The following is a 143,164-nucleotide window of genomic DNA, read 5'->3' as shown; positions in this document are numbered from 1 at the left end:
ATGACAGAGTAGTGTAGAATAGAATAGAAATAGAATAGAGTAGAACAGAACAGAATAGAATAGAATAGAACAGAATAGAATAGAATGTGGTGGAATAGAATGTGGTGGAATGGGATGGAATGGGATAGGATAGGATAGGATGTGATGTGGTGGAATGGAATGGAATGAGATGGAATGGAATGAAGTAGAGTAGGGTAGAACAGAACAGGACAGAATAGGATGTGGTGGAATGTAATGTAATGTAATGGAATGTAATGGAATGGAATGGAATGGAATGGAACGGAACGGAACGGAACGGAACGGAACGGAACGGAACAGAACAGAATAGAATAGAATAGAATAGAATGGAATAGAGGAATAGAATGTGGTGGGATGGGATGGAATGGAATAGAATAGAATAGAATAGAATAGAATAGAATAGAATAGAATAGAATAGAATAGAGGAATAGAACGTGGTGGAATGGAATGGAATGGAATGGAATGGAATGGAATGGAATGGAATGGAATGGAATGGAATGGAATAGAATAGAATAGAATAGAATAGAATAGAATAGAATAGAATAGAATAGAATAGAGGAATAGAATGTGGTGGGATGGGATGGAATGGAATATAATAGATTAGACTAGAATAGAATAGAATAGAGGAATAGAATGTGGTGGAATGGGATGGGATGGGATGGGATGGGATGGGATGGGATGGGATGGGATGGGATGGGATGGGATAGGATAGGATAGGAAAGGAAAGGATAGAATAGAATAGAGGAATAGAATGTGGTGGGATGGGATGGAATGGAATATAATAGATTAGACTAGACTAGACTAGACTAGAATAGAATAGAATAGAGGAATAGAATGTGGTGGGATGGGATGGGATGGGATGGGATGGGATGGGATGGGATGGGATGGGATGGGATAGGATAGGATAGGATAGGATAGGATAGGATAGAATAGAGGAATAGAATGTGGTGGGATGGGATGGGATGGGATGGGATGGGATGGGATGGAATGGAATAGAATAGAATAGGGGAATAGAATAGAATAGAATAGAATAGAATAGAATAGAATAGAATAGAATAGGATAGAATAGAATAGAATAATAGAATAGAATAGAAGAATAGAATAGAATAGAATAGAATAGAAGAATAGAATAGAATAGAATAGAATAGAAGAATAGAATAGAAGAATAGAATAGAACAGAATAGAATAGAATAGAATAGAATAGAAGAATAGAATAGAAGAATAGAATAGAATAGAATAGAATAGAATAGAATAGAATAGAATAGAATAGAATAGAAGAATAGAATAGAGTATGGTGGAATGGAATAGAACCAGGTAGAACAGTATAGAATATTATAGAAGGGGCCAGGCAGTGACACACCCCTTGCAAAGACTCGGGTTCAAGCCCCCTCTCTCCACCTACATGGGAAAAGCTTTGCAAGAAGTGGAGCAAGGGATTCAGGTGTCTCTTTGTCTCTCTCACTCACTATCTCCCCCTTCTTTCTCAATTCCTCTCTGACCTATTTAATACAAATTATAAAGAAAAAATCAGGAGAGGGTTCAGGAGTAATCAATTCATAGTGTAGCTCCAAGCTCTGGTGATAATCTTGGTGACAAGTAAAAATAAAAAGTAAAAGAGTCACCCAACATGAAGGTCCCCAAATTGGTTTCCAGTGGAGAAAGAAACCTTCATTTTGGTCACATGAGAAAGAAAGGAGGGGGCAGGGTGATGACAGCCCTGGCTGAGCACATAATACAATGCACAAGGACCCAGGTTCGAGCCCCTGGTGGGAAGCTTTGCAAGTGGTGAAGTAGGGTTGTTTTTCTCCTTCCTTATCTCCCCTCTGGATTTCTGGATGTTTCTATTTAATAAATAAATAAAGATAATAAAAAATTAAGGAAAGAAAGAAGGAAAGAAAGAAAGAGAGAAAGAAAGAAAGAAAGAGAGAAAGGAAGAAAGAAAGAAAGAAAGAAAAAGAAAGAAAGAAAAGATAAAAAGACTCTGGGGTGGGTGGGTGGGTGGGGAGAATATAGGTCCAAGAAGGATTCAGAGGACCTAGTGGGGGGTTGTAATGTTATATGGGAAACTGGGGAATGTTGTGCATGTACAAACTATTGTACTTACTGTTGAATATAAAACATTAATTTTCCAATAAAAAAAATCAGAGTCAAAAAAAAAAGAAAAGAAAAGAGGCTGGGGACACCATGTTTCTGCAAAAGACTCTCCTGCCTGAGGATCTGAGGTCCCAGGTTCAGTCCCCAGCACCACTATCATCCAGAGCTGAGCAGGGCTCTGGGGTTTCTCTCTCTCTCTTTCTTGTATCTCTTTCTCTCTTTATTTCATTCAAACAGATCAATAAATATAAAACAGAGCAAAGAATATTTAATAAATATATTTACATAAGTCCTATTCTTATAAATACATGAGTAGTGTAAAGGTTCTGCAAACAGACTCTTCCTGCCTGAGGAATCTGAGGCTCTGAGGTCCCAGGTTCCATCCCTGACACCACCATCATCACCCTACCGAATGATTCAGTGTGAATCCTCTGGCTTGCGTTTTCTGAGGACACCAACAGATTGGCCAGCGTAGAACTCTCCACGCTCTCCATCAAGATGGTGGCCAGGGCGGATGTCTCCTCCTTGGTGAAGTTGGACCAGAGAGAGGACTGAGCCAGCACCGAGGCTAAGTCTTCCGCTGTCCTCTGCCAGAGACCGGGTGTCAGCTCACCTTGACCATTGCCTGCACAACTCCACCCGTCTCACCCGTCTGGTGTACATGTCCCCGAACTTGAAGACGTGGGTTCAAGCCCCCCGGTCGCCCAATGGGACCACCATGCACAGGGGGTAACTTTGAAAGTGGTGGGGGCAGTGCTGTGGTGTCTTTCTCTCTCTCACCTTCTATCTTTCAAAAAAAAATTTGGGTGGGGATAGAGAGCATAATGGTTATGCAAAGAGACTCTCATGCCTGAGGCTCCAAAGTCCCAGGTTCAATCCCCCATACCACCATAAGCCAGAGCTGAGCAGTGCTCCGGTGTTTCTCTCTGTGTCATTCTCTGCATCTCTCTCAAAAATAAAATAAATAAAATACTTTAAAAATTTATTAGTGGTTTAATATTGATTTACAAAATTATGAGATCACAGGGTTACAATTCCACACCGTTCCCACCACCAGACTTCCGTGTCCCCATTCCCTCCATTGGAAACTGCAGTGGTTCTCCAACGTCACAGATAGGATTTGACTATTCTTTCTAGAACCATCTATATTTATATCTGTTTGCCCTTTTTTCCCCTCTGGTCCTGTCTTCTCTTCCTTTCTAAGTCACACCTACACCTGTTACTACTTCAAAATATCCTTCCTTTCTTCCCTCTTCTCTCTCTGGGTCTTGATGGGATTGGGGTTCAGAGCCCTCTGGTCATCTTCCCCCTAACATTTCTTCCCCTTCTGGGAATACAGACCAATTTTTTTATGGGGTGCAGAAAGTGGGAGGTCTGGCTTCTGTAACTGCTTCTCCACTGGACATGGGCATTGGCAGGTGGATCCATACCCCCCGCCAGCCTGTTTCTATCTTTCCCCAGTGGGGCAGGGTTCTGGGGAGGTGGGGGTCCCAGGACACATGGGTGGTCTCTCACATTCTATCTTTAAAAAAATAAAGAGTAGGGTGTTGGGCTGTAGCGCAGCGGGTTAAGCGCATGTGGTGGCAAAGCACAAGGACCCGCGGAAGGATCCCAGTTTGAGTCCCTGGCTCCCCACCTGCAGGGGAGTCGCTTCCCAGATGGTGAAGCAGGTCTGCAGGTGTCTGTCTTTCTCTCCCCCTCTCTGTCTTCTCCTCCTCTCTCCATTTCTCTCTGTCCTATCTAATGAAAAAAGGAAGATGACAAGGTCTCCGGGAGCAGTGGACTTACAGTACAGGCACTGAACCCAGTGATAACCCTGGAAGAAAAAAAAAAGGTGTGATGTGATCAGTGAAATAGAATTTGACAGCTCAGAAATACGCTCCCTCCCACACACGTTTGGACACGCAATTTTTGATAAGGAGGCGCAAACTATGAAATGGAGAAAGGAAATTTCTCTTCAGGAAAAAGGATGAAATCACCACTAAGGAGAGGTGGATTTGTTAAGCCCCAGGCACAAGCCCTAGCAATAACCACGATGGCAAAATTAATAGTAATAATAATAAATAGATGAAATTTTTTTAAACTTTTTTTTGGATATTTATTTATTTCCTTTTGTTGCCCTTGTTGTTCTGTTGTTGATATTGATGTCATCGTTGTTGGACAGGACAGAGAGAAATGGAGAGAGGAGGGGAAGACAGAGAGGGGGAGAGAAAGACAGACACCTGCAGATCTGCTTCGCCGCCTGGGAAGTGACTCCCCTGCAGGTGGGGAGCTGGGGGCTTGAACCAGGATCCTTCAGCTGGTCCTTGCGCTTTGCACTACATGCGCTTAACCCACTGTGCTACTGCCCAACTCCCAATAGATGAAATCTTAACTCACCACTGGCCATTATAATAAGAGGAGGCCACACCACCCAAGGCGAATAAATCAAGCATGAACCCGCAAACAGCTGATCTGACACACAGGATTCCCCTGCCCGATTTCCGCCAAAGACAGCCCCAAACCCAAGCATGGAGAGTCCACCGTTTTACCTGCAGAGAAACAGGGGCGGACTTGTTCTCACAGGCTCCCTCCAGGGCGCTGAAGGTGGCATCCATCAGTCCACAGAAGGAGCTCTGTGTTCCCAAGAAACAACCGGTTGTTAGAAGTAAACGAGTCCATCTCCAGGTGGGGGGCTGGGGTGGGACCCCAGATTCAAGAAGGTGTGTGTGTGTGTGTGTGTGTGTGTGTGTGTGTGTGTGAGAGAGAGAGAGAGAGAGAGAGAGGGGTCTTGAGTCTCTAGGACTCTTGGGGAAGGACTAATCTCATCAGATTGGAGTCACAGAACCTCACTTCTCCAGATGTCAACAAAAAACAAACAGAAATCTAGGCTGGGGAGAGGGTGTCATGGTTCTGCAAAATGACTTTCATGCCTGAGGCTCTGAGGTCTCAGGTTCAATCCCCATCACCACCAGGGCTGAGCTGGGTTCTGGGAAAAAACCAAAACATAGCATGACTCTTTTTGTAATTTTTCTTTTAAATAGGCCACTGTAAATGTAAATCACAGTAAGCAAACATTCATCCCAAAAGATCTATGTGCACCTAGGTTCACAGCAGCATCATTTGCAATCACCCAAATTTGGAAACAACCCAGGTGTCTGACAAGGGATGAGTGGCTGAGAAAGTCGTGGTCTAGCTCCACAATGGAATATTACTCAGCTGTGAAGAATGAATGAAATCACCTTCTTCATCTCCTCTTGGATGGAGCTTGAAGGAATCATGTGAAGTGAGATCAGCCAGAAAGAGAAGGCTGAATATGGGATGATCTCACTCAGGGACAGAAGTTGAGAAATAAAGAACAGAAGGGGAAACACAAAGAAGAACTTGGGCTGGGTTTGGTATCTTGCACCAAAGTCAAGGACTCTGGGGAAGGAGGGAGAAAGATGGGATGGAGAGACTTTGGGGACCTGGTTCATGGTGGTAAAAAAAAAAGAACCTCAGATGAGAGTGACAGTGTTTTGCTGACATCTATCATGGGGAGACGAGATATTGGACCCAACTCTATGTGTCAACAAATGTACTCCAAACCACTAATCCCCAACAAATGCTAAAGAAGGAAAAAAAGGTGAAGTGTATGTGTGTGTGTGTGTGTGTGTGTGTGTGTGTGTGTGCGTGCATGCGTGTGCAAGCGTTCGTGAGTTTCAAGTGGAACATTTCATGACCACAGAAAGAAACAGCAAGGGACTTGAGGAACATTTTCCAGTAGGGCATGTGCACTCTACTAACAAGATTCCAATCTTCTTCCTTAATTTAGTAAAAGAATTCTTGATTTTTTTTTTTTTTTTTTTTTTTGCAGAGGCAGGGTAGTGGAGAGAAATGTCTTCCTTTCTCAGTATTCTCTGTAACTAGATGGAGACATGTGATTTAACTCCTGGTCAGTGAAAAGTGAGTAGAAATGAATATGACACCTACCTCTTGAAAGGAAGGCAAGGCCTGCTTATACCAACTCGGTAGCTGAGCTGTCTTATGGCGAGAAATAAACTGTGATTGGGGCCAGGCAGGGGTACACCGGGTTAAGTGCACATGTTACCAGACCCCAGGACCTGGGTTCAAGCTCCTGGTCCCCACTTGCAAGGAAGAAGCATCATAATTGTTGAATCATATCTGTAGGTCTCTCTGTCTCCCTGTCTCTGTCTCTCTCTCTTGATCCTTTTTCTCTCTCCATTTCTTTCTGTTTTATCAAATTAAGTAAATAAAGTTTGAAAATCTGAAAAAGAAAGAAATGAATTGTGATCCCTTTTGGCTGCTGTATTTTTGTCTGTTTTGTTTTTGTTTCTGTTTCTGTTTTTTTTTTTTTTTTAAAGGTGTCAAGGCATGTGCGAACGAGTGACCTCTGGAGAAACTTCAACAGCCAGGACCATGGGAAATGAACTTACTTGTCTGGATTCTGTTGCTCTGGTCTCTTGGCAGAGCTGGACCTTCTTGTTGTCTGGGATTACATCTTCTTTACACTTAAAAGGGGCCCCTGGGGAGAAGTTAAACACAACCAGATCAAACACCAACCACTAGACTAAACCAACCACAGAAAACTAGGGTTAAATGCAAATGGAGCAGCTGGGAGGTGGCATTGTGGATAAAACATTAGATTAGATGCCTGCGCAGTTCCCACACACTGATAGCCATTTTTTCCTCTTTCTTCTTCCTTCCTTCCTTCCTTCCTTCCTTCCTTCTTTCTTTCATAGCAGTGGAAGATAGTAGAACACAGAGAAAGACAGAGAGAGACACCTGCAGCCCTGCTCCACTGTTGTGAACCGCCCCCACCCTGCAGGTGGGAACCAGAGCCTTGAACCCAGGGCCTCACACATGGCAGGGTGAGCTCTCTGCAGGGTGAGTTACCACCTGGTCCCAACCAAGAAAAGTTTTTGAAAATCACATCTGTTATTTATTTCAAAGTTCAGTTTTTTTGTTTGTTTCTTTCTTTTTTTTAAATTTTTTTAAATTTTTAAAAAAATTTTTATGTGTTTTTTTATATTTATTTCATTTATTGATTTCCTTTTGTTGCCCTTGTTGTTTTATTGTTGTAGTTATTATTGTTGTTGTCGTTGTTGGATAGGACAGAGAGAAATGGAGAGAGGAGGGGAAGACAGAGAGGGGGAGAGAAAGACAGACACCTGCAGACCTGCTTCACCGCCTGGGAAGCGACTCCCCTGCAGGTGGGGAGCCGGGGGTTCGAACCGGGATCCTTATGCCGGTTCGAACGCTTTGCGCCACGCCACCTGCGCTTAACCCGCTGCGCTACCACCCGACTCCCTGTTTCTTTTTTTCTATTCTTTCTTTTCTTCTTCTTTTTCCCCAGATCCCTGCTCAGCTCTGGCTGAGGGTGGTGCAGGGGATTGAACCTGGGATTTCAGAGCCTCAGGCAGGAGAGGTTTTTGCAGAACCATGATGCTGTCTCCCTGGCCCATCAATTAAACTTAAAAAAAAATTTTTTTTTGATTTATAACTTGGAAACATTGACAAGATGATAGGATAAGAGGGGTATATTTCCACACATTGCCCACCACCAGAACTCTGTATCCCATCCCCTCCCCTGATAGCTCCCCTATTCTTTTTTTTTTTTAATTTTAGACTTCTCTCTCTTTTTTTAACTTTATTTGTTGTATAGACAGTCAGAAATTGCGAGGGAAGGAAGTGATAGAGAGACAGAGAGACACCTGCAACCCTGCTTCACCACTTGTGAAGTTATCCCCCTGCAGGTGGGGGCCAGGGGGCTCGAACCTGGGTCCTTGCACACTGTAATGTGCGCTCAACCAGGTGCACCACTACCTGGCCCCTAGCTTCCCTATTCTTTATCCCTCTGGGAGTACGGACCCAGGGGTGCAGAAGGTGGAAGGTCTGGCTTCTGTAACTGCTTCATACATGCTTGTAAGTCCATTTTAGTTATGTTCCAAAGAGCCCATGGCTTTAGTAATTTTTACCTGAGCCTGACAGACAGTTAAACTATGCAGCTGGACTAAAAATATCGTCTAGGAAGATGGTGTCAGAGTTGAGAATAGGGCTAGACAGCTAGCTTCTTCCCACACCTAATTTTATCTGCTCTATTCCTGCCTTTGGGTTCCTGTTTTTTTTTAAGACTTAAAAATATATTTATTTATTTATTCCCTTTTGCTGCCCTTTTTTGTTTTATTGTTGCAGTTATTATTATTGTTGTTACTGATGTTGTTGTTGTTGGATAGGACAGACAGAAATGGAGAGAGGAGGGGAAGACAGAGAGGGGGAGAGAAAGACAGACACCTGCAGACCTGCTTCACCGCCTGGGAAGCGACTCCCCTGCAGGTGGGGAGCCAGGGGCTTGAACTGGGATCCTCACGCCGGTTCTTGTGCTTTGCTGCCATGTGCACTTAACCTGCTCCACTACTGTTTTTTTAAACAATTTGTCCTGCGTTATATCTTACCACCTTCCAGCCACCAAGTTGCAGATGCTACCATGATGCCAACCTGACTTCCCTGGGCAGACAACCCCACCAACGTGTCCTGGAACCCCACCTCCCCAGAGCCCTGCCCCACTAGGGAAAGAGAGAGACAGGTTGGGAGTATGGATCCACCTGTCAACACTCATGTTCAGCAGGGAAGCAATTCCAGAAGCCAGATCTCCCACCTTCTGCACCCCATAAAGATCCTGGGTCTATACTCCCAAAGGGATAAAGAATAGGAAAGCTTCCAATGGAGTGGTGGGGATGTGGAGCTCTGGTAGTGAGAATCGTATAGAATTGAACCTCTCTTATCCTATGGTCTTGTCAATTATTATTTTTAAAAAAATGAACGGAAGAATGTGGGGCCAGGTGGTGGCACATCCGGTTAAGCACACACATTACAGTGCACAAGGACCCAGGTTCAAGCCCCTGGGCCCCACCTGCAGGGGGGAAAGCTTCACAGGTGTTGAAGTGGGGCTGCAGGTGTCTCTCTGTCTCTCTCCCTCTCTCTCCTCTCTTCTCTTCCCAATTTCTTTCTGACTGTCTCCAATAATCCAGACTTTTGGTGAGAGGAAAGATTTTGTAGCCCAAAGCAAGACACCCAGGGGTGATTACTTTTGCAGCTGAAGTTTCCGTGTTCCCAGGAGCCTTCCAGGAGGGGTCGAAAGCCCACTTTGCAGCCACAGCTGTGACCCCCCTGGGTATTGGTGCAGACAGAATTGGGGCCGCAGGGTGAAGGGTGTTGCAGGCACTCATCAATATCTGTAAAGAACGCAAGTTTAACAGCATTCCCCGAGGACTAAGGAGATACTTCCTCCCAGAGATGCCCCACAAGCTCTTTCTGCTCACCTCTGCACTCCACGTTTTGACCTGCTGAGCTCAGCAGCTCGGTGCTTGGTGCAAATCCAGGGTGGCAGGTGCAAAGGTAGCTCCCAGGGCTGTTGGTGCAGGTGGCATTGGAAAGGCATGAGTAGAGGCACTCGTGCGGATATCGGATATATGGAGGGGGGTTGTAGCTAGCATGATGGTTCTGCAAAGAGATTCTCCTGCCTGAGGCTTCCAAAGTCCCAGGTTCAAGCCCCTGCAGAGCTGAGCAGTAAGTTGGGGAAGAAAATATACCTCAGGGAGCCGGGCGGTAGCGCAGGTGGCGCAAAGCGCAAGGACCGGCATAGGATCCCGGTTCGAACCCCGGCTCCCCACCTGCAGGGGAGTCGCTTCCCAGGCGGTGAAGCAGGTCTGCAGGTGTCTGTCTTTCTCTCCCCCTCTCTGTCTTCCCCTCCTCTCTCCATTTCTCTCTGTCCTATCCAACAATGACAACAACAATAATAACTACAACAATAAAACAACAAGGGCAACAAAAGGGAATAAATAAATAAAATAAATATTAAAAAAAAAGAAAATACACCTCAAAGTAAAAGTGTACCAAAGTTTGCCATGACCCCAAAACAGCAAGCAAGTAGAAGGACCTAAAAAAAAAAAAAAAAAAGACCACCACCACAAAATGATACTTATATACTTTTTCCAGATTTGGGAGCTACTCTCTGCCCTGATCCAGCTTTCTAGTCCTATTTTCAACTCTGACACCATCTCCCCAGACAATACCTTTAGCCCATCTGCATGTTAGCAGTCGGACTCAGGCAAAAATTAGTAAAGTCATGGGCCCCCTTGGAATAGACCTAAAATAGACTTCCTAAACTTCTTCCAACATGAAGACCCCAAATATCATTGGCTATATTCTTGCCTTTAGGTTCCAGGTTATTAAACAGTTTGTTCTGCTTTGTATCTTAATACTTTTCAGCCACCAAGTTGCAAATGCTACCATTATGCCAACCTGACTTCCCTGGACAGACAACCCCACCAATGTGTCCTGGAGCTCCGCTTCCCCAGAGCCCTGCCCCACTAGGGAAAGAGAGAGGCAGACTGGGAGTATGGATCCACCTGCCAACGCCCATGTTCAGTGGGGAAGCAATTACAGAAGCCAGACCTTCCACCTTCTGCATCCCACAATGATCTTGGGTCCATAGTCCCAGAGGGTTAAAGAATAGGAAAGCTGGGAGTCGGGTGGTAGCGCAGCGGGTTAAGCACCGGTGGTGCAAAGCACATAGACCGGAATATGGATCCCGGTTCGAGCCCCCGGCTCCCCACCTGCAGGGGAGTCGCTTCCCAGGCGGTGAAGCAGTTCTGCAGGTGTCTGTCTTTCTCTCCCTCTCTCTGTCTTCCCCTCTTCTCTCCATTTCTCTCTGTCCTATCCAACAACAATGGCATCAATAACAACAATAATAACTACAACAATCAAACAACAAGGGCAATAATAATAAAATAAATAAATAAATATTTTTTAAAAATTAAAAAAAGAATAGGGAAGCTATCAGGGGAGGAGATGGGATACGGATTTCTGGTAGTGGGAATTGTGTGGAGTTGTACCTCCTCTTATCCTATGGATTATGTCAGTGTTTCCTTTTTAGAAATAAAAATTGAAAAAAAAAATCAGAATGGGAAAAAGAAAAACCCGGAAAGCAGAGACGGAAGTCTGAACCTTGACACGTGGAGTTGTGGGCTGCAAAGCCAGCGTGGCACGTGCAGCTGTAGGCCCCCTCGGAGTTGGCGCAGTCGGAATGATCTGGACAGACGTCCCTCTCCAGACATTCATCCGTGTCTGAGGGGAGAGAGAGAGAGAAGGCAAACCAAGGACTCCTGAGAGGCCAGGGCTTGACGTGACAAGTGGTGTTCACACAAGAGACCCGGGATTCTCCCCAAAGGAATTACCTGTGCAGGGAAAATGACCTGACCTGGCCAGCGTCCAAGCATCCCCCGTGGGAGAGGAGAAACCAGACAGACAGCTGCAACTGTATCTCCCCAGCAGGTTTTCACACACGGAGTTTGGACCACATCTGGGGGGGCTCTGAGAGCACTCGTCCACATCTGGGGTGAAGGGGAGAGAGGGAGTGAGTTCCAAGGCTCAGCTCAGCTTTGATGGTAGCTTCCCGAGATGGAGGGAAAGAATGAAGGGGGGGGGGGAAGGAAGGAAGGGAAATACAGAAAGGAGGAGGAAGGAAGGAAGGAAGGGAGGAAGCAAGAGGGCCGGGTGGTGGGGCACCGGGTTGAGCGCACATGTTCCAGTGCGCAAGGACCCAGGTTCAAGTCCCTAGTCCCCACCTGCAGGGGGAAAGCTTCACAAGTGGTGAAGCAGGACTGCAGGGGTCTCTCTCTCCCTCTTTCTCTTTCTTCCCTCTCCCCTCACAATTTCTGATTGCCTTTATCCAATAAATAAATGAAGATTTAAAAAAAACTTGTATAGTCACAGGCCCTTTGGAATTTAACTAAAATATGCCTACTAGCTATCTACAAAACGGAGACTCCCGAACTCTTCACCTGCACTATTCCAGCCCTTAGGTCCATGATTGCTCAACAATTTGTTTGGCTTTGTATGTTAACTCTCTTTTCAGCCACCAGGTTCCGGATGCCAGCAGGATGCCGACCTGACTTCCCTGGACAGACAACCCCACCAATGTGTCCTGGAGCTCTGCTTCCCCCAGAGACCCACCCCACTAGGGAAAGAGAGAGGCAGACTGGGAGTATGGATCCACCTGTCAATGTCCATGTTCAGCGGGGAAGCAATTCCAGAAGCCAGACCTTCCACCTTCTGCATTCCACAATGACCCTGGGTCCATGCTCCCAGAGGGATAGAGAATGGGAAAGCTGTCAGGGGAGGGGATGGGATATGGAGTTCTGGTGGTGGGAATTGTGTGGAGTTGTACCCCTCCTATCCTATGGTTTTGTCAATGTTTCCTTTTTATAAATAAAAAAATTAAAAATAAATAAATATATATGTAAAAGAAAAAACTTTTAGAAAGAACAAAAGAAAGAGAAAGGAAGAAAGAAGAGAAGGAAAAAGACAGACATGGAGAAGGGATGGAAGGAGAAAGGAAAGAGACAATGGAAGGAAGAAAGGGAGAGGAAGAAAGAAGGGAAGGGAAAAGACAGACATGGAGAAGGAAAGGAGTAAAGAAAGGGAGGAAAGAGAGAAAGAAAGAAAGAATAAATGAATGAATGGGAAAGGAAGAAAGTAGGGAAAGACAGACAGGGAGAAGGAAGGAAGGAAGGAAGAAAGAATGAAAGAAAGAGAAAGGAAGAGATGAGGGGAGGTAAAGACAGAAATGGAGAAGGGGAAGGAAGGGGAGAGAGGAAGGGGGAACGTAAGCAACGTTGGAGGGGTGTGGAAGAAACAACAGCTTGCAACAGTCAGTATAAAGAAAAATAGAGAAGCCTTCTTCATTCTACACTAAAATGTGTTATTTTTAGAGGTCAGGGGATCGGCCCATCTCGCTGATGTACGAGTTACAGCTCACAGGGCCCGGGTTCAAGCTCCCAGTCCCCACGTACCGGGGTGGGGGAGCTTTGCAAGTGGTGAAACAGGGCTACAGGTCTCTCTCTCTCTCTCTCTCTCTCCCTCTCTATCTCCCTTCCCCTCTCTCCATTTCTTCCCCTTTCCCTCTCTTCCCCCCTTTTTCCCTCTCTTCCCCTCTCTTCCCTCCTTATTTCACTTAACATGAATTTTTCTTTTTTAAAATATTTATTTATTTATTTATTCCTTTTGTTGTCCTTGTTGTTTTATTATTGTAGTTGTTGTTGTTGATGTCATTGTTGGACAGGACAGAGAGAAATGGAGAGAGGAGGGGAAGACAGAGAGGGGGAGAGAAAGACAGACACCTGCAGACCTGCTTCACCGCCTGGGAAGCGACTCCCCTGCAGGTGGGGAGCCGGGGGCTCGAACCGGGATCCTTAGGCCGGTCCCTGCGCTTTGCGCCACGGTGCGCTTAACCCGCTGCGCTACTGCCCGACTGTCCAACATGAATTTTTCAAGGTCCATCCAAGATGGGCTGAAAACGTGAAGCCACCATTTTTAATAGCTGAGTAGTATTCCATTGTGTATAGAGACCACAACTTGCTCCCAACGGAGCAAGTTGAGGAAAGAAAGAAAAAAAAAAAAGGAGGAGGAAAGGAAGGAAGGAAGATAGAAAGAAAGGAAGGAAAGACATCATCTTTGGTAGGTGATCGCGCCGCCCCTGGCCTGGTTCTTCCACCCCCACAAGACATCATCTTTGAAAAGAGCACTAGTCGCCCTGCACCATCTTCCCAGCCAGCTGGGACCAGCCTTCGCTGCCAGGTGAGGGTTTCTGGGTTCCCGAGGCGGGGATGGGGTGATGGCTCGGCTCACCTGTGCACTGCACCCCGGGGCCTGTGAAGTGGTCCAGCCCGTTGCTGGAGCGGAAGCCCTGCTTACAGGCGCACAGGTGACCCCCGGTGCTGTTACTGCAGGTGGCAAAGGCAGGACACAGGGTGGTGTCCACACACTGCTTCAGACCTGGGGAAGTGGGGGGGGGTGAGAAAACCAGACTGGAGTCGGGGAGTCCTGAGATTCCCAAACAGACACGATGGGGCCTAGACCCTCTCTCCGTTGTCACTGGTCATCCCCGTCAAGAACAACACAATAGACCCCCTCTGTGGGCCCCCCCCCATAGGACGTTGCCCTCAACTTGGATCAACAACAGTAGAGCACTGAGTAAAAGTGAGCGCAGAACATTGGTGGTGGGTACAATGTGGAGCTATGAAATCACTAAGAATTAAAATAAAACAACCTACCATTAAAATACAAGAACAGTGTCAAGTGATGGTGAAGCTGGTAGAGTGAGTAAACACATTACCACAAGCAAGAGCCTGGGTTTCTTCTGCACTGCTGGTGGGAATGTCAATAGGTCCAACCTCTGTGGAGAACAGTCTGGAGAACTCTCCGAAGGCTAGAAATGGACCTACCCTGTGACCCTGCAATTCCTCTCCTGGGGATAGATCCTAAGGAACCCAACACACCCATCCAAAAAGATCTTTGTTTACCTATGTTCATAGCAGCACAATGTGTAATAGCCAAAACCTGGAAGCCACCCAGGTGTCCAACAACAGATGAGTGGCTGAGCAAGTTGTGGTCTAGATACACAATGGAATACTACTCAGCTGTTAAAAATGGTGACTTCACCTTCTTCACTTCCTCTTGGATGGAGCTTGAAGGAATTCATGTCAAATGAAATAAGTCAGAAAGAGAAGGATGAATATGGGATGATCCCACTCATGGATAGAAGTTGAAACACAAGATCAGAAGAGAAAACACATTTTAGAACCTGGACTGGAGTTGGTGTCTTGCACCAAAGTCAAAGACTCTGGGGTGGGCAGGGGGAGGGGGGAGGGTTCAGGTCATGGATCATGATGGCAGAGGAGGACCTAGTGGGGGTTGGATTGTTATGTGGAAAACTGGAAAATGTTAGGCATGGACAAACTACTGTATTTTACTATCAGCTGTGAACCATTAAAGACAATAAAAAGAGCGAGAGAGACTGGGTTCAAATTCCAGGTCCCTACCTGCAGGGGAAAGCTTCACGAATAGTGAAGGATAGCTGCAGATCTCTCTCTCTCTCTCTCTCTCTCTCTCCCTCCCTCCCTCCCTCCTCCTCCTCTTTAACATTTCTTTTGTTATTTTTATTGATTTGATATAGTCAGAGATCGAGAGGGAAAGGGGAGATAGAGAGGGAGAGAGACAGAGGCACCTGCAGCCCTGCTTCACTACTTGTGAGGCTTCCCTCCCCTGCAGGTGGGGAGCAGGGGCTCGAACCTGGATCCTTGCACACTGTAGTGTGTGCACTCAACCTCTCCTTTCTCTCTGTCTCTGTCTCTCTCTCTCTCCTCTCTCTCTCTCTCTCTCTCTCTCTCCCTCCCTTCCTCACATTAAAATGAAATTCATGGCCCTCCGGCTCCCCACCTGCAGGGGAGTCGCTTCCCAGGCGGTGAAGCAGGTCTGCAGGTGTCTGTCTGTCTCTCCCCCTCTCTGTCTTCCCCTCCCCTCTCCATTTCTCTCAGTCCTGTCCAACAACAGCATCAATGATAAGTACAATAATAAAAAAACAACAAGGGCAACAAAAAGGAATAAAATAAAATAAGATCATGAAATAATGACGTCATGGTCACAAGACAAACACCATGCACGCCAGCCCCACCTTTCAACACAGACTGAGCCCACGTTACACTGCCAGGGATGGCTTCTCCTCATAGCCCACCCCCCGGCCGCCCTTAGCTGTGATGACAAAGCCTTGTGTATTTCCTCCCATTTTTGAGGTGCCCTAGATTTTGACCTCTCTTCTCCTTTCCAACTTCCCCCTTTCAGACACAGCAAGCAGCTCTGCTCAAAGCAGATTTCCGGCCTCCCAGTCCTTCCTGTTTCGAGCTCCTTCAGGGCCCCCCACTCTGCACCCCCAGAATCAGCAGAGAAGCCCGGGTCCCCTCGGGCCCCCGGCCAGCTCACGAGCACAGTTCCTCCACCCTCTCTGTCCCTGACACCCCAGCCCCTGATAAATCCTTCTAGGGGAGGCGGGCGGTAGTGCAGTGGGTTAAGCACACGTGGCACAAAGCACAGGGACCAGCGCAAGAATCCTGGTTCGAGCCCCCGGCTCCCCACCTGCAGGGGAGTCGCTTCCCAGGCGGTGAAGCAGGTCTGCAGGTGTCTGTCTTTCTCTCCCCCTCTCTGTCTCCCCCTCCTCTCTCCATTTCTCTCTGTCCTATCCAACAATGACATCAATAATCACGACAACAATAAAAAAAAAAGGGCAACAAAAGGGAAAATAAATAAATATAAAGAAACACCACCTTCTAGAACTCTTTCTGGTCTCTGGCTCTTTGTACCCTTCAGATCTTGGGGGCTTGTCAGCCTTCACACGGTGAGAGTTGGTTCCGTATACAAAGCTTTGTATGGGTGGAGAGATGGATAGAGAGATAGTGGTAGATGATAGATAGATAGGTAGATAATAGGCAGGTAATAATTGATTGACACATAATAGATCGATGATAGATGACAGCTAGATGGTAGATAGATTAGATAGATGATAGACAGACAGACAGATAGACAAAAGATAATGGATATATGGATGTTCTAAAGCCATACCACCCTGAATATGCCTGGTCTGGTCTGGATAGATGGATGGGTAGATGCGTGAGTGGACAGATGGACTGGTGGACACACAGACAAATAGCTGGTCGACAGATGGACAGAGGGACAGATAGATGGTGGGTGTGCACATAAATGACAGGTGACAAAGAAGAGGTCACAAGAGATAAATTGACAGATGACAGTTTTCTAGATAGGAGAAAGATGATAGATAACAGATAGATGACACACAGAAAGACAGAGAGATAAGAGAGATATATATGAGACAGATAATAGATAGATAATGGAAAGACAGATGATAGATAATAGATAACTAGACATATAGATATGATAGATAGATAGATTGATATGATAGATAGACAGATAGATAGACAATACCTCTTGGCTCTGTTTGTCTATAAACTGTAATACAAACATCTGTCATTTAAGCTCACTCTCCTCATCACTGAGAATTCAGCAAAATTCCCTCCCTTCACTAATAAAATAATAACAAAGAATCTGTGTCCGTTTTTTTTTCAATTACCCAGTCGTAATTGGAATAAACTCTTATTTTTTTGCCTCCAGGGTTACTGCTGGGGCTCGGTGCCTGCACTATGAATCCACTGCTCCTGGAGGTCATTTTCCCCCATTTTGCTGCCCTTGTTGTTACCCTTGTTGTTGTCATTGTTATTGTTGTTGTCATTGCTGCTGCTGTTGTTGCATAGGACAGAGAGAAATGGAGAGAGGAGGGGAAGACAGAGAGGGGGAGAGAAAGATAGACACCTGCAGACCTGCTTCACCGCCTGTGAAGCGACTCCCCTGCAGGTGGGGAGCCGGGGGCTCGAACCCAGATCCTTACCTGGTCCTTGCCCGAACCCCCCCAAGCCCATTTTTAATCCCACCACGCTATCATTCTTACTACTCATACCAAGTGGATTCTGAAGTGGCCTCTTTCAGTCTCTCCTATCAGCTGTATTTCACAGACGAGGGATCTGAGTGTTTGTGGGATTCCCCTGGGCTTATACACCGCAAACACAACGCACCCAAGGCTTCTCTAGTCTTGGAAGAAGGAGAGCCAGGTGTTACCCTGTCGCCTGCCACTAACTGGCTCCCAGCAAGCCTCCAACTGCAGCTGATTCTTGTAGACCGGAAGTGTCTCCTTCCTGGGAAAACTCCTCCCGCCATCTTGGCAAGTCATGAAATGAGTTGTGCCCACTTACGCCATGTCTTTGCTTCCTGAGTAGGTCCTGTGACCAGCCGGCAGATGTAGGTACCCCAGCACCCTGTGTTGGGGGTGGGGACAGAAAACAAAAGAAACAAACACCATGAACCAATGAAGATAGCCTTCACCCTCAACAGTGGCCCTAACTTGGCCTTCTGCAGGTAGACTTGATGAGCGTAGATGACAAAACCAACGGGGTTGTCAACATCCTTAAGGTCCCTCTGTTTCTGTGGTAACCACTCCTGCTTTTCCACCCTTTGCTTCTGTTTTACATGTTGTGTGGCCTTTGTTTTTTTTTTTTTTTTTCTTCTTTTCAGTTACAAAAAAGAAGTCCAGCAGACTGGGGAGACAGACAGCATGATGATTCTACAAACAGACTCCCTTTCCTGAGGCTCCTTGAAGTCCCAAGTTCAATCCCCAGGACCACCACCACTTCGGGATCTCCTCCCATCTCTCCCTCCCACCCTGTCTCCTCTTTGTTCCTCTCTCATTAAAATAAATGAAATATATATGTATTTTAAAGAGAGAGATCTGAGCCTTAGGTCAGATGGATGGGGTTTACAGTTAACAATATTGGACTGTGACTCTTGCGGTTCTCAGACAGACAGACAGACAGACTGACAGACAGCAATGGGGAAACTCGCCTTCTTTGCTGGGGTTTTTGATGAGAGGGGGAGTGGGGAAAAGGGAAGGGAGGGGTGGAGCCAAGAACAGGGTGGAGCCAAGGAAGGTCTATCTTCTTCGATGAGTTGACACCAGTCTCTGACAATGATAGACCTGTCATATTTTTCAATTTAAATTAACTTTATTAGTGATTTCATATCTTTTTTAAAGTATCTTTATTCATTTTGGATAGAAGCAGGCAGAACGCAAGAGGGAAGGGGGAGAGAGAGAAGGAGAGAGACAGAGAGACACCTGCAGCCCTGCTTCACCATTTGTGAAACATTTCTCCCTGCAGGTGGGGACCAGGGTCTCGAAGCCGGGTCCTGTGCTCTCAACTGGGTACATCATCACCCTGCCCCCTTAGTGATTCAATATTGATTTACAAAATTATAATATAACATATACAGAAATATAATAGGACAGGTATAATTCACCACCATTCCCACCACCTGAGCTCTGTGTCCCCATTCCCTCCAGTGGAAACTGTAGTGGTTCTCACAAGGTCACAGAGATTGGCTGACTTTCCTTCCTTCCTTCCTTCCTTCCTTCCTTCCTTTCTTTCTTTCTTTCTTCCTTTTTTTTTTTTAATAAAAAGGAAACATTGGTGGAATGACAACCCTTCAGCTTCATTACTCTGGTGAAGCCTTTCCTTTCATAGTATTCTCTGATTCCATTCCAGCTAGTTCACTTCCTAACAAAGTCCCAAAACCTAGATATAGACCAGGTCCCCTGAGATAGAGCATATGTTCACACATATCCATAAACTAGGGCAAAATGTATACCTGAAAGCAAAAGTACACAAGAGTCTTCAGTGAGTCCCCCCCTAACACTTCGTCTGCACTATTCCAGCCTTTAGGTCCATGATTGCTCAACAATTTGTTTGGCTTTGTATGTTAACTCTCTTTCCAGCCACCAGGTTCCAGATGCCAGCAGGATGCTGACCAGACTTCCCTGGACAGACGACCCCACCAATGTGTCCTGGAGCTCCGCTTCCCCAGAGCCCTGCCCCACTAGGGAAAGAGAGAGGCAGGCTGGGAGTATGGATCCACCTGTCAACACCCATGTTCAGCGGGAAAGCAGTTACAGAAGCCAGACCTTCCACCTTCTGCATCCCACAATGACCCTGGGTCCATCCTCCCAGAGGGATAGAGAATAGGAAAGCTATCAGGGGAGGGGATGGGATACGGAGTTCTGGTGGTGGGAATTGTGTGGAGTTGTACCTCTCTTATCCTATGGTTTTGTTCATGTCTCCTTTCTTAAATAAATAAATAAATAAATAAATGGAAAAAAAGGAAACATTGACAAAACCATAGGATACCCCTAGACACCTGCAGCCCTGCTTCATCACTCACAAAGCTTTCCTTCTGCAGGTGGGGAGTGGGCGCTCAAACCTGGGTCAGTTAAGAAAGTCTTTTAAAAAATTTTTATTTATAAAAAGGAAACACTGACAAAACCATAGGATAAGAGGGGTATAACTCCACACAATTCCCACCACCAGAACTCCGTATCCCCTCCCTGCCCCCTGATAGCTTTCCTATTCTTTAAGAAAGTCTTAAGTTAACTGAATATCCCCTTTTTTCCCATTGATAATAAATAGATGATAGAGGGTGGATGGATGGATGGATGGATGGAGCCATACACACATATGTAAGCACAGATAACAGATACATGGATGGATACAAACAAGAAAATGAGAGAATGAGGGGGGGGGAAGGAGGAGTTGGAAAGGAGGAAGGAAAAGGTAGGTAGACAGATACTGAATGGATAGATAGGGGGATAGGAAAGCTGATGTGACAGAAAGAGAGACAGATGGTAGTTGACAGATAGATAGATAGATAGATAGATAGATAGATAGATAGATAGATAGGTGATGGACAAATATAGATTATTGACATATATATATATGATGGACAGAAATAGATTGATGAGAGATAGCTAGATATAGATAGAAGATAGATGATAATAGACCCCTTTGTGGGCCCCCATAGGACCTTGCCCTCAACGTGGATCAACATGGTAGAGAATGTTCCATCCTCCCTTCGGAGGCTGGACAACAAACTCTCTGCTCCACCTGAGGAAGATGGGTCCTGATACTGGGGCAGCTGGGAACATTCCTCCTCATGACCACAGAATGTGAGCTCAGATCTACAGGGATGCAGAGGTCACATAGGCTCCTAAGCTGAATATGGGCCCCAGATCACATCAAATCGATGGGGTTTACAGTCAACAATATTTATACCCCTTTCCCATATTAGGGAGCTACTCTCTTCCCTGATCCAGCTTTCTGGTCCTTTTTCCAGCCATGACATCATCTCCCCAGACAATAACTTGGATCCACCTGCATATCAGATTTCAGGCTCAGGGGGAAAAAAAAAGTAGTGTAGCCACAGGCCCTTTGGAATTCAACTAAAATATGCCTACTAGCTATCTACTAAACAGAGACCCCCCCCCCCAATTCTTCACCTGCACTATTCCAGCCTTTAGGTCCATGATTGCTCAACAATTTGTTTGGCTTTGTATGTTCACTCTCTTTTCAGCCACCAGGTTCCAGATGCCAGCAGGATGCCGACCAGACTTCCCTGGACAGACAACCCCACCAATGTGTCCTGGAGCTCTGCTTCCCCAGAGCCCTGCCCCACTAGGGAGAGAGGCAGACTGTGAGTATGGATCCACCTGTCAACACCCATGTTCAGTGGGGAAGCAATTCCAGAAGCCAGACCTTCCACCTTCTGCATCCCACAATGACCCTGGGTCCATCCTCCCAGAGGGATAGAGAACAGGAAAGCTATCAGGGGAGGGGATGGGATACGGAGATCTGGTGGTGGGAACTGTGTGGAGTTGTACCCCTCTCACCCTACGGTTTTGTCAGTGTTTCCTTTTTATAAATAAAAGTTAAAAAAAAAGAATGGGTAAAAATATTCTTGTGATGTAACAGAAGACATACTCTTCTTAGATTATAAAGTCAGAGGTCAGGCAGTGGCATGCTCAGTTAAACACACATGTTACCCTGTACCAGGGCCTGGGTTCAAGTCCCTGGTCCCCATATGCATGTGAAATACAGCTAAGTATTTTTCTAATCCAACTCCCTCCCCCACAGCTTTTTATTTTGAGAACAGAGGGAGAGAGAGAAAGAGATCTCAGTCCATGGAGGTCTACTGGTAAAATCCCCACAGTCTGTGACCCATGCAGTTTCAAGACACTTCAGCCTGTCATTTGTTTAGTTATCTACTTATTTATTTGTTCAGCTACCATCTATCTACCTATCTACCTATCTGTCTATGTATCTTTCATCTATCAGTTACTATCTATCTTCCACCAGTTACTATCTATCTATCTATCTATCTATCTATCTATCATCACTGGGGCTTCACAACCAACCCCAGGCTGATTTTCTTTCTTTTCTTTTTTTTTTTTTTTTTTTACAGATAGAATGGCAGAAACTGAGAAGGAATGGGGACACAGAAGTCTGGTGGTGGGAACGGTGTGGAATGATACCCCTGTTGTCTCATCATTTTTTAAATCAATAGGAAATAATTAATAATACACTGAGAAGAAAAAGAAGAACAGGAAATAACTGGGGGGGGGGGAGCAATTTTGGGCAGACGAATGCTGAACCACCCGTGAGCGTTAGAGGGCAGCAGAGAGCAGGTCTGGCCTCCAAGCAGCTGATTCCTGGACATTCCAGACAGAGCCGCCTCCCTGGGGGTCCAATTCTGGAGTTTGGGGGGCTCTACCAGGTGCGCCATGGCACGGGCCCTAAAATCAGGACTTTTTAGGGCTGTCAGAACTGAATTAGTTTAGACAGGGCTGTCAGTCAACGCCTGCAACCTCCCCTTGAACCCTAAGAAGGGTGGTAGGGTGGTGTATTTACCACTCGCGTCCACCAGGTGGCAGGCTCGCCATTCATTCATTCATTCCCTTGGTTTTGTTTTGCAGAAAGATGTGTGTGTGTGTGTGTGTGTGTGTGTGTGTTGCTAGTCTTGGTTTAATTACTATGGATTTACTTGTTTATTTATTTATTCGTCTTTAACTAGAGCCCTGATGCGCTCTGGCTGATGGTGGTGCTGGGGATTGAACCTGGGATCTCAGCGTCGTAGGCAGTAGTCTTAGCAGAATTATTGCTGTTGTTGTTGTTATTGTTATTATTTACCCCAGAGCCTTGCTCAGCTCATGCTGATGGTGGTGCTGAGGACTGAACCTGGGACCTCAGCGTCTTAGGCAGGAGAGTCTTAGCAGGATTATTATTGTTGCTGTTGTTGTTATTGTTATTATTTACCCCAGAGCCTTGCTCAGCTCTGGCTGATGGTGGTGCTGGGGATGGAACCTGGGACTTCAGGGACACACACACTCAATAATATAATAATATAATATAATAATAATATGTATATAATATATAATATAATATGATGTAATATGATATACTGTAACATACTATAATATACAATATACTATACTATACTATCCTGTATTTGTTTTTGCCTCGAGGGTTATCGCTGGGGCTCGGTGTCAGCACTACAAATCCACTGCTCCTGGAGGGAGAAACTGAGAGAGGAGGGGGAGATAGAGAGAGAGAAAGATAGACACCTGCAGCCCCTGCTTCACCGCTTGTGAAAGTGTCCTCACCCCCGCAGGTTCGGAGCTGGGGGCTCGAACCCGGGTCCTTGCTCTTAGTTCTATATGAGCTTAACTGGGTTCACCACAGCCCCAGAGGCCCTAATTTATTATTATTATTATTATTTTAACCGGAGCCCTGCTCAGCTCTGGCTTAGGGTGGTGCTGGGGATTGAACGTGAGACTTTGGAGCCTCAGGCAGGAGTCTCTTTGCAGATCCATCATGTTGTCTCCCCCACCCCACCCCGCTTCCATTCCTTATTTTGAATGCATGTAAAGTCACAAGCTTAACTCTTCCCTTTCTTTTCTTCTTTTCTTTTTTTCTCTTCTTTCCCTTTCTTTTCTTTTTTAACAGGAGCCCTGCTCAGCTCTGGCTGATGGTGGGGCTTGAACCCGGGACCTCAGCGCTTCAGGCAGGAGAGTCTCTTTGCAAAACCCCGGTGCCGTCTCCTCAGTCCTATTTTTATTTTTATTTTATTTTTTTCTAGTGCTCACATCTGGCTCCATGGCTGTGGACATGAAGAAAACCATTTAAAAAATTATATTAGTTTATTCCCTTTTGTTGTCCTTGTTGTTTTATTGTCGTAGTTATTATTGATGTCATCATTGTTGGATAGGACAGAGAGAAATGGAGAGAGGAGGGGAAGACAGAGAGGGAGAGAAAGACAGACACCTGCAGACCTGCTTCACCACCTCTCTGTCTTCCCCTCCTCTCTCCATTTCTCTCTGTCCTATCCAACAACAGCAACGATAATAATGGCCATAACAATGATAAAGCAACAAGGGCAACAAAAGGGGAAAAAATGGCCTCCAGGAGCAGTGGATTTGTAGTGCAGACACCAAGCCTCAGCAATAACCCTGGAGGCACAATTAAAAAAAAAAGAGTATGTGTGACCATGAGCAAGGATCCAGGTTCAAGTCCCCAGTTCCCACCTGCAGGGAGAAAGCTTCACAAGTGGTGAATCAGGTCTGCAGGTGTCTGTCTCTTCCCCCGTCTCAGTTTCTCTCTGTCCTATCAAATTTAATTAAGAAAGTTTAAAAAAAAATCTTTTTTTGTTTTAAAAAAGAAAGAATAGTTAACCCATGTCTGTGACCTTGGGAGAACCACTGCAGTTCCCAATGGAGGGAATGGGGACAAAGGACTCTGGGGGTGGGGACGGGGTGGAATTGCACCCCTGTTACCTTGTAAATTTGTAAACCAATATTAAATCACTAGTATGAAAAAGAAAAGAAAAGAAGAAAAGGCAGGGGTGTTGGGAAGACATCTCTCTGTCTCTCCATCCTTGGTCCCAACAGCCTTTGTCCCAACCCAATAAATGACACCAGCTCCTTTCATAAAGTAAAAGTCATAACTTTATTTTCAGCAGTGACCCCGGAGCCTTCCCAAAAGGGCCCCGAGGGAGAATCCGTTTATCATAAATTAATCCGGGGGTCTTTCCCGGGAACCTCAATGACTAGGTGCTGGCCCAGGAAGTCTCGAACCTGCAGCCGGGGACCTGCTGCTGCCCTAGCCCACTGTCCACACATCCTGGGTTTCTCATCTCTCTGCCGGTGCCTCAGGACTCAGCAGTACTCCGAGTAGTCCTCTTCCACGTAGTTGGCAGGGAACCAACCAACCTGGGAAGGGAAGAGGAGGGAGGAGGAGGGGGTGAGGGCCGTGCCCTCCTGCCACCAGCCCAAGAGGTTCACGTCCTGCCCTCACTAGCTGTCTGCCCCGCTCACCCTGTCCTGCCTGAGACTCCTTCATTCAGCTTCTCTCTGTCTCCAGAGAGATAATTCACTGTGTAACAGAGCGTAGGAGTTGGTGGTGTGTGGGCTTGTACACACACACACACACACACACACACACACACAGACACAGAGACACACACAGAGACACACACACACAGACACACACACACAGACACACACACACAGAGACACACACACACAGACACACACACAGACACACACACAGACACACACACACAGACACACAAGACACACACACACAGATACACACACACAGACACGCACACACAGAGACACACACAGACACAGAGACACACACACAGAGACACACACACAGACACACACACAGACACAGAGACACACACACACAGACACACACACAGACACAGAGACACACACACACAGACACACAGACACACACACAGACACACACACAGACGCACACAGACACACACACACAGACACACACACAGACACAGACACACACACACAGACACACACACAGACACACACAGAGACACACACACACACTGTGAACTCTACAAAGGCACCATGTTGTGTCTTCTTCACCAGTGTACCCAAGAGACCAGTAGATAGTCATAGTAGATTCTCAGTAAGATGCGTGTTGGCAGGGTGGGTGAGTGGATGGGGTGGGTGGGTGGGTGCTGGTGTGTGTTGAGTGGATTTATGGATGGATGGCTAAATGGGTAAATGTGGGAGGGTGGAGGGATGCTGGATGGATAGATGGATGGATAAGTATGCGGATGGAAGGAGGATGGATGGATGAGTGGATACTTCGATGGATGGATGGATGGGTGGATGAAAGGAGGGATGGATGGATGGATGGATAAGTGGGTAGATGGATGGATAAGTGAATGGATGGATGATGGAATAGATGGATATTTGGGTGGATGGATGGATAAGCATGTAAGTGGATGGTGGGATGGATAGATGGATGGGTATGTGGGTGGGTGGATAGATGGATGATTGGATGGATGGATATTTAGGTGGATGGATGGATGGGTGGATTAGCGTGTAGATGGATGATGGGATGGATGGATGGATGGAAGGCTATCTGGGTGGATGGATGGATGATTGGGTGGATATTTAGATGGATGGATGGATATTTGGGTGGACGGATAGATGGATGGATGGATGATTGGATGGATGGATGATTGAATGGATGGATATTTGGGTGGAAAGATGGATGACTGGATGGATGATTGGATGGATGGATGATTGGATGGATGGATATTTGGGTGGGTGGATGGATGGATGGATGATTGGATGGATGGATGATTGGATGGATGGATATTTGGGTGGGTGGATGATTGGATGGATGGATATTTGGGTGGATGGATGGATGGATGATTGGATGGATGGATGGATGATTGGATGGATGGATATTTGGGTAGATGGATGGATGGATGATTGGATGGATGGATGGATGGTTATCTGGGTGGATGGATGGATAAGCATGTAGGTTGATGGTGGGATGGATAGATGGATGGGTATTTGGGTGGACGGATAGATGGATGGATGGATGGATGGATGGATGGATGGATGGATGGATGATTGGATGGATGAATATTTGGGTGGATGGATGGATGAATAAGCATGTGGATGGATGATGGGATGGATGGATGGTTATCTGGGTGGATGGATGGCTAAGCATGTAGGTGGATGGTGGGATGGATATTTGGGTGGATGGATGGATGGATGGATGGATGGATGGATGGATGGATGGATGGATGATTAGATGGATGATTGGATGCATGGATGGATGGCTGGCTATCTGGGTGGTCACACTCACCCGGCCATAGATCTCTCCTCTCCACCAGCCTTGCTGTCCCTTCTTATTAAGGATCTTGATGATGTCACCTTCCTTCAGAGACAGCTCTGACCGGTCACGGGCGCAGAAGTCATAGCGAGCTTTGGCTGTGCCGAAATACTTGGTGCCACCCACCGACGCTGGAGAAAGAGGCGAGATGGGAAAGGAGCTGGGCACAGAAGATTCTCCCACCGCCGCCCACTGTCTGGGCGCTCGGGGGTCTGTGATTCAGGGGGTGGGAGTCAGGATGCTCGAAAGAGGGTAGCATTGGAATGAAGGGCCCCTGGATTCTCTTTCCTTGGGATTTACTTGTTTATGACAGGAGAGGAAAAGGGAGAGGGAGAGGGAGAGGGAGAGGGAGAGGGAGAGGGAGAGGGAGAGGGAGAGGGAGAGGGAGAGGGAGAGGGAGAGGGAGAGGGAGAGGGAGAGGGAGAGGGAGAGGCAGAGGCAGAGGCAGAGGGAGAGGGAGAGGCAGGCAAAGACTCCCTATGGTACATGTGATGCTGAGGATTGAACTCAGGACCTCATGCTTGAGAATCCAATGCTTTATCCATGGCACCAACCCCAAAGTCTTCCATATTTATTTATTAAGTAGAGAGACAGAGAGAGAGAGAGAGAGAGAGAGAGAGAGAGAGAGCACCAGTCTCCCCCTGTTGCATGGAAAACTGAGACTCCAACTCAGGACCTCATGCCTAAGAGTTCAATCCTTTATCCACCGGACCATCTTCTGGGCAATGTGATAGGAATTCTTTTTTTATTAGTGATTTAATACTGATTTACAAAATTATAACTGGGTTTAACTCCACACCATTCCCCCCACCAGAGTCCTGTGTCCCCGATTCCCTCCAGTGGAAACTGCAGTGGTTCTCCCAAGGTCACAGACAGGGGTTGACTATTCTTTCTAGAACTGTCTGTATTTATACCTATTTGCCCATTTTTTCCCCTATGGCCCTGTCTTCTCTTCCTTTCTAAGTCACATCTACACCTGTTACTACTTCTGAATGTCCTTTTTTTCCCCCTTTTTCTCTCTCTGGGTGCTGATGGAATTGGGGGTGAAAGGTTTTCTTAAGGTGACAGAAACATAATCCCAGAATCATCTTTCATCACCCAGATTCAAAGGAAGGAGGTAAAGAATGTCATTGATAAAGTCTAAAGGTGTGGAATGACAACCCTTCAGCTTCATTACTCGGGCGAGACCTTTCCTTTCATAGGATCCTCTAATTCCATTCCAGGCGGTTCACTTCCTCACCCAATCTGGTCCCCTACGCCTACACTGAACTTCTCTGTTCCAGTCTCTTGGAAACAGAGTTGGCAGTCAGCTGAGGTCAAGAACAAACACCTCATCTCAGACCCCTGCAAGCGTCAACCCGGCTTTGACCTAGCACGTTATGATCGGGCCCTCCTCAATCGCTATCGAACAGGCCATGGCCGGTGTGCCGCTATGTTCCATCGCTGGGGAGCCAGAGACGACCCGAACTGCCCCTGTGGCTCCAGACAGACTATGACCCACATAGTCAGCGACTGCCACCTCTCCAGATTCAAAGGAGGTCTCGAAACTTGACATCAGGCTCAACCTGACGCTGTTGACTGGCTACAGAAGAAGGGCAAACGCTAGAAGAAGAATAGGATTCTCTAATTCCATTCCAGACGGTTCACTTCCTAACAAAGTCCCAAAACCTAGATATAGACCAGGTTCCGTGAGAGAGAGCATATGTTCACACGTGTCCACAAACTAGGGCAAAATATATACCTGAAAGCAAAAGTACACTAGAGTCTGCAGAGAGTAGCCCCCCAACTCTTCATCTGCACTATTCCAGCCTTTAGGTCCATGATTGTTCAACAATTTGTTTGGCTTTGTGTGTTAACTCTCTTTTCAGCCACCAGGTTCCAGATGCCAGCATGATGCCGGCCAGACTTCCCTGGACAGACCCCCACCAATGTGTCCTGGAGCTCCGCTTCCCCAGAGCCCTGCCCCACTAGGGAAAGAGAGAGACAGGCTGGGAATATGGATTGACCTGTCAACACCCATGTTCAGTGGGGAAGCAGTTACAGAAGCCAGACCTTCCACCTTCTGCATCCCACAGTGCCCTTGGGTCCATCCTCCCAGAGGGATAGAGAATGGGAAAGCTATCAGGGGAGGGGTTGGGATACAGAGTTCTGGTGGTGGGAATTGTGTGGAGTTGTCCCCCTCTTATCTTATATTTTTGTTAATGTCTCCTTTTTTAAATAAAAAAAGCTATAATGCTAAAAAAAAAAAGACTCTAAAATTTGTTCATTTATATGTGTGAGAGAAAGAATGAGAGCGTCAGTCTGGTCATGTGTTGCTGGGGATTGAACTCAGGACCTCGTGCCACAAGTCCTGTGCTCTACCTGCTTCATCATGTCCCTTTAATAGCTTCCAGGGTTACAGCTGGGGCTCACTGCCAGCACTACTAAGCCACAGCTCTTCATCCCCACCCGTTTATATTGAATAAGACAGAGAGAAATTGAGAGAGGAGGAGGAGGAGCTAGAGAGGGAGAGCGACAGAGAGACACCCTCAGCCCTGCTTCACCACTTGTGAAGCTTTCCCCCTGCAGGTGGGGAACCAGGGGGTCCGAACATGAATCCTTGATGGGACCTTGTGCGCTTAACCAGTGCACCACCACCCGGCCCCCTTCCCATCTGTAAATTTCTTTAGCAGTTTCTGTATATTTGCAGGAAAACAAATCAGGGAAAAGTGTATGATATTGTTGACTGTAAACCCGATTTAGACAACTTTCCCATATTAGGGAGCTACTCTCTACCCTCATCCAGCTTTCTGGTCCTTTTCCTAGCCAAGACATCATCTCCCCAGATGTCCACCTGCATATCAGATTTCAGGGTCAGGAAAAGAAAAAAAAAACAAAACAACTAGTAGTCATGAGCCCTTTGGAATATAACTAAAATATGCCTACGAGCTATCTACAAAATGGAGACCCCCAACTCTTCATCTGCACTATTCCAGCCTTTAGGTTCATGATTAGTCAACAATTTGTTTGGCTTTGTATGTTCACTCTCTTTTCAGCCACCAGGTTCCAGATGCCAGCATGATGCCGGCCAGACTTCCCTGGACAGACGACCCCACCAATGTGTCCTGGAGCTCTGCTTCCCCAGAGCCCTGCCCCACTAGGGAAAGAGAGAGACAGGCTGGGAGTATGGATCGACCTGTCAACGCCCATGTTCAGCAGGGAAGCAATTACAGAAGCCAGACCTTCCACCTTCTGCATCCCACAATGACCCAGGGTCCATCCTCCCAGAGGGATAAAGAATAGGAAACCTATCAGGGAAGGGCATGGGATACGGAGTTCTGGTGGTGGGAACTGTACCCCTCTCGTCCTATGGTTTTATCAGTGTTTCCATTTTATAAATAAATAAATACATTTTTAAAAAAGAAAAAGAAAAAAAAGGTCATTTATTTCTTATTTTTTTATGGCAAAAAGAGAGGAGTTTATTCCACTAGTGGGCAGGAGGGTACAGGTTTAAATTGTATTTTTCCACATGGTGACATGTGGAGCAAGACAAGAGGAAAGCGCTTTCACAGGGAGGTGTCAAAAATCTCTGTGTCACAAAGAGACTCCGCAAAGGGGCTCGGAATTTATCTTGGGCAGATACGCCCTTCCCCCTGGAGCCGAACTTCTTAACAGCTCTTGTCACAAAGGGTCACCCCCTGGTGCTGTTTTGTTCAGCCAGTGAGGGTGTGGGGGGGTCACCAGTTGGCCCACCTGTCATCAGGACAACAGGGAAATGCCAGTGCAGGTTATAGTAAGGAATGACGTATCTATTGTCCGCCTCATTCCTCCCTTTAGATGATAAATTTATTCCTAATCTTCATGGGTTCATGCGCGGTACTTTTTTTAATAAATGGGGCAGAACACTTCAAGCCTTAAGTTTCCGCCTGGGATTGGATGACTCTGGCCAGAGATTTAATCGGGCAGAGGCCAAGGATCTTCCAGGGAGGGCGGGAGCTAGCTAGAGTTCTGGAAGCTGCCTCTTGAGCAGAAGTTCGGTTTAACCCAGTAAAAAGATGGTTTATAAAGCGCTTTGGTTTGTTGGATGTTTTTCCATAACCCTAAGAAATAGTGATATTTTCACTCTATGATAAAGATGATGAAAAACTGAAGAAGAAAAAAAGCAACTCAGGGAGGCTTCCAGGAGGTGGTGCAGGAGATAGAACACTGGACCCTCGAGCATGAGGTGCAGAGTTTCATCCCTGGTATCACATGTGACAGAGAGAGGCTTTCTCTCTCTCTCTCTCTCTCTCTCTCTCTCCCTCCCTCCCTCCCTCCCTATCTCCTCCCTCTCCCTCTTTCTCTCTGTCTGTCTCTCTCATTAATAAATTAACTTTTTAATAAATATTTATTTATTCCCTTTTGTTGCCCTTGTTGTTTGATTATGGTAGTTATTGTTGTTGTTGTTGGATAGGACAGAGAGAAATGGAGAGAGGAGGGGAAGACAGAGAGGGGGAGAGAAAGACAGACACCTGCAGACCTGTTTCACCGCCTGGGAAGCGACTCCCCTGCAGGTGGGGAGCTGGGGGCTCGAACCGGGATCCTTACACCGGTCCTTGTGCTTTGCGCCACGTGCACTTAACCCACTGAGCTACCACCCGACTCCCATAAATTAACTTTTTAAAAAAGAAATACAGGGAGATGTGGAAAACTCATACTGAAGTGTCCATATAAAATATCTTAAGGATCAGAAGGGAGAGAGAGGGTCTGGAGAATGCTTAGAGGGTAGAGTCATGCGTTCCCGGTGTGAAGTACCACATGGAAGGACCATGGAGGGTGGGGTCTCTCCTCTCTCAGCACCAGGCACAGCACCCAGGGAGCCCCATGGAGGGTGGGCAGGGCTGTGGGGTCTCTCCTCTCTCAGCACCAGGCACAGCACCCAGGGAGCCCCATGGAGGGTGAGGCAGGGCTGTGGGGTCTCTCCTCTCTCAGCACCATGGACAGCACCCAGGGAGCCCATGGAGGGTGGGCAGGGCTGTGGGGTCTCTCCTCTCCCAGCACCATGGACAGCACCCAGGGAGCCCATGGAGGGTGGGCAGGGCTGTGGGGTCTCTCCTCTCTCAGCACCAGGCACAGCACCCAGGGAGCCCATGGAGGGTGGGCAGGGCTGTGGGGTCTCTCCTCTCTCAGCACCAGGCACAGCACCCAGGGAGCTCATGGAGGGTGGGCAGGGCTGTGGGGTCTCTCCTCTCTCAGCACCAGGCACAGCACCCAGGGAGCCCATGGAGGGTGGGCAGGGCTGTGGGGTCTCTCCTCTCTCAGCACCATGCACAGCACCCAGGGAGCCCATGGAGGGTGGGCAGGGCTGTGGGGTCTCTCCTCTCTCAGCACCATGGACAGCACCCAGGGAGCCCATGGAGGGTGGGCAGGGCTGTGGGGTGTCTCCTCTCTCAGCACCATGCACAGCACCCAGGGAGCCCCATGGAGGGTGGGCAGGGCTGTGGGGTCTCTCCTCTCCCAGCACCATGGACAGCACCCAGGGAGCCCATGGAGGGTGGGCAGGGCTGTGGGGTCTCTCCTCTCTCAGCACCAGGCACAGCACCCAGGGAGCCCATGGAGGGTGGGCAGGGCTGTGGGGTCTCTCCTCTCTCAGCACCAGGCACAGCACCCAGGGAGCCCATGGAGGGTGGGCAGGGCTGTGGGGTCTCTCCTCTCTCAGCACCAGGCACAGCACCCAGGGAGCCCATGGAGGGTGGGCAGGGCTGTGGGGTCTCTCCTCTCTCAGCACCATGCACAGCACCCAGGGAGCCCATGGAGGGTGGGCAGGGCTGTGGGGTCTCTCCTCTCTCAGCACCAGGCACAGCACCCAGGGAGCCCATGGAGGGTGGGCAGGGCTGTGGGGTCTCTCCTCTCTCAGCACCATGGACAGCACCCAGGGAGCCCATGGAGGGTGGGCAGGGCTGTGGGGTCTCTCCTCTCTCAGCACCAGGCACAGCACCCAGGGAGCCCATGGAGGGTGGGCAGGGCTGTGGGGTGTCTCCTCTCTCAGCACCATGCACAGCACCCAGGGAGCCCCATGGAGGGTGGGCAGGGCTGTAGGGTCTCTCTCTCCCTCTCTCTCTCTCTTTCTCTGTAAAAATACAAAAACCAAACCAGAACAACCACTCATCCAGTAAGCACAGCGCGTGCACAGAGCCCTACATTGGTTCCAGTAAAAGGGGCCGAAGTAGACACTGAAGTACCCTTTCGATTCCCCGATGTCCCTAACTTCCCCAGTCCTCTAGTCACCCCTGCCCCACATCCTATAAGCAAGGAAACAAAACTGCACAGGCCCATCAAGAGCAAAGAGACAGAGGACCGTTGGGGGACCTCTGTGCCTACGGTGTCTGCAGGCAGTGGCTGTGAGGGGAGGGTCCCTCAGCCGAGACCTCCAGCATACCTGGGGCTTTGCTGATGGTTCTCCTCTCAGGCTCCTTGAAGGGGAACTGCAGGCTGGTGTCTAACGATTTGAAGCAATCCTTGAGTGAGTTCTGTTGATAAAACTCAACCAGTTCCTACAAGGACCGGGGGTGGGGGTGAAAAATGATATTGCAGCCGGACCCGCGTCTCAAAGAGGCTGCAAGAAGTTCATCATTCAAGGGCTCTTTGGAATGGTCTCCCCGATGGGTAGGTCCTTATCTCTTAAGACCACTGCAGCAAGGAAGAAAGAGATCTCTGCCCCATCTCATTGTCTCAAACGAGTTTCCCCGCACCCAGCAAGTAGGTCACCCAGTAGAGCACAAAAGTTACCCCATGTAAGGACTCAAGTTCAAACCGTGGGACAACTCGTGATGGTGTCCTCATGGAGAAAGTGGTTTAAGAGTGGTGGGGTGGGACTATAAGGTTTCTCTGTCTCTCTCCCTTTCTCTCTCTCTCTCTCATTTTTATTTATTTATTTATTCCCTTTTATTGCCCTTGTTGTTTGATTGTTGTTGATATTGATGTCGTCGTTGTTGGATAGGACAGAGAGAAATGGAGAGAGGAGGGGAAGACAGAGAGGGGGAGAGAAAGACAGACACCTGAAGACCTGCTTCACCGCCTGGGAAGCGACTCCCCTGCAGGTGGGGAGCCGGGGGCTCGAACTGGGATCCTCACGTCGGTCGTTGCGCTTTGCTTAACCTGCTGCGCTACCACCCGACTCCCTCTCTATCTCATTTTATTTATTTGTAGTGTTTTTTCAGTTTATTAATTGGGGGATTAATGGTTTGATAGTTGACAGTAAAACACAATAGTCTGTACATACATAACATTTCCCAGTTTTCCACATAACAATTCAACCCCCACTAGGTCCTCCTCTGCCATCAAGATCCAAGACCTGAACCCTCCCCACCCCCACTCCAGAGTCTTTGACTTTAGTGCAAGACACGGAGACTCCAGTCCAACTTCTTCTTAGTGTTTCCCTTCTGATTTTATTTACTTATTTATTTATTATAAGATAGAGACAGAGAGAAATAGAGAGGAAAGAGAGAGAGAGAAACACCTGTAGCCCTGCTTTACCAACTGCAAAGCTTTCCCTCCTGTAGGTGGGGACCAGGGGCTCGAACCTGCATCCTAGCACACTGTAATATGTGCCCTTAATCAGGTGAACCACCACCTGCCCCCTCTTTTTATTTTTTTTTTATTCTCTTTATTTATTGATTGCATAGATACAGCCAGAAATCGAGAGGGAAGGGGGAGATAGAGAGGGAGAGAGACAGAGGGACACCTGCAGCCCTGCTTCACCATTTGTGAAGCTTTCCCCCCTGCAGGTGAGGACCGGGGGTTTGAACCTGGATCCTTATGCAGAGTAGTGTGTGTGTGTGTGTGTGTGTGTGTGTGTGTGTGTGTGTGTGTGTGTGTGTTTCATCAGGTGTGTCACCACCTGGCCCCTCAGGTTTTTTTTTTAATTTTTAACCAGAGCCCTTCTCAACTCTAGCTGATTTTTACCTTAAGTCCCCGGAAAGCCTTCTTCTCTGTAATCCGGTATAGTCCTTCTGCTGTCATGATTTTAATGTGTTTGACCTCAACATTGTACCTGGAAAGAGGGGAGGGGGGAGAGATTATCTCTAGATTCTGGGTTTGGGAGACTAGGCCCAACCCCTGCCAAGTAGTCTCACCCCAAGGCAACACCTCTAACCAAAGAAGCCATCTTGACTATTTTTTTAAATTTTTATTTATTTAATTTTTTGAGAGAGATACAGAGAGAGAGAGACACACACACACACAGAGAAACACCAGAGCCCTGCTCAGCTCTGGTTTATGGTGGTGCAGGGAATCGAACCTGGGACTTAGGAGCCTCAGGCAGGAGACTCTGTTTGCATAACCATGATGCAGTCTCCCCTGCCCGCCATCTTGACTATTTCAGGGAGGAGACAGTTAAGGAACTCACAGGCTTCCTTCTCCTGCTACCAACCCTCCCTTGAACAGAAACACCCCTCTCCCCAGGAGTTTCTCTCCTCTATTCCTTTTAACCTATTCCTCTGGGATTACTTTACTGACTCACAGGGTGTTTGAGAAGTCAAAAAGATCTGGTAAATTGGGGGGAGGGTAGGTTTCTTAAATGGATGCATTGAGTCCTACCCTTGCCCCAATTAAGAAGACCATGGTGGTCTGGGAGGTGGCGCAGTGGCTAAGGAACTAGACTCTCAAGCATGAGGTCCTGAGTTCAATCCCCGGCAGCACATGTACTAGAGTGATGTCTGGCTCTTTCTCTCTCTCCTCCTATCTTTCTATTACTAAAATAAATAAAATCTTAAAAAAAAAAAAAGAAGACCATGGCATCCAAAAGAGTCAAGAGAAGAGACCCACTTCCATCAACAGAGTGGGTGATAGATTAAGAAGAAGAAAAAAAACAAACATGGAAGCCATGGACCAGAAAGGATACTGGGGTGAGGGAGGAAGAGAAATTTACTTCTACCAACATGACAGACCACACTAGAGGAAAAACTGGAGTAGACATCATTTCCACCAATATGGCGGACCATAATCTAGAAAGGAGACTGGATGAGACATTCACTCCACCAACCTGACAGACCACGGACCAGAAAGGAGACTAGAGGAGACACCACATCTACCACTGTGGTGTACCACAGGCTAGAAAAAGCAATAGAAAGAGACATGCACTTCTTCTCTCTCTCTCTCTCTTTCTTCCTTCCTTCCTTTCTTTTACAAGAGCTCTGTCTTATAGTTTATGGTGATATAGGAGCTTGAACTTGGGACCTTGGAGCTTCAGGCATGAGACTCTCTTTCCATAATCATTATGCGATCAACCACTTCCCTGAGACATCTATTGTCACCAGCATGACCACAGACTAGCAAGAACATTAGAGGAGACGTCAATTCTAACAACATGGTAGACCACAGTCTAAAGAGATGAATCCTAGAGGAGAGATTCATCTACACCAATAGGGTGGACGACAGGCTAGAAAAGGGATGGGAAGAGACAGAACTTCCACTGATATGGTAGACCCCAGTATAGACAGATTTGAAGAGACATCCATGTTCATTAATATCGTGGACTCGCAAGAAACCCAACACACCCATCCCAAAAGTACACCTATGTTCACAGCAGCACAATTCATAATAGCCAAAACCTGGGAAGCAACCCAGGTGTCCAACAACAGATGAGTGGCTGAGTAAGTTTCGGTCTAGATACACAATGGAATACTACTCAGCTATGAAAAATGGTGAATTCACCTTCTTCACCTCATCTTGGATGGAGCTTGAAGGAATCCTGTGAAGTGAGATAAGTCAGAAAGAGGATGAATATGGGGTGATCTCACTCACAGATAGAAGTTGATAAACAAGATCAGAAGGGAAAACACTGAGCAGAACTTGGACTGGAGTTGGTGTCTTGCACCAAAGTCAAAGACTCTGGAGTGGGGGGGGAGAGTTCAGGTCCTGGATCATGATGACAGAGGAGGATGTAGTCGGGGTTGGATTGTTATGTAGAAAACTGAGACATGTTATGCATGCACAAATGTACAAACTGCTGTATTTGACTATTGACTGTAAACCATGAATCTCTCAATAAAGGCATTATTTTTTTTTAAATGGTGGGGGAGGGGTGGTGGGAATTGTGTGGAGTTGTACCCCTCCTACCTTATGGTTTTGTTCGTTAATCCTTTCTTAAATAAAAAATAAAAAAATAAAAATAAAAAAATGGTGGGCCACAGACTAGAAATAACATGACAGCGACACTCATTTCTGTCAACATGGAAAACTAGTTACCAAGTTTAAAATGAAACAAAACACTTCTAGCTAAAGAAAATCCATTGCAAGTTCTCTGCTGAAAACTTGCTGAGTTCTCAAACAACGAAGGAAATCCCCAGAGGGCAAAAATAAGGATGAAACTTCAATAGGATTGCTATCCTAAGGGTGTTTGCTAAGCATAGAGTAAAAAAGGGCTGATTCCTGGGTCTATGGAGAGTAGACATCTGTGGACCATCCATTTCTCTCATGACCAGACTGCCCCTAAGTTACACCCTCAGGAGCAGAGGTGGACTCGAATGAGCCTAGATTAAAACTCCACAGAGCAGCAAAGTGGTGATGCTGAAGCTGGAAGATTGGTTGCTGAGAATCCCCAATCAAACATGGGTTATCATGGGTGGTGGGCTGATCAAAAGATAAATGTCCTCAAACATGAATTCCAAGGGACATATGCACTCCTGTGTTCACAGCTGCATTATTCACAACAGCCAACGAGTGGGTTCAGCCTAAATGTCCATCGACAGATGACTAGCTAAAGATGTTTTGGGATGTGTATATACCCCATGGAATACTACTCAGTCATCAAAAAGATGATATTGTGTCCCTTGGGACAAAATGGATGGAACTGAATGTGGTGATGCTTATGGAAATAAGTGAAGAGATGAAAGACAGCTACCGTATGGTTTCACTCATATGTGCACTCTAGAGATCATATGTACATGAACTTGCAAAAAAAATTTAAAACAAAAACAAGCAAACTTTCTGTAAGTTTGGGAGAACTTTGTAAGACTGTGAGAATTCAGATGGTGGTCTTTCTTTGGGAGGTCGGAGGGTGAAGACAGAACTTTGGTGGTGGGTGTGGTGTGAACTAGACCTTGTCATCTTATAATCTTGTTAGCCCACTATTAAACATAAATTTAAAAAATGAAAAAGGGGAGCCAGGTGGTAGCACAGCAGGTTAAGCGCATGTGGCGCAAAGTGCAAGGACCAGTGCAAGGATCCCAGTTGGAGCCCCCGGCTCCCCACCTGCAGGGGAGTCGCTTCACAGGCGGTGAAGCAGGTCTGCAGGTGTCTGTCTTTCTCTCCCCCTCTCTGTCTTCCCCTCCTCTCTCCATTTCTCTGTCTTAGCCAACAACGACGACATCAATAACAACGACAATAATAACTACAACAATAAAACAACAAGGACGACAAAGGGGAATAAATAAATAAATATTTTTAAAAAATGAAAAAAGAAGCATCTTGACAGGATCTGACCTAAGAGAGAAATGAACTTGTGGGCAACCCAAACAGGAAAAAAAAAAAAGAAAACCTGCATTTTCTTCAAACAGAAGAATTCTGGGAGAAGGGGAGACAGCATCACGGTTCTGCAAAGAGATTCTCCTGCCTGAGGCTCTGAGGTCACAGGTTCAATCCCCTGTGCTACTGTCTGTCAGAGCTCCGCAGGGCTCTGATAAAAACAAACAAACAAAAAGCATTCCTGAGGGACAAACCAGCCACGGAGTGCAAGGAACTACACATAAGAGAGAGAAGTCGGGGGAGAAAGTTGACGCTCAGGACCTGTTAGGACTCTGAGTCCTGAGTCCCCGCAGCACCCTGGCCACCAGAGGTTGGGGTGAGTTTGAGGGGCGGGGATTACTTAATGCTGATGGCAAATTCCGCCGAGTCCTTCACCCTCTGCCGCACCAGGAAGGTTCGTTCAGAACGGTTGCTGAGGATGTTCTCTGCCTCAGCACGCTCCATCGGGCCGGCGTACCTGTCAAAGAGAGAGGTTAGTGTGGATGGATGCATGGACGGATGGACGGATGGATGGATGGATGGATGGATGGATGGATGGATGGATGGGTGGGTGGATGGATGGATGGATAGAAGGATGGATGGATGGATGGATGGATGGATGGATGGATAGAAGGAGTATGGATAGAAGGATGGATAGATGGACAGATGGATGGACAGATGTATGGATGGACAGAAGGATGGATGGATGGAGGAATGGATAGAAGGATGGATGGGTGGATAGAAGGAGTATGGATAGAAGGATGGATGGACGGACAGATGGACGGACAGATGGATAGATGGATGGATGGATGGATGGACGGACGGATGGATGGAAGGATGGATGGATGGATGGTAGAAGGATGTATGTATTGAAGGATGGAGGGATGGATGGATGGATAGATGGATTGAGGGATGGATGAATGGTAGAAGGATTATGGAGAAGGATGGATGGATGGATGGTAGAGGATGTATGGATAGATGGATGCATGGATGGTTAGAAGGACAGATGGATGGATGGACGGATGGATAGAAGGATAGATGGATGGATAGAAGGATAGATGGATGGATGGATGGATGGATGGATAGATAGAAGGATGGATAGATGGATGGATGGATGGATGATAGAAGGATGTATTAATAGAGGATAGAGGGGTGGATGGATGGATAGAAGGAGTACGGATAGAAGGATGGATGGATGGTAGAAGGATGGATGGAAGGTAGACAGATGGATAGAAGGATGGATGGATGGATGGAAGGGGATGGATGTGTTGATTATGGATGAACAGAGAGAAGCAGTGGGCAGAGTCCCAAAGGCCTTGAAGTTTCTGTAAGTCATCTACGTGTCTGGGCCCCCTGAGAGAGGCCACCATGCCTTCCAACCCATGACCCACATTGGTGAAGGCCTGGGTTCAACAGTCCTTAGGAACTAAGATTCACCTTGGGGTGGAAGGGTGGAAGCATGGATGGATGGATGGATGGATGGATGGATGGATGGATGGGTGATGAGTGGATAGATGGATGATGGACAGATGGGTGAATGAATGAATAGGAACAGAATTGAAAGCCCAGAACTAAACCCCCACGCCTATGGACATCTAATCTTTGATAAAGGGGGCCCAAAGTATTAAATGGAGGAAGGAGGTTCTCTTCAACAAATGGTTCTGGGAAAACTGGGTTGAAATGTGCAGAAGAATGAAACTGAAAAGAAAAAAAAAAAGGAATGAAACTGAACCACCTTATCTCACCAGAAACAAAAATCAACTCCCAATGGATCAAGGACCTGTATGTTAGACCAGAAACTATCAAATACTTAGAGGAAAACATTGGTGGAACACTTTCCCACCTAAACCTCAAGGACATCTTTGATGATACAAATCCAGTTGCAAGGAAGACTGAAGCAGAAAACAAATCAATGGGACTGCATCTAATTGAAAGGCTTCTGCACAGCCAAAGAAACTATCACACAAACCAAGAGACCCCTCACAGAATGGGAGAAGATCTTCACATGCCAGACATCAGACAAGAGACTAATCACCAAAATATACAAAGAGCTTGGCAAACTTAGCACCAAAAAAGCATATGACCCAGTAATTCCTCTCCTAGGGATATACCCCAAGGACGCAATAAGACCCAACCAAAAAGAGGTGTGTACTCCTATGTTCATAGCAGCACAATTCATAATAGCTAAAACCTGGAAGCAACCCAGGTGCCCAACAACAGATGAGTGGCTGAGAAAGCTGTGGTATATATACACAATGGAATACTATGCAGCTATCAAGAACAATGAACCCACCTTCTCTGACCCATCCTGGATGGAGCTTAGAAGGAATTATGTTAAGTGAGCTAAGTCAGAAAGACAAAGATGAGTATGGGATGATCCCACTCATCAATAGAAGTTGAGACAGAAGATCAGAAAGGGAAACTCAAAGCAGGATTTGACTGAATTTGGAGTAGGGCACCCAAGTAAAAACCCTGGGTGGAGGGTGAGGGTGGATGTTTGGCTTTTTCTTGCCACCAGGGTTCTCACTGGGACTCATTGCTGGCACTCCGAATCCACTGCTCCTGGCAGACTTCCCCTCCCCTATTTTTACTTGATAGGACAGAAAGAAATTGAGAGGAGACAAAAAGATAGAGAAGGAGAGAGACAAAGAGACACCCACAGGACTTGATTCACTGTAAAGCTTCCCCTCACCCCCACAGGTGGGGAGCAGGGATTCGAACCTGGATCCTTGCGCATGGTAATGTGTACGCTCAACCAAGTGTGTCACTGCCTGGCCTCCATGACATTTTTATTTTAAAGATTTATATTATTCATATGAATTTGAAGAGAGAAGAAGGAGAAGGAGAAGGAGGAGGAGGAGGAGGAGAGAGAGAGGGAGAGAAGACATAACATTACTCTGGTCTGTGTGGTGCCAGGGATTAAACCAGAATCGCAAGTCCTGTACTCTACCAGTTTATTGGCTTCCCTGGTCACAAATATTAATAATAGTTTTCAAAAGAAGGGTCTCAGGAGGTAGTTCAAGGGTAGAGCATGGGATGGCTTGTCAGCATTGAAAATACCTGGGTTCAATCCCTTGTCTTATATATGCCAGAGCAGAGTAAAGCTTTAATAAATCTCTGTCTGTCTCTCTCTCATATTAGATATATAAATATAGAGGTATAGATAGACATAATATATATCTATATATATACACATACAGGGAGAGAGAGAGAGGTAGAGATAGATATCTTTCTCCCATAGGACCTTGCCCTCAACGTGGATCAACATGGTAGAGAATGTTCCATCCTTTGAAGGGAGGCTGGACAACATACTCTATGCTCCACCTGAGGGAGATGGGTCCTGATATTGGGGCAGCTTGGAACGTTCCTACTCACGACCACAGAATGTGAGCTCAGATCTACAGGGATGCAGAGGCCACACAGGCTCGTAAGCTGAATATGGGCCCCGGATCACATCAAATCGATGGGGTTTACAGTCAACAGTATTTATACCCCTTTCCCATATTAGGGAGCTACTCTCTTCCCTGATGCAGCTTTCTGGTCCTTTTTCCAGCCAAGACATCATCTCCCCAGATAATAACTTGGGTCCATCTGCATATCAGATTTCAGGCTCAGGCAAAAAAAAAAAAGTAGTATAGCCACAGGCCCTTTGGAATATAACTAAAATATGCCTACTAGCTATCTACAAAACAGAGACCCCCAACTCTTCATCTGCAACATTCTAGCCTTTAGGTTCATGATTAGTCAACAATGTGTTTGGCTTTATATGTTAACTTTTCTTTCAGCCACCAGGTTCCAGATGCTAGCAGGATGCCGACCAGACTTCCCTGGACAGACGACCCCACCAATGTGTCCTGGAGCTCCGCTTCCCCAGAGCCCTGCCCCACTAGGGAAAGAGACAGACAGGCTGGGAGTATGGATCCACCTGTCAACACCCATGTTCAGCGGGGAAGCAATTATAGAATCCAGACCTTCCACCTTCTGCATCCCACAATGACCCTGGGTCCATGCTCCCAGAGGGATAAAGAATAGGAAAGCTATCAGGGGAGGGGATGGGATACGGAATTCTGGTGGTGGGAATTGTGTGGAGTTGTTCCCCTCTTATCTTATGGTTTTTCTCAGTGTTTCCTTTTTATAAATAAAAAGTAAAAAAAAAAACCTGAGTCATCAAAACAAAAGCAATAGAATTTTAATAGTGTTACCAAAAAAAAAAAAATGGAGACAACAGCAAAAAAAAAAAAAAGCCAGAGACCTCCCCCCTCCATAAAAAAAAAAAAAAGAAGTACTAATTTGTGTGGCAATGTGGAAAAAAGACATTTTTTTTAAAAAAATATGCTGAGTAGACAAAACCAGTCACCATCTCCAGAAAGGGCAGTCCGCAGACAGGAAGTTTCATGTTCTCAGGCCGCGGGGGTGCAAGGAGGGGTGGGGGTGGTGGGAAGGGCATTTCCCCTGGCGGGTGAAAATCTTTGGAACCAGCTAGATGGTGACAATTTCTCGCCTTTTGTGCATGGAATAGATGACATTAAAAAATAAAGCCAGCAGGATGCCGACCAGACTTCCCTGGACAGACGACCCCACCAATGTGTCCTGGAGCTCCACTTCCCCAGAGCTCTGCCCCACTAGGGAAAGAGACAGACAGGCTGGGGGTATGGATCCACCTGTCAACACCCATGTTCAGCGGGGAAGCAATTCCAGAAGCCAGACCTTCCACCTTCTGCATCCCACAATGACCCTGGGTCCACACTCCCAGAGGGATAAAGAATAGGAAAGCTATCAGGGGAGGGGATGGGATATGGAGTTCTGGTGGTGGGAATTGGGTGAAGTTGTACCCCTCTTATCCTATGGTTTTGTTAATGTCTCCTTTTAAAAATAAATTAAAAATAAATAGATAAAGATGATGGGAGTCGGGCAGTAGCGCAGCAGGTTAAGCGCAGTTGGCGCAAAGCGCAAGGACCGGCATAAGGATCCCAGTTCGAGCCCCCGGTTCCCCACCTGCAGGGGAGTCGCTTCCCAGGTGGCGAAGCAGGTCTGCAGGTGTCTGTCTTTCTCTCCCCCTCTCTGTCTTCCCCTCCTCTCTCCATTTCTCTCTGTCCTATCTAACAACGATGACATTAGTAACAACAATAACTATAGCAACAAGCACAACAACAAGGGCCTAACGTGTTGGATGTTGTAGCTGACGTGAGTCTCTCTCTGTCACCTCTTTTTCTGGTCACCAGGTCCTCACAGGGGTGTGTGTGTGTGTGTGTGTGTGTGTGTGTGTGTGTGTGTGTGTGTGTGTGTGTGGTGGGTCACCTCCCCGCCCCGAGACCAGGGTTTGAATCTTGGCTCTGATGTGTATCTGTTCTCTACCTTCAGGAACTGACTTTGCTGCCCTGAATCCAAATTTCCTCTTCTGGAAAGAGGAAGGTGAAACTGAAGAAGGTTTCTTTATTTATTTATTCTTTTTGCTGTGGTGGCTTCTTGTAGCAGTTGGCATAGAGGAAATGGAAGCGTTGAGATGCTCTCTCTCTCTCTCTGTCTCTCATTTTTTAAATTTAATTTATATTATCTCTCTTTATTTGGATAGAGACAACCAGAAATCAATAGGGAAGGGGAGAGAGAGAGGGAAAGAGACAGAGAGACACCTGCAGCCCTGCTTCACCACTCGTGAAGCTTTCCCCCATAGGTGGGGACTGGAGGCTTGAACCCGGGTCCTTGCGCACTGTAACGTGCTGTCAATCATGTACAGCACCACCTAGCCCCTCTCTGTCTCTCATTAATAAATAGATATTTACAAAAAAACCTGTTGTGGGTGGGGAAGACAGCATCATAGTTCTGCAAAGAGACTCTCCTGCCTGAGGCTCCAAAGTCCCAGGTTCGATGCCCTGCACCACCCACCATCAGCCAGAGCTTAGTTTTTGGTAAGAAAAGAAAAGAAACAGTGGGGGCAGGGGAGATAGCATCATTGTTGTGCAAAAAATTCTCCTGCCTGAGTCTCTGAGGTCCCAGGTTCAATCCTGAGCTCTACCATCAGCCAGAGCTGAGCAGGGCTCTGGTCTCTCCCTACCTATCTAAATAAATAAATATTCTTGATTAAACAGAAGACTAAGACTTATTTTTTCCCCACCAGGATTATCACTGAGGCTAGGTGCTGACAGTACGTATCCACCACTCCTGGTGACCATTTCTTCCTTTTTCTTTTCTTTCCCTTTCTTCCTCTCTTTCTTTCTTTCTTTCTTTCTTTCTTTCTTTCTTTCTTTTTTCTCATTTGCTAAGACAGAGAAATTGAGAAGCGCAGAGAGGATAGAGTCAGAGAGGGAAAGAGAGACACCTGCAGACCTGTTTTACCACTCGAAAAGCTTTCCCCTCCACAGGTGGGAGAGACTGAGATTGTGCCTGTCACAGCCACACCAAGATTAGAAATGTTAAAACATGGGGGAAATGAGGTTTTTGTTAGTTTGTTTGTAGAGCCGGAGTGTGAGGACACACACACAATTTCTCAACTCTGGGCTACTTATTTTTCATTCACATAGATTATTAGATAGATAGATAGATGATAGATAGATAGATGATAGATAGATAGATAGATGATAGATAGATAGATAGATGATAGATAGATAGATGATAGATAGATGATAGATAGATAGATAGATAGATAGATAGATAGATGATAGATAGATAGATGATAGATAGATAGATAGATAGATAGATGGATAGATAGATGGATAGATAGATAGGTGGTGCAAGGACCGGCCTAAGGATCCCGGTTCGAGCCCCCGGCTCCCCACCTGCAGGGGAGTCGCTTCCCAGGCGGTGAAGCAGGTCTGCAGGTGTCTGTCTGTCTCTCCCCCTCTCTGTCTTCCCCTCCTCTCTCCATTTCTCTCTGTCCTAGCCAACAACGATGACAGCAATAACAAGAGTAACAATAATAACTACAATAACAATAGAAAACAACAAGGGCAACAAAAGGGCAAAAAAACAAAAAAGACAGACAGGGAAGCCAGGTGGTGGCACAGCTGGTTAAGCACTCAGTTTAAAGTCCACAAAGAGCCAGGTTCAAGCCCCTGCTCCCCATCTGAAGCGGCGGCGGGGGGGGGGGGGAGCTTCCTGAGTAGTGAAGCAGGGCTGCAGGTGTCTCATTGTCTCTCTTCATCTCTGTCTCTCCCTTCCCTGTCAATTTCTCTGTCTCTATCTAATAAATAATAATAATAATGGTAAGATAGACAGAGAGATGAATGATAGAGGACAGGTAGTTAGATAAATAGATAATAGAGGATAGATGGTAAAGGGTAGATTAATAGATTATGACAGATAGAGAAATTATGATAGACAGATAGATAGATAGATAGATAGATAGATAGATAGATAGATGATAGAAATACGGGAGCTTCTCCCAGTATTATAGGGCTTTTCGAGTGGTACCAGGGCTTAAGCCTAAGCCACACACATGGTAAGGCATTTCCCTTACCCAGTGAACTCTGCCTCCAGCCCTCCCCCCCATGAATTATAGAATTGGTGAGATATTCTGAGAGCAGCTAGCAAGAAATATTAAGAGCCAACAATGCGTCTACTCCCACAAGCTGAAGACTTAACATCTCCGAGCCTGTCCAAGTTTCTTAACAACCTACGAAGCTGGCATTGTGCCCTTTCAATTTTTCCAAAGGGGGGATGTTAAAGCACAGAGAAGGCTCAGCTCCCAGTCCCAGTCCCAGGTCCCACAGCTGGTGTGTGACAGGTGTTGCAGTGAGAACTCAGACCCGAGTCAGTGGGCTCTAGAGGCCATACTGTCAGCTCGAACCCCAAAAGTAAAATTTGCAAAGTAAATTAACAAGATAGAAATAAATAAGTAACAAAGGGAAAATCGTCAAGTTGTCAATTTCTAGTGTCTCTAGTCACGTGAAAAACAAAATGCTTATTCTGTTCAATAAAAAGTAGTTTGTGTGCTCAGAAAAAAGATTAAAAAATCAAAGGGAAAGACATCTTAAGCGTAGACGCTGCCTGACTTCTAGGGAGGCCTTCATCTCCCCAAAGCTGGGACCCCCTTTGTCCACTGAATTCTTACAAGTCCAGTCACAGCGCTGGGCCCAGCCTTCAAAACCCAGAGTTTGAACAACTATGAACAGGTTGGTCTGGAGATTCCTTAGGGTCCAACCTGGCCCCAGAGAGCCTCAGATGGGAAACATGATAAGAGGTGTTACTCACCAGAGGTGACTGGTCAGGTCCTGAGGGGGACCCTGGAGACAGAGACAAAGACCTAGATTTAGACCCAGCTCTGCGGCAGAATGCAAGGTACTCCATCCATCCATCATTCCATCCATCCATCCATCCATCCATCCAATCATATGTACTTCTTACCATCCATTCACCCATTCACCTAGTTTTGATCCCTCTATCCATCCATCCATTCATGTAGCATCCATCTATCTATCCATCCATCCATCCATCCATCCACTACTCCACTCATCTAGCCATTTATGCATCCATTCACACATCTATCTAATCATTTCATCTATCCATCCATCCATCCATCCATCCATCCATCCATCCAGTCATATGTACTTCTTACCATCCATTCACCCATTCACCTAGTTTTGATCCTGCTATCCATCCATCCATCCATTCATGTAGCATCCATCCATCTATCCATCCATCCATCCATCCATCCACCCATCCATCCACTAGCCATTTATGCATCCTTTCACACATCTATCTAATCATTCCATCCATCAATCCATCTATCCATCCATCCATCCATCCATCCATCCGTCCCTCCCACCCTCCATTCAATTTTCCATCCACTAATCCAGTCCTCAATTCATTCCTTCACCTACACTTCCATCTAGTCACTCACCTACCCATTCATTCATTCATTCATTCATTCATTCATTTATTCATCTATCATTTACTGGGTGCTCATCCCAGCGCCTTTATTGTAATGAGACAGGAGGGGGCTAGGATGAGTATACCTTTAAGTAGAGCTACATTTGGAGGGAGAAATCGGGAAAAAAAAACAACACTTGGATTCTGGCTTAAAGACGTCACACAGAATGGGGCCGGGTGGCGGTGCACGTGTTACAATACGTAAATAAAGATCATTTAAAAAAATTTAAAAAAAATAGGTCACATAGATAGATGGATGACGGATGAGCTAATAGCTTAAATAGATGATAGAAAAATGAACAGATAAGAATATGACAGGGAGTCGATAGAAAAAATGATAATCTACACACATACACATAGCTGGCAGATGCTTGTCTGCATATTTGACCAACAGGTAGATAAACAAAGCTGACCAACACAGATGCATAGTTGACTGGCTGGTAGGTAGGGAGGTACACAGATAACGGACAGATACATGGGTAGTGTGAGGCGTACGGGCAACTAACAGAGGGAGAGAGAAACATACATATCAAAACATGCCTATTTCTGAGGAGACGGTCCTATCTGTGGACACCAGCTGCTGTATTTGCAATGAATGATGGGGTGGGAACCCGTAAAACAACTCCGCTGTCAATCCCAAGTCAGATCACCATCATCCATCCACCCATCCATCCACCCATCCATCCATCCATCAAGGCCATCAATCCATCCATTCATTCACTCATTCATCAATTCCTGCCATCCATCCATCCACCTATCTATTCCATCCATCCATCCATCCATCCGTCCCTCCCACCCTCCATTCAATTTTCCATCCACTAATCCAGTCCTCAATTCATTCCTTCACCTACACTTCCATCTAGTCACTCACCTACCCATTCATTCATTCATTCATTCATTCATTCATTCATTCATTTATTCATCTATCATTTACTGGGTGCTCATCCCAGCGCCTTTATTGTAATGAGACAGGAGGGGGCTAGGATGAGTATACCTTTAAGTAGAGCTACATTTGGAGGGAGAAATCGGGAAAAAAAAACAACACTTGGATTCTGGCTTAAAGACGTCACACAGAATGGGGCCGGGTGGCGGTGCACGTGTTACAATACGTAAATAAAGATCATTTAAAAAAATTTAAAAAAAATAGGTCACATAGATAGATGGATGACGGATGAGCTAATAGCTTAAATAGATGATAGAAAAATGAACAGATAAGAATATGACAGGGAGTCGATAGAAAAAATGATAATCTACACACATACACATAGCTGGCAGATGCTTGTCTGCATATTTGACCAACAGGTAGATAAACAAAGCTGACCAACACAGATGCATAGTTGACTGGCTGGTAGGTAGGGAGGTACACAGATAATGGACAGATACATGGGTAGTGTGAGGCGTACGGGCAACTAACAGAGGGAGAGAGAAACATACATATCAAAACATGCCTATTTCTGAGGAGACGGTCCTATCTGTGGACACCGGCTGCTGTATTTGCAATGAATGATGGGGTGGGAACCCGTAAAACAACTCCGCTGTCAATCCCAAGTCAGATCACCATCATCCATCCACCCATCCATCCACCCATCCATCCATCCATCCATCCATCCATCCATCAAGGCCATCAATCCATCCATTCATTCACTCATTCATCAATTCCTGCCATCCATCCATCCACCTATCTATTCCATCCATCCATCCATCCATCCATTCCATCCACCCATCCATCAATTCCATCCATCCATTCATCATCCATCCCTCCACCCATCCATTCACTCATACATCATACAATCCATCAATCCATCCATTCATCCATCCATCCATCCACCTATCCATTTCATCCATCCACCTATCCATTCCATCCATCCACCCATACATCAATTCCATCCGTCCATCCATCATCCATCCATTTACCCATACATCATATAATCCATCCATCCATCCATCCTTCCATCCATTCATTCACCCAAACATCATCCATCCATCCATCCATCCATCTACCCATCCATCAATTCCATCCGTCCATCCATCATCCATGCATCTATCAATTCCATCTACCCATCCATGAATTTCATCCATCCACCCATCCATCCATCCATCCATCCATCCACCCATCCATGAATCTCATCCATCCATCCATGAATCTCATCCATCCATCCACCATCCACCCATCCATGAATCTCATCCATCTATCCATCCACCCACCCACCTACCCGTCCATGAATCTCATCCATCCATCCACCACCCACCCATCCGTGAATCTCATCCATCCATCCACCATCCACCCATCCATGAATCTCATCCATCCATCCACCCACCCACCTACCCATCCATGAATCTCATCCATCCATCCACCATCCACCCATCCATGAATCTCATCCATCCATCCACCATCCACCCATCCATGAATCTCATCCATCCATCCACCATCCACCCATCCATGAATCTCATCCATCCATCCACCATCCACCCATCCATGAATCTCATCCATCCATCCACCATCCACCCATCCATGAATCTCATCCATCCATCCACCATCCACCCATCCATGAATCTCATCCATCCATCCACCATCCACCCATCCATGAATCTCATCCATCCATCCACCATCCACCCATCCATGAATCTCATCCATCCATCCACCATCCACCCATCCATGAATCTCATCCATCCATCCACCATCCACCCATCCATGCCCCAATCACTCACATAGACGTAGGGTTTGACCCGGTTACAGGGAAACCAGCCAACTTCATTGGTTGCTGTATTTCTGCCCTAGGAAAGAAAGGAAGGTATTAAACTGAGAAATGACCATGCGCCCTTGTGTGTGTAAACCTTCTCACTCAGTGCCCACTCCGCCTGTCTGCCTCCACTCTATGATCCAGAGAGCTGGGGATCAAATCACCACAATTTCCAGGGGAAGACAGAAAGAGAGAGAGGGAGAGGGAGAAGGAGAGAGAGAGAGAGAGAGAGAAAGAGAGGCTGACGCACCACTCCCTCTGTCTCGAACTCTCACCCTCAGTCTAAAGGAAAGAAAAAATGGCTTCTGGTAGCAGTGGAGTCATGCAGACACCGAGCGCCAGCAATAACCATGGAGGAAAAAAAAAATCATTCCTGAGACTTCAAGATCCCAGGTTCAACCCACAGCACCACTATAAGCCAGAGCTGAGCAGCGCTCTGCTCTAACATCTCTATTTCTTTTACAAAATATTTTGATTATCTTTATTTATTTATTGGCTAAAGACAGAAAGAAATCAAGAGGGAGGGTCGGGCGGTAGCGCAGCGGGTTAAGCACACGTGGCGCTAAGCGCAAGGACCGGCATAAGGATCCCGGTTCGAGCCCCCGGCTCCCCACCTGCAGGGGAGTCGCTTCACAGGCAGTGAAGCAGGTCTGCAGATGTCTGTCTTTCTCTCCCCCTCTCTGTCTTCCCCTCCTCTCTCCATTTCTCTCTGTCCTATCTAACAATGACGACATCAATAATAACAATAATAATAACTACAACAAAACTGCAACAAAAGGGGGAAAAAATGGCCTCCAGGAGCAGTGGATTCATGGTGCGGGCACCGAGCCCCAGCAATAACCCTGGACGCAAAAAAAAAAAAGAAGAAAGAAAGAAGAAAGAACTCAAGAGGGATAGAGATAAATCAAGAGATAGAGAGGGAGAGAGACAGAGAGACACCTGCAGCCCTGCTTCACCACTCGCAAAGCTTTCCCCCTGCAGGTGGGGACCGGGGACTCGAGCCTGGGTCCTTGTGCACTGTAACGTGTGCGCTCAACCAAGTTCGCCACCACCGGACCCATGTTATCCCGATCTCTGTCTCTCTGTATCCGGGGCTCAGTGCATGAACTACAAATCCATGGCTTCTAGCGGCCATGGATTTTTTTTTTTCATTTTATTGAGTAGGGCAGATAGAAATTGAGAAAGGAGGTGGGGGAGATAGAGACGGAGAGACACCTGCAGCCCTGCTTCAGCACTTGTGAAGCTTCCCCCACAGGTGGGGACCAGGGGCTCGAACCTGGGTCCTTCTGCACCGTGATGGGGATGCTTAACCAGGTGTGCCGCCACCTGGCCACCCCCAGAACGTCACCCCTGCCTACACCACCCTCCCCACCGTACCCCCTTCCAGACCAGCCTCCCTGGGTACAGTTTTGAGAGAGGGCGTTTTGGGGAACCCAGTTCTAGAAGCAATCAGCACCCTGGGGCCCCTCTCCAGCTCTCCCCCTATCCCACCCCACCTCCAACACCCCAACTGATACCTCCCACCAGTTGTGTTCGGCTTCAGCCTTGGTGAGTTCCACAATGTCGCCGGAGTTGAGCCTCAGAAAGGGTCCAAAGGCCCCGGGCGGTGGGGGCACCCCATAATATTCCTGGCAGACCTCCATTTTGGGCAGACCTGGAGGGGACAGGTGACAACCCAGCAGGGTGCAGGGCATTGAGCTGTCAGAAGGAGGGGAGGGGACATCCCCTCCTCTCTCCATGTCTCTCTGTCCTATCCAACAACGAACGACATCAACAGTAACAATAATAACCACAACGAGGCTACAACAACAAACGGGGGGGAAAATGGCCTCCAGGAGTCGTGGATTCATGGTGCGGGCACCGAGCCCAGCAATAACCCTGGAGGAAGAAAGAAAGAAAGAAAGAGATCAAGAGGTATAGAGATAAATCAAGAAATAGAGCTTGGCAGAGAGCCGCTGTGTAAAAGCTAAAAGCCTCTCGGCCTCATGGCCTGGGAGGCGGTGCAGCGGGTAGAGCTGGACTCTCAGTCCTGAGTTGGATCCTTGGCATAGCAGGTGCTGGGGGATATGCAGTGGTTCAGCCCTTTCTTTTCCTTCTAAATAAATAAATAAATAAATAAATAAACAAACAGGGGGCCAGGTGGTGGTGTATCCAGTTACGTGCACGTAGCACTAAGAATAAGGATCCGGGTTCGAGCCCACCCTCTCCCCCCACTCCGCTCTCCATTTGCTGGGTGGGGGGGAGTCGCTTCACAGGCAGTGAAGCAGCAGGTCTGCAGGTGTCTATCTTCCTCTCTTCTCCTCCTCCTCTCTCTCTCTCTGTCTCTCTCTCTCTCTCCATCTCTCTGTTTCTCTCTGTTCTATCCAATAAAAATGGGGGTGGGAGGGGGAAATGGCCATGAAAAGCCTGGGTTTGTAGTGCAGGCACTGAGCCCCAGCGGTAACCCTGAGGGTAAAATAAATAACAAATAAATAAATAAATAAATGTTTTACAATTGGGGGCTGGGGTGATGGCACACCTGGTTGAGTGCACCTGTTACAATGCACAAAGACCCAGGTTCAAGCCCCCCAGTCCCCACCTGCAGGGGGAAAACTTCATGAGTGGTGAAGCAGGTCTGCAGGTGTCTCCCTCTCCTCTCTCTCTCTCTCTCTCTCTCTCCCTTTCCTCTGGATATCTGGCTGTTTCTAGCCAATACACAAAGATAAATAATTAAAAAATAATAATTGAGGGTCTGGGAAGAGGTAAGAGGTACCGTGAATACAGTAATGGACTCTCAAGCATGAGGTCCCAAGTTCGATCCCTGGCATTGTGAAGACCCACAGGGATGCCAGAAAGACAGACAGAAAGATAGAAAGACACACCTCAGTGCCGTAGCTTCCCTCAGGGAGGTAGGTGGGAGGCCAGGCTCAAACCTGGACCCTGCACATGACAGGGCAGCACACTATCTGACTGAGCTATGTTGCTGGCCCTGGGTTTTAATGTCCCAGCATTGCAAAGAAAGAAGGTGCTTGCAATGTCTCTCACTGCCCTTTCTGTGAGCTTCTAGGATATAAAGGGTGTGTGTTTTTTTTCTTGATTTACCCCCTTTTAAAAGAATATGTATGTTAATTTGAATAGAGACAGAAAAATTGAGAGGGGAGAGGGACATGGAGGTAGAAAGTGAGAGAGACAGACAGAGATGCAGAGAGAGAAAGAGACCTACAGTACAACTTTGCTACCTGTGGAACTTCTCTCTTGCAGGTGGGGGCCTGAACCTGAGTCCTTGTGTACCAAAACATATGCACTCTACCAGGTCCACCACCTCCTGGCCCTGTTTATTTTTTTAATGAGTTATTTCAGATAGATTTACAAAATGATGGCTAACAGTACAATTCCACATCGTTCCCACCACCAGAGTCCTGTGTCCCTATTCCCTCCATTGGAAACTGCAGTGGTTCTCCTAAGGCCACAGAGATGGACTATTCTATAAATAAATAAATAAATAAATAAATAAATAAATAAATAAATACTTGCCATTTTTTTCCCTAGGGTCCTGCCCTCTCTTCCTTCCTAAGTCACACCTGCTCCTGTCACTACTTCTGAGTGTTCCTCCTTTTTTTTCCTCTCCTCTCTCCGGATCCTGATGGAATTGGAGTTCAGAGCCCTCTAGGCATCTTCCCCTGACATTTCTACTTATTTATTTTCCCTTTTGTTGCCCTTGTTGTTTTACTGTGGTAGTCATTATGGCTGTCGTCATTGTTGGGTAGGACAGAGAGAAATGGAGAGAGGAGGGGAAGACAGAGAGGGGGAGAGAAAGACAGACACCTGCAGACCTGCTTCACTGCCTGGGAAGCGACTCCCCTGCAGGTGGGGAGCCGGGGGCTCAAACCGGGATACTTATGCCGGTCCTTGCGCTTTGCACCACTGGTGCTTAACCTGCTGCTCCACCGCCTGACTCCCCCAAATTCTTTATGGGGAGTAGAAGGTGGACTGTAATTGCTTCTCCGCTGGACATGGGTGTTGGCAGGTGGATCCATGCTCCCAGCCTGTCTGTCTTTCCCTAGTGGGGCAGGGCTCTGGGGAGGTGAGGCTCCAGGACACACTGGTGAGGTTGTCTGCCCGGGGAGTTCAAGTTCAGACTGACAAACACTCGGAGGTTACACAGATTTTTTTTTAAATAAATTCTTTCTCAGTGGGACATGACAAAGTCCTTAATAGGATTGCAGAGATCTATTCCCCACCCTGGGGTACGTCCCAGACCTCCTCCTGCCCCTGTCACCCATCATCCATCATCCATTCACTGTCTGTCCATCCATCCACCATCCATCCATCATCCATCCACCACCTGACCGTACATTATCATCCATCCACCCATCTAGCTATCCACCTATATATTCATTCTATCAATATATCACCTCTATATCCATCCATCCATCCATCCATCCATCCATCCATTCATTCATCTAACTATTCAATAATCTATTCATCCATCCATCCATATATCCATCCATTAATTCATTCATCTAGCTACTCATTAATCCATCCATCCATCCATCCATCCATCCATCCATCCACCCATCCATCTAACTACCCATTCAGTTGGCCATCCATTCATTTAATCATCCATCAGTCCTTCCTTCCTTCCTTCCTTCCTTCCTTCCTTCCTTCCTTCCTTCCTTCCTTCCTTCTTCCACCCTTCCTACTTTTTTTTCCTTCCATCCATTCATCTAACCATGTATCTAACCATTCATCTATCATTCATGTCTCCACCCCAGGCATGGATCCCCCGCCCCGAACTCTTTGGGGCAGAAGCTGACTCACCCAGCTCATTCTTTTTCTCCTGAGCCCTGCGGTACAGCTTGTCCTGCGGAGAAACAGAAGGACTCATGGGGGAACTCACGGTCCACTTTGGGGGGGGTTCACGCAGCAAAATGACACCCCCATGTCCTCCCCCCAGATTCCCCAAGCCCGGGAAGGATTGTGGGGGAGCACGGGAGGGGGCTCTCACCTTCTTCGTGGTGCCTGAAAAATCTGTGAGTGAAGAAGAGAGGTTCAGGATGGGGAGCTGAGCCCAAGTGGGGGCTGAACTGACACTCCTCCCACCCCCGGAGCCTCCCCATACCATTGCGACCACAAGGAGGGACCCTCCCCAGACACTCCTTGTGTGCAGGGGTGCGGCACCGGTGGCAACGGTAGCCTTGGTAGAAGGTCCCTCTGGGAGGTGGGGAGAGAAAAGAGAGGCATTAGTGATGTCATCCATCCATCCATTCATCCATCCACTGTCCATCAATCCATCCATCATCCAACCATCCATCACCCATCATCCATCCACTGTCCATCAATCCATCCATCATCCATCCATCACCCATCCACTGTCCATCAATACACCCATCAATCCATCCATCATCCATCCATTCATCATCACCCATCATCCATCCACTGCCCATCAATCCATCCACCATCCATCCATCACCCATCCACTGTCCATCAATCCATCCATCATCCATCAATCCATCATCCATCAATCCATCATCCATCCACTGTCCATCCATCATCCATCCATCTATCCATCACCCATCCATCACTCATCATCCATCCACTGTCCATCAATCCATCCATTATCCATCCATCTCCCATCATCCATCCATCATTTATCCACTGTCAATCAATCCATACATCCATCACCCATCCACTGTCCATCAATCCATCCATCATCCATCAATCCATCCATCCATCATCCATCACCCATCCACTATCCATCAATCCATCCATTACCCATCATCCATCCACTGTCCATCTATCCATCCATCATCCATCCCCCATCATTCATCCATCATTTATCCACTGTCCATCAATCCATCCATCTTCCATCCATCCATCTAGCTATCCACCTATATATTCATTCTATCCATATATCACCTCTATATCCATCCACCCATCCATCCATCCATCTAGCTATTCATTAATCTATTCATCCATCCATCCAACGAGCCCTCTGACTACCCATTCAGTTGGCCATCCATTCATCTAATCATCCATCAGTTCTTCCTCCCTTCCTACTTTCCTCCCTTCTCTCCATCTAACTGTGTAGCTAACCATTTGTCTATCATTCGTGTCTCCACCCTAGGCATGGACATCCCACCCTCCCTGAACTCTTCACTCTTTGGGGCAGAAGCTGGAGATCTAAGGACAGCACCCCGACTCCATCTCTCCAGTGTGGGGGACAGGGGTGTAGGGTGAGTCTCTCTCGGGAGCACGGAGGCCAGCACCCATGTTCACTCCCTACTGCCAGACTCCCACCTCAGCAACATCTGGCAAGCTTTGCAAGACGTGGTCTCTTCGAAAGAGAACATCTGGAAGTCATGCCCATTGGCCGCGGCGTTCTCTGGGTAGATGTTGGAGCTGGAGGAGGGATGGGGGCACAGTGGATAAAGCACTGGACTCTCAAGCGTGAGGTCCTGAGTTCAATTCTCAGTATTGCAAGTGCCAGAGGGAGGCTCTGGAACCCACCCAGCCACCCCCCTTTCTCTCTCCCTCTTGCATAAATTCTTTCTCTCATTAACTAATATTTTTTAAATGTTTATTTATTCCTTTTTGTTGCCCTTGTTGTTTTATTGTTGTAGTTGTTGTTATTGATGTCATCATTGTTGGACAGGACAGAGAGATATGGAGAGAGGAGGGGAAGACAGAGAGGGGGAGAGAAAGACAGACACCTGCAGACCTGCTTCACCGCCTGGGAAGCGACTCCCCTGCATGTGGGGAGCCGGAGGCTGGAACCAGGATCCTTACGCCGGTCCTTGCTCTTCGCACGTGCGCTTAACCCACTGCGCTACTGCCCGACACCCAGGATAAATCTTTTTTTTTTAAATATTTACTTTATTTATTTATTCCCTTTTGTTGCCCTTGTTTTATTGTTGTGGTTATTATTGTTGTTGTTGTTGGATAGGACAGAGAGAAATGGAGAGAGGAGGGGACGACAGAGAGGGGGAGAGAAAGATAGACACCTGCAGACCTGCTTCACCGCCTGTGAAGCAACTTCCCTGCAGGTAGGGAGCCGGGGTTCAAACCGGGATCCTTATGCTGGTCCTTGCGCTTTGCGCCACGTGCACTTTACTTGCTGCGCTACAGCCCGACTCTCGGGATAAATCTTTTTAAGAAAAAAAATATATATATATATTACCTGGTTAAGCTTACATGTTACAGTGCACAAGGATCCAGGTTCAAGCCCCCGGCCCCCACCACCTGCAGGGGGAAAAGCTCCCCGAGTGGTGAAGCAGGGCTGCAGGTGTCTCTCTCTTTCCCTCTTTCTATCTCCCTCTCCATTCTCAGTTTATCTCTGGCTCTATCCAATCATAAAGACATTAATTGATTAAAATGTTTAAAAAATAGAAAAAAAGAAAGAGGTCCCAGAGAACTCCTCTTGCACTGTGTGCCGGGGATGGAGCCGGGAATCTCAAGCATGAAGGGCTGGTGCTTTGCTGACCCAGCCATCTCCCAGCTTCACTGGGGAAGATTATTCCTAATCTTTGTAAAAATTCGCAGCCTAGGGGGTCGGGCGGTGGCGCAGCGGGTTAAGCGCAGGTGGCGCAAAGCTCAGGGACCGGCATAAGGATCCTGGTTCGAGCCCTCGGCTCCCCACCTGCAGGGGAGTCGCTTCCCAGGCGGTGAAGCAGGTCTGCAGGTGTCTGTCTTTCTCTCCCCCTCTCTGTCTCCCCCTCCTCTCTCCATGTCTCTCTGTCCTGTCCAACAACGAACAACATCAACAATGGCAATAATAATAACCACAACGAGGCTACAACAAGGGCAACAAAAGGGGGAAAAATGGCCTCCAGGAGCGGTGGATTCGTGGTGCAGGCACCGAGCCCAGCAATAACCCTGGAGGGAAAAAAAAAAAATTCGCAGCCTTGGGGCTTAACCGGTTCACTCATTGATGGGCGCTGGTTTGCTGCCCCCTGCAGGCCACGTTGAAAAGTGTCGCTGGGCTTCTCCATGGCCGGATGATTGATTGATTGATTGATTGATTGATTGATTGATTGATTGACAGGAACTGGTGGAGGGTTGGTTGGCCATTGGCGTGTGTGTGTGTGTATGTGTGTGTATGTGTGTGAGTGTGTGTGTATGTGTGTGCATGTGTGTGCATGTGTGTGTATGTGTGTGAGTGTGTGTATGTGTGTGTGAGTGTGTGTATGTGTGTGTATGTGTGTGTGTGTATGTGTGTGTGTGTGTGTATGTGTGTGTGTATGTGTGTGTGTATGTGTGTGTGTGTGTGTTGGGGGGTGGGGGGGAGATTTGGGGGCTCAGTGGGCTTCCTTCTAGGCTGTGAATGTGTGTCAAGAGCCACGGAACGGTGGCTTTCACAGCAGCTAAGTTGGGGGGTGAGGTGAATTTCCCAGCAACAGTGAAGAGATGGGCTGGAGGATGTCTCCCCAGATGGTTCTGCAAACAGACTCTCCTGCCTGAGGCTCTGAGGTCCCAGGTACAATTCCCAACACCACCGTCATCCATAACTGGGCAGGACTTTGATGTCTCTCTCTCTGTCTCTCATATTAAAATGAATGAAATAAAAATTAAATAAAATAAAAAGGCTAGAAAGATAACATCATGGTTTTGCAAAAACATTCTCCTGCCTGAGGCTCTGAGGTCCTGGGTTCAATCCCCAGCACTACCATCAGCCAGAGCTGAGCAGGGTTCTGAGGAAAATAATCAATAGTTGTTGTTGTTGTTATTATTAGTATTATATGATGATGATGATGATTTAATAACCAGAGCCCTGCTCATCTCTGGCTTATGGTGGTATGGGGGATTGAACCTGGGACTTCGGTATTCATAGATTATTATCAACAATACTTTATGAATGAGGCTCAGGAGACAGCAGGATGGTTCTGCAAACAGCCTCTCCTGCCTCAGGGTCTGAGGTCCCAGGTTCAAGCCCCAGCACCACCATCAGCCAGAGCTAAGCAGAGCTGTGGGGTCTCTCCCTCTCTCTCTCTTTCTCTCTTTCCTTCCTATCTATCCATCCAATTATCTATCTACTCACCCATCTACCATTTATCTTTCTCATAAAGTAAATAATTAATATATCTCAAAGGAAAAGACTCTCCTGCCTGAGGCTCTGAGGTCCCAGGTTCAGTCCCTAGCACCACTGTCAGCCAGAGCTGAGCAGGGCTCTGGACTCTCTTGTCTTTTTCTGTTTGGATCTCTCTGCCACTAAAAATGAATGAATGGGGAGTCGGGTTAAGAATGGGGAGTCGGGTTAATGCGCAGCGGGTTAAGCGCACGTGGCTTGAAGCGCAAGGACCGGCGTTAAGGATCCTGGTTCGAGGCCCGGCTCCCCACCTGCAAGGGAGTCAATTTACGAGGGGTGAAGCAGGTCTGCAGGTGTCTGTCTTTCTCTCCCTCTCTCAGTCTTTCCCTCCTCTCTCCATTTCTCTCTGTCCTATCTAACAATGATGATATCAATAACAACAACAATAATAAAACAACACGGGCAACAAAAGGGAGTAAATATATATATATATATATATATATATAAAATAAAAAATGAATGAATGAATAAGACTGTTACAGGAGTAGGAGAAATAGCATAATGGTTGGGCAAAAAAAAAAAAAAAAAAGATTCTCCTGCCTGAGGCTCTGAGGTCCCAGGTTCAAATCCCCAGCACCACCATCAGCCAGAGCTGAGCAGGGCTCTGGGATTTTTTTTCTCTCTATCTATCTATCTATCTATCTATCTACTTCCTATCTATCCATCTATCATCTATCTCTCTCATTAAGTAAATACCATATTACAGAGAAAAAGGCTCTCCTGCCTAAGGCTCTGAGGTCCCGGGTTCAATCCCCAGCACCTTCATCAGCCAGAGCTGAGCAGGGCTTTGGTGTGTGTCTCTGTCTCTCTCTCTCTCTCTCTCTCTCTCTCTCTCACTCTCTCTCTCTGTAAATGCTATATTACTAAGAAAAAAGACTCTCCTGCTTGAAGCTCTGAGGTCCCAGGTTCAATCCCCAGCACCACCATCAGCCAGAGCTGGGCTGCAGGTGTCTCTGTGTCTCTACCCTTCACTTCTCAATTTCTCTCTATCTTATCAAAGAAAAGAGAAATAAAAGACAAAAGAATGACCACTGGGAGTAGAGGAGTTATGCAGGCCTCAAGCCCCAGAGAGAACCCCGGTGGTAAGAAAGGGGGAAAAAAATTAACCTGAAATAAAACGACAAAATAAAGCATTGGAGATGAGTTATTTTGAATGGAGGGAGGGGGGGAGTGAGAAGAGAAGGAGGGAGAGGCGAAAAAGCCAGGAGAAGGGAAGGAGGGAGAGGAGGAGCAGGGAGAGATGAAGGAGAAGGGAGGGGAGGAGAAACGGGAGGAGGGGAGGAGGAGGGAGAGAATGAGGAGGAAGAGAAGGTGGAAGAAGAGAAGCAGGGACAGAGGGAAGACGGGGAGGGAGAGAAGGATGAAGAATAAGAGGAGGAAGGAGGGGAAGATGAGGAAGGGGAGCAGGAGGGAAAGGAGGAGGGAGAGAAGATGGAGGGAGGAGAGACGGAGGAGGAGGAAGGGGAGGATCAGGGAGAGGAGGAGGAAGAGGAGGAGGAGGAAGAGGAGGAGGAGGAGGGCGGGAATTAAGAAGCAAAGAAGGAGGGATGGGAGGAGGAGGGGAGGAGAATCAGGATGGATGGAGGGAGAGGGAGAGGAGGAGGAGGAGGAGGAGGGCAGGGCGGACTCACATGGCCATCTCAAACTGCTCCATCCACTTCCTCTTCAGCTCGCGCGTCTTGAAGAAGAGCTCGTAGCCCTGAGCGCCTTGCTCTTCGATCAGGAAAAACATGTGAGCCCACTGCGGACAGGGGTCAGGCTGGAGGCGGCCGCACGCGGGGACGGGGACGGGACGGGACGGGGACGGGACGGGACGGGGACGGGACGGGACGGGGACAGGCGGGACGGGGGCAGGACAGGGGGACAGGCAGGACGGGGGGCGGGGCAGGACAGGGGGACAGGCAGGACGGGGGGACGGGGCAGGACAGGGGGACAGGGGATGGGCAGGACAGGGGGACGGGGCAGGATAGGTGGTTGGAGCAGGACAGGGGGACGGGGCAGGACAAGGGGATGGGGCAGGACAGGGGGATGGGGCAGGACAGGGGGACGGGGCAGGACGGGGGGACGGGGCAGGACAGGGGGATGGGGCAGGACAGGGGGATGGGCAGGACAGGGGGACGGGACAGGACAAGGGGACGGGGCAGGACAGGGGGATGGGGGGATGGGCAGGACGGGGGGGGGACAGGGCAGGACAGGGGGACGGGGCAGGATAGGTGGTTGGAGCAGGACAGGGGGATGGGCAGGACAGGGGGACGGGGCACGACAGGGGCACAGGGCAGGACAGGGGGACGGTGCAGGACAAGGGGACGGGGCAGGACAGGGGGATGGGGCAGGACAGGGGGACGGGGCAGGACAGGGGGATGGGCAGGATGGGGTGACGGGGCAGGTGTGGTGGGTCCAGCCGTCCATGGTGGAGAGGGACTCAGGTTGGGGGTGGTGGCCGGACACCTTCAGGGGTCAACGTCTGTCCTATTGCCGTTATCCCCTCGAAAATTACAGAAAGGAGGGAGAGGGGGAGGAGGAAGAGGAAGAAGAGTTGAAAGGCGAGGAAGAGGAGGAAGAAGAAGGGGAGGAAGAGGAGGAGGAGGGAGAGGAGGAAGACGGGGACCAATAGAAGAAGGAGGAGGAAGAAGAGGAGGAGGAGGGGGAAGAGGAGGTAAGGCAGAGGGAATTCCAGGCTAGGGACTTGAACAGAAGCTGGGCTGCGAACCTCCCACCTTGTGGTCCCGGAGGGGCTCAGTGGACAAAGCCTTGGACTCTCGGGCCTGAGGTCCCGAGCTCAATCCCCCGGCATTGCATGTGCCAGAGGGGGGCTCTGCCTCTCTCTCTCTCTCTCTAACTTTCTCTCTAACTTTCTCTCTTACAATCTCTCTCATTAATAAATATCATCAATAAAATCTTGAAACACTCTGAATTAAAAAAAAAAACCTTAAGGGCTAAGGACACAGTAGAGGGGTTCCGCAAAGTCTCTCCTGCCTGAAGCTCTGAGGTCCCAGGTTCAAGCCCCAGCACCACCATCATTGCCAGAGCTGAGCTGGGCTCTGGGGAAATAATAACAATAATAGTAATGGTTCTGCAACAGACTCTCCTGCCTGAGGCTCTGAGGTCCCAGGTTCAAGCCCTAGCACCACCATCAGCCAGAGCTGGTCAGGACGCCGGTTAACTAAATAAATATAAATAAATAAACCTGAAGCTTGCCCACCCCGCCATTCCTAGAGGAGGAAACCACAGTTCAGAGTGGCCTCCACCTTCTTGTTGTCTCGTTCCCCGGAGGTGTCGTCTCGGACTTGGAAGCTGTGCAAACTGACGAAATCCTTGAGGTCGTAGGAGTCCCCTCGGCGCTTACAGATGAGCAAGGCTTTGTCCAGGAGGAAGGCGTACCTGGGAAGAGACCCCGAGTCCCCAACAGCCCCATGGGTCCCACCTGTCCTGTCTACCTTGCTTATCCTGGCCCCGCCCAGCTGTGAGGCCCCGCCCACCATCGAGGCCCCGCCCAGTGCCTCCTTAGGCCCCCCCCCGGCCCTGCCCATCTGTGAAGCCCCTCCCACTAGTCTGTCTAGGCTCCTGGCCCCGCCCACCCGCAAGCCACGGTGAGGTCACGTCCACCTGCCTACCTGGGCCCCACTCATGGCACCCGCAGCTAGGCTCCAGTCCCGGGGCCCTGTGGCCCCCCACACCTGGCTAGAAATCTGCCCCAGGTCCTACCCAATCCGTCCCATCCTGTGTTGGCTCAGCCCAGCCCACCCGCCTTGCTGAGCGCTCCTCTCTCCCCTGCAAGACCCCGCCCATTCAGCGAGGCCCCGCCCACCCGCCTGTCCGGGCTCCTGACCCCCTCTTCGAGGCTCCACCCCATTCTCAGTGGCCCCTCCCACCCGTCTATCTACACTCATGGCTCCACCCACCCAAGGCATCCCCCCCCATTCTGTGTTGACACATTCTCAAGGCTTCCTGCCCGCCCTCCCTTCAGGCTCCACCCCATTTAGCGCTGGCCCCCCACCTACCTGCCTGTCTAGGGTCTCCATCCCATTCCGCGCTGGCCACGCCCATCCACCCATCTAGGCTCCTGGCCCCGCCCACCGGCGAGGCCACGCCCATCCATGAAGCCACGCCCACCTGTCCATCTTGGAGCGTCGCTCTGAAGAAATGATCTTGAGCTCACCATCAATCTTGGGCCGGCCATAGTTAGCCAAAGACCGGTCCTACGGGGCAGGAAGGGAAGGGTCTGACTAGGGGCCAGGGAGAGAGGGAGGAGGCACCCCCCCCACCTGGCCACAGCCCTCCCCCCCGCCGCAGGCCCCGCTTCCCTGACCAGGTTCTCGATGGACAACTGGAAGTTGGTGATCTGTCTCAGGGTCTCGTTGTCCCTCTTGACCTCATTCACACACTGTGCCAGGTCCTAGGGATGGTGGCGGTGGTGGGGGGGAACGACGAGGTAAGCCTGCAACCCCCCCACATATACCTAAGGACCCCCTTAGCTGGTCCTGGATAGGGGGGATCATCAGGCTCCACTCCCACTCACTGGTACATCTTGGTCCCCACCAGGGTCTATTCTCCTAGTGTTGAATCTGTGCACCTGTGCCTCTAAGATCCTGGCCCCGCCCCTAACCCTAACCACCGGCCTTCTAAACGTTTGGCCCCGCCCCGAATCAGGCCCCGCCCACCCGCCTTGTCGGCTCCAGCCCCGCCCCTTATCTGGCTCCGCCCACCTGTCTTGTAAGAGGCTGGCTTTGCCTTTCCCCGACCACGCCCCCATTCAGGCCACACCCAATCATCATCTAGGAGCCCCCACACCGCCCCTCTCAACTCCAACTCAGCTAAGAGCCGGGACCCGCCCTCCTCAGGCTCCTCCCACTTTCTGACCCCGCCCCTAGGCTTCACCCACTATCTGACCACACCCCACTTCAGGCTCCGCCCAATCCCTGCCCTGCCCACCTGCCTGTATCAGGGTCCTGGCCGTGCCCACCTGTCTGTCAAAGTGCCTGACCCCGCCCCTTCCCTGGCCCTGCCCGCCCACCTATCCAGGCGTCTGACCACACCCCTTCCCAAGCCCCGCCCACCCACCTGTCCAGGTGTGACCACACCCCTTTCCTCGCCCCGCCCACCCACCTGTCTAGGCGACTGACCACGCCCCTTCCCAGGCCCCGCCCACCCACTTGTCCAAGCGTGACCACACCCCTTTCCTCGCCCCGCCCACCCACCTATCCAGGCGCTTGGCCTTGCCCCTTTCCTGGTGCCACCCACTCTAGGCGACTGGCCCCGCCCACCCGCCGGTCTAGGCCCCTGACCCTGCCCCTTTCCTGGCCCCACCCACTCGTCAAAGGTGTCTGATCCCACCCTTTCCCTGGCCCCGCCCACCCGCCGGTCTAGGCGCCTGGCCCCGCCCCTTCCCTGGCCCCGCCCACCCGCCTGTTCTGGCAGCTCCCCAGCTCGCCATCGTCTGGATGTCTCTGGGTCTTAGATGCACAGGTGGGCAGACCCAGCACTAGGAGAACAGACCCTGGGCAGGACCATGAGTGTCCCTCCGGTCGGCCGCTCACCCTCATGGCGTCCAGGGCCAGTCTCAGGTTCTCCTTCTCCACCGGCTCCTGCGTGTGTTTCACCAGCTCCTGTGGGGACCCAAGGGTGCAGGGTCACCTCGGCCCGTCCCTTCCCTTCCTCCCGGGGGGGGGGGGGGCGGTGCACCAAAGGAGCCTGAGGTCACCACCTGCCTGCTCCTCCCTCCTCACCCTGCTGTCCCAGGGTGCTGGGCATAGACAGGTCCCCAGGACCAGCTGGGACAGAGGGAGACACCCAGGGGCCCCCAGCACCCTCTGTGACCCAGAAGACCACCCAAGAGCCCCCAGCACCCTCTGTGACCCAGGGAGCCACTCAGCACCCCTCAGCACCTGCAGAAGTAGGTGGTACTTAAGTACTCGCTGCATGGGTACCATCAGCAGGTCCCTCAGTGTGAACCTCCCATTGTTGGCACGCTGAGAACATTCCTGGGTGGGTGGGTGGGCGGGTGGGGAGGCAAGACAGGGGGTGAGTGACAGGATGGGGGGCGACCACAGACTGTTCTGGAATGAAGAGCTTCCTTCACTCCCTCTCCCAGAGAGGTGCAGGAGGGGCCAGGGAGGAGAATGAGGAGCATTGTGGGGCTCTGAGTAGTTGAAAACCTGGCTGGAGAATCCCATTCTTGGGCATTTATCCACTGGGCACGCAAACGCTAATTAGAAGGCGTACACGGGGAGTCGGGCGGTAGCGCAGCGGGTTAAGCGCAGGTGGCGCAAAGCGCAAGGACTGGCGTAAGGATCCCCGGTTCAAGCCCCGGGCTCCCCATCTGCAGGGGAGTCGCTTCCCAGGCGGTGAAGCAGGTCTGCAGGTGTCTGTCTTTCTCTCCCATTCTCTGTCTTCCCCTCCTCTCTCCATTTCTCTCTGTCTTAACAATACTGACATCAGTAACAATAACAACAATAACTACAACAGTAAAAGAAAAAAAAAGAAAGCATACGTGCACCCCTGTGTTCACAGCTGCATTATTCACGGTACCCAAAGAGTGGTAGCAGCCTAAATACACATCAGCAGATGACTGGCTAAAGAAGTTATGAGATATAGATTCCATGGAATACTACTCTGTCATCAAAATGATGCAATTGTGTTCCATTCAAAAATGGATGGAACTGGAGGTGATGAAACTTAGTGAAATAAGAAGAGAGATGAAAAGACAGATATTAGATGGTTTGACTCCTATGTTGACTCTAGAGACTGGATTCACATGAACTTGAGAGGGAAAAACAGAAGCTATAAACTTTCTCTAAGACTTTGGGAGAACTGGGATGGGAGCAAGGGCTGGAGGGAAAGTACAGTGGTTTTGAAAAAGACTCTCCTGCCTGAGTTTCTGAGGCCCCAGGTACCATCCCCAGCACCACCAGCAGCCAGAGCTGAGCAGGACCCTGGAGGAAAAAAAATCCCACATATGTAAAGAGTGATTACAAATCAACAAGAAAAATCAGGGCCAGGGAGACAGCAGGATAGTTCTGCAAAAAGACTCTCCTGCCTGAGGCTGTGAGGTCCCAGGTTCCATCCCCAGCACTACCATCAGGCAGAGCTGAGCAGGGGTCTGGGGAAAAAGAGGGAAAAGAAAGAAAAATAAACAGATCAAAAACATGCAAACAAAAACAAACATACAAAAAAAAATTCCAAAACTCTCCTGCTTGAGGTTATGAGCCCCCCAGGTTCTGTCCCCAGCACCACCATCAGCCAGAGCTGAGCAGGGTTCTAGTAAGGTAATAATAATAATAATAATAATAATTTCTACAAAAAGACTCTCCTGCCTGAGGCTCTGAGGCTCCAGGTTCAATCCCCAGCACCACCATCAGTCAGAGCTGAGCAGGGTTCTAGTAAAATAAAATAAGAATAAGAATAAAATACTGCAAAAAGACTCTCCTGCCTGAGGCTCTGAGGTCCCAGGTTCAATCCCCAGCACCATCATCAGTCAGAGCTGAGCAGGGCTCTAGTAAAATAGTAATAATAGTAACTAATAATAATATACTGCAAAAAGACTCTCCTGCCTGAGGCTCTGAGGTCCCAGGTTCAGTCCCCAGCACCTCCATCAGCCAGAGCTGAGCAGGGCTCTGGTCTCTGTCTCTCTCTGTATCTCTATCTCTCATTATTAGGGGTCCAGCCAAGTAAAGCCGGATAGAGGAAGACGGACAGATCTGGGGGTGAGGGGGTCCCCACCATGGAGATCAAACAGGGTGACTGGAGATGCTCATACAGGAGGAGGGTCCCTCACCATGTCTGTCCTGCCTCTGACCCCCTCACCGGGGACACAGGTGCAAAATGGGGGTGCCATTCAGAATGGGGGTTGCCGTCTGGGGGTCAGGGCCTGGCTGGGCTCAGGGGGTCCCTGTGACCTCGGAGCTCAGCCCAGATGTGGGGGTTCAGCCTGGGACTGGAGAGCGGGGTTGGGGGGGGTCTTGTTCGGATTCTGAGTCCAGCTGGGAATCTGGAATCCCGTGTGGTTTAGGATGCAGGGGGAATTCAGCCCCGAGCCCTGACCCAACTCCACACGGGGTGGTTCAATCCTTTGAAATGAGAGGGGGGAGAACAACACCTTTTTTTTTTTCCAAAGCCAGTCGCCAAGCCTGGGGGTGGGGGGCACAGGAAGGAACTGGAGAGACCCCCCCCCCCATGTCACTAGACACCCTCCAACCTCTAATTTCATCTGGACGTCCTCTCGGGCTGAAGCAACTTGGTCCAGATGTTTGCTGGCTGACTCCACCTGGCTACAGTATCGTCCGTAGACCAGGAACCTGCAGGGAGGACGGGGCGGGGGGGGGGGGGGGGACAGGTGACAACACACAGAGAGATCTGGAGGTCACCTCTACAGGCCAGGTGGTGTCCTCATCAATTCATTCTCTGTCTCTCTCCCTCCCTTCCTATGGTCCCCTCCCCTCTCAATTTCTTCCTCTATATCCGATAATAGATACATAAATAATATATATATATATATATTTTTTTTTTTTTTAAAGGATCAAAGTAAGAAAGATAGAAACAGGCTGGGGGTGTGGATCCACCGGCCAACACCCATGTCCAGCAGAGTAGCAATTACAGAAGCCAGACCTTCCCACCTTCTGCTCCCCATAAAGAATTTTGGTCCACATTCCCAGAGGGGGGAGAAGTGATGGGGGAAGATGACCAGAGGGGCTCTGCACCCCAATTCCATCAGAGCCCAGAGAGAGAAAGAGGGGGATAAAGGAAGGACACGCGGAAGCAGTAACAGGTATAGGTGTGACTTAGAAAGGAAGAGAAGGGGAGTCAGGTGGTAGCACAGCGGGTTAAGTGCACGTGGCACAAAGCACAAGAACCGGCATAAGGATCCCGGTTCGAGCCCCCGGCTCCCCACCTGCAGGGGAGTCGCTTCACAGGCGGTGAAGCAGGTCTGCAGGTGTCTGTCTTTCTCTCCCTCTCTCTGTCTTCCCCTCCTCTCTCCATTTCTCTCAGTCCTAGCCAACAACAATGACAGCAATAACAACAATAATAACAATGACAAACCAGGGCAACAAAAGGGAAAAATTGTAAATAAAGAAATAAAAAGAAAAAAAATCTAACAACAAAGAAATGAATCAAGTTTTGGGGGCCAGGTGGTGGTACACTCAGTAACAAACATGCTGCCATGCACAGGACCCGGGTTCAAGCCCCCACCTGCAGGGGGGAAGCTTCAGGAGTGCTGAAGTGGGGCTGCAGGTGTCTCTCTGTCTCTCTCTCTAGCTCCCTCTCCCTTCCCAATTTCTGTCTGTTTCATCAAATAAATGAAAGGGGGTCTGGCTTTTGTGCACACATGTCATCATGTGCAAGGATGCAGGTTCAAGTCCCCGTTCTCCATTTGCGGGGGGGGGGGGGAGCTTTACAAACAGTGGGGCTGCAGGCATCTCTCTGTCTCTCTCCCCATCCTCTTGATTTCTCTCTATCTCAATCCCATAAATAAATACATATTGAAAAAGAAAGAAATATAAATAAATAAAGATTTTTAACAGAAAGATTAAAAAAAACAAACCAAGGTACCCTTTGGGGGTGAGCATTGTGTGGAAATGTACCCCTCTTATCCTATAGTCTTGTCAATATTTCCATTTTATAAGTAAAAACTAAATCAAGGGGAGTCAGGCGGTAGCGCAGCGGGTTAAGCGCACATGGCGCAAAGCACAAGGACCGGCGTAAGGATCCTGGTTCGAGCCCCCGGCTCCCCACCTGCAGGGGAGTCGCTTCCCAGGCGGTGAAGCCGGTCTGCAGGTGTCTATCTTTCTCTCCCCCTCTCTGTCTTCCCCTCCTCTCTCCATTTCTCTCTGTCCTATCCAAAAACAACCTCATCAATAACAACAACTATGTAACAACAAGGGCAACAAAAGGAAAAATAAATAAATATTAAAAATAAATCAATCAATCAAGGTTCTTGTAGGTGTCTCCAGGTCTCTCTCCTCTATCTCCCCCTCTCCTCTCCACTTTTCTCTGTCTTAATCTTTTTAAGACTATTTTTATTAGCTTATTATTGGGTAGAGACAGAGAGAAAGTGAGAGGGGGAGAAGGAGATAAAGAGGAGAGAGACAGAGAGACACCTGTAGCCTGCTTCACCACTCGGGAAGCTTTCCCCCTGCAGGTGGGGACGAAGGGGTTTGAACCCGGGTCCTTGTGCACTGTAATGTCAGGGCTTAACCAGGTGCGCTACTGCCTGGTTGCTGTGCTGTGAAATAAAAGGGAGAAGAAGGTGGTGGTGGGGTGGGGATGGAGGGAAGAAATCAAGGTTTTGAGATCCCAGACGCGGACACAGAAACCCCTGGCTGTGGTCACACAGCCCCAGAGAGACAGGAGAGGGACTCGAACCAGAGACGGGCAGCTGAGTCTCACCTCTCCTTGTACTTGATGAAGACCTGGTAGAGACTTTGGGCTCCAGGGATGCTCAGGGCTTCCTTCAATTCCTTGATGAAATGAGTGTGAATTCGAAGCAGGTCCTGGAGGGAGAAGTGTGTGTGTGTGTGTGTGTGTGTGTGTCCAGGTTTGAGCGCGCGCGGGGCCAGGAGGTGAGGCTGGGGCAGGGTGACCCAGCTCACCTCGATGTTGATGAAGATGGTCTCGATGTCTTGAGGCTTGAGGAAGCGTTGCAAGGGCTTCATGAAATACTGGAGGGGTGGAGAGGGAAAGGATAAAAGAAGATGAGATCCCCTCCCTCTATTTCTGATCCAGAGAGAGAGAGAGGGAGAGGGAGAGAGAGAGGGAGAGGAGGAGGAGACAGAGAAGAGAGAGAGGGAGAGGGAGAGGAGGAGGAGACAGAGAAGGGAAGAGATACACAGAAACACAGAGAGAAGAAATTAATGACAGGGACACACATAAAAAAAAAAGACGGGGGAGTCGGGCTGTAGCTAGCAGGTTAAGCGCATGTGGCACAAAGCACAAGGACCGGCGTAAGGATCCTGGTTCGAGCCCCCCAGCTCCCCACCTGCAGGGAAGTCACTTCACAGGCGGTGAAGCAGGTCTGTAGGTGTCTTTCTCTCCCTCTCTCTGTCTTCCCTTCCACTCTCCATTTCTCTCTCTTCTGTCCAACAATGATGACATCAATAACAACAAGGATAACTACAACAATAAAACAACAAGGGCAACAAAAGGGAAAATAAATAGATATAAAAAAATGTTTCTAACTGAAGTGTGATCCCTCTTGAGGCCCAGGAGGGGGCGACGTGGACCAAGTGTTGGACACTTACATGTAGGTCCTGAGATCAATCCCTGGCATTGCATGTGTCAGAGTCTCTCTCTCTCTCTCTTTTAAATACATCTTTTAAAAATATTTTATTTATTTATTATTGGACAGAAACAGAGAGAAACTGAGATGGGAGGAGGAGATAGAGAGGGAGAGAGACAGACACCTGCATCCCTGCTTCACTACCCGTGAAGCTTCCCCCCTGCAGGTGGGGACGAATAGTCTTTTTAAGACTATTTTTATTAGCTTATTATTGGGTAGAGACAGAGAGAAAGTGAGAGGGGGAGGAGGAGATAGAGAGGGAGAGAGATAGAGAAACACCTGCAGCCTGCTTCACCACTCGGGAAGCTTCCCCCCTGCAGGTGGGGACCAGGGGCTTGAACCCGGGTCCTTGTGCACTGTGGCACAAAGCGCAAGACAGTGAAGCAGGTCTGCAGGTGTCTGTCTTTCTCTCCCCCTCTCTGTCTTCCCCTCCTCTCTCCATTTCTCTCTGTCCTATCCAACAATGACGACATCAATAACCACAACAATAAAACAAGGGCAACAACAGGGAATAAATAAATAAATATTAAAAAATAGTAATAACTAAAACAATTTTTTTTAATTTATGAGTTAGGAGGGCAGAGCAGATGCCTGATTGGTTACCATGGACCTGGGTTTGAGTCCTCAGTCCCCACCTACAATGGTAGGGGGATGTTTCATGAGTGGTGGAGCAGGGCTGAGAGTGGCTCTCTGTCTCTGTCTCCCCCGTCAGGGCTGGAACTTCTACCAATTCTGTGACGCCCCTGTGTGATGCTGGGCTTAAACCCTTGTCCTCTCCCCAGCAAGGCAGAAACCCTCCTAGGTGAGCTATCTCCCAATACCCCATAATTTTCCCCATCCACCAGAGACCCGCTCAGCGCTGGCTGATGGTGATGTTGGGACTTGAACCTGGGACCTTAGAGCCCAAAACATACACCCCTGTCCTGTTGAATAAAGGAAGACTACACTACCTCCCTGTGTCTCCCAACTTTTAAAAATAATTTTATTGATTGATTTTTATATTGGATAGAGACATTAAGACACTGAGAGAGAAAAAGGAGATAGACAGACAGACTGACTGACACAGATAGACCTACAGCCCTGCTTCACTACTTGCTAAGCTTCCCCTTTGAAGGTGGGGACCTTAGCTTTGAATCCGGGTTCTTGTGCATGGTAACATGTGTACTCAACTCGTTGTGCCACGGCCAGGGAAGGGAAACAGAACAGTGGTTCTGCAAAAGATGTTCAACCCTGAGGCTCCAAGGTCCCAGGTTCAATCCCCCAGAACCACCATCAGCCACAGCTGAGCAGAGCTCTGGTATTTTTTTTTTAATTTTCACATATGTAAAGAGTTCTTAGAAATCAACAAGAAAAAGGAAGATCCAGGGTGTTTCTGCAAGCGACTCTCTTGCCTGAAGCTCCAAGGTCCCAGATTCAATCCCCAGCAACACCATCAGCCAGAGCTGAGAAGTTGTCCTGGTTAAAAATAAAACTTAAATAAAAAGAAATGATGGAAAAAAAACACAAACAAACACCAAAAAGCTTAAGGAGGAGGGATGGAGGTGATTACACTTTGCCAGATAAGTACAGAGGTGAAAGACAACTACCAGATGGTTTCGCCCCTATGTGGAATCTTGAGAAGTGAAAGAAATGAACTCTCAAAAAAAAAAAAAAAAAAGAAGAAGAAGAAAAAAGAAAACCCTGTCTCTAAGACATTCTGAGACCAGTGGTGGTTTTTGTGGGAAGGGTGGGAGCCCAGAAGTGTGGTTATGTGTGCGCTGCGGAAGTAAACTCTATCATTTTACAATCTTGTAAGCCACTATTATTATTTTTTTCAACCAGCTCTGGCTGATGGTGGTGCTGGGGGGATTGAACCTGCAGCCTCAGAGCCTCAGGCAGGAGAACCTTTCTTCAGAATCATTATGCAGTCTTTCTAACCCACTCATTAAAAAGTTAGATGCTTTTATCTTATATAAAATTATAATATATATTATTATATTTATTATATAAGTATTGTATATAATAAATTATAATTATAGAATTTTATCTTATATAAAATTATATAAATAAAGTTATTTATATAAATTATTATATAATCATAAAATATATATCATTAAATGTATTATTAAAATATATTGTTATATAATTATAAAATTATTATATGTGGTATTGTATTATTATATTTATTGTATACAATAAATTATCATTATAGAATCATATTATAATAATTAGTATATAATTATTATATAAAACTACTTATATAATAAATTATTTATATAGTAAATTATTTATTATTAAATAAAATCTTACTAAATTCAAGAGAGAGAAAGTATAAAGATGGTGATCTTCTTCCTTCTCTTTCTGGCTTATCTCACTCCACATTATTCCTTCAAACTTCATCCATGAGGAGGCAACCCAATAAAATGATTTTTTAAAAGAATGAATTAAGTGTTCGGGTGGAGGTGCACCTGGTGAAGCGCCCACCTCACCACGCACAAAGCCTGGGGTTCGAGTTCCCCGGGCCCCACCTGCATGGAGGGAAAAAATTCACAAGTGGTGAAGCAGGTCTGAGATGTCTCTCTGTGTCTTTCTCTCTCTGTCTCCTCCTTCCCCTCTCAATTTCTCTTTGCTCTATCAAATCCAATAAATCGAGTTAAAAAAAATTTTTTTTTTAATTACAAATGGAGACAAGTCAAGGAGACAGAGACCTAAATAAATGAGAATCCAGGTAGATCTAGATGGGGACTGAAACTGGGATCAATTAGAGGAAAGGAAAAGAGAGAGAGAGGGAGAGAGAAGAAAAGAGAAAAGAAGAGGTCCGGGAGGTGGCGCAGTGGATAAAGCTTTGGACTCTCAAGCATGAGGTCCTGAGTTCAATCCCCGGCAGCGCCTGTAACCAGAGCGATGTCTGCTTCTTTCTCTCTCTCTCCTTCTATCTTTCTCATGAATAAATAAATCAAACCTTCAAAAAGAGAGAGAGAGAGAAGGAATAAAAAGACCAAGAAACCTGGAAAGAGAGGAACACAAGCCAGGGACCTGGAACCAGAACAAGTCCCCTCCATCCGGGGAAGAAGGGGACCCGAAGTCACAGGACAGGTGGGCTCACACCTGGCCACGCACCTGTTCGGCGCATGCGCAGAGCGGGCTGAGCCATGCAACTGTTCCACGCATGTGCAGAACAGGTGGGGGCGCACCGAGTTGCGCATGCGCACAGAGACAGCGCGACCAGCATTGGTCCAGTGAATACACACAGAGCAAATAGTACTGGCCACTTGCCTTGCGCATGCGCACCGCGAGCTTGGCGGCCCAGCTGTGCCGCGCATGCGCAGAGGGGGCCAGGTGCACAGATGCGGGGATGGGGGGCAGGCGCACCTGTTGAATGGAGCCCAGCGTGTCGGTGTACTTCTCCTCGGTCTGCTGGATCTCCCTCAGGCAGCAGCAGCGCTTGTCGTACTCGGTCATCTTGTGCTGAGCCTGGGGGAGCAGAGGCCAGCCAGATTGGGGGGATGTCCCCCTCCCCTGCACCCCCAGACCCCAGGCCGCCCCCTTCCTCGTCCTCACCTGCACGGGCGGCGGCTCCGAGCGCATCAGGTCCTCGTAGATCTCGTCGCCCTCCGCCTCCTCATTCTCCACACAGTCGTACAGGTCCTCGTCCTCCTCCACCGTGTCGCTGGGGGGATTTGGGGGGTTTAGGGGGGACACCGGGGCTTTCACAGCCAGGTCGGGACCCCTCGTGGGACCCCAAATAGGGCCGTGTCCCCCCGGGACTCAGGGCAAAGCTGTGTCCCCCAAAACCACCCAGCTCAGGGCCTGTCCACCCCCAGACACCTGCAACCCACATCCTGTCCACAGACACCCCAATCCAGACCCTGGCCCCCCCAGGACTCCCCAGTGCAGACCCTGGTCCCCCCAGACTCCCTAATCCAGACCCGGGCCCCCCAATCCAGACACTGTCGCCCCAGGGCCCCCCAATCGAGACCCTGTCCCCCCAAGACCCCCGAGCCTAGATCCTGTCTCCCAAACACCCCCCAATTCAGATCCTGTCCACCCAGGACCCCCATCCAGACCCTGTTCCCCCAGGACCTCCAATCCAGACTCTGTTCCCCCAAGACACCCCGATTCAGACCCTGTTCCCCCAGGACCACCAATCCAGACCCTGTCTGTCCAAGATCCCCCTAGTCTAGACCCTGTTCCCCCAAGACTCCCTAGTCTAGACCTTGTCCCCCCAAAAGCCCCTAATCCAGACCCTGCCCTCCCAGGACCCCCAGTCCAACCCAGTCCCCCCCAAGATCCCCCCCATCCAGACTCTGTCCCCCCAGGTCCCCAATCCAGACCCCATCCTACCCCAAGACCCCCCCAATCCAGACCCAAAACCCCCAATCCAACCCATTCTCCCCAAGGCCTCCCAATCCAGACCCTGTTCCCCCCAAACCCCCAATCCAGACCCTGTTCCCCCCAAACCCCCAATCCAGACCCTGGCCCCCCCAGAGCCCCCCAATCCAGACCAGGCCCCCACAAGACCCCTCAATCCAGACCCTGTCTCCCCAGGACTCCCCAATCCAGACTCTGTTCCTCCAAGACCCCCCAGTCTAGACCCTTTCTCCCCAAGATACCCCAATCCAGATATTGCCCCCCAGGATCCCCCAATCCAGACCCAAAATCCCCAGTCCAAGCCAGTCCCCCCAGGATCCCCAATCCAACCCAGGACCCCCCAACCCAACCCAGTGCCCCCAGGACCCCCAACCCAACCCAGTGCCCCCAAGACCCCCCATCCAGACCCAATCCCCCCCAAAGGCCCCGCAATCCAACCCAGCTACCCCAAGACCCCCAACCCAACCCAGTCCCCCCAAAGACCCTCCATCCAGACCCTGTTCCCCCAGGTCCCCAATCCAGACCCCATCCTACCCCAGAACCCCCCATCCAGACACTGCCCCCCCAAGACCCCCAGCCCAGGGCCCAGGGTCCCTCACTCACTCGATCTGGTCAGATAGGCCGCTGTAAATGTCATCGTCCCCGACATTGTCCTCATCGGTGGGGAAGGGCCTGGAGGATTTGGGGGTGGGGGTTGCATGAGACAAAGGCAAGGAAAACAGGAGGCTGTGGGGGGGGGGGTTTGGAAGGCTTCAGGGAGGAAGAGGCAGCCTGACTCACATGATCCCCGAGTTCTGGGCGATGGGCGTCCATGACAGAGCAGACAGGGTGTGGATGACCTGTGACGGAGAGAGAGAAAGAGAGAGATAGAGCTCTCAGAGACACCCCAGCACCCACACTACCTCCACTGCCAGGCCACACCCCGAACCCCAAATTCATGACTCCCCCACCTTCCCCAATCAGTGCCTGAGGCCATTCCTCCAGGGGAGACGCCAAGTGCATGATTCACAGCAGCTAAAGAGTGGAAGCTGCCTAGATGCCCATCCACAGAGGCCCGGCTAAGGAAGTGAGAGATCTATACTCCATGGAATACTACTCTGCCATCAAAAAGATGCCATTATGTCCTTTGGGGCAAAATGGATGGATCTAGAGGTGGTGAGGCTTAGAGAAATAAGAGATGAAAGGTCTCACTATCAGATGGTTTCACTCATATGTGGACTCTAGAGATCTGGCAGGGGTGGGGGTGTACCAAGCACAAGGAACTGTGCAAAGATCCGGGTTCAAGCCCCCGGCTCCCCACCTACAGGGCTGCCGGTGTCTCTCTGTCTCCCTCTCTGTCTTCCCCTCCTCTCTCAATTCCTTTCTGTCTTATCCAACAATGATGGCATCAACAACAATAACTATAATAATAAAACAAGGGCGACAAAAGGGAATAAATAATAAATATCAAAAAAAGAGAAAGTCATTAGAGGGACTCAGAGAGTTGCAGACACTTGTGTGGGGTCACACAGCAGAGCAGATGGCTGTCTGCAGGGTCCCGCTCTGCCGTGGTCCAGTCCCCCAGCCCAGCGGCCTGCCGACCAGGTGAAGGTGCCTGGGCACCCGCTTTACACACTCACGCACACACACTCACACTCACACACACACACACTCACACTAACACACATACACACTCACAAACTTACTCACACACACAGTCTCTCTCTCACACACACACACACACAATCTCACACTCACACACATACACACTCACAAACTCACACACACACTCATACACACTCACACTCACACACACAGTCTCACACACACACACACACACACACACTCAATCACGCACACAAACACTCACACTCACACACTCAGACACAGACACACACTGTCACTCACACAGTCACTCACTCACACACTCAGACACAGACACTCACTCACACACAAACATACTCACTCATACATTCACACACACTCACTCACACAAGTCTCACACTCACACACACACTCACATTAACTCACACAAGTCTCACACACACACTCACATTAACTCACACAAGTCTCACACTCAATCTCACACACACTCACACACATACACACTCACTCACAGACACACTCACACACTCACTCACTCACACACTCACAAACACATTCACTCACACACACACACTAACTCACACACATTCACATTAACTCACACAAGTCTCACACTCACACAATCACACACACACACATACACACTCACTCACTCACTCACAGACACACACACACTCACAAACACATTCACTCACACACTCACACACACTCACACTAACTCACACACTCACACACACTCACACTAACTCACACACTCACACACACACTAACTCACACACTCACACACACTCACACTAACTCACACATTCACACACACTCACTCACACACTCACACACTCACACACACTCACACACACACACACTCACTCACACACTCACACTAACTCACACACTCACACACATACTCACACTCACTCACACTCACACTCACTCACTCACTCACTCACTCACACACAGTCTCATACACTCACACACTCACTCACCTTCCCAAAGTCCTGCACGTCAAACAGGTCGAAGGCTTCGAACAGCTGATTCCGCTTGAGGCCGAATTTGTCGCAGCAGGTGGACAGGAAAGTGCGAATGTTCTTAAGACACAAGAACTGGGGGCCAAAGAGACAGAGAGAAAGAGACGGGGGTCAGGCGAGGGAGCCCGTGGCTGAGGGCACACAGTCTGAGCACAGGGACCCGGGTCCGAGCCCCCCACCCGCCACCCCATCCCCACCTGCAGGGGGAAAGCTTCCCGAGTGGTGAGGCAGGGTTGCAGGTGTGTCTCTCCGTCTCTCCCACTTCCCTTCTCAACTTCTCTCTGTCTCTGTCTCCCTTCTCTATCTCTCTCTGCCCTGTCGATTTCTGGCTGTCTCTATCCAATTATAATAAAGATGATTTTTAAAAACAGTGCTGGTTCGGGAGATAGCACAGGGGCTCTGCACAGACTCTCCCGCCTGAGGCTCTGAGGCCCCAGGTTCAATCCCCTTCACCACCATCAGCCAGAGCTGAGCAGGGCTCTGGGAAAAGTAAATTAATAATAATCATTTTGATATGATAATATCTAGTCATTATTCATGGGGCTGGGGAGACAGCATGATGGTTTTGCAAAAAAAGATTCTCCTGCCTGAGGCTCTGAGGTCCCGGGTTCAGTCCCCAGCACCACCATCAGCCAGAGCTGAGCAAGGGCTCTGGTAAATAAAATAATAATAATAGTAATAATAACGTCTAGGCACGGGATAGTGCACCCAGTTGAATCAACCAACATATGACTATGCACAAGGATCCAGGTTCAAGGCCCCTGGTCCCCCACCTGCAGGAGGGAAGCTTCACAAGTGGTGAAGCAGGGCTGCAGGTGTCTCTCTGTCTCTCTCCCTCTATCTCCCCCTCCTCTCTCAATCTTTCACTGTCTTTATCAAATAAAAAGGAAGGAAGGAAGGAGAGGAAAGGAAAAAAATGGCTGCCGGGGACAATGGAGTCATCAGGCAGGCACCAAGCCCCAGCACTAACTCTGGTGGCAACAGTAATAGTAATAATAACAAAAATAATAATAGCTTTTTAAATGTCTAGGAGGAAGATGGTGGCAGACCCAGTAGAGTGCACATGTCACGGTACACACAGACCCCAGGTTCAAGCCCCTGGTCCCCACCTGCAGGGGGGAAGCTTCCCGAGTGGTGGAGCAGGGCTGCAGGTGTCTCTCTGTCTCTCTTCCTCTTTATTTCTCCCACTTCCCTTCTCAATGTCTCTCTGTCTCTATCCAATGACAAATAAGATAAAAAAAGACTGAAATAAATGAATAATACTTAAAAGAAAAAAGGCAACACACACACACTGAGAGAAGCCAGACACAGATGCGTAAAATATTTATGACTTCTGCCTGGAGGAGTCCCCCCCCCAACATCCCCTCCCAAGAAAAAAACTAATTTATAGAGGCTGAAAGGAGAGAGAGAGAGAGAGAGAGAGAGAAGTAGCTGGGTAGGGCTTGTGATTTTCTAGGTGTGCTCAACTCTGGTTCAAGCCTGGGCACCACATGGGAGACCCTAAGGCACCAGGGGGAGCTCCAGTGCTGTGTCAGCTCTCTCTCCATATCTGCAGAGTTCTGTTGTTGCCACCACGGTTATCACTGGGGTTCTGTGACTGCACCATTCCACTGCTCCTGATAGACTCTCTATTTTTAGATAATAGATAGGTGATAGATAGATTGATGATAGGTAGATAGATAACAGATAGATGGTAGATAATAGAAGATTGATAGATATAAGATAGATGATAGAGGGGGTCGGGCGGTAGCGCAGCGGGTTAAGCGCACGTGGCGCAAAGCACAAGGACCGACATAAGGATCCCGGTTCGAGCCCCCGGCTCCCCACCTGCAGGGGAGTCGTTTCCCAGGTGGTGAAGCAGGTCTGCAGGTGTTTATCTTTCTCTCCCCCTCTCTGTCTTCCCCTCCTCGCTCCATTTCTCTCTGTCCTATCCAACAATGACGACATCAACAACAATAATAATAACCACAACAAGGCTACCACAACAAGGGCAACAAAAGGGGGGGAATAGATGATAGGTAGGTAGTGACAGAGAAAGAGAGAGAGAACAATAGAAACTGGAAGAAAGACATGAGGAGATGTGCAAACAGTGAAGCAGGGCTGCAGGTCTCTCTCTGTCTCTCTCCTTCTCTGTCTCCCGCTCCAATCTCCATTTCTCTCTGTCTCTCCCCAATAATATCAACTCATTGATTAAACATAATAAAAAAAGAATTGTGGTCCATACCCCCCCCCCCAGAAGAGTAGAAAAATGTTAGGGGAGGGTGACCAGAGGGTTCTGAACCCCAATTCCATCAGGATCCTGAGAGAGAAGAGGAAAAAAAAAAAGGAAGGACATTCACAAGTAGTTACAGGTGGAGGTGAGAATTAGAAAGGAAGAGAAGGCAGGACCCTAGGGGGAAAAATGGGCAAATAGATAAATACAGGTGATTATAGAAACAATAGTCAGCCCATCTCTGTGGCCCTGGGAGAAACACTGCAGTTTCCGACGGAGGGAATGGGATACAGGACTCTGCTGGAGGGAGCGGGGTGGAAGGAGACCCCTGTGATCACACAGCTTTGTAAATCAATCTGAAATTAGTAATAAAAAAATTTAAAAAGAGGGCCGGGCAGTGGTGCATCTGGTTAAGCGCGCGCGCACACACACACACACACACACACACACACACACACACACACACACACACACACTACAGTGTGCAAGGACCCGGGCTCAAGCTTCCGGTCCCCTTCCGGTCCCCACCTGCACGGGGCGGGGGGGGGGGGGAGCTTCCCGAGTGGTGAAGCAGGGCTGTAGGTGTCTCTCTGTCTCCCTTCTTCTGTATCTACCCCTTCCCTCTCAATTTCTCACTCTCTCTATCCAATAATAAGTAAGTAATAAGAAAATTAAAATTTTGTAGTATTATATGGAAAACTGAGAGATGTTATGCATGTACAAATGCTTGTATTTACTATTGGATGTAAAACATTGATTTCCCCAATAAAGAAATTTAAAAAAAAAATTAAAATTAAATTAAAGAAAGAAATGGAAGGAGAAAGAGGAAAAGAAGGAGGAGGTGGCAGAGGAGAAGAAAGAGAAATAGCAGGAGAAGAAGGAGAGAAAGAGGGGCAGGAGAAAGAAAGAGAGAAAGAAAGAAAGAAAGAACGAAAGAAAGAAAGATAGAGAGACGAAGAGGAAGAAAGCTTAAAGTCAAGACGCTACCAACATTGTTATTCAATTCTATCTGCGCCCAGTTGCCTGGTCAAGGACAAACCCTGACAGGGAGGGGACACAGACAAAAGGTCCCATTCAAGACCCAATCCTGATCTAGCGAGAGCAAAATAAGAACAGGCTAGAAAGGGAGGTTTCTACTCCGATAAAGACTCTCTTCCAGAAAGAGTCCTTGAACTTTTGCTCCACTTACTTTTGTCGGATTTGAGTCATTGATTTCATGGCAGGACTGGAGAGACAGCAGAGTCATTTTGTAAAGAGACTCTCCTGCCTGAGGTTCTGAGGCCCCAGGTTCAGTCCCCAGCACCACCATCAGTCAGAGCTGAGCAGGGCTGTGGTTTTCCAGCCACCAAGCTGCAGATGCTACCATGACACCAACCTGACTTCCCTGGGCAGACGACCTCACCAATGTGTCCTGGAACCCCACCTCCCCAGAACTCTGCCCCACTAGGGAAAGAGAGAGACAGGCTGGGGATGTGGATCCACCTGCCAGCACCCATGTCCAGCAGAGACACAGTTACAGAATCCAGTCTGCTCCCCATAAAGATCTTTGATCCGTATTCCCAGAGGGATAAAGAATGGATAAGATGGGGTGTGGAACTCTGGTGGTGGGAATTGTGTGGAATTGAACCCCTCTTATCCCTCAGTCTTGTCAATCATTATTAAATCAATTTAAAAAAGAAAGAAAGAAAGAATGAAAGAAAGAAAGGAAGGAAGGAGTTGGGCGGTGGCACAGCAGGTTAAGCTCACGTGACACAAAGAGCAAGGACCGGCATAAGGATCCCGGTTCGAGCCCCCGGCTCCCCACCTGCAGGGGAGTCACTTCACCAGGCGGTGAAGCAGCTCTGCAGGTGTCTGTCTTTCTCTCCCCCTCTCTGTCTTTCCCTCCTCTCTCCATTTCTCTCTGTCTTATCCAACAACAACGACATCAATAACAACGATAATAACTACAACGAGGGCAACAAAAGGGAATAAGTAAATAAATAAATACTTTAAAAAAAAAAAAAGAAAGAATAGTCAACCCATCTCTGTGACCTTGGGAGAACCACTGCAGGGAATGGGGACGCAGGACTCCGGGGGTGGGAATGTTGTGGAATGAGAACCCTGTTCTTTTGTAATTTTGTAAACCGATATGAAATCACTAATGAAAAAGACAGAGAAAAACCTCACACCAGTGCCAGGGATCAAACTCAGGGCCTCAGGCCTGAAAGTCTTAACGCTTTCTCCACCTCGACCTTGTGACCTTCCCCGGGGTTACTAAAATCTTGAAAGCCAACTATTCCGCTAAGTAGTGAAATGTTGCCAATTCCCTTTGAATTCAGTCCAATTCCACTTGAATGGACTAAAAAATCCACTGCAGAGAAGGTAGGACCCCCATTCCCCACCCTCTCCATTTCCAGGTCTGAGAGGAAGTGGAGAGGGACAGACACCCCCAGCCCCCAACGCTTAAGTTTCACACCAGTGCCATGGGGGGCGGGGGCAGGGGCAGGGGGCAGGGGACGACGGGCTCGAACCTGGGTTGCTTACAGGGCAAAGCAGTGCCCTGTCCAGGTCAGCTGTCCACATGGGTTTTTTGTTGTTCTTGTCATGTTTCCCTTTGTGCTTTTCAGTGACCTGACCCATGGGAAGGTGAGATGTCCAATCACCTTGGACTCGGGCCGGTACAAGACAATGACAGCAGGTCAGTTTGCAAAGATGTGGTGGCTTGGTTCACCCCTGGGGGAGGCAGTGGGGAGAAGTGAAACCCTATGAACTGTGAGCTGAAGTCCATAAACTAAAAATGACTGACAAGAGAGGATGAACTAATTCACCAAGGGAGTAATGAAACCAACGTGTCAGCTAGTTAGCTCTTTCCTGTTTTTTTTTTCTTCAAATGTATGTATTTGTGTTATCTTTACTTCTTTATTGGATAGAGACAGGCGGAAATTAAGAGGGAAGTGGGTCATTGGGAGGGAGAGAGACAGAGAGACATCTGCAGCCCTGCTTCACCGCCTGTGAAGTGAGTCCCCTGCAGGGGAGCCGGGGGCTCGAACTGGGATCCTTACACTGGTCCTTGCGCTTCGTGCCATGTGCGCTTAACCCATTGCGTTACCGCCCGACCCCCGGAACTATATACTGTATGTAACCTTAGAGTCTTGTAACCTACTATTAATCACAAATAAAGTAAATCAATTATTAAAAAGATTTGTTTGTTGATTAATGAGGAGGGGGCCTGAGGAGACAGCACAATGTCTGCAAAGAGACTCTCCTGCCTGAGGCTTCAAAGGTCCCAGGTTCAATCCCCAGCACCACCATCAGCCAGAGCTGAGTAAGGCTCTAGTCTTTTTCTCTGTATCTCTCCTACTGAAAAATAAATTTTAAAAAATTAATTAAGTGAGATGGGGTAAGAATCAGAGAATCACTCTGGTATGTGCGATGCTGGGGTTAGAACGTGCCAGTTACATGAGTTATGCCCCCAGCAGACGGTGAGCTGAGTGGTTCTGTCTGCTCCACCAGCCAGTTTCCCATCTCGCTTCTCCTCCTCAGCCCTCACCATGTTCCAAGCCACAACAAGACTGAAATCAGCCAATTAAAACCTGCAGCGAGAGTTGGGCGGTAGCACAATGGGTTAAGCGCAGGTGGTGCAAAGCTTAAGGACCGGTGTAAGGATCCCAGTTCGAGCCCCCAGCTCCCCACCTGCAGGGGAGTCGCTTCCCAGGCGGTGAAGCAGGTCTGCAGGTGTCTGTCTTTCTCTCCCCGTCTCTGTCTTCCCCTCCTCTCTCTATTTCTCTCTGTCCTATCCAACAACAACAACAATAATAACTACAATAATAAAACAATAAGGGCAACAAAAGAGAATAAATAAATAAATATTTAAAAAAAAAACTTGCAGCAACCTCTCACAGTGAAAGCCAGTGTGGTCCAGGTGAGAGTCATGGCTTGACTTGGAAAGAGTGGTTTTGTGGTGTTTGTTCTCTCTCTCTCTCTCTCCTCCCTTCTGAAAAATTTAATATTTTACAAAAAAATTTTCAGCTGGTGAGTAAATGCAAGGATAGATGACTGAAAGATGGATTGATGGATGTGTGGATGGATATTGGATGGATGGATGGATGTGTGGACTGATGTATATGTGTGTGGGCAGACGCTAAGTTGTAGATGGGTGGATGAATGTTGAATAAATAGATGGGTGGATGAGTGGATGGATGGATGGATGGATGGATGGATAACTGAATGGATGCTGAGGAGTTATTCTGATGCAGTCTCCGCCCCCAGGTTTTACTACGCCCCGCGAAATCCTAGCAGTTCCCCCTTCAACCAATCCTGGCCCCACACGTCACCCCTGGTTGTCGCCCTATAAAAAGCCCCCTCACCCTCCCCCCTCTCTCTGGGCTCTCAGCTCTCCCTCTCTGAGGTCTCGCTCCCTGCTCTCCCCCCGTGGTCAGGTAGTGGGGACGGCCATTGCCGGCTGGCTCCACGTGGTCTGAACCAACCCCCCCCCATCCTATAATAAAGATTTGTGTAACCCTTTGCTCTGGACGTCCGCTCTCTTCTCCGCTGTGCAGCCCAACACCAGACCGCCACAACAACAGTGGGTGGATGATGAATAGATAATTGGGTGGGTAGGTGGATGGATGGATGTTGAATAAATAGATGGGTGAGTGGATGGATGGCTCAATGGATGGAGGAATGAACTGGAAATGGATGGTAGATGGGTGCATGATGGATGGATGGATGATATTTGGATAGATGGATGGGTGCTTGTTGGATGGATGGATGGATGATGGTTAAATGGATGGATGGACAATGGTTGGAGGGACAGATGGATGGATGGATGGATGAATAGATGATTTTTGAATGGATGGATGATGGTTGAGTGGATTATGGATACAGATGGATGGATAATGGTTGAATGGATGGGTGATAGCTGAATAAATGATTATGATGGTTTGGTGCATGAATTGGTGGATGAGTGGATGGATGGATGGATGGATGGATGGATGATGGTTGGATGGATAGATATGGTTGGATGGATGGATATGGTTAGATGGATGGATGGATGGTTGGATGGATAGATATGGTTGGTTGGATGGATGGATGGTTGGATGGATGGATGGTTGGATGGTTGGATGGATGGGTGATGGTTGGATGGATGGATATGGTTAGATGGATGGATGGATGAGTGATGGTTGGATGGATGGATGGATAGTGGATGGATGGGTGATGGTTGGATGGATGGATATGGTTGGGTGGATGCGTGAATAGATGGGTGATGGTTGGATGGAGTGGATGGATGGATGGATGGATGGATGGGTGATGGTTGGATAGATGGATATGGTTGGATGGATGGATGGATGGTTGGATGAATGGGTGATGGTTGGATGGATGGATGGATATGGTTAGATGGATGGATGGATGGGTGGATATGGTTGGTTGGATGGATGGATGGATGGATGGGTGATGGTTGGATGGATGGATATGGTTAGATGGATGGATGGATGGATAGATGGGTGATGGTTGGATGGAGTGGATGGATGGATGGATGGGTGATGTTTGGATGGATGGATATGGTTGGATGGATGGGTGATGGTTGGATGGATGGATGGAGTGGATGGATAGATGGATGGATGGATCGATGGTTGGATGGTTGGATAGATGGTTGGATGAATGGGTGATGGTTGGATGGATGGATGGGTGATGGTTGGATGGATGGATGGTTGGATGGATGGTTGGTTGGATGGTTGGATGGATGGTTGGATGAATGGGTGATTGTTGGATGGATGGATATGGTTGGATGGATGGATGGGTGATGGTTGGAGGATATGATTGGATGGATGGATGGATGGATGGGTGGGTGGATGGATGGGTGATGGTTGGATGGATGAATATGGTTGGATGGATGGATGGGTGATGGTTGGATAGATGGATGGAGTGGATGGATGGATGGATGGTGGGTGGCTCAGGGGATGAACAGGAGTGTGAGTCCCCACTTGACAGGTGGGACAAGAAGTCTCACTGCTCACCACTGCTATCACTCATGTAGGAACGAGGACACACAGCAGCTCTCTGGGTCAGGCTGCCCCACCCCCAGCCACAGCTCCTGGCCCACAGCTCCTCTGAACCACACAAGCCCCTCCCAAGGCAGCAGAGAAAGGCAGCACAAGCCGGGGTGGGGGTGAGAAGCCTTTCCCACATGACAGGAAACAGTGAGGGCCACCGCCAGCCCCCCAGGAAGACTCCGGAATGGGTGGTAGGTCCCCCAGCAACCGAGCACATGGCCCCTTGGGGCCCAGAGAGGAGGAAGTCTGCTCTGACCTCAACAGTGCATCAGCTGAGCCCTGAGCTGGCTCCCCGACCTGCCTCCTGTCACCCCATCATGTGATGTCTCACTTAGGGAGGGGATGACTCATGGGGCTCCCGTGCTGGGGTTTGTGGGGGCCTCCTGGGGCAGCGGTATTGGAGCCCCAGAGGGACTGTGGGGAGGGGAGGGCAATGGGGTGTGGGAGGTAGTGAGAGAGGGACAGGGAGGGGATAGGCCAAGAGGAGGTGCACCAGCTGAGCACATGTTACTATGCACAAGGACCCGGGTTCAAGCCCCCAATCCCCACCTGCAGGGGGAAAGCTTTGTGAGCGGTGGAGCAGGGCTGCAGGCATCTCTCTCTCTCTCTCTCTCTCCCTCTCTGTCTTCCCTTCCCTTTCAATTTCCACCTCAAGCCAATAAATAAATTATATAATAATTAAGAGAGTCGGGCGGTAGAGCAGCAGGTTAAGCACAGGTGGCGCAAAGCACAAGGACCCAGTTCAAGCCCCCAGCTCCCCACCTGCAGGGGAGTCACTTCACAGGCGGCGAAGCAGGTCTGCAGGTGTCTGTCTTTCTCTCCCCCTCTCTGTCTTCCCCTCCTCTCTCCATTTCTCTCTGACCTATCCAACAACGACGACATCAATAACAACAACAACAATAACTACAACACAATGAAAAACAACAAGGGCAACAAAAATGGAAAATAAATATTTTTTTAAATCATAAAAAAATTAAAAATACGGAGGGCGGGCAGTGCACATAGTGGCATGTACAAGGATCCAGGTTCAAGCCCCCACTCTCCATCTTTAGGGTAGAAGTGTTTTTTTTTTTTTAAATTTATTTATTTATTAATGAGAAACATAGGAGGAGAGAGAAAGAACCAAACATCACTCTGGTATATATGCTGCTGGGGATTGAACTCAGGACCTCACGCTTGAGAGTCTGATGCTTTATCCACTGGGCCACCTCCCGGACCACTAGAAGTTTCATCAGTAATGAAACAGGGACTCAGGTGTCTGTCTGTCTCCCTAGCTTCTCCCCGCCTCTGAATTTCTGTCTCTAGCCAATAAATAAGTGAAATCAAAAATTTAAAACGTGTGGTACACTTGGTTGAGTGCACATGGTACCAGAAGCAAGGACCTGGGTTCGAGCCTCCAGTTCCTACCTGCAGGGGGAAAGCTTTGCAAGTGGTGAAGCAGGGCTGCAGGGGTCTCTCTGTGTCTCTCTCCCTCTCTGCCTCCCCTTCCCTCTTGATTTCTCTCTGTCTTTATCAAGTAGGGGGAAGGAGGGGGCATTGGGTACTGTGGATTCATAGTGCAGGTACCAAGCCCCAGTCATAACCCTCGTGTCAATAATAAATCAAGAGATAAAAAGAAATCATAACCTGCACCCCTGGTTAAGTGCACATGTTACCATGTGCAAGGAACTGGGTTCAAGCCCCCGGGCCCCACCTGCAAGGCGAGAGCATCACGAGTGGTGAAGCAGGGCTGCAGGTCTCTCTCTGTCTCTCTCCTTCTCTATCACTCCCTCCTCTCTCAATGTCTGTCTGTAAAATAGAGGGGGAAAAATGTCACCAAAAGTGGTGGATTCCTCCTGCAGGCACCGAGCCCCAGTGATAACCCTGGTGGCAATAAAATAAAAATAAAATAATAATAAAATAAATAAGAGGGAGTAGGAATTCTTGCAATTCAAGAAGGGGCTTGGGGTACTGTCTTTGGGGGCTCCATTCTCTTCCTTTCCAACCCCCAGATGAAAGAACGGATCTGGTCTCCCGCCTGCCTTATGCAAAACAGTATCCTGGTGGTTCCTCTTCTCCTTGGGAGGGGAGGACTCCATCAGCTAAGTTCTGATCCGAGGCCCCCTTGGGGTTGGCAAGCGGGAAGTGGGGAGCAGCCTGGGGGGTTTGGAAAGGGGGAGACCCAGAGCTCAGAATTGCAACAGCCACCAGCTCCCTACCCCCCACCCAGCCCCAGGGACTCAGGCCGGAAACAGGAAATGCCTGTAACCCCAGCAGGCTGGGGGAGATGAGCAAGTGGGGTGGGGGGTGGTGGAAGGAGGCCCCCCAAAATACACACACTGCTTTCAGTCCTGTGGGCCCCTCTAAATTCTGGGACTGCACAACCAGAAAGCTTGGAACCAAAAGAGTGTAGGAGGAGATTAATAATCGCAATCATATCTAGGGAGACAGCAGGCTGGTTCTGTTAACAGACTCTCCTGCCCCAGGCTCTGAGGTCTCAGGTTTGATTCCCCAGCACCACCATCAGTCAGAGCTGAGCAGGGCTCTACTAAAAAATCAACCAGTTAATCTTAGTCTTTTGGATTCTTTTTAAAATCAACTCATTCGTTACTTTCAGATAAAGACTAAGGAGTTGAAAGGGGAGGTGGAGACAGAGAAGACACCTGCAGCCCTGCTTCACCACTCAGGAAGCTTTCCCCCTGCAGATGGGGACCAGGTGTACCACCATCTGACTCAAATCAATATCAGTATTTATTTATTTATTCCTTTTTGTTCAATATCAGTATTTATTTATTTATTCCTTTTTGTTGCCCTTGTTTTTTTTGTGTGTGTGTGTGGTTGTAGTTATTGTTGTTGTTATTGATGTCATTGTTGTTGGATAGGACAGAGAGAAATGGAGAGAGGAGGGGAAGACAGAGAGGGGGAGAGAAAGACAGACACCTGCAGACCTGCTTCACCGCCTGTGAAGCGACTCCCCTGCAGGTGGGGAGCCGGGGGCTCGAACCAGGATCCTTGTGCTTTGCACCACCTGCGCTTAACCCACTGTGCTACTGCCTGACTCCTAATATTAATATTTTCTTAAGTTTTTGATTTATTTATTTTATTTGATAGGACAGAGAGAAATTAAAAGGGGTGGTCCGGGAGGTGGCCCAGTGGATAAAGCATTGGACTCTCACGCATGAGGTCCTGAGTTCAATCCCTGGCAGCACATGGACCAGAGTGATGTCTGGTTCTTTCTCTCTCTCCTCCTACCTTTCTCATGAATAAATAAATAAAATTTGGAGTCTGGAGGTAGCGCAGAGGGATAAGCGCACGTGGTGCAAAGCACAAGGACCTGCATAAGGATCCCGGCTCCCCACTTGCAGGGGGGTCGCTTCCCAGGCGGTGAAGCAGGTCTGCAGGTGTCTGCAGGTGTCCCCCTCTCTGTCTTCCCCTCCTCTCTCCATTTCTCTCTGTCCTATCCAACAACAAACGACATCAACAATAACAACAGTAATAACTACAACAAGGCTACAACAACAAGGTCAACAAAAGGGAAAAAGAAGATTAAAAAAAGAGAATAAATAAATTAATATTAAAAAAAAAAAAAGGAAGGAAGGAAGGACAGAAGAATCAATCCCCACTCCTCTTCCTGGTTTTCAAAACCCTCCCTTCAGGGGCTGGAGAAATAGCTCAGCCTGTCAGAGCACCAGTTTGCAGGCCCAAGGCTCCAGAGGCCATGGGTTTAATCCCCAGCACCATCGGAAGCCAGAACTGGCAAAATAGCTCTGTAAGGAGTCCAGGGTTAGCAACATATCCCACCTGCATAGCACACTGCTTTGCCATGTGGGTGACTCACCAGCCCAGCCACCACTGCATCAGCACTCTCTCTCTCTCATGAATAAATAAATAAATAAATAAGCATTTCCTTAAAATATATTATTTATTCACCAAAGTAAAGGACTTGGGGGGGGTGGACAAGGGTTCAGGTTCTGGGACGTGATAGTGGGAGGAGGACCCAAGCTGGGGGTAAAAGTATTTTGCAGAAAACTGAGAAATATTACACAGAGCGGGGGGGGGGGGAGTGCACCTGGTAGAGCGCATGTGTTACAATACGCAAGGGTCCAGGTTCGAGCCCCCAGTCCCCACCTGCAGGGGGGAAGCTTCATGAGTGGTGAAGCAGGGCTGCAGGTGTCTCTCTGTCTCTCTCCCCCTTCCCTCCCGACTTCTGGCTATCTCTATCCAATAAATAAATATCTTTTTTAAAAAATGAGAGAAATGTTGTGGGGTCAAAGGAACCCTCCTGCACTGCTGGTGGGAATGTCAATGGATCCAACCTCTGTGGAGAACAGTCTGGAGAACTCTCAGCAGGCTAGAAATGGACCTACCCTGTGACCCTGCAATTCCTCTCCTGGGGATATATCCTAAGGAACCCAACACATCCATGCAAAAAGATCTGTGTACACATATGTTCTTGGCAGCACAATTTGTAATAGCCAAAACCTGGAAGCAACCCAGGTGTCCAACAACAGATGAGTGGCTGAGCAAGCTGTGGTCTATCTACACAATGGAATACTACTCAGCTGTAAAAAATGGTGACTTCACCGTTTTCAGCCGATCTTGGATGGAACTTGAATAAATCATGTCAAGTGAAATAAGTCAAAAAGAGAAGGATGAATATGGATTGATCCCACTCATAGATAGAAGTTGAAAAACAAGATGAGAAGAGAAAACACATTTTAGAACCTGGACTGGAGTTGGTGTCTTGCACCAAAGTCAAAGACTCTGGGGTGGGCAGGGGGAGAATACAGGTCCAAAAAGGATGACAGAGGACCTAGTGGGGGTTGTATTGTTATATGGAAAACTGGGAAATGTTATGCATGTACATACTATTGTGTTTACTGTCGAATGTAAAACATTAAATCCCCAATAAAGAAATGTAAGGGAGTCAGGCGGTAGCGCAGCAGGTTAAGCGCACGTGGTGCAAAGCACAAGGACTGGCGTAAGGATCCCAGTTCGAGCCCCCAGCTCCCCACCTGCAGGGGAGTCGCTTCACAGGCGGTGAAGCAGGTCTGCAGGTGTCTGTCTTTCTCTCCCCCTCCCTGTCTCCCCCTCCTCTCTCCATTTCTCTCTGTCCTATCCAACAACGGCGACATCAATAACAACAACAACAATTACTACAACAATAAAACAACAAGGGCAACAAAAGAGAATAAATAAATAATAAAAAAAGAAATAAATTTTTAAAATGAAAGACATGTTACACATGTACCAGCAACTGTATTTACTGTGGACTGTAAACCATTAGTCCCCACAATAAAGAAAATGTGGTTTGGGAGTCGGGGGCAGTGCATCGGGTTAAGCGCACGTGGCGCAAAGCACAAGGACCAGCAGAAGGATCCCGGTTCGAGCCCCCGGCTCCCCACCTGCAGGGGAGTCGCTTCCCAGGCGGTGAAGCAGGTCTGCAGGTGTCTGTCTTTCTCTCCCCCTCTCTGTCTTCCCCTCCTCCCTCCATTTCTCTCTGTCCTATCCAACAACGACAGCATCAATAACAACAACAATTACTACAACAATAAAACAGCAAGGGCAACAAAAGGGAATCAATACATAAAATAAATATTAAAAAAAATACACATGTATGATCCAAGGGGCCCATGACTTGACTAACTTCTGCCAGCACCCGACAGCTAACAGGCAGGTGGGCTAAAGGTATTGTCTGGGGAGATGGTGTCAGAGTTGGGAAGAGGACCAGAAAGCTGGGTCAGGGCAGAGAGTCACCGCCAAATATGGGGAAGTATACAGATACCATTAACTGTAAACCGCATCAGTCTGAACCAGGGCCCATGTTATATATATATGTTGGGCGGTAGGTAGCGCAGTGGGTTAAGTGCAGGTGGCGCAAAGCACAAGGACCTGCATAAGGATCCCGGTTCGAGTCCCGGCTCCCCACCTACAGGGGAGTCGCTTCCCAGGCAGTGAAGCAGGTCTGCAGGTGTCTGTCTTTCTCTCCCCCTCTCTGTCTTCCCCTCCTCTCTCCATTTCTCTCTGTCCTATCCAACAATGACGACATCAGTAACAACAACAATAATAACTACAACAACAACAAAAAACAGCAAGGGCAACAATATGGGAAATAAATATATATATATAAAACAAATTCCATATCGCACCAAAGTAAAAGACTCTGGGGTGGGTGGGTGGGGAGAATACAGATCCAAGAAGGATTCAGAGGACCTAGTGGGGGTTGTATTGTTATATGGGAAACTGGGGAATGTTATGCATGTACAAACTATTGTACTTACTGTTGAACGTAAAACATTAATTCCCCAATAAAAAAAAAACAAATTAAAAAATAATATGTATACATATGAAAAGAAAGTACTTCAAATGTAATCAAAACAACTAAAATTTTTGTTTTGTTACAGCAGCACAGTGTTAGTATGCTATTAACATGTATATATATATATCTCCTATAATATTGAGGTTTTTAAAATTTTTTATTTAAAAAAGGAAACACTGACAAAAAAACCATAGGATAAGAGGGGGACAACTCCACACAGTTCCCACCACCAGAACTCCATATCCCATGCCCTCCCCTCATAGCTTTCCTGTTCTTTTTTTTTTTTTCCCTCCAGGGTTATTGCTGGGGCTCAGTGCCTGCACCATGAATCCACGGCTCCTGGAGGCCATTTTTTCTGCCTTTTGTTACCCTTGTTGTTGTAGCCTTGTTGTGGTTATCATTGCTATTGTTGATATCATTCTGTTGGATAGGACAGAGAGAAATGGAGGGAGGAGGGGAAGACAGAGAGGGGGAGAGAAAGACAGACACCTGCAGACCTGCTTCACCACCTGTGAAGCGACTCCCCTGCAGGTGGGGAGCCGGGGGCTCGAACCTGGATCCTTACGTCAGGCTTTGCGCTTCGTGCTATGTGCCCTTAACCCGCTGCGCTACTGCCCGACCCCCAGCTTTCCTGTTCTTTATCCCTCTGGAATTATGGAATTGGGAAGCATAATAAAATTAGTAAAACCTGAAAAATCCCCACTAGGGAAAGATAGGAACAGGCTGGGGATATGGATCCACCTGCCAACACCCATGTCCAGAGGGGAAGTGATCACCGAAGCCAGACCTCCCACCTTCTGCTCCCCCCAAAAAAATTATGATCCACACTCCCAGAGGGATAGAGAATAGAGAAGCTTCCAATGGAGGGGATGGGACACAGAACTCTGGTGGCGGGAACTGTACCCCTGCTATCTCACGGTCTTTTTAATCATTATTAAATGACTAAGGGCCAGGTGGTGGCGCACCTGGTTGAGCGCACATGTTCCAGTGCACAAGGACCCAGGTTCGAGCCCCTGGTCCCCACCTGCAGAAAAGCTTTTCCTGCAGGAAAGCTTCACAAGTGGTGAAGCAGGGCTGTAGGTGTCTGTCTCTCTCCCTCTCTATCACCCCCTTCCCTCTCAATTTCTGGCTGTCTCTATCCAACAAATAAAAGATTAAAAATAAAAAATAAATAAATAAATAAAAGAAAGATCAGAAAAAAAAGTAATAAAAAGATTGAACGCCGGTGAAATCGCTCTCTTGGATGGTACACAGCATATGCCAGAGTGATGCTCTGATTCTCTCTCTCTCTCATAAATTTTTTAAAATAAAAATTAGAAAATGGAAATTTCTTATGATCCAGCAATATCTCTCTCAGATATTTTCCCCAAAGGATGTGAAAACACTAATTCTTTCAAAGTTAACCCAATTACCAAATAATGTGATGATCACAATAACTGGCCATTGTCTTCTGGAACCCTAAGACAGCAGGAACCTCACATTTCCACTATAGAGCCTATATTTCCCCCAGTCCTGGAACCTTAGGGTGGGCCCACTTTTCTGCATGCTGATCTCAATGCGTATCAAATAATATTGCATCCGCCGATCGCAACCTAATCAATGCAATGAGTATCCATAAACTAGGGCAAAAAAATATACCTGAAAGCAGTACCCTCCCCCCGACTCTTCATCTGCACTATTCCAGCCTTTAGGTTCATGATTGTTCAACAATTTATTTGGCTTTTTTAAATAATTTATTTCTTTATTGGGGAATTAATGTTTTACATTCAACAGTAAATACAATAGTTTGTACATGCATAACATTCCCCAGTTTCCCATTTAACAATACAACCCCCACTATGTCATCTATCATCCTTCATGGACCTGTATTCTCCCCACCCACCCACCCACCCCAGAGTCTTTAACTTGGGTGCAATACGCCAATTCCATTTCAGGTTCTACTTGTGTTTTCTTTTCTGATCTTGTTTTTCAACTTCTGCCTGAGAGTGAGATCATCCCATACTCGTCCTTCTGTTTCTGACTTATTTCACTCAACATGATTTTTTCAAGGTCCATCCAAGATCGGCTGAAAACGGTGAAGTCACCATTTTTTACAGCTGAGTAGTATTCCATTGTGTATATAGACCACAACTTGCTCAGCCACTCATCTGTTGTTAGACACCTGGGTTGCTTCCAGGTTTTGGCTATTACAAATTGTGCTGCCAAGAACATATGTGTACACATCTTTTTGCATGGATGTGTTGGGTTCCTTAGGATCTATCCCCAGGAGAGGAATTGCAGGGTCATAGGGTAGGTCCATTTCTAGCCTTCTGAGAGTTCTCCAGACTGTTCTCCACAGAGGTTGGACCCATTGACATTCCCACCAGCAGTGTAGGAGGGTTCCTTTGACCCCACACCCTCTCCAGCATTTGCTGCTGTTACCTTTTCTGATGTGTGACATTCTCACAGGAGTGAAGTGATATCTCATTGTTGTCTTGATTTGCATTTCTCTGACAATCAGACTTGGAGCATTTTTTCATGTGTTTCTCAATTTGTTTGGCTTTGTATGTTACTCTCTTTTCAGCCACCAGGTTCCAGATGCCAGCAGGATGATGCTGACCAGACTTCCCTGGACAGACGACTCTTTTTCTCTCCCTCTCTCTCTCTCTCTCTCTCTCTATATATATATATATATATATACATATATATATATATATATCCCTCCTCTCTCAACGTCTCTCTGTCCTATCAAATTAAATGAATAAAGATTAGCAAATGCTTAAAAGGCTTTGCTTTTCCTGTGTAGACTAGCATATAAACAAATATCGGTTGTTATTATGTAAATTTTTGCTAAAGTAGGGTCCATGTCATGTACTGTATATTTGATTGGATATCATGTTATGTATTATTCATTATAATCAGTCCGAACTGTGTGATTATACACCAATTAGGATTCAGAATGTATTGATTATTGTTAATCGGGCGATGACATAAGTATGTAATAGATATGCTAGTGTGTTCTATGACTGTGTTACATGTATCAAACACATATAATCCCTATATAGTGATTTCAACGATAACGACCAGAAAGGACTCTGGGGGTCTGGGTGGTGGTGCACTTCCTGTGGTCTCTCTCCCTCTCTCCCTTTCTCTCTCTCCCTCTCCCTCTCCCCCTCTCTCTCTTTCTCCCTTTCTTCTTCCCTCTCTCTTTTTCCTTCTCCCTCTATATCTCTTTTAAAAAAGTAGAACTGGTGGCAGCGCAGCGGGTTAAGTGCACGTGGTGCAAAGCGCAAGGATCCGCATAAGGGTCCCGGTTTGAGCCCCCGGCTCCCCGCCTGCAGGGGAGTCTCTTCACAGGCAGTGAAGCAGGTCTGCAGGTGTCTGTCTTTCTCTCCCCCTCTCTGTCTTCCCCTCCTCTCTCCATTTCTCTCTGTCCTGTCTAACAACGATGAAAAATCAGTAACAACAACAGTAATATCTATAATAATAAAACAACCAGGGCAACAAAAGGGAATAAATAAATAAATATTTTTTAAAAATTAAAAAAACAAACTCTGGCAACAGACATGCAAGAGTAATGTGCTGGCCCTCTCTCTGTCATTTATTATTATTATTATTAATTATGATAATCTTTCTCAGAACCATATTCAGCTCTGACTGATGGTGCCTGGGATTGAACTTGGGACCTCAGAGCCTCCTCAAGCAGGAAAATTGAGTGCAGAAATCACTCTTATTTCCCCAGCCATATCTATCTATCTGTATATCTATCTATCTATCTATCTATCTACCTATCTGTCATCTATCATCTTCTGTCTATCTATCTTCTATATATCTACCCATATATCTCCTATCTACCAATCACCTATCTTTATATCATGAGTAAATCTTTTTTAAAGATTCCTATCTGTTCAGTCACCAGGTTCCAGATGCCAGCAGGTTGCCTACCAAACTTCCCTGGACAGACGACCCCACCAATGTGTCCTGGACCTCTGCTTCCCCAGAGCCCTGCCCCACTAGGGAAAGAGAGAGACAGGCTGGGAGTATGGATCGACCTGTCAACGCCTATGTTCAATGGGGAAACAATTACAGAAGCCAGACCTTCCACCTTCTGCATCCCACAATGACCCTGGATCCATCCTCCCAGAGGGATAAAGAATAGGAAAGCTGTCAGGGGAGGGGATGCCACAGGGAACTCTGGTGGTGGGAATTGTGTAGAGTTGTACCCCTCTTATCCTATGGTCTTGTCAATATTTCCACTTTATAAAAAAAGAAAGAAACTCTCCCTCTTTCACACACACACACACACACACACACACACACATTTTAATCCTTATTTGCATAGCTTTGCTTAAAGAAATTTGGGAGATCATCTGATCAAGTTTCTGTTGTTGTTTTTTTTAAGGTAGCATTGTTTCTGGCAGAAAAAGGGAACGAGACACTAAAGAGAGACAGGACTGAGAGTTAAATGTTTGATGTTTGTCTGGACATTTTTTAAAAACACTTTACATTGTTTTAATGAAAGAGAGAGAGAGACACCAACCTGAGCCCTTCTCAGCTCTGGCTGATGGTAGTGCTAGGGATTGAACCTGGGACCTCAGAGCCTCAAGCAGGAGAATCTCTTTGCAGAACCCCTGTGCTGTCTCTCCCCCATCCAGTCTGGGCACTATTTCTTTCTTCCTTCCTCTCTTTCTTTCTTCATTCATTCATTCATTCATTCATTCATTCCTTTTCACACCTGAATGACACACAAAGCACTGGACTCCCAGGCAGGAGGCCCTGAGTTCCTTCCCCAACAGGACACTGGGCAGACCCTCCCTCTGGCACGAATAGATAAGTCTTATGAAAAGGAGGAGGAGAAGGAGGAGGGAGGAGGAGGAGAAGGAGGAGGGAGACAGAAAGGAGGAGGAGGAAGGGAGTGGAGGAGGAGGAGGAGGAAGGTAGTGGAGGAGGAGGAGGAGGAAGAAGAAAGGAAGGAGGAAGAGGGGGAAGTGGAGGAGAAGGAGGAAGAAGAAAGTGAAGAGGGAGGAAGGAAGAAAGAGGAGAGAATCACCATCATAATAATCCTCCTTGAAAAAAAACACGTTTCCATTTCAAGTTGAATGAATTTCACAAATGAAGAGACTGAGGTTCCCATCCGCCCCCTGTTCTTTTATATATTTAAAGATTTCTTCCTCTTCTTTTTAAAAATACACTTTATTCAGGAGTCGGGCAGTAGCACAGCAGGTTAGGCGCGGGTGGCACGAAGCACAAGGATCAGCATGAGGATCCCGGTTCGAGCCCCCGGCTCCCCACCTGTAGGGGAGTCGCTTCCCAGGCGGTGAAGCAGGTCTGCAGGTGTCTGTCTTTCTCTCCCCCTCTCTGTCTTCCCCTCCTCTCTCCATTTCTCTCTGTCCTATCCGACAATGACGACCTCAACAACAATAACTACAATAATAATAACAATTAAAAAGGGCAACAAAAAAGGTAAATAAATATAAAAATACACTTTATTCTATTCATTTATTTTTGCAAAAAGAAAGAGAGAAATTGAGAGGGGAGAGGGAATGACAAAGAAACAGAGACAGCTGCTGTTCTGCTCGTGAAGCTTCCCCCCTGTGGGTAGGGACATGGGGCTCGAACCTGGGTCCTCAGCTTTTTTTGTTGTTCCTTATTATTATTTTATTGGTTCTCTCTCTCTCTCTTCCTATATTTTTTATGAATAAATAACCAAATTCTTTTTTAAAAAAGATATCTTATTTTATTTTTGCTTTATCTTTATTGATTGGACAGAACCAGCCAGAAATCGAGAAGGGTGGGGGAGGTAGAGAGGGAGAGAAAAAGAGAGACTCCTGCAGTCCTGCTTCACCACTCATGAAGCTTTTCCCCCTGCAGGTGGGGACTGGGGGCCCAAACCCCGGTCCTGGTGCACTGTAATGTGTGTGCTTAACCAGGTGCGCCACTGCCTGGCCTCTTCCCTCTTCTGCTTATTTCTTGAAGATGAACTTCATTTGTGATCTGGGAAGTGTTGTGTGGAGGCTAGAACACCTGATTTGTCACAGTACTTCTGACAACAAAAATCCTGCCACTGCCGAAGATGAAATTAAGTGTGTCTGGGAGGTGGCGCAGTGGTAATGCTTTGGACTCTCAAGCATGAGGTCCTGAGTTCGATCCCTGGCAGCACATGTGCCAGAGTGATGTCTGGTTCTCTCTCTCCTCTTATCTTTCTCGTAAATAAATAAAATATTTTAAGTAAATGAATGAATGAATGAATAGCACAGCAAAGCTCTGGACCCTTCTCATGTGAATAAACAAATCACCTCTGTCTTTTTTTACCTGAAGGGGGCCCAGCAGGTGGCTCAGTCATTCGAGCATACACATTCCTACACACAAGGACCTGGGTTCGAGTGCCCAGGCACCACATGGGAGCATTTGTGGTGGGGGTGAGGGGCTCATGCGTGGATTCTTTCCTTCCCTCTGTCTCTCCTCCTTGACTCTCATCTTCTCTATCAAAAATATAACGCGGGGGCCAGGCGGTGGTGCACCTGGTTAAGCGCTCACATTACAGTGAATATTTCTGGAACCATCCGTCCCACCCCGGTTCCGTGGCTGCCAGTTCTCAGCAACATCGCCCCGCCAGATATTCGTCGGGATGCGGCATCATCTAAGTTCATTTCCCACGTCTACGCTCGACCGGACCTGCCAATATACACGGATATCTTCGCCCACCCTGTTCAACGCTTGACGTCTCGTCACCCAATCTGGTCCCCTACGCCTACACTGAACTTCTCTGTTCCAGTCTCTTGGAAACAGAGCTGGCAGTCAGCTGAGGTCAAGAACAAACACCTCATCACAGACCCCTGCGAGCGCCAACCCGGCTTTGACCTAGCACGTTATGATCGGGCCCTCCTCCATCGCTATCGAACAGGCCATGGCCAGTGCACCGCTATGTTCCAGCGCTGGGGAGCCAGAGACGACCCGAACTGCCCCTGCGGCTCCAGACAGACTATGACCCACATAGTCAACGACTGCCACCTCTCCAGATTCAAAGGAGGTCTCGAAACTTTACATCAGGCTCAACCTGACGCTGTTGACTGGCTACGGAAGAAAGGCAAACGCTAGAAGAAGAAGAATTACAGTGCACGAAGACCCGGGTTCGAGCCCCTGCTCCCCACCTGCAGGGGGAAAAGCTTCACGAGTGGTGAAGCAGGGCTGCAGGTGTCTCTCTGTCTCTCTCCCTCTCTTCTCTAGCGCCTCCTCCTCTCTTGATTTCTCTCTGTCTCTATCCAGTAGTAAATAAAATAAAACCAAATAAAAAGAATTTGATTAAAAAATAGAAAGAGACAGGGCTGAGAAGACTCTCCTGCTCTCTCTAGAGCATGTCTCCCTTCTGGCCACTGGTGCCCAGGGAGACAGGTTCCCGGCAGCTGGACATCAGGGGGCTGTGTGTGTGTGTCTGTCTGTCTCTCTGTGTGTGTCTGTCTGTGTGTGTCTCTGTGTCTGTCTGTGTCTCTCTGTGTGTGTCTCTCTGTGTGTCTCTGTGTGTTCCTATGGTCTCAGTACCAAGAACAGGCCCTATCACACCCCACAGGCTGGTGGATGAGGGTGTAGGTGGGTGAGTGAAAAACGAGTGACCAGATGGAAGGACAAATGGATGGGTAGATGACTGGATGGATGGATGGATTGATGCATAAATGCGTGGATGGATGGATGGATAAATGAATAGATAGGTGATAGACAGGTGGATGGATAGACGGATGGATGATGGATGGTTGGGTGGGTGGATGATGGATGGATAGATGGATGGATGCATAAACAAAAGGATGGATGGATGGATGCATGCATAAATGCATAGATGGATGGATGGATGGATAAATGAATAGATAGATGATAGACAGGTGGATGATGAATGGATGGTTGGGTGGATGGATAATGGATGGATTGATGGAAGGATGGATAAACAAAAGGATGGATGGATGGATGGATGGACAAAAGGATGTATGTATATATGTATGTATGGATGGATAGATGGGTGGATGGATGGATGGATGATGGACGGGTGGACAAAAGGATGGATGGATGGATGGATGGATGATGGATGGGTGGACAGATGGGTTGCTGTGTGGATGGATGGATGGATGGGTGGGTGGATGATGGATGGACAAAAGGATGTATGTATATATGTATGGATGGATAGATGGGTGGCTGGATGGATGGACAAAAGAATGGATGGATGGGTGGACAGATGGATGGATAGATGGGTGGATGGATGGGTGGATGATGGATGGGTGGATAGGTGGGTTGGTGAGTGGATGGATGGGTGGGTGGAAGATGGATGGGTGGATGGGCTGGTGGATGGATGGACAAAAAGATGGGTGGATGGATGGATGGATGATGGATGGGTGGATGGATGGATGGATGGATGGATAACCTGCTAAATATGCTTTTCCCACCATCCTCCGTGGACACAGCTGAGACAAAGCACAGGGGTCACAAAGCAGGAGTGAGACAGACGGAGCAGTCCCCAGCACCACCCCACACACCTCGCCATTATTCAAGATCTACCTCTCGAGCGGGGAAGATGCCTGAGGGAGCAGTGCCCCAGCCTATGGGGTGCTGGGGAGTCATCCCCAGACCCCAACCCTCCCCCCACAATGCCAGGCAAGAGGACCCAGGAACTCAGGAGGCTGGAGCACCGGCTGTGTGAGACCTCTCCACACCATCCCCACGGTGATGGGACAAGAGAGACAGGGCAGGGGACACTCACAAACACCCCACCCTCCGAGTTTAAATAGTGAGGGGGCCTCAGGGGGACACCCCAGGCCCATGCTGAAGCCCACCCGTCACAGTCGGGCAAAGGAAACCAAACCAATGTGAAAACTCTTACCCACTCTGCAAAACCCAGCTCAAATATCCCTTCTGGCCACCAAGTCTGGTTACTCCTCCTTCCGTTCTGGGACAGGGTGGTGGTGGTGGTGGGAGATGGAGATAGGACACATCTGCCTTTGCTCCAAAGACACCTCCCTACTTTCCAAAAGTTCCACTTTTTGCCCCCCCCCCCCCAGCTCTCTATTTTGCCAAGTCCATTTGCCACTCCTCTCTCTTTCAGAGAATCAGCCTTGGGCAGAAGTTGCTTCTCTCTTTCCCATGAACCATGACTCTTGCTTGGGGGGTTGGGGGAGAGAGAACTTGATTTCATACAAGTCTAGGGTTCTGACCGATCCGTCCAGGGTCACTTCCTCTAGTCAGGGAGTCACAGAGAAGAAAGCAAATTGGGGGAGACAGAGTGGGAACCGGCCATGATTTGGGGGTGGGGGTGGGTGGAGCCTGGGGTTTCCTTTCTCATTCAGGAAGTTCTCAGCTCTGCTTCAGGGAGGGTGGGCCTCCCTGCTTCCCCCCACCAATGACCCAGGGAAGGTAAGCTTCCCAGTTTCCCTCCCCGCCGTGACCCTGATTTCAGGAGACACCCCTTCAGGGATGTGTCCCCCCAAAAAAAAATCCTGACTAACTCCTCCTTTTCCCCCATATCTACCTGTCCCAGTCTGGTCATTCCCCACCCCCAAAATTCACCGTCTGTCAGAGCTTCCCCCCAAGATTATGGCTGGGGGAAGATTAAGATTCCGTGGGAAGGTCAGGGAAGCAATCATCCCCTCAGACACACATCTCAAAGCCTCAGCCCCCCCAAAAAAAAAAGCAGAGGTGACCCCCATACTCAGGTGGACCCTGAGGAAGGAAAGTAGACTCAGTTCCTGGGACCCTGACCCTCCAACCACATTCAAAAAAGGATTTGAATATGGTTCTTAAGGTCTGGGTGGGGTGTTGGGTGGGTATGGGGGGAACCCTAGCATCACATTCACAGGAGGGGGCTACAGTCAGATCTGACACCCCCCAACTCTGGTGGCAAGCCCTCCAGAGAGAGATGGGACCCCCAAGATGACAGGTCTTATCTGGAGGTGAGGGAATAGGGATGGAGGGGGCTCAGGATCTCCTCTCGGCTCTACGTTTTCCTGAGATGAATGGAACCAGGGAAAAGGCGAGTTTGGGAGGTGATATAGAGTCTCCCCCACCCCCCAAAAAAATGTCTGCCCTCCCTGCTGGGCCCCCGGGGCCCAGGCAGGAAGCCAGAAGGAAGGAGAGAGATGAGGAAGGAAGCAGAGGGGCCCCTCACCCCAGCTCCGGGAGGACAGACACGAGTGACGGACCTTCCCACACAGCTGGAATCGGGGGTCCCCTTCTGTAGCCCCCTAAGAGGGTCCCATTTGGGGGGAGGTGGTGGGTTCAGGATTGGCTCAAACCAACCTGGATTCAAGCTGCAGGTCCTGAGCTCTGTAGTCCAACTGGGAACCCCTGTCCCCATTTTCGGTCCCGTTGTTTCTTTGGGGCTGGACCACCCCCCAAATCTTTGGGAAGGGTTTTGGGGTGTGTGTGTGTGTGTGTCCACCTTCAGAAGCAGGTGTTTCTGAAGACCCCCTACCATCTGCCACAACCTTCACACCAGGCCTCAGGTGTTCCCCCTCCCCAAGCACGTCCACACTCACCCCACCCCGCACCCCAGCCTCACCTGCGACATTTGGGGACGCAGGTTGATCTCGCGGAGGTTGATGGCATGGGGGAGCAGGTTGTTGAGAAGCTGGCAGAGCAGGACGCCATCACGCAGGGCCTGGGCAAGCTCGCACACCTGAGCCCCGTCCCAGGTCACCCTGTGACTCGGGGGCAGCACGCGGCATTGGATCAGCCAGTGGGTGCACTGCCGCCACAGCTCCATGGCTTCCCCCCTGCCCCGGCGCCACCTCCCCTTTCTCGAGGGGCTCGGGGCCTGCACCTTTGAGGCTTCCCCGCCAGCAGGCAGGCCGCCCCAGCTCTCTCTGTGTCTCTCTCTCTCTCTCTTTTTCTCTCTCTCTCTCTCAGATTCTTACCACTTCCTCTTCCCTGCCTGTAACTGTTGCCTCAGAAGGGGTGGAAGAGGAGGAGCCCTGGGGTGCAGGGGGGCGGAGGGAGGCGGCAGAGGCACCCAAGACCCAACTCCTTGCAAGCACCCAGGACCAGGCCTTGGTACCCACCCCCTAACCCCTGGGCATCCCCCCCCCCCAACGTTTAAGCATCTGGGAAAAGATATTGAACGGACTCAGTTGGGAACTTTGGCCTTCCTGTTTGTCCAGTTCTCATTATGCTGTCTCCTCCAGTCTTGCAAACTTATTCAGAAAGAGAGAGAAAGAAAGAAAGTCTTCAAGGATGGGGAGACAGCACAGCGGTTCTGCAAAAAGACTCTCCTGCCTGAGGCTCTGAGGTCCCAGGTTCAATCCCCAGCACCACCAGCAGCCAGAGCTGAGCAGGGCTCTGGGATTAAGAAAAAAATAAAAACACATATGTAAAAAAAGTTCTTAGAAATGAACAAGAAAAAGGCAGGGCCGGGGAGAAAGCATCATGGTTCTGGAAAAGACTCTCTTGCTTGGGAGTCGGGCGGTAGCACAGCGGGTTAAACGCAGGTGGCGCAAAGTGCAAGGACCGGCGGAAGGATCCGGGTTGGAGCCCCCCGGCTCCCCACCTGCAGGGGAGTCGCTTCCCAGGCGGTGAAGCAGGTCTGCAGGTGTCTGTCTTTCTCTCCCCCTCTCTGTCTTCCCCATCTCTCTCCATTTCTCTCTGTCCTACCCAACAACGACATCAATAACAACAATAACTACAACATCAGTAAAACAACAAGAGCAACAAAAGGGAATAAATAAATATATATATAAAAAGACTTTCTTGCTGAGACTCTGAAGTCCCAGGTTCAATCCTCAGCACCACCATCAGCCAGTGATGAGCAGGACTCTGACCTCTCTCTCTCTCTATCTTTCTCTCTCTCATTAAAATAAAAATATTGTTAAAAGGGTTGGGGAGGGGCAGAGGGTAGACAGCATAATGATTATGAAACCAGACTCTCATGCCTAAGGCTCCAGAGTCCCAGGTTCAGCACCACCATAAGCCAGAGCTGAACAGTGCTCTGGTAACAAACAAATAAACAAAAAAGGGTTAGAGATATGATGGTTCTGCAAAAGACTTTCATCCTGAGGTCCTAGAAGTCCCAGGTTCAATCCCCAGCACTACCGTCAGCCAGAGCTGATCACAGCTCTAGTAAACAAATAATAATAATATTCAAATAATAATATATCCAAATACTTTATCAGACACCTCCCAAGCATGGTGGCATATTTATAGCAAATTGGAAGTAGGAGAGAGAGAAGAGGGAGGAGAGAACTGCTTATACACTTTTTTTCTTTTCCTCCTCCAGGGTTATTGCTGGGCTCCGTGTCTGCACCATGAATCCACCGCTCCTGGAAGCCATTTTTCCCCCCTTTTGTTGCCCTTGTTGTAGCTTCGTTGTGGTTATTATTATTGCCCTTGTTGACGCAATTCGTTGTTGGATAGGACAGAGAGAAATGGAGAGAGGAGGGGAAGACAGAGAGGGGGAGAGAAAGACAGACACCTGCAGACCTGCTTCACCGCCTGGGAAGCGACTCCCCTGCAGGTGGGGAGCCGGGGGCTCGAACCGGGATCCTTACGCGGGTCCTTGCGCTTTGCGCCACCTGCGCTTAACCCGCTGCGCTACTGCCCGACCCCCTGCTTATATACTTTTAATGGGGTCTTTTAAAGTCCAAATTTCATTAGTGTTTTGGGATTGCATTCCTTCAGAGACACTATTAGAGCTGGGGAGACAGCCTGATGGTTCTGCAAAAGACTCTCCTGCCTGAGGCTCTGAGGTCCCAGGTTCAATCCCCAGCACCACCATCTGCCAGAGCTGAGCAGGGCTCTGGGGAAAATAAAAAGGATGAATAGAGAAAAGAAAGAGGGGGCCGGACGGTGGTGCAGCAGGTTAAGCACACATAGTGCAAAGCTCAAGGACCAGAGTAAGGATCCCAGTTCGAGCCCCTGGCTCCCCACCTGCAGGGTGAAGATGGTGAAGCAGGTCTGCAGGTGTCTGTCTTTCTCTCCCCCTCTGTCTTCCCCTCCTCTCTCCATTTCTCTCTGTCCTATTCAATAAAATAAAATTAAATTTAAAAATCGTCTCCAGGAGCAGTGGGTTTGTATTGCTGGTACCGAGCCCCACTGGAAACTCTGGAGGCAAAGAGAGAGAGTGATAGAAAGAGAGAGAGGTGTTGTTAAAATTCCCGGAAGGCTCCAGCTGGCCGGGCTGGCTTCACGGCGGGTAACAGAGACGCGGAGACAACGGCTGGGCAGGGAAGCTGTATTTCTTTATTCAAGAACAACGATTCATAAACTAAGACAAACTAATCACCAAACAGAACTCTGCTGTCTCCTCAACAACAAGAGAGAGAGAGAAAGACAGAGTCACGTAGTAACCTTTTAAACTGTTTTTCTGTTAATATTTTTATGGGGGGATTAGAGGTTCACAGTAAGTACAGTTGTTGGTACATGTGTAAAATTTCTGTTTTCTGCAAAACATCTCGCCTCCCCCACCGCCAATGCTGGGTCCTCTGCTTCTGTCTTTGTCCTGGAGAAGTGAGGAGGTAGAGGCTGGGGTCTTCCTGAATCCTCACAGGCTTTATTTATTTTTAAAGATCTTGTTTGTTTTATTTTAATGAAACACACACAGAGAGATCAGAGCCCTGCTCAGCTCTGGCTGATGGTGGTGCTGGGAATTGAACCTGTGGCCTCAGAGCCTCGGGCAGGAGATGTTTTTTTTGCAGAACTACAGTGCTATCTCCCTGACTTTGTTTATTTACTTTTTAATTTTTTTTTAATATTTATTTTATTTATTCCCTTTTGTTTCCCTTGTTGTTTTATTGTTGTAGTTATTATTGTTGTTGTCGTTGTTGGATAGGACAGAGAGAAATGGAGAGAGGGAGGGGAAGACAGAGAGGAGGAGAGAAAGATAGACACCTGCAGACCTGCTTCACCGCCTGTGAAGCGACTCCCCTGCAGGTGGGGAGCTGGGGTTCGAACCGGGATCCTTATGCCGGTCCTTGTGCTTTGCGCCACCTGCGCTTAACCCGCTGCACTACAGCCCGACTCCCTACTTTTTAATTTTTATTTATAAAAAGGAAAACGCTGACAAAAACCAAAGGATAAGAGGGGTACAACTCCACACAATTCCCACCACCAGAACTCCGTGCCCCATCCCCTCCCCTGACAGCTTTCCCATTCTTTATCCCTCTGGGAGCGTGGACCCAGGGTCAGTGTGAGATGCAGAAGGTGGAAGGTCTGGCTTCTGTAACTGCTTCCCCGCTGAACATGGGTGTTGACAGGTGGATCCATACTCCCAGTCTGCCTCTCTCTTTCCCTAGTGGGGCAGGGCTCTGGGTAATCAGAGCTCCAGGACACATTGGTGGGGTTTTCTGTCCAGGGAAGTCTGGTCGCATCATGTTAGCATCTGGAACCTGGTGACTGAACGAAGAATTAACATATAAAGCCAAACAAATTATTAACTAATCATGAACCTAAGGGCTGGAATAGTGCAGATGAAGATTTGGGGGTCTCTGTTTTGGAAAAAGCTCGTAGGTCTATTTTAGGTATATTGCAAGGGGCCCATGATTATACTTATTTGTTTATGTGTTTATTTATTTATTTATTTATGTATTCATGTATTTATTGTCAGCCTGGCAAAAACCATGTTGATGTGTGTATGCCACAATAACCACCATCATCATCCTCTTCCTCTCTTCTGGACCAAAACCAACAGCAGAGGGCGACCCTGAGCTGGTGAGTCAGCCAGCCAAGCTCCCCAGCTTCCCCTCAGCAGGTGGGGTGTGAGGGCTTGAACCCGCGGTCCTCTATACACTGTAACCTGTACGCTCAAACGAGTGTGTCACTATCCGGATTGAACCTGGGACTTTGGGCCTCAGACAGGAGAGTCTCTTTGCAGAACCATGATGCTATCTACCCCCCCTGCCTCTGAATATAGTATTGATATATTTATTTTATCTTATAGATCTATATTTTGATTTTTTTTCACCTATTGCATTACTGTTGGTTTTGAAGTTCTGGGGAGATGGTATAATGGTGATGCAAAAAGACTTTCATGCCTAAGGAACAAGAGATCCCAGGTTCAACCCCCAGCACCACCATCAGCCAGAGCTGAGCAGGGCTCCGGCAGTAAATAAGTAAACAAATAAACAACGTCCACAGTAAATTTAAATCAAACTGTATGTCACAGCCTAGGAGGGGGTGCAAGGGATAGAATTTATACTCTGAAGCCTGAGGGCCTGAGTTCAATCCCCAGCATCAGACGTTCCAAAGGGAGGCCCTGCTTCCCTCTCTCTCTCTCTCTCTCCCTCTCTCTCTTATAAATAAACCTTTTTAGCAGCAAAGGGAAAATAGTGTAATGGTTATACAAATAGACTCTTCTGTCTCAGGTCCTGAGGTTCCCAGGCTCAATCCCTTTGAAGCTCTATAAGCCAGAGTTGAACAGAGACTGGTAAAAATAAATAAGATAATAACAATAATTATAGTTTTTTTGGGGGGGAGGAGGAGTTATGTTTCTAAGCTGGGGGACATAGCTGACTGATAAAATTCAGACTTTGTATATATAAGGTCTTGGTTTTTATCTCTGGTTTCCATTTCTCTGGTCACCCCCTCTCCCGAAATAGAAAGAGAAAGAGAGAGAATTGGTTTTTCTTTCTTTAAATTATTTTTTTTATTAGGGGCTTAATGGTTTAAACGAATTGTGTTTCATGTTGACTATTGGACCAAGTTTTCTCCACCCCCAGCCCAGGGCATATAGAAAGTTCTGTAAATTTTTGTGAAAAGAATGAATTAATTAATTGAAAAATTCTTACTGGCTCCTTCTCCCACATCTCAAATTTGTCCCAAGCCCATTCTTCTACCTGCCCCTAGGGGTTATCTCTCTCCTAGTAGACTTAGTCATCCATTCATTCCATTAACCATCATTTCCTGTCTCTTATCACTTCCTGGAACCACCCTTCCCTCTGCCCCTCCCTCCCCCTGGGTTTTCATGGCCAATTATTTTAACCACTAGGCTGCGAGCGTGAGACCCCCTTCTTGCCCTGGATGTGTGCCCCCCCCAATAAGAAGGGGTCAGGAAATAAATAAATAAATAAGAAGGGGTCAGGGGGAAAGTCAGCCCCATCCCCCCCCCCAAAGATGGGAGCTCTGTATATGCTGTGGGTGGTGGTGGGGGGGTCCCAGCTTGGTCATCCTAAAAGCAACCCACAATAAAAATCATTATATTGTATCTGTTTATTTTAAAGGACAAGACATAGAGAGAAAGATTTTCTGAGAGGGACCAGAGCTGGTGGTGGTGGTGGTGCTGGGGATGGAAGCTGGGACTTCAGAGCCTCAGGCAGGAGAGATAGATAATGAATGGATAGAGAGATGGATGGATGGATGGATGGATGGATGGATGGATGAGAGAAGGATGGATGAGAGGGAGAGGGCCCTGCTCAGCTGGCTAGTGGTGGTGCTGGCGATTGAACCTGGGACCTCAGAGCCTTAGATAAGGCAGATAGATAATGAATAGATAGATAGATAGATAGATAGATAGATAGATAGATATGAAAGAGAGAGAGAGACCAGAGTCCTGCCCAGCTCTGGCTGATGGTGGTGCTGGGGACTGAACCTGGGACCTCAGAGCCTTAGATAAGACAGATAGATAATGAATAGATAGATAGATAGATAGATAGATAGATAGATAGATATGAAAGAGAGAGAGAGCCCAGAGTCCTGCACAGCTCTGGCTGATGGTGGTGCTGGGGACTGAACCTGGGACCTCAGAGCCTTAGATAAGACAGATAGATAATGAATAGATAGATAGATAGATAGATAGATAGATAGATAGATATGAAAGAGAGAGAGAGCCCAGAGTCCTGCACAGCTCTGGCTGATGGTGGTGCTGGGGACTGAACCTGGGACCTCAGAGCCTTAGATAAGACAGATAGATAATGAATAGATAGATAGATAGATAGATAGATAGATAGATAGATAGATAGATAGATAGATATGAAAGAGAGAGAGAGCCCAGAGTCCTGCACAGCTCTGGCTGATGGTGGTGCTGGGGACTGAACCTGGGACCTCAGAGCCTTAGATAAGACAGATAGATAATGAATAGATAGATAGATAGATAGATAGATAGATAGATAGATAGATATGAAAGAGAGAGAGAGCCCAGAGTCCTGCACAGCTCTGGCTGATGGTGGTGTTGGGGATTGAACCTGGGACCTCAGGCAGGAGAGTCTATTGGGAGCTTGGCTGGGGGCCTGGCCTCCTCATGGGCGTGGTCTGCTAAAAAAAAAAAAAAAAGGAGAAGAAGCAGAAACAGGAGAAGAAGCTGTCCTCCTCCCCTGCAGGTGGGGACTGGGGGCTCGAACCCGGGTCCTTTGTGCACAGTGACCTGTGAGCCACTGCCCTGTTAGGCCCAGACCCCACGCAAAGAAGACCAGCATCCCAGCAAGAGCCTTTATCAGCAAGCTTAAGCTCGGGTCGACGACACCCTTCCACGCGAGGGGAGAAGAGTCTGCGACCCCGATCCTTTCTCATCCCACCTTTATTTAGTTACCACAGGGTGGGCACAGGTGGGAACATTTACACGGAACAAGGAGCAGTTGGTGGCGGGCTAAGGGCTGTTCTCAACATTCGGTACTGTGGGGGCCTCCAGGTGCCTGCAGTGACTCCCTGGGGTTTTGTCCTCAGCACACACTGACCCCTGCCTGGGCCTCCCCCTACCCCACCCCTGCATTCCAGCCACACCTCAGGCCGGGCATTGCGGGATGCCTCCCCAAACAAACACCACCCCTCCCCTGCCTCCACCCCCACCCCTCACACACACCTGGAAGGGCGCCTTTTCCAGACCTTTCCACTCCGTCTCCTACTTTTTAAAAAAAATTTTATATCTATTTATTTTCTCTTTTGTGGTTGTTTTTTATATTTATTTTCTCTTTTGTGGTTGTTTTTTATATTTATTTTCTCTTTTGTGGTTGTTTTTTATATTTATTTTCTCTTTTGTTTTTAAATTTTTATTATTTATTTATTTTCTCTTTTGTTGTTGTTGTTTAATTCTTATATTGATTGATTTATTTTCTCTTTTGTTGCCCTTATTGTCTGTCTTCTACTTTTCCCAAAGTTCTCCAGTGTCACTGTGGTGAGAGGAAGGAAATTTTTGCTAAACACGTCTTTTTTTTTTTTTTAACGATTTCTTTTTCTTCCTTCCTTCCTTCCTTCCTTCCTCACTCTCACTCTCACTCTCACTCTCACTCTCACTCTGTCTGTCTCTCTCTTTTTTACCAGAGCACTGCTCAGCTCTGACTTATGGTGGTGGTGGGGATTGAATCTGGGACTTGACAGAGCCTCAGGCATGAGAGTCTGTTTGCATAACCATTATGCTATCTACCCCACCCTGCCCTCATCCTTCCTTCCTTCCTTCCTTCCTTCCTTCCTTCCTTCCTTCCTTCCTTCCTTCCCTTTTTTTTTCTTTGCCTCCCGGATTAATGCTGGGGCTGCACCATGAATCCACTGCTTCTGGAGGCTATTTCCTCCCCCCCTTTTGTTTCCCTCGTTTTATCATTGTTGCGGCTATTATTGTTTTTATTCTTATTCATTTATTTATTCCCTTTTGTTGCCCTTGTTGTTGTAGCCTTGTGGTTATTATTGTTATTGTTGATGCCGTTCGTTGTTGGATAGGACAGAGAGAAATGGAGAGAGGAGGGGAAGACAGAGAGGGGGAGAGAAAGACAGACACCTGCAGACCTGCTTCACCGCCTGGGAAGCGACTCCCTGCAGGTGGGGAGCCCGGGGCTCGAACCAGCATCCTTGCCGGTCCTTGTGCTTTGCGCCACCTGCGCATAACCCGCTGCGCTACCGCCCGACTCCTTTACTTTTTTGCCTCCAGGGTTATTGCTGGGGCTCAGTGCCTGCACCAGGAATCACTGTTCCTGGGGACCTTCCCCCCCTCTTTTGTTATCCTTGTTGTTTATCGTTGTTGTTGTTTTTTGCCGTTGTTGTTGGATAGGACAGAGAGAAATGAGAGAGGAGGGGAATACAGAGAGGGGGAGAGAAAGACCGACACCTGCAGACCTGCCATGAGTGCTTAACCCGCTGTACTACCGTGGGACCCCCTTTTATGATCTTTTAAAAAAAAATCTCTGTCTTCGGCATGGGTAGATAGCATCATGGTTATGCAAAGAGACTCTCATACCTGAGGCTCCAAGATTCCAGGTTCAATCTCCCGCATCACCTTATATAAGCCAGAGCTGAGCAGGGCTTTGTAAAAACAAAACAAAACAAAATAAACACTTTATTTAATAGGACAGAGAGAAATAGAGAGGAGAAGGGGGAGCTAGAGAGAGGTCAGGCGGTGGAGCACCTGGTTGAGCACACACATTACAGTGAAGAAGGACCCAGGTTCAAGCCCCTCTTTCCCCAACTGCAGGGGGAAAGCTTTGCAAGTGGTGAAGCAGGGCTGCAGGTGTCTCTGTCTCTCTCCCTCTCTATCTCCCCCTTTCCCTTTCAATTTCTCTCTGTCTCTGTCCAATAATAAATAAAATATTAATTATATAGAAAGAGACAGAGAGACACCTGCAGCCATGCTCCACCACTCATGAAGCTTCTCCCCTGCAGGCGGGGACCAGGGGCTTGAACCCAGGTCCTTGTGCACTGTAATGTGGGCCTTAAAGCTTTCTGTCCCTGAGGGGAACCCTGCTGACTCAGCCAGGCTTAGAAGGCTGCCAGGTGTGTGTGGGGGGGAGGGGGGTAGGAGATGGCAGTGAGATAACTCAGTGCATTAGAACACAAGGCTTATGTGCCCAAGATCCCGGGTTCAATCCCCAACACTACCATAAGCCAGAGCTGAGCAGAACTCTAATTTAATTTTAAACCCCACATATGTAAAAAAGTGTTGACAAATCAACAAAAACAAAAAAAAAAACATAGAGGCAGGGAGACAGCACAATGGTTCTGAAAAAAAAAAAAAGAAAGACTCTCTTGCCTGAGACTCTGAGGTCCCAGGTTCAATCCCCAGCACCACCATCAGCTAAAGCTGAGCAGGGTTCTAGTAAGATAATAATAATAACATAGATAATTATGACAGGAAAATGCCTTGGATTTAGAAAGCTCAGTACCAGAGTCGCTTCTCACTCATCTGAGTATCCTTAGGAGGGCACATACATTGCTGAGGATTTTTATCGACAGCTTAGATGACGTCTCTTGTGCCCCACAGGCCTGGAATGTTTTCTTTCACCCAGAGACAGTGCACTCCATCCAGCCTTCCAGATGCTTCCTCCAAGACACCCGCCGAGCCCTCCCCCACCCGCAAGGAAGTTTGCATCCCAAGTCTGTTTATTTATTTTAATCAATCAATTAATTATTAATTAATTATTTTTTTGCTTCCAGGACAGACAGAAATTGAGAGAGGAGAGGGAGAGACAGACACCTGCAGACCTGCTACACGGCTTGTGAAGCGACCCCCTCTGAAAGAGGACACACTAGGTCTTCCTCTGCCATCATGTTCAGGGGACCTGAAACTGCCCACACCCCCATCCCAGGGCCCCAGAGTCTTTTCCTTTGGTATAATACACCAAAATGTGTTTATTATAAAAACATTTTTCAGGGAGTCCGGTGGTAGCGCAGCAGGTTAAGTGCACTTGGCACAAAGCACAAGGACCGGCCGGCCTAAGTTCGAGCCCCCGGCTCCCCACCTGCAGGGGAGTCGCTTCACAGGCAGTGAAGCAGGTCTGCAGGTGTCTGTCTTTCTCTCCCCCTCTCTGTCTTCCCCTCCTCTCTCCATTTCTCTCTGTCCTATCCAACAACGACAACGTCAATAACAACAACAATAACTACGACAATAAAACAACCAGGGCAACAAAAGGGAATAAATAAATAAATATTTTTTAAAAGCCTTTTTTCTTGGAGCTGGGCAGTGCCACACCTGGTTGAGAGCACACATTACAGTGCACAAGGGCCTGGGTTCAAGCCCCTGGTCCCCACCTGCAGGGGAAAAGCTTCATGAGTGGTGGGTGAAGCAGGGCTGCAAATGTCTCTCTGTCTCTTTCTCTGCATTCCCCTTCTCTTCTCAATTTCTGTCTGTCTCTATCTAGTAATAAATAAAAAAATATTTTAAAAACTTTTTATTTTTTAATAGTCATGCCAATCTTTATTATTTGACTTTGAATGTATGTATACTGTATGGGTTTTCTTTTATGAAAGAGTGACAGTGAGAAAGAGAGAGAGAGATTTCTCAGAGCTCTGCTCAGCTCTGGCAGATGCTGGTGCTGGAGACAGAACGTAGGAATTTTAGAGCCTCAGGGGGAAAAATATTTTTTGCAGAACTAGTATGTTATCTACCTCCCACACCCTTATTTTATTTTAATGAGAGTGATACAGAGAGACCCCAGAGCCCTGCTCAGCTCTGGCTGATGGTGGTGCTGGGGATTGAACCTGGGACTTCAGAGCCTCAGGCAGGAGAGTTATTTTGCATCACGATTCTGCTGTCTCCCTGGCCCTGCCTTTTTTCTTCTTGTTAATTTGTAAGAATTCTTTACATATGAAGAATCTTCTTCCCCCTTCCCCAAAGCCCTGCTCAGCTCTGGCTGATGGTGGTGCTGGGGATTGAACCTGGGACTTCAGAGCCTCAGGCAGGAGAGTTATTTTGCATCACGATTCTGCTGTCTCCCTGGCCCTGCCTTTTTTCTTCTTGTTAATTTGTAAGAATTCTTTACATATGAAGAATCTTCTTCCCCCTTCCCCAAAGCCCTGCTCAGCTCTGGCTGATGGTGGTGCTGGGGATTGAACCTGGGACCTCAGAGCCTCAGGCAGGAGGGTCTTTCGCAGAACCACTGTGCTGTCTTCCCAACCCAATAAGTAAATCTTTTTTTAAATATTTATTTATTCCATTTTGTTGCCTTTGTTTTATTCTACTGATGTCGTTGTCATTGGATAGGACAGAGAGAAATGGAGAGAGGAGGGGAAGACAGAGAGGGGGAGAGAAAGACAGACACCTGCAGACCTGCTTCACCGCCTGGGAAGCGACTCCCCTGCAGGTGGGGAGCCGGGGGCTCGAACCGGGATCCTTACGCGGGTCCTTGCGCTTTGTGACATGTGCGCTTAACCTGCTGTGCTACCGTCCAACTCCTCAAATCTTTTAAGAAGAGGAGGAGGAGGATCAGGACAGAAAGAGAGAGACACCACAGCTCGGAAGCTTTCTTCAATGTGGAAGAGAGTGAACTCGAACCCAGGTCATTCATGTGAGAAAGCAGTGAGCTATTTTGCTGGCTCCTGATTTATTTTCTTTGCTGCCATCTCCTCCACCCAAGCCCCATCCACCAGCCCTAAAACGAGGTGCTGTGGGCGTCTCTCCTCTCTCAACACCATGGACAGCGCCCAGGGAGCCCATGGAGGGTGGGCAGGGCTGTGGGGTCTCTCCTCTCTCAGCACCCTGCACAGCACCCAGGGAGCCCATGGAGGGTGGGCAGGGCTGTGGGGTCTCTCCTCTCTCAGCACCATGGCACAGCACCCAGGGAGCCCATGGAGGGTGGGCAGGGCTGTGGGGTGTCTCCTCTCTCAGCACCAGGCACAGCACCCAGGGAGCCCATGGAGGGTGGGCAGGGCTGTGGGGTCTCTCCTCTCTCAGCACCCTGCACAGCACCCAGGGAGCCCCATGGAGGGTGGGCAGGGCTGTGGGGTCTCTCCTCTCTCAGCACCATGCACAGCACCCAGGGAGCCCATGGAGGGTGGGCAGGGCTGTGGGGTCTCTCCTCTCTCAGCACCATGCACAGCACCCAGGGAGCCCAGGGAGGATGGGCAGGGCTGTGGGGTCTCTCCTCTCTCAGCACCAGGCACAGCACCCAGGGAGCCCATGGAGGGTGGGCAGGGCTGTGGGGTCTCTCCTCTCCCAGCACCAGGCACAGCACCCAGGGAGCCCATGGAGGGTGGGCAGGGCTGTGGGGTCTCTCCTCTCTCAGCACCATGCACAGCACCCAGGGAGCCCATGGAGGGTGGGCAGGGCTGTGGGGTCTCTCCTCTCTCAGCACCCTGCACAGCACCCAGGGAGCCCCATGGAGGGTGGGCAGGGCTGTGGGGTCTCTCCTCTATATCTGAAAAAAAAAATTATATATATAGTTATTTTCCCTTTTGTTGCTTTTGTTTTTTATTGTTGTAGTTATTATTGTTGTTGTTATTGATGTTGTTGTTGTTGGCTAGGACAGAGAGAAATGGAGAGAGGAGGGAAGACAGAGAGGGGGAGAGAAAGACAGACACCTGCAGACCTGCTTCACCACCTGGGAAGCGACTCTCCTGTAGGTGGGGAGCCGGGGGCTTGAACCGGGATCCTTACGCCGATCCTGGCACTGAAAAAAATAATTTTTAAACATTGGGTTTGGTAGAATCAGATATCCCAAAGTCCCAGCACTTTGCAAACAAGAGTCCATTTAACTCTGGGCCTGCTGGTGGTTTTGTTTTGTTTTTTTGGTCAGCATGTCCCTTTGATCAAAAGATTCCTTGTGGAATGAATCCCCAGGGCCGGACTGTCTGTCACTTGCAAAACTCTTGAGGTAAAGTCCACAGCCATTGTTTTTTCCTGGAGATCTGCACAGCAGGCTTCGGGCTTCACCTTTCCTTGACCCTTGAAGTCACCAGATCCTGGTTTCATATTCTTTCCATAGGGAGATGGTGCAAAGGGCCAAGGGGAGGGATGGGAGTGGAGGTCAGTGCAGAGAGCAAGGCGGGGTCTGCAGTGTTTGCTCAGAACTGTCCTGCCTGCCTCTTTCTGGGCCCACAGGGGCCTTTCTTTGGGTCCTGCATCCACTTGATTGCACAAGGTCCAAGGTACAAGCCCCCCCCCCATCCCCGTCCCCACCTGCAGGGGGAAAGCTGAGTGGTGACACAGGTCTCAGGTGTCTCTCTCCCTCTCCTCCATTTATGTCTGTCTCTATCCGATAAAGAAATAAACTTAAAGAATGAAGTGTACCTGTTACCATGCACAAGGACCCAGGTTCAAGGCCCACTGGGTCCCCACCTGCAGGGGGAAGCTTCCTGAGTAGTGACACTTGGCTGCAGAGGTCTCTGTCTCCTCCTACCCTCTTAGGTTTCGCTCTTTTGTTTTTCAAACATTTATTATTCACTTAAAAAAATTATTGGGCATCTGGCGGTAGCGCAGCGGGTTAAGTGCAGGGGGCGCAAAGCACAAGGACCAGCACAAGGATCCCGGTTCGAGCCCTGACTACCCACCTGCAGGGGAGTCGCTTCCCAGGCGGTGACCTCCTCTCTCCATTTCTCTCTGTCCTATCCAATAATGACAACAATAACTACAATAATAAATCAACTAGGGCAACAAAAGGGAATATTTTTTTTAAGTTTTTTTTTTTAAGGTTTTATGAGAACGATAGGAGAGATAGGAGAGAATGGGGAGATAAGAGAGAGACAGAAGAGACACCCACAGCCCTGCTTCACCACTCATGAGGCTTTCCCCCTGCAGGTGGGGACGGAGGCTTGAACCCGGGTCCTTGAGCACTGTAACATGTGTGCTCAACCAGGAGCGCCACCACCCGGCTCCAATTTCTCAACTTAAAAATAACATAAAAAGGGAGTCGGGCTGTAGCGCAGCGGGTTAAGCGCAGGTGGCGCAAAGCACAAGGACCCGCATAAGGATCCCGGTTCGAACCCCGGCTCCCCACCTGCAGGGGAGTCGCTTCACAGGTGGTGAAGCAGGTCTGCAGGTGTCTATCTTTCTCTCCCCCTCTCTCCATTTCTCTCTGTCCTATCCAACAACGATGACAACAACAATAATAACTACAACAATAAAACAAGGGCAACAAAAGGGAATAAATAAATTAAATATTTAAAAAATGAATTAAAAAACAAGAAAAAAAATAACATAAAAAGTTTAAAAGTAAGTAAAAAGAAAAAATTTAAAGGCAAATTTCGATTCTGAGTGGAAACACACACATTTGCATTGCCTATGTCACTGTCTTAGATTTTTATTATTATCATTATTTTAAAATCAGAGCCCTGCTCAGCTCTGGCTGATGGTGGTGCTGGGGATTGAATCCAGGACCTCAGAGCCTCAGTCAGGAGGGTCTCTTTGCAGAACCATCCTGTTGTCTCCCTAGTCCTTATTTTTCTTATTGATTTGTAATCACTCTTTACATATGTGAGGTCCCCCCGAGTCCTACTGAGCTCTGGCTGATGGTGGTGCTGGGCATTGAACCGGGGAACTCAGAGCCTCAGGCAGGAGAGTCTCTTTGCAGAACCATGATGCTGTCTCTCCCCCACCCCCTAAACTGTGTGAGGAGACACAGTGACACCCCAGCACCTATGAATGAAGCCCACCCCCACATATATGCAGGGTCCTCCCATGCAGAACAGGGGGAATTGGGAAGGTGTGCACCCTACCGGGTGAGCTGTTTCTGGGTCCTTGGAGATCTGTGGAACAGACATGGATTCCTCACACCCCCTACCCCCGTCCCAAAAACTTGGGAATCATTTGATTTCTTGTTGTTTTAATAGATCTTTATATATTATGAAAGGGAACAGCCCGAGGAGAGAGGCAGGAGTCTGGGTTCGAGGTGGCGGGAATATATACATTGGGGGTGGGTGGGGGCGTGTGTGTGTGTGTGGGGGGGCGACGCAGGACAGAGCAGCAGGTCTGAGCTGAAGCCACGGTGGGGGTGGGGGGCAGAGATAAAGTGCACAGATCCTGGGGGGTGGGGGTCCCCCTCCTCAGCTTCAGTTGAGCGTGACGCGGAGGTAGGAGGTAGGTACGTAGCCCTCGCCTCCCTGTTTCCTTCGAACCCGGGTCCAGCCGTCTCCTTTGTCCTCCTCCATGATGTTCAGGTCCTCACCCTCGGCCATGGAGATGGTGCCCTCGCTGGAGCCTGGGGGGACACAGGGACAGGAGGGTGTGACGCAGCCGGGCAGGGCTGCAGCCCAGGTACCACGTGGAGAGCCACCCAGGCACGGGGGAAGCTCAAGCTCTGGGTGCCGGGTGTCTTGTGCCTCCTTGCTTGGTCAAGAGCAAGGAGGGAAATGAACACGTGGCCAAGTGTACCGGGATCTGGGGGGTTTGAGCTCCGCTGAAAGAGAAGGATGGATGGAAGAAAGGAAGGGAGGAAAGAAGGGAGGGAGGGAGGGAGAACAGGGCGAGATACAAGGAGGTAGCAGTGGATAAAACACTAGACTCTCAGGTGCTGGAAGGAGTCTCTCGTCTATTCCCTTTCTTCCTTTCCGTCTCCTCTCTCTCTCTCTTCTGTCCTATCTTCTCTCACCTCTTCCTCTCTGCTCCCGTTCTTTCTGCCCCTCACCCGTTCTTCCCTCCTCCTCCTCTCTCCCTTTCTCTGCCTCTCTCCCCTTCTCTCTCCTCTCCTCTTTTCCGCCTCTCCCTTTCTCTCCTCCTCTTTCCCCATTCCCCGCCTCTCTCTCTCCCTGTCCCTCTTTCCTTCTCTTTCTCCCCCCTCTCCCTCCATCTGTCTCTCCTCTGTCCTCTTTTTTCCTTCTCTGTCTCTCTGCATTTTCTCTCTTCTCCCTTCTCTTCCCCTGTCCTACTTACTCAGCTCTCTCTCTCTCCCTCCTCCTCCTCTCCCGTTTCTGCTTCATTCTCTCCTCTCCCCTTCATGAATCATTAATAAACAAACCCTTAGGAAGCGGACGGGGGCGCCTGGGTCCCCCCCCCTTCCCCACTGTCCCCCCACGTCCAGCCCGACCTTCGAAGTGATAGATGGCCACACAGTGACCGATGGGAGACGCAGGCTCTTCCTCAAAGTCCTCATCGAACTCCGTGTAGATGGGGGTGTCGGGGGCGTCCTCTGATGGGGGCTCCTCAGAGCTGGGTGAAGGACACACACACACACACACACACGGCCGGTGAGGACGGGACTCGGGGGGCTCCCACCTTGAGGTGAGGGGGGCAACCCTCTACCCAGCAGCCCCCCGACCCCGGTCACCTCTCTTTGTTGTCCTGGGACCCGCTGGCGCTGCTTCCACCGCTGCTGTCTGGGGGGGCCGTGGATGGGGGGTCGGGGGGCCGGGGTTGCCGGGCGGGGGCGTCCCCCCGATTGTTCAGAACCCGACTCTCCGCTTCGGCCAGCCAGGCCTGGGGAGACAGAAGAGGGGGAGGGGCTGGGGCCAGAACACATTCTGGGGGGGGGGGAGCCCACTTCTGTTCTGACAAGTCCCTGACACGAGAGAGACTTTTCCCTTCTTCATTTCCAAAATATTTATTTAAGGGGCAGGGTGGTGGTGCACCTGCTTAAGCACACACAGCATCATGAGCAAGGACCCGGGTACGAGCCCCTCGGTGCCCACCTGCAGGGGGGAGACTTCGTGAGTGGTGAAGCAGGGCTGCAGGTGTCTCTGTCTCTCGCCCTGTCTAGCGTCCCCCTCCCCTCTCAATTTATGTCCGTCTCTAACCCATAAAGAAATAAACTTAAAGAATAAGTGACCCCCCCCCCCCCAAGGGGTCAGCCTTGAGCTGAGTGCACCTGTTACCATGTACAAGGACCCGGGTTCGAGGCCCCAGTTTCTACCTGCAGGAGGGAAGCTTCCTGAGCGGTGAAGCAGGGCTGCAGGTGTCTCTCTCCCTCTCTATCTCCCTCTCCCCTCTCAATTTCTCTCTGTCCTGTGAAATTAATTAGTTAATTAAAAATCAAAAACCTGGGTTCAACTAAAAACAAAAAAATGGAAGGGAACAAAAAGGAGAATTGATCATATGAATGGGAAAGAAAAAAAAAAGACCACCTATTTCCAAGACTATGGGAAAACTATAGTGGTTACCTCTGGGGGTGAGGATGGGGACGTCCACAGACCTTTGGTGACAGGAAGTGGTGAAAAAAAAATAAAGTGATTTAAAAAACGGGGGGCAGGCAGTAGCTCAGTGGGTTAAGTGCACATGGCACAAAGCGCAAGGACCGACTTAAAGATCCCGGTTCGAGACCCCGGCTCCCCACCTGCGGGGGAGTCGCTTCACAGGCGGTGAAGCAGGTCTGCAGGTGTCTGTCTTTCTCTCCCCCTCTGTCTTCCCCTGCTCTCTCCATTTCTCTCTGTCCTATCCAACAATGACAACATCAACAAAAACAACAACAATAAAAAACAAGGGCAACAAAAGGGGAGAAATGGCCTCCAGGAGCAGTGGATTCGTGGTGCAGGCACCGAGCCCAGCAATAACCCTGGAGGCAAAAAAAAAAAAAAATTAAAAAAAAAAAAGAAAAGAATTGAAGAAGACAGGGCCTGAGGTAACTGAGCTGTCAATGTCACCAAACTTTTATTTTTTATTGCTCTCTTTAATTTTCTTCATTATTGGGTAGAGACAAAGAGAAATTGAGAGGGAAGGGGGAGGTAGAGAGGGAGAGAGACCCCTGCAGCCCTGCTTCACCACTCACAAAGCTTCCCCCCTGCAGGTGGGGACTGGGGGCTTGAACCTGGGTCCTTGCACAGTGTAACATGTGCGCTCAACCAGGTGTGTCACCTCCTGGCTCCCCTTTCTTTCTCTCCCTTTTTTCTTTCTCTCTCTCTCTCTCTCTCTTTCTTTTTCTCCCTTTCTTCCTTCCTCTTTCTTTCCTTCAGCATTTTTGGTGTGGCTTTCTTGCCTGGCTTGAGAATGAACCAAAAAGTTTTCACCAAGAAACCAAACAAGTTCACCATCCAACTAATAATTGATCGTATCTATTTAGTTTCCTAGAACATTCCAATGGCATATTTTATTTTATTTTATTTTTTTCCTCCAGAGCCCTGCTCAGCTCTGGCTGATGGTGGTGCTGGGGATTGAACCCGGGACCTCAGAGCCTCAGGCAGGAGAGGCTTTTGCAGAACCCTCCTGCTGTCTCCCCAGCCCTTTATCTTTTTTTTTTTTTTAATTAGTGGCTTGGTAACGGATGTTTTTTTTTAAAGTATCTTTTATTTATTTCTTGGATAAAGACAGAAAGTGAGAGGGAAGGTGGAGCTAGAGGGAGAGAGACAGAGAGACCCCTGCAGCCCTGCTTCTCCACTCGAGAAGCTTTCCCCCTGCAGGTGGGGACCGGGGACTTGAACCTGGGGCCTTGCGCACTGGAATATGAGCTCTTAATCAGGTGCACCGCTGCCCGACCCTGACAAACTTTCTCATGAGAAGCAGCTGGGGTAAGCCCGGAGTCCCCCCAATGTCCCCACACACCCCCCAAGGTCCCCCGCAGGCCCCGTGTCTGACCTCATTCTTTTGAACCTCCAGCTTCAAACGCTCGATGTTCTGAAGGGTTTCGGCGATCCGGGGTTCCAGGCTGGCGGGGTCCCCCATCTGGGGTGTCTTTTCATATACATCCTTCATTTTCTTCAAGGCTTCCCTGTGGGCCAGACAGATGGACGGATGGAGACGGATGGGTATGCAAGAAACTGGCATGATTGAGGTCACTGAGGACCCGGGTTCAAGCCCCCATGGCATGGCTGAGGGCTGAGTGACACTCCGTCTTCCCTCCCTCTCCCTCTCATCAAAGTAAAAATATAAGGAGGGCCATGGTGCGCCTGGTTGAGCACACATGTGACAGTGCTCAAGGACCCGGGTTCGAGCCCCTGGTCCCCGCCTGCAGGGGGAAACCTTTGCAAGTGGTGAAGCAGGGCTGCAGGTGTCTCTCTGTCTCTCTCCCTCTCTATCTCCCCCTTTCCCTTTCAATTTCTCTCTGTCTCTAGCCAATCAAAGAGAAACTAGTGGCCACTAACAGCAGCGGCTTTAGACCTGCAGACACCAACGCCCAGTAATAATCTTGGAGGGAATGAAAAAAAAAATCTTGAAGTCACTTAAAAAAGAAGCATGTGGGAGGCGGGTGTAGATAAAGCACTGAGCTCTCAGGCACAAGGTCCTGAGTTCTAGCCCTGGTATTTCATGTGCCAGAGGGAAAATCTATTTTTTTTAAAGTTTTTAAAAAAATATTTATGTATTTATTCCCTTTTGTTGCCCTTGTTTTATTGCCGTAATTATTATTGTTGGTAGTTGTTGCTGTCGTTGTTGTTGGATAGGACAGAGAGAAAGCGACTCCCCTGCAGGTGGGGTGCCGGGGGCTCGAAGCGGGATCCTTATGCCGGTCCTTGTGCTTTGCGCCACTTGCGCTTAACTTGCTACGCTACGGCCGGACTCCCCGGGAAACTCTTTATCTCCTCTCCCAGCACACTGCAAAGGGCTGTGGGGTCTCTCCTCTCTCAGCACCCTGCACAGCACCCAGGGAGCCCATGGAGGGTGGGCAGGGCTGTGGGGTCTCTCCTCTCTCAGCACCCTGCACAGCACCCAGGGAGCCCCATGGAGGGTGGGCAGGGCTGTGGGGTCTCTCTCAGCACCAGGCACAGCACCCAGGGAGCCCCATGGAGGGTGGGCAGGGCTGTGGGGTCTCTCCTCTCTCAGCACCATGCACAGCACCCAGGGAGCCCCATGGAGGGTGGGCAGGGCCGTGGGGTCTCTCCTCTCTCAGCACCCTGCACAGCACCCAGGCAGCCCCATGGAGGGTGGGCAGGGCTGTGGGGTCTCTCCTCTCTCAGCACCCTGCACAGCACCCAGGGAGCCCCATGGAGGGTGGGCAGGGCTGTGGGGTCTCTCCTCTCTCAGCACCATGCACAGCACCCAGGGAGCCCCATGGAGGGTGGGCAGGGCTGTGGGGTGTCTCCTCTCTCAGCACCAGGCACAGCACCCAGGGAGCCCATGGAGGGTGGGCAGGGCTGTGGGGTCTCTCCTCTCTCAGCACCATGGACAGCACCCAGGGAGCCCCATGGAGGGTGGGCAGGGCCGTGGGGTCTCTCCTCTCTCAGCACCCTGCACAGCACCCAGGGAGCCCATGGAGGGTGGGCAGGGCTGTGGGGTCTCTCCTCTCTCAGCACCATGGACAGCACCCAGGGAGCCCATGGAGGGTGGGCAGGGCTGTGGGGTCTCTCCTCTCTCAGCGCCATGGACAGCACCCAGGGAGCCCATGGAGGGTGGGCAGGGCTGTGGGGTCTCTCCTCTCTCAGCACCATGGACAGCACCCAGGGAGCCCATGGAGGGTGGGCAGGACTGTGGGGGTCTCTCCTCTCTCAGCACCATGGACAGCACCCAGGGAGCCCCATGGAGGGTGCGCAGGGCTGTGGGGTCTCTCCTCTCTCAGCACCAGGCACAGCACCCAGGGAGCCCCATGGAGGGTGGGCAGGGCTGTGGGGTCTCTCCTCTCTCAGCACCCTGCACAGCACCCAGGGAGCCCCATGGAGGGTGCGCAGGGCTGTGGGGTCTCTCCTGTCTCAGCACCAGGCACAGCACCCAGGGAGCCCATGGAGGGTGGGCAGGGCTGTGGGGTCTCTCCTCTCTCAGCACCAGGCACAGCACCCAGGGAGCCCATGGAGGGTGGGCAGGGCTGTGGGGTCTCTCCTTTAACTTCCTGTTAAAAATGCCAGAAGTGGGAGTCCGGCGGTAGTGCAGTGGGTAAAGTGCACGTGGTGCAAAGCACAAGGACCGGCATAAGGATCCCGGTTCGAGCCCCCGGCTCCCCACCTGCAGGGGAGTCACTTCACAGGCGGTGAAGCAGGTCTGCAGGTGTCTGTCTTTCTCTCCCCCTCTGTCTTCCCCTCCTCTCTCCATTTCTCTGTCCTATCCAACAACGACGACATCAATAACAATAACAATAACAACTACAACAATAAAACAAGGGCAACAAAGGAAAAATAAATAAAATAAGTTTTTAAGCGAATGTCCTGGGGTTGAACCCGTTAGCTAGCTGCTCCCCCCCCCCCCCCCCCCCAGGGCTGGGCTGGCTTGGGCCCCAGGACCAACATCATTTGTCTTATGCAAGAGGATTTGGCTCCCTGGGAGAGTCTGGATTTTTTTTCTCTCTGAATCTGGCAGGATTATTATTTTTTTATAGCCGATAGTTTGCGTGTGTGTGTGTGTGTGTGTGTATTACAAATTTTTTTTTCTCTCTCTCCCCCTCTTATACCAATGAATATATAAGGAGGAGGAGATGACTGTATGTAGCAAGTCTACAGAGTTTCTGATTGATGGATTATTTATTTATTTTACCCAGAGCCTCTCTGGCTGATGGTGGTGCTGGGGATTGAATCTGGGACCCCAAGAGCTTCAGGAAGGAGAATCATTTGCAGAATCATCCTGCAGTCTCCCCAGCCTCATCAACAAGGTGGAAGGATCCCAGTTGGAGCCCCCGGCTCCCCACCTGCAGGGGAGTCGCTTCCCAGGCGGTGAAGCAGGTCTGCAGGTGTCTGTCTTTCTCTCCCGCTCTCTGTCTTCCCCTCCTCTCTCCATTTCTCTCTGTCCTATCTAACAATGACATCAATAACAACAATAATAATAACCACAACAATAAAACAAGGGCAACAAAGGGGAATGAATATAAAAAAATTAAAGAAAAAAGGACAGAGAAAGAAGTGACACATGGGGGGGCCATGTGAGACCCCCCCCCACCCCGCCCCTCATCCAGGGGTCCCCTTCACCACCTCACCCCTGCTCCTGGGGCCCCTCATCCCTCACCCCTGGTCCCGGGGTTCACTTACTTTTCACCCCTGTCCTGGGTCCCCTCATCCCTCACCCCTGGTCCCGGGGTTCACTCACCCCCTCATCCCTGGTCTGGTGCCCTCACCCCTCACTCCTGCTCCTGGGGTCCTGTCACCCCTCTCCCCTGGTCCCAGGGTTCACTTACTCCTCACCCCTCTTCTGGGTCCACTCCCCTCACTCCTCACTCCTGTTCTGGGTCCAGTCCCCTCACTCTTCACCCCTGTTCTGGGTCCCCTCACTCCTCACCCCTGGTCCTGGGGTCCCCTTACCTCTTTACCCGTGCTCCTGGAGACCCCTCCCCTTCACCTCTGTCCCTCCCCCTCTCCTCTCTGCCCGCCCTCTCCTCTGTCCCCTCCCCCTTCTCAGCTCCTCCTGCCTCCCCTCGCCCCTCCTGCCTCCCCTCTGCTTCTCCCCCTCCCCTCCTCCCCCGCCCCTCCCGCCTCCCGTTTCTCCCCTTCCCCTCCGCCCCTCCCGCCTCCCCTCTGCTTCTCCCCCTCCCCTCTGCTCCTCCCCCACCCCTCCCACCTCCCCTCTGCTTCTCCCCCTCCCCTCCCGCCTCCCCTCTGCTTCTCCCCCTCCCCCCTCTCCCGCCTCCCCTCTGCTCCTCCCCCTCCCCTCCCGCCCCCCCTCCCCGCCCCTCCCGCCTCACCTCTGCTCCTCCTCCTTGCGCAGCTCGCGGCTCTTGTGGTCCAGCTGTTGCCGCAGCCGCTTCCTCTGCTGCTCGGGGGGCAGGTGGCCGAAGTCCTCGCTCACCACCGTCTGCGCCGACAGACCGACAGACCGACAGACCGGGCACCGGACACTCACCCACCGGCCGGCCGACCACCGGCTCCCAGGGGCGGGTCACCCGGGCGCCTCCCCCACTTACCCCTCCGGCTCGGAGGCCGCGGAGAGACAGAGACACAGACAGAGACAGACACACAGACGCCGCGCTGAGGCGGCTCCGCAGAGACTCGGCCGCGGCCATGGGGCGGGGGGACGGGGGGCGCGGCTGGGGAAGGGGGAGACGGGGAGAGAGACAGGGAGGGAGAGAGACAGGGAGGGAGAGAGAGGGAGAGAGACAGGGAGGGAGAGAGACAGGGAGGGAGAGAGAGGGAGAGAGACAGGGAGGGAGAGAGAGGGAGAGAGACAGGGAGGGAGAGAGAGGGAGAGAGACAGGGAGGGAGAGAGAGGGAGAGAGACAGGGAGGGAGAGAGACAGGGAGGGAGAGAGAGGGAGAGAGACAGGGAGGGAGAGAGAGGGAGAGAGACAGGGAGGGAGAGAGAGGGAGAGAGACAGGGAGGGAGAGAGACAGGGAGGGAGAGGGAGAGAGAGAGGGAGAGAGACAGGGAGAGAGAGACGGGGAGAGAGACAGGGAGGGAGAGAGACAGGGAGGGAGAGAGAGGGAGAGAGACAGGGAGGGAGAGGGAGAGAGAGAGGGAGAGAGGGAGAGACAGGGAGAGATGGAGGGAGAGAGAGAGGGAGAGAGAGACAGGGAGGGAGAGAGAGACAGGGAGGGAGAGAGACAGGGAGGGAGAGAGAGGGGGAGAGAGGGAGAGACAGGGAGGGAGAGAGACAGGGAGAGATGGAGGGAGAGACAGGGAGGGAGAGAGAGAGACAGGGAGGGAGAGAGACAGGGAGGGAGAGAGAGGGAGAAAGAGAGGGAGAGACAGGGAGGGAGAGAGACAGGGAGAGATGGAGGGAGAGACAGGGAGGGAGAGAGGGAGAGAGGGAGAGAGGGAGGGAGAGAGAGAGAGAGGGAGGGAGAGACAGGGAGGGAGACAGACAGGGAGGGAGAGAGAGAGGAGGGGGAGAAAGGAAGAGAGAGGGAGAGGGAGGGAGAGAAGGGAGGAGGGGGATAGAGGGAGAAGCAGAGAGGAAGGGAGGGAGAGAGGGAGAGGAGCGGGGATAGAAAGGAAGAGGGGAGAGAGACGGAGACGCAGAGAGAGGTGGGGGAGAGAGGAGCAGCAGAGAGGGAGACAGAAGAGGAGGGGAGAAGGAGAGGGGAGAGAGAAGGAGAGAGAAGGAGAGAGAAGGAGAGAGAAGGAGAGGGAGAGAGATCAGGGGAGAGGGAGGGGCCAGGAAGAGGGAAAAACAAACAAAAACAACAGCAACAGAAAAGACGGACACACGGACACACAGACGGAGGGACACAATTGAGAGAAGGGAGGACACACAGCACAGCAAAGGAGAGAGAATAAGGAAAAAGGTGTGAGAGAATCCTAAGAACAACTACAGACGGGGGACACAGTAAAAAGTGAGAGTCACAGAGCAACAGAGAACCGGGGTGGACAGGCTGGGCGCCACGGCCGGGGCCCCTCTTCAGGCACAGACTCCGAGGTCCCGGGTTCGAGCCCCAGCACCACCACCAGCCAGGGCTCAGCAGAGCTCTGGGGAAGATAATAATAATGATAATAATAATATAGCAGGATGGCTCTGTAAACAGACTCTCCTGCCCGAGGTTCTGAGGTCTCAGGTTCAAGGCCCAGCACCAGCATCAGCCAGGGCTGACGGTGAAGAAAGCAGTAACAATAATTTAAAAAAAAAAAAAAAGCAAAACGGGGCCAGGGGGTGGTGGCGGTGCAGCCGGTTAAGCAGCCCTTTATCACAGTGCGCCAGGACCCTGGGTTCGAGCCCCCGGTCCCCACCTGCAGGGGAAAAGCTTCCCGAGCGGTGAAGCAGGGCTGCGGGCGTCTCTGTCTCTCTCCTTCCCTCTTGATGTCTGGCTGTCTCTAGCCAGTCAACCCACAGAGAGAATTTAAAAAAGAAAGAAAGAAAAAATAAATAAAATAATAAGGGGCTGGATGGGGGGGGGAGAGAGAAGGAGAGAGAGAGGCTCTGTTTCTGTCCAGAGTCCCGGTGCGGCAGGTGAGGCCCCAGGAGGTCAAAGGTCAGGCTGGACGGTGGGGGGGGGGCGGTTCATAGGTGAAGACTGTGGGGTGGGGGGAGGGCTGAGCTTGACACCCAAGGGTGGGGGTGGGGTAGTGTCATCCCGGGAAGAAAAAAAATGGGGTTGTCACAGGTGCGTGACCCAGAGAGGGGGCCCAGGGACGCCGGACACCCCCCACCACCAAAAAAAAAAAAAAAAGGTTTCCCAAAAGAGACAGAATTGGGGGGGAGACTCTAAGGGGACCCTTAAGGGGGGGGGAAGGACTCAGTCCCCCTCCCCCCGGCTGTCACCTAGTCCTGAATCCCACCTGTCAGGACCCCCACCCTTGGTTTTGGGGGGGAAATCCCGCTCCCCCAAATTCTAGACCAGCCACTGTCCCCCACCTCCTCATTTTTTTCCTCATTCCCTCCCCCCCCCTTTTCAACCCCGGGCTTCCGGCCAAGAGGAAAGTTTCTGTCTGAGATGCAGAGTCCAGGCGCCCAGGCTGACTCAGCGGGGGCCCCACCCCAAGATCCTCAGGCCGTGTCCACCCCCCCCACCCACCACCCACCCTGCACCCTTGAACCACCTTGTTCTTCTTCCCAAAGGGCCAGAGTTTGGCCCTGGCGGCCCGGCCTGGGGTCCGACCATCCAAGGGAGCCCCCAGACTGCTATCTGAAGGGACCCGGTTCATGGGTTGGCTGAAGTCTTCGAATTCCAGGTCCCCTGGGCGGGCGAAACCGGATTTGTGCAACTCTACCAGGACCCGGGAATCCTGTGGGTGGGAGGGTGGTGGTATATATGTGTGTGGTGTGTGTGTGGGGTAGTCCCAGCGGACTGCCTGGAGGCAGCAGAGAGGTAATCCCAGAGGACTGCCTGGAGGCAGCGGTTTCCTCCACCCACTGGGGGGTGGGGGGGCAGGGAGGAAGCACCCACATTTTTGGCATCCACGGCTTCTGACGCTGTCTTCATCCCCTCCAAGCACTTGGCAATGATAGGGACCACCTGCAGCTCCGCCTGGGACAGGAGCCCGAATCCTAAGCCCAGCTGGGTGGTCCTGCGTTCATCCATGTCCTGTAGTTTCTGCAGGGGGGTGGGGTGGGGTGAGTGGGGAGAAACAGAAGGCTCAGGGGCGCCCCCTGCAGCAAGGATACACTCCCCCCCACAAGCCCTCTGCCTACAGAGATGTCCAGCCCAGGAGAGATATGCTCAGGGGGGACTGCTCAGAGGAGGACGCACTGGGTAGAATCAGTTTTCCAGAGAAAACCGGGGAAGACAGCAGGAGGGTTTAAAGACCTCTTCAATGAAACGAATGCAATTACAAAGAAGACTAAGGCAAGTATAAACCTATGGGACTACATCAAATTAAAAAGCTTCTTCACGGGGAGTCGGGCTGTAGCGCAGCGGGTTAAGCGCAGGTGGCGCAAAGCGCAAGGACCGGCATAAGGATCCTGGTTCGAACCCCGGCTCCCCACCTGCAGGGGAGTCGCTTCACAGGTGGTGAAGCAGGTCTGCAGGTGTCTATCTTTCTCTCCCCTCTCTGTCTTCCCCTCCTCTCTCCGTTTCTCTCTGTCCTATCCAACAACGACAACAACAACAATAATAACTACAACAATAAAACAAGGGCAACAAAAGGGAATAAATAAATAAATAAATAAATAAAAGCTTCTTCACAGCAAAAGAAACCACTACCCAAACCAAGAGACCCCTCACAGAATGGGAGAAGATCTTTACATGCCATACATCAGACAAGAGTTCAATAACCAACATATATAAAGAGCTTGCCAGACTCAACAACAAGACAACAAATAACCCCATCCAAAAATGGGGGGAGGACTTGGACAGAATATTCACCACAGAAGAGATCCAAAAGGCGGAGAAACACATGAAAAAATGCTCCAAGCCTCTGATTGTCAGAGAAATGCAAATCAAGACAACAATGAGATATCACTTCACTCCTGTGAGAATGTCACACATCAGAAAAGGTAACAGCAGCAAATGCTGGAGAGGGTGTGGGGTCAAAGGAACCCTCCTGCACTGCTGGTGGGAATGTCAATTGGTCCAACCTCTGTGGAGAACAGTCTGGAGAACTCTCAGAAGGCTAGAAATGGACCTACCCTATGACCCTGCAGTTCCTCCCCTGGGGATAGATCCTAAGGAACCCAACACATCCATCCAAAAAGATCTGTGTACACATATGTTCTTGGCAGCACAATTTGTAATAGCCAAAACCTGGAAGCAACCCAGGTGTCCAACAACAGATGAGTGGCTGAGCAAGTTGTGGTCTAGATACACAATGGAATACTACTCAGCTGTAAAAAATGGTGACTTCACCGTTTTCAGCTGATCTTGGATGGACCTTGAAAAAATCATGTTGAGTGAAATAAGTCAGAAACAGAAGGATGAATATGGGATGATCTCACTCTCAGGCCGAAGTTGAAAAACAAGACCAGAAAAGAAAACACAAGTCGAACCTGAAATGGAATTGGCGTATTGCACCAAAGTAAAAGACTCTGGGGTGGGTGGGTGGGGAGAATACAGGTCCATGAAGGATGATAAATGACATAGTGAGGGTCGTATTGTTAAATGGGAAACTGGGGCATGTTATGCATGTACAAACTATTGTATTCACTGTTGAATGTAAAACATGAATTCCCCAATAAAGAAATTTAAAAAAAGGAAAGAAAACTGGGCAAGACAGCAGGAGGGCTCTGCAAAATGACTCTCCTGCCTGAGGCTCTGAGGTCCCAGGTTCAAGCCCCAGCACCCCCATCAGCCAGAGCTCAGCAGGGCTCTGGTCTTTTTCCTTCCTTCCTTTCTTCTATCTATCTATCTAATCATCTATCTCTCTCATTACTAAGAAAAAGACTCTCCTGCCTAAGGCTCTGAGGACCCAGGTTCAGTCCCCAGCACCACCGTCAGCCAGAGCTCAGCAGGGCTCTGTTCTCTCTCTCTCTCCCTCTCCCTCTCCCTCATTAAGATCCATAAAGAAATACATCATAGATATCAAACGCAGCACTGATTCAGACAGCCCCCAAGGTTAGGGCAGAGTGGAGGGGCCGTGGGAGCTGGAACTGAGAGGAATAAACAGAAATTGTTGGAGGAAGAGGAGGAGGGAATCCCCAGTAGAGAGAAGAGTTTCTCTATGTGTTTCGAGTTCCTTTTTTTTTGTTTTGCTTTTTTAAAACCTGAGTCCTGCTCAGCTCTGGCTGACGGTGGTGCTGAGGATTGAACCTGGGACCTCAGAGCCTCAGACAGGAGAGTCTGTTTGCAGAACCATCCTGCTGTCTCCTCGGCCCTGGGTTTTTTCTTATTGATTTGTAATCACTCTTTACATATGTGGGTTTTGCCCCCAGAGTCCTGCTGAGCTCTGGCTGATGGTGGGTGGTGCTGGGCATTGAACCGGGGAACTCAGAGCCTCAGGCAGGAGAGTCTGTTTGCAGAACCCTCCTGCTATCTGCCCCTCACCCCCCACAAAACATTTAAATAAATTCTAGATTTCGAACTTGCTCATGTCCTTAAGTTCCTCTTTGATTGTATCCAACTGGCCTTTAATTCTTATCACTTGGTTTCCTTTTTTCTATTTTCTCTCTCTCTTTTTCTTAGCCCTGCTCAGCTCTGGCTGATGGTAGTGCTGGGGCTTTGAACCTGGGACCTCAGAGCCTCAAGCAGGAGAGTCTGTTTGCAGAACCACCCTGTTGTCTCCTTGGCCCTGATTTTTTTTCTTGTTGATTTGTAATCACTCTTTACATATGTGGGATTTCCCCCCTCACCCCAGAGCCCTGCTGAGCTTTGGCTGATGGTGGTGCTGGGGCTTGAACCTGGGAACCTCAGAGCCTCAGGCAGGAGAGTCTCTTTGCAGAACCACTGTGCTCCCCAGCCGTCTGACTTCCTTTCAGTCTGAGAACTGGGGCTTCCACAGAGAGACAAGAGCTGGTGATACTCTCCAAAAGAGACAGAGAGCAGCTTGGGAGATGATGGCTCAGTGGATAAAACCTTAAGACTCGCAGCTGGAGTGAGGCCCTGAGTTGAATCCCTGGGTTCAAGTCCCCGGTCCTCACCTGCAGGGGGGGAAAGCTTTGCAAGCAGTGAAGCAGGGCTGCAGATGTCTCTCTGTCTCTCTCTCCCTGTCTCCCCCACCTCTCTCAAGTTCTGTCTCTGTCCAATACAATAGAAAGAAAATAAATATATAAATAAACAAGTAAATATACAGGGGATATGAATTGCCCTGCCAACCAACACCCATGTCCAGCGGAGAAGCAATTACAGAAGCCCGACCTCCCACCTCCTGCTCCCCATAAAGAATTTTGATCCAGACTCCCCGAGGGATAAAGAATAGGGGAGCTTCCAATGGAGGGGATGGGATACGGAACTCTGGTGGTGGGAATTGTGTGGAATTGCACCCGTTATCTTACAATCTTGTTCATCATCATTATTATTTTTTAAATATTTATCTATCGCCTTTTGTTGCCCTTGTTTTTTTATTGTTGTAATTATTATTGTTGTTGTTATTGATGTCATTGACGTTGGATAGGACAGAGAGAAATGGAGAGAGGAGGGGAAGACAGAAAGGGGGAGACAGGAGGGGGAGAGAAAGATAGACGCCTGCAGACCTGCTTCACCGCCTGTGAAGCGACTCCCCTGCAGGTGGGGACCCAGGGGCTCGAACTGGGATCCTTCTGCCGATCCTTGTGCTTTGCACCACGTGCGCTTACCCCGCTGCGCTGCCACCCGGCTTCCTTGTTCATCATTATTAAACCATTAAAAGAAAAATTACTAATAAAGAGAGAGAGAAAAGAATTTTGGGCCATATTCCCAGAGGGGGAGAAAAATTAAGGGAAGATGACCAAAGGCTCATGAACCCCAATTCCATCAGGACCCAGAGAGACACCCGGGAAGTAGTAACAGGTGTAGATGTGACTTAGAAAGGAAGAGAAGGCAGGACCAAGGGAAAAAAAAAGGGGCAAATAGATATCCATCTAGAGAGTGACAGAAATAATAGTCAACCCATCTCTGTGACTTTGGGAGAACCCCTGCAGTTTCCACCGGAGGGAATGGGGACACAGGACTCTGGCGGTGGGAACGGGGTGGAGTTAGACCCCTGTTTTGTCCATCATTTTGACAATCAATAGGAAATTACTAATAAATAAGTCAATAGTTCAGGGGAAAATGAGAGACACTCGGGACACTGCACTGTGTCCAGCCTTTTAGTTGCGGGACTGGGCATGGCCGCTGGGGTTCGGAGGGATGGATAGGAGTGCGTGGGCTCTGGCCAGCTGGGCAGTGGGGAACGGGACACTCACATCAAATATCTGGGGCATCTGGGAGAAGTAAAAGTGGGCCTGGTCCCGGTTGAAACTCTGTAACTGGGAGGCGTACTCATTTTTGCTCTCCTCCGCCATGTGACTCCGGAAGTGGGCTTGCTGCTTGGCCTGGGAGAGGAACACGGAGGGTTTATTTTTACTTATTTCTTTAAATTTGTATATATATATTTTTTGTGGTGGGGAGGAGGGCTGGCCTTGGACCCCCCCCCCCACGTCCTGGAAGGGCCCCACCTTCTCCACGTCGGCCTTGGTGGTGTTTATGTCCTGGTCCAATCTCTCCGCCGTCTGGGCCGCCTTCTCTGCTTCCCGGCAGTCACGCTCAAATTTGCGTTTGCTCTTGAGAACCGAGGGGGACACAGTCGGGGGGAGGGGGGAGGTCAGGGAGGGGGTCTCCGAGGGACCCAGCTGGGGAAGAAGCCCCCCCCCCCAAAAGCCCAGCCCATAGGGTGGGGGGAGGAACAAGGGCCTGCTGGGAACATTCCCTCCCGAGGGTTTGGGGCACCACAGCTGGGGTTTTGACAACTGCATAGGAGTTTGCTTTTTTTTAACTTTCCCTTTTATAAAAACATTTATTTATTTATTGGATACAGATAGAGAGAAATTGACAGAGGAGGGAGAGAGAGAGAGAGAGAGAGAAAGACACTTGCAGGGGGTCGGGCTGTGGCACAGCGGGTTAGGCGCAGGTGGCACAAAACCAAGGACCAGCATAAGGATCCCGGTTCGAGCCCCCGGCTCCCCACCTGCAGGGGAGTCGCTTCACAGGCAGTGAAGCAGGTCTGCAGGTGTCTATCTTTCTCTCCCCCCTCTGTCTTCCCCTCCCTCTCTCCATTTCTCTCTGTCCTGTCCAACAACGACAACATCAACAACAATAATAACCACAACATGGCTACAACAAGGCCAACAAAAGGGGGAAAAATGGCCTCCAGGAGCAGTGGATTCATGGTGCAGGCACTGAGCCCCAGTGATAACCCTGGAGGCAGAAAAAAAAAGAAATACACTTGCAGCCCTGCTCCAGCACTCTGAAGTTTCTCCCCTGAAGGTGGTGAGGACCTGCAGCTCGAACCCGGGTCCCTGTGCACTGTAATGTGAGCACTTAGCTAGGAATGCCATAGCCTGCCCCCCCCTCCCTTTTTCTTTTGCCATCAGGGTTATCGCCGGGGGTAGGTACCAGCATGACAACCCCACCTTTATTGGAAGAATTTCTTTTTTATATATTTACTTATTTTCCCTTTTGTTGCCCTTGTTGTTTTTCATTGTTGCTGTAGTTATTATTGTTGTTGATGTCTTTGTTGTTGGACAGGACAGAGAGAAATGGAGAGAGGAGGGGAAGACAGAGAGGGGGAGAGAAAGACAGACACCTACAGACCTGCTTCACCGCCTGTGAAGCGACTCCCCTGCAGGTGAGGAGCCGGGGGCTCAAAACGGGATCCTTATGCCGGTCCTTGCGCTTTGCACCACGTGTGCTTAACCTGCTGCGCTACCGCCCGACTCCTGGCATTTTTTTCAATTAAAATAAAAAGATTATTCTCTTTATTTATTTATGTATTGGATAGAGACAGCCAGAAATCAAGAGGGAAGGGGAAGATAGAGGGAGAAAGAGACAGAGAGACACCTGCAGCCCTGCTTCACCGCTCGCGAAGCTTTCCCCCCTGGTAGGTGAGGACGAGGGGGCTTGAACTGAGTTCCTCTTAAGCAGCAACGTGTGCGCTCAACTAAGTGCACCACTATCTGGCCACTGACCTTTTTTTTCTTTTCCTTTTCTTGATTCCCAACACCCACCCTTGCCCCGCCACCGAAGTTAGAAACAGAGACAAAAGAAAGAGATAGCTAGAGAGAAAGACCCCCGCTCCTGAGCTTTGTCTCATGCAGAGAGGCCCGAGTTCAAACCTAGGACGATCATTCCGCCGCCCATCCAACTCCCACCCCACCCGCCACCCCCCGCAAGTTTTCGACGGAGAGACGGGGCACCGTGGCTGGGGTTCTGAAGCATGGAGAGGAGTTGGCCACTCACGTTTTCCAGCTGTTTGAAGCCATTCTCCAGCTGCTGCTGAGCCCGCCGGCCTTCCTGGAAGTGCTGTGGAAAGCAGAGCGTGAAGGCTCCGTCTTCAGGGAGACTCTGGTGGGGGGGGGGTCCCCTCCCTCTCTCCCTCCCTCTCTCCCTCCCCACCCTGGGTCCGTCACTCACCATCTTTCTCTCTTGCTTCATCTCCTGGGAGTACTTAGCCAACTCCAGGCACACTCGGACACCCAGGTTCTCAGCCACCAGCTCCCGCTGGCCGGCGAAGTCATTGACTTCTTGCAGTATCTTCACGAACGACTGTTGTTGGCTGAACCTGTGTGTGAGGGGAGCGAGGTGGGGGGGAGAGAGGTCAGAGGCCCCGGCGAGCCCCTCCAAGTCCTCCCCGTCCCCCCACAGACATCCATCAATTCCTCTGATGGCTTTATGATTTGAGAGCGACAGAGAAATTGAGAGAGAGAGAGAGGGAGAGAGACAGAGAGACACCTGCAGCCCTGCTCCACCACTCGGGAAGCTTTCCCCCTGCAGATGGGGACCAGGGGGTTTGAACCTGGGTCCTTGCACAAAGTAACAGGTGCGCTCAACCAGGCGTGTCACTGCCTGGTTCCTTCTAACATATTCTGTACTGTTCAACCTTGTTCTATTCCATTCTACCATATCCTATCCTGTTCTGTTCTATTCTATTCCATTCTGATTCTATCCTATCCTATCCTATTCCATCCAGAGTCTATTCTATTCTGTTCCATCCCGATTCTATTTTATTCTATTCCATCCAGAATCTATTCTATTCTGTTCCATCCAGATTCTATTCTATTCTGTTCCACCGATTTAAAAAAAATTATGTTTATTTATTCCCTTTTGTTGTCTTATTGTTGTAATTATTATTGATGTCGTCGTTGTTGGATAGGGCAGAGAGAGAGAAATGGAGAGAGGAGGGGAAGACAGAGAGGGAGGGGAGAGAAAGACAGACACCTGCAGACCTGCTTCACCGCCTGGGAAGCGACTCCCCTGCAGGTGGGGAGCCGGGGGCTTGAATTGGGATCCTTACGCCGGCCCTTGCGCTTTGCGCCATGTGCGTTTAAGCCGCTGAGCTACCGCCCGACTCCCCCCATCCTGATTTTATTCTACTCTGTTCCATCCTGATTCTGTTCTGTTCTATTCCATTCCATCCTGATTCGATTCGATTCTAATTCTATTCTATACTTTATTCTATCTTGATTCTATTTTGTTCCGTCCTGACTCTATTCTATTCTGTTCCATCCTGATTCTACTCTATTCCATCTTATTCTGTCCTTATTCCATTCTACTCTATTCTAGTTCTATCCTATCCCATCCTACCAACGTGTACACCATTTGTCCCATATTATAACATTCTATTCTGCTCCATCCACCCTTTAAGATTTATTTATTTATGAGAAAGACAGCCCCCTTCTGGCAACTGACTCCCAGGAAGCTCCCCGTCACTTGGTCCTATCTCTCATTAACTAAATATATCCATCTTCAAAGAGCAAAGAATATTCACACCAAGTGGACTGAAAACCTTTTTCTGTGCGCAAGGTCGCTGGTTCGAGCCCCCAGTCCCCACCTGCAGGGGGAGACTACACAAAGGGTGAAGCAGGGCTGCAGGTGTCTCTCTTTAAAAAATATTTATTCCTCTTTGTTGCCCTTGTTTTATTGTAGTTATTATTGTTGTTGTTATTGATGTCATTGTTGATGGATAGGACAGAGAGAAATGGAGAGAGGAGGGGAAGACAGAGAGGGGGAGAGAAAGACAGACACCTGCAGACCTGCTTCACCGCCTGGGAAGCGACTCCCCTGCAGGTGGGGAGCCGGAGGCTCGAACCGGGATCCTTCTGCCGTCCTTGCGCTTTGTGCCACGTGCGCTTAACCCGCTGCGCCACCGCCCGACGTCCTTCTGTCTCTCTCTATCCCCTCCTCCTTTCTCCATTTCTCTGTCTCTACCCAAGAATACCTAAATCACAATTTAAATAACTAAAAATATATATATAAAGGGGAGTCAGGCTGTAGCGCAGCGGGTTAAGCGCAGGTGGCGCAAAACAAAGGACCGGCATAAGGATCCCGGTTCGAGCCCCCGGCTCCCCACCTGCAGGGGAGTCGCTTCCCAGGCGGTGAAGCAGGTCTGCAGGTGTCTGTCTTTCTCTCCTCCTCTCTGTCTTCCCCTCCTCTCTCCGTTTCTCTCTGTCCTATCCAACAATGACGACAATAATAACTACAACAATAAAACAACAAGGGCAACAAAAGGGAATAAATAAATAAAATAAAAAAAATATATATATAAAGATGATAAGAAGAATAAAGAGAGAAAGACCCCAAATCCCTTCACCTTTTTTTTTCTTTCCCCTTTTTTTTTTTCTTTTTGCAGCTGAGCTGGGCTCAGGTCCAGACCCACCCTTCCTCCCAGGTGGTTCCCGGTTCACTCCCAGTTTCCTTCCAGGTGAGGAGAATGCCGACACACAAGGCCAACCTGTGGGTTATAGCCAGAGGCTTCAGGAGAAAAATCAGGATTTGGGATGGCGGTGGGGGTGGGGGAAGGAAGGTTCAGCCCAGATAATCTGAGCTGTGTGTGTGTGTGTGTGTTTAAATACCTGTGCTCTTAGTTTCAACTAGAGGAGAAGGAGAGAGAGGTAGAAAGAGGCGGGGGAGAGGAGAAGGACCTGGACGCCCCCATAGCAATCCCCCCCCCAATTATTAATTTAATTCTTACTTGGATTCTGTGTCTTTGCATGGTCTCTTGGGGAGATATTTCTTGACCAGGCCCCTATAAAGAAATGGGAAGGGGAAAGGGAAGGGGGGAAGTTGGATGTCATAGGTTTGAAGCTCCCTCTTTAACTGCAACCCCTTTTTGGGATTGTTGGGGAGGGAAGCGGAATCTCACCGCAGCTGTTTGGCATAAGCGAGTTCCACCTCGGTTCTTTCTTTCACAAACTTGACATATCTGTCTAGCAGGTCGAGTCCCCATTGCGTGTGTCTCTCTAGAACCTCGAACTGATCCTGGTTGGGGTACAGAATGAGAGGACTGGGTGTCAGGGAGTGAAGGGTGAGGGGTGAGGGGGACCCCCTCCCATCAAAAGGACTGAGCCCTGCAGGCAGCCCAGGGAGGCACCGAGCTCCGGGAGGGAGCAGTGTTTTCCCCGCCCTGCCTGGCAGGGGTGAGTGTGTTTGGGGGGGGGAGGCAGGAAGCCGCGGGAACCCCCCCGCCCCTCCTTTCCCAGGAAGGGCCAGACAGCCTGGGCTGGGCGGGGTCACTCTAGGAAAAAAAAAAAAAAGGAGGTGGAGGGAAGGGAGGGGAGAGACTGAGACAGACAGGGGTGTGAGGAAGCTGGTGACGGGGGTGGGGGGTCCCCACTTTGGCCAGCCCCAGCCATTCCTCCCCTTGCACCCCCAGGCCGGGGCTCCCCTGACTCCCCCCGCTTCACATACACACACCCCCAGATTCCGGAAAATCCGGCAGGCCTGGCGTGAGTCAGGGACCGAGGAGCAGGGTTGCTTTTTAATTAATTTTATTTGGCTTTTTTCTTTTTCTTTCTTTCTTTTTCTTTCTTTTTTTTTTTTTTGCGGGGTGGGGGGGCCCTAATAGCTGGAGGCGTGAAGTTGGTGTGAGGATGGGGGGTGGGTGGGTGTTCCAGCACTATCGTTCAGGGGGGGGAATCCATATGCTGCTTCTAGTTGTCCCCCCTTCTTCCTCCCCCCCCAAGGAGAAGTTCCTTCCCTTGTAGCTGCGTAAAGAGATTCCAAAGTTGGGGAAAACGGGAGGGAGGTGGTGGTGGTGGTGGTGGTGGTGGTGATGGAGGTCTGAGGACCTCAAGCCCCCCCCCATCCCCAGGGAATCTTCCCCTCTCCCCATAGAAAGTGCAAAAGGTTAAGAGGTCCAGCCTGGGCCAGGTGGGGAATTTCTTTTTTTCTTTTTTGGGGGGTGGTTTTCCAAAACTGAGGTTGGGGGGCAGTCCTTCCCAGAGCCCTGGGGGGGGGGGTGTCTGTAGTGGGGGGAAGGGGGAAAGGGCCAGAAGTCAAACTTGAGAAGGGGGTCGCCCCCCTCCACTTTGGCCTCTGGAGTGTCCCTGTCCCCCCACCCCCACCCAGGCGGGGGCCAAACCAGAGTTAATGTGGGGAGGGGGCTTCCCAGAGGCTGGGGCTGCCTGTAGGGGCCTGAGAAGCCCCCCACCCACCCACACTTTGGCCTCTGGAGTGTCCCTGTCTCCCCCCACCCCCAGAGGGAGGAGGTGGCCGGGCAGGGCCGGGCAGAGCAGGGCAGGGCAGGGCAGGGCAGGGCGGGGAGGGCTCGGGTCCCACGTGAGGCTGGAAGTGCCCCACCACCCCCTGCACCCCCCGCACCCGGAGTGGACAGGCGGGCGGCGGGCAGGGACCCAGGGGCCGTAAGATAAACCGCCCGGCTCAAAATAGGTGACCTCTCCCGGTCTCCCCGGCCACGGCCCAGGGCTGCACGTCTGGGGACTGGGAAAAGGAGAGAGGGCGGGCGGTTTGCTGGCTCAGTTTCCCTCCGCTGTCACCTCCAAAGCACCCTTCCACCCACCCCCCTTCATTTCCCTCCGGGGCTTCCAGACAGCGGGGTACCCCCAAATTGCAATGGGCAAACCCTCCCCCCCTACACCCACCCACCCACCAGGGACGAGTCCAGTGGGTGGAAGGGGGGAGGCGAGGAGACCCTAGACGGGGCTGCACCCCAGGAAAGAGGAAGATGGGGTTCAGCCGCGGGGGGACTCACCCACAGCTCGGTGCCCCAATCCATGCTGTTGCGCCCCCCCCACCCCCCCGCCGCACCCAGTCCCCGCCGCGCGCCCTAGGGACTTACAACCCAGGGCGGTGCGCCCGGCCCCGCCCACCACGGGCGGACCCCGCCCACCGCACAGTTAGCCACGCCCCCATGAGGTGGGGGGAGAAGAAGCTGGGCCACGCCCCCGCCGAGTTCCAAGGCAGCGTCCCGGAAAGGGGCGTGGCCTCACGAAAGGCGGGGTCGACCGGAGGCCACGCCCCCGTCTTAAAGGAGCACGACCCCTTAAAGGCCTTAGCCCCTTCCCGCTCTTCCAATCTCCCGCTTTCCTGCGCTGCTCCCCACCCACGTCCCGCCCCTAGATTGTTCTTCCTCTCTTTCACCTTCCTGAACCTCCCTCCCGTTCCTTCTATTGGGCCCAGGCGCCAAAGACCAAATTGACAGGATCCTCACCCCATTCAGGCCTCTCGTCTTGTTCCCGGCCCTCCCCAACCTCGTGGCAGGGGACGATCCGAGGTCACCCCCCCCACCCCCAGGCGCGACACTAATGGGCCGTCCGGCCGCAGGGCGGAAGGGAGGAGGACTTCGATCCTGTCTCCCGCCTAGGCCCGGTCCATTAACACCCCCACCGCATCCTGCCTTCCGCATCCCCCCCCCCAAGTCTGCAATTGGAAACTGGGGACAGGCCGTCCTTGGGGCGCCGGGCCCAGGCACCCATTAGTTTAAAAAAAAAAATTTGCAGGGGTGTCTGGTTGCACAAGTTTGCACCAGGATTTTTTTTTTTTTGGGGGGGGGAATAGGGATTTTAAGCCTCTTCCAAATCTTGGATCCCTGGGAGTTAAGGAAGTCTGTGGCTTCTCTGGAGGTGGGGGAGGTCCCCCGCCCCCCCCCCCACAGGGTCAGCAAAGTGCTGAGTACCCCCCCCCCCCCCCCGCAACACACACACCACCATCACACCCACCCCAACTCGGGAGCCCACACCCTGACGGATAGTTCTGCAGGGACCTGGCCCCACCTGCTGGCGGTTAAGGAGCAAGCAAACTTTTTAAAAAAATCTTTGCAAGCAAACTTTCTTTTCTTTTTAAAAAATCTTTGCAAGCAAACTTTTCTTTTTTAAAAAATTTTTGCAAGCAAACTTTTTTTTCCTTAACTTTTGCAAGCAAATTTTCAGTGCCATGTGGGTTGTGCTCCGAGTGGGGGTGGAGACAGAGATTGGGGTCTCGACGCCCGCTCCCCTCCTCCCCCCCAAAAAATAAATTTTTCACACTGATCGTGGAATGCATCTCGGGGGTGTGTGTCTCCATCTGCTTAACAAAGGGGTCAGCAAATTGGGGGGGAGGGATCTAAGGGGGTGGAATGGGTCCGGAACTCACAACAGCCAGGGGTTCCTAGGGAACTGGGGGTGAGTGGGGGGGGGCATAATGTGAACCAGACTTTAGGGGTTACTGGAGGTCAAGGGTCAAAGGGGAATCCAAGATTGCAAGCCGAGATCGGGGCTCACAGTCAACTGCAGCCGACTTTTTTTTTTGGGGGGTGGGGGGGGCTGGTGGAGAGAGTGGGCATCTGACTGGCTCTCTGGAATGGGAGGTGCTCCCTAAGACTGGGGTCAGAGGTCACCCTAAGGTCAAGGGTTAGCTGGGCACCCTGTTTAAGGCGCTTAGTGGATCAGGAAGAACTGGAGAACCGGACAGGCCTTGGAGCAGACCAGGGTGTTTACGGAAATAACCCCGAGTTCTGGCTGGTCGCCACGTCCCTGGGGGAAGAAAAGGGAAGTCCTGCTCGGGGCATCCTGGGAAATGTAGTCCGGTGGCGCTTTTTTTTTTTTTTGAGCCCGCTGAATTCTGGGAGCTGTAGTTCAGGAAGCGGTCGGTCAGTTAAGAGGGGGTGGAGGAATTCCGCTTCAAGAGCCGGATGTGAGTTCCTTCCCCATTGGTCAGCTGGGCTGCTCATCAAAGGGCCTCCGCGCAGGTCTTGAGCAGTGATTGGCGGAGGCTCGGAGGCGGGCCCAAGCGGTCTCCGTATTTCCATTTGACGACGGCGCTGTCCATTTGGTGTTCTCGACCGGTGATTGGTGGGAGCGGCGGAATGAGCCTGGGGATTGGCTAGCCGGTGGGCGGGCCTTGGGAGGGGCAGAGGCGGTCTCGTGGGGGGAAGGCTGGAGGGGGAGGCGGCGGCTGCAGCAATGGCAGGGAAAGATAGGAGGGGGCTCGCCCGCGGGAACCCCGCCGATTGGGGGGCGCGGCTGCCGCTGCTGCTGCTGCTTCTGGGCCGCTGCTCCGGGCGCATCCACCGGCTGGCGCTGACTGTGAGGCCCGGGGCGGGGTGGGGGTCCCCGGCATGGATGGGGGCGCACCCACTCCCCACGAGATGGGCTGCACCGGGGGAGGGGGGTCCCCCTGTTCCTGGCCGGCCCGTGGGCTCGTCCGGGGGTCCCCTCCTCTCGGGGGGAGCTCTGCCTGCACCTGCCCGGGGAAGGGGCTCACCGCCTGCCCCCCACCCCCAGCCCCTGGTCCTCTGTGGGGGGAAGGTTTGGGGGGACCCCATTGGCATCTGGGGGGCCTCATATGGACTCTTGGGGTTATAGGGTTCATGGAGGGGGGTCTTGGGAGCTCATCTGGGATCTGGGGACTGATGTCCGATTTGGGGGTTCACTGGGATAGTGGGGGTCTATAGGAAATTTTGGGTTTTCACTGGGGTCTTGGGGGCCTCACATGGGCTCTTGGGGTTCATCTGGGATCTTGGGGTCTGGCATGAGATTTGGGGGTTTGCTGGGGTCTTGGGCTTATATGGGATCTTAGGGTTCATTGCGGGGGTCTTGGGAGCTTATGTGAGATTGCGGGGTCTGGCATGAGATTTGGGGGTTCGCTGGGCTTATAGGGATTTTGGGGTTCATGGAGGGGGTCTTGGGCGCTTATCTGGGATCCTGGGGTCTGGCATGAGATTTGGGGGTTTATTGTGGTCTTGGGGGCCTCATATGGGATCCTGGGGTTCATGGAGGGGGTCTTGGGTGCTCATCTGAGATCTGGGGACCAATGTCATATTTGGGGGTTCACTGGGATAGTGGGGGCCTGCAGGAAGGTTGGGGGGTTCATTGGGGTCTTGGGGGGCCTCACATGGGCTCTTGGGGTTCTTGGAGGGGGTCTTGGAAGCTCATCTGGGATCGTGGGGCTGATTCAGATTTGGGGGTTCACTGGGATAGTGGGGGCCTGTAGGAAATTTTGGGGGTTCACTGGGGCCGAGGGAGCCTCCTATGGGCTCTTGGGATTCATGGAGGAGGGTCTTGGCATCATCTGGGATCTTGGGGTCTGGCATGAGATTTGGGGGTTCGCTGGGGTCTTGGGCTTATATGGGATCTTAGGGTTCATGGAGGGGGTCTTGGGAGCTTATCTGGGATCGTGGGGTCTGGAATGAGATTTGGGGGTCCTCTGGGATCGTGAGGGGCTAATATGATGTTCAGCGGTTCATTGGGGGGGTCTTGGGAGTTTTTTGTCTTCTTGGGAGGTCTCTGAGATCCTGGGGGGCTTATATGGGATTGTGGGTTTTATTGGGGGGGGGACTTAGGAGCTCATTTGGAATCTTGGTGTCTGGTATGAAATTTGGGGGTTCATTGGGGTCTTGGATTTTATTGAGTTTTGGGGGGACTTGTGTTCTTGGGAGATCTTTGGGATCTTGGGGGGCCCATTGGTGATGTTCGGGCTTCTCTGGGTGGGGTGCTTGGAGGTTCATAGGGCTGATATGAAATTTGAGAGCTTCCTTTGGGTCTTGGGTTGGGGGGCTCCTGTGAACCCTTGGGAATCTCGTTTCTTCTTTCAGGTAGCTCTTTAGGGTTTGGGGGGCTTATCTTGCATCTTGGGGTCCCAGTTGTGATGTTAAGGGTTCATTGGAATCTTGGGGTGCCCATTGTATTTGTGGGGGCTCATATGGGGGCTTGGAGGGTTATCTGGTGTGTTTGGGAAGCTGGTGTGAGATTTGGGGTTCATTGGGATTTGGGGGCTCCTGTGGAGCCTTGGTGGGGGAGGGGCTTGTGGATTTCTTAGTTCCTCGGTAGAGTCCTGTCCCTGGACTCTCAAATCCATGGCTGGGGGGGGGCAGGGCTCCCCCACTTCTGCTTGAAAAAGATGGTTTTAGGCGTGTGTACGCTGTGTTAAAAAGGGGGGTGCAGGGAGAGAGCTGAGGCTCTTGGGGGGCGCCCAGTCTCGGATAACCCTCCTCCCCCCGTTTCTGGCAGGGGGAGAAGAGAGCAGACATTAAGCTGAACAGCTTTGGCTTCTACGCCAACGGCTCCCTGGAGGTGAACCTGAGTTTGCTGCGGCTGGAGACGCCGGAGCACCAGGAGAAG

The 143,164-nt window shown here is 49.6% G+C and overlaps 3 protein-coding genes across 4 annotated transcripts in view; 1 reads left to right on the top strand and 2 right to left on the bottom strand.

Moving 5' to 3' along the window:
- Positions 1–24,356: 24,356 nt before the first annotated feature.
- On the bottom strand, positions 24,357–102,350 carry VAV1 (vav guanine nucleotide exchange factor 1). Its single transcript, XM_060181563.1, has 27 exons — positions 102,020–102,350; positions 76,920–77,036; positions 75,133–75,191; positions 74,956–75,024; positions 73,543–73,651; positions 73,354–73,455; positions 69,317–69,385; positions 69,114–69,217; positions 66,925–67,024; positions 64,616–64,711; positions 64,268–64,336; positions 63,040–63,126; positions 62,844–62,929; positions 61,979–62,111; positions 60,362–60,471; positions 55,946–56,047; positions 54,768–54,859; positions 54,654–54,676; positions 54,467–54,509; positions 51,184–51,320; positions 49,635–49,700; positions 46,248–46,279; positions 38,422–38,538; positions 34,521–34,608; positions 32,995–33,109; positions 26,571–26,728; positions 24,357–24,643 (listed from the first exon to the last, which is right to left on the bottom strand). The coding sequence occupies exons 1-27, from the start codon at positions 102,221–102,223 to the stop codon at positions 24,590–24,592; spliced, it is 2,541 nt and encodes an 846-aa protein (XP_060037546.1). The 5' UTR covers positions 102,224–102,350; the 3' UTR covers positions 24,357–24,589.
- A 14,539-nt stretch (positions 102,351–116,889) lies between these two features.
- TRIP10 (thyroid hormone receptor interactor 10) lies at positions 116,890–138,952 on the bottom strand. Of its 2 annotated transcripts, XM_060181593.1 has the most exons (15): positions 138,820–138,952; positions 136,972–137,087; positions 136,801–136,854; positions 134,244–134,391; positions 134,070–134,132; positions 132,290–132,394; positions 132,038–132,166; positions 127,671–127,817; positions 127,324–127,509; positions 124,755–124,877; positions 124,536–124,645; positions 120,578–120,710; positions 118,341–118,489; positions 118,101–118,222; positions 116,890–117,275 (listed from the first exon to the last, which is right to left on the bottom strand). In XM_060181593.1, exons 1-15 carry the CDS (start codon positions 138,841–138,843, stop codon positions 117,127–117,129), a joined length of 1,758 nt encoding a protein of 585 aa, XP_060037576.1. In that variant the 5' UTR covers positions 138,844–138,952; the 3' UTR covers positions 116,890–117,126. The 2 variants fall into 2 exon arrangements, with proteins under 2 accessions (XP_060037576.1, XP_060037577.1); XM_060181594.1 differs by lacking the exon at positions 124,755–124,877.
- A 2,024-nt stretch (positions 138,953–140,976) lies between these two features.
- Positions 140,977–143,164, top strand: part of GPR108 (G protein-coupled receptor 108) — a 5,467-nt gene continuing 3,279 nt past the window's right edge. The window contains exons 1-2 of the mRNA XM_060182201.1: positions 140,977–141,130; positions 143,054–143,164. The exon at positions 143,054–143,164 is cut by the window's right edge and continues 25 nt beyond it. Of these exons, the coding sequence (XP_060038184.1) occupies positions 141,008–141,130; positions 143,054–143,164 (234 nt within the window). The 5' untranslated portion in view covers positions 140,977–141,007. The remainder of the gene's footprint in view (positions 141,131–143,053) is intronic.

Source organism: Erinaceus europaeus, chromosome 23 (assembly GCF_950295315.1).
Source record: "Erinaceus europaeus chromosome 23, mEriEur2.1, whole genome shotgun sequence".
NCBI lineage: Eukaryota > Metazoa > Chordata > Mammalia > Eulipotyphla > Erinaceidae > Erinaceus > Erinaceus europaeus.
The sequence above is the reverse complement of the archived record's forward strand: the minus strand, read 5'-3'. Positions and strand labels throughout refer to the sequence as shown.

Bases quoted from the DNA above. Each gene is read 5' to 3' on its own strand.
- VAV1 (XM_060181563.1), bottom strand. From the start codon at position 102,223: ATGGAGCTGTGGCGGCAGTGCACCCACTGGCTGATCCAATGCCGCGTG. The intron at 38,539-46,247 runs GTGAGTAACACC...TCTCTTTGACAG, and splicing joins GACCTGACCAGTCACCTCTG to GTACGCCGGCCCGATGGAGC. The intron at 26,729-32,994 runs GTATGCTGGAGG...CTCTTTCTCCAG, and splicing joins AACCATCAGCAAAGCCCCAG to CGTCGGTGGGTGGCACCAAG.
- TRIP10 (XM_060181593.1), bottom strand. From the start codon at position 138,843: ATGGATTGGGGCACCGAGCTGTGG. The intron at 132,395-134,069 runs GTGAGTGGCCAA...TCGGTTCTCAAG, and splicing joins GCTTCAAACAGCTGGAAAAC to AGCAAACGCAAATTTGAGCG. The intron at 127,818-132,037 runs GTGAGTGTCCCG...ACCCCCCTGCAG, and splicing joins AGATGCCCCAGATATTTGAT to AAACTACAGGACATGGATGA.